We start from the raw sequence: 132674 nt of genomic DNA on the forward strand, positions 1-132674 counted from the left end.
CTGCCCACCTGCTCCCGGCCAGCAGCAGCACCTTGGCCCCGCTCAGCCCCTGGCCCAGGAGCTCGCGCACCACCTCCTGGATGATGAGGGCGCCCATGAAGGCGTACTCGTCTGCGTGCAGGAGGGCTGGCTTCAGGCAGGGCCTGGGCAGAAAGAGACCTCCACCCAGGCCAGCATGAGGAAGGCCCTGGGGTGTCCCTGGGGCGGGGGTAGACTGGAGGGAGGTGGGTCAGGTGCAAGAGGACCTTCTGGGGGCCCCTCCCCAGGGAACACTCAGGAGTGAGGACAGCTCAGGGGCCAGGCCAGCCACAGACAAGCTGGCACCTGAGGACAGGCGTCAAGGAGTTTGGGAAGGCTGAAAGTCTGCCCTTCCCCAGAAGCCCACCATCCTGCCTGGTCACAAGGAAGGGGCTTGGAAACCAGAGACTCACTCTTCTCAGACTTGGAAGACGCCCCACTCCAAACGTCACTGGAGCAGTAGGGGATGAAGCTGAAACAGGAACCTGTGAGTCTGCTCTGCTGCCAAGTCCCCAGGAAAGACCACCAGGACAGGACCCCCCCCCCAGCAGTACCCCCCAAGGACCACACCTACCAGTAAGAACCCTTCAGGACAGGACCCTCCAGGGAAGACCCCCCCCAAGACACCCCTGTGCTCTTACACCATGTTGGCATTCCACCAGTGGGGATTCTCCTCCGGCTGAGAAGACAGGATCCCGGTTCCTGGAGACAGACAGGCAGTGGAGCTTTCCTTCTTGTGGGAGGGGCTGTGCAAAGATGGAGACTGCAGGAGGGTGTGGGGGACAGGGGCTCCTGCTTGGCCCTGGCAAGGGAGGCAGGTGATACTTCTGGCCTGAGCCAAGGGTGCCAGGGAAGTGGGGGATGGGCGGGCTTAGTTACTGCGGGAGGTCACAGAGGTCACGATGCCCAGCCAGGCTGTGACACTGGATGCAACCCTTGGCCTTCCCACTCTACACCAGGTGCTTCAACCCTGGTCGGGGGTGGTGATGGGTGACCACCATCAGCACTGGAAAGTTACTTGTGGCATGGTAACCAAGGTAAGACAGAGTGCTTGCTGGCCTCCCGGAGCTCAGAGTGCTGCTAGGGGCATGTCCCAGGTGAAGAGATCCTTTTCTGCAGGACCTCATTTTGAGAGCTTACTGCCCTGAGGCTATTCCCCATCTCAAGGCTCCCTGCTAGCAGGCCCCCCACTGCTGACCTGTCCTCGTGTGCGGCCAGTCTTTGGAGCTCATAAGGCGACGCATGGTGTCATATCTGGTGTTGCAGTTCTCCCGGTTAAAGCAGTACCAGCCACCTGCAGACACAGTCGCCAAGGTCTAGCCCATGTATCTAGGGGACTCCAGCCCTCCCCTTCCTGGTTCCCTAGAACGCACCTTCCAGAAAGAGTAGCCACCGCCGGCTGCCCTTGGACTCCTTTAGGTAGTAACTGCAGGGAAGAACGCGCGGAGCAGGTAGTCAGCTGGGGCTTTGGAAGCTACAGTAATTCGCCTCCGACGCCAGGCTTCCACCTGTCGTTCTGTGCGCACGATAGACGCATGGGGGCGCCAGCGGCCAGACCCACGCAGAGTGCACCAGCCCCGCGAGCCACGCGGCAGTCCCGGGAGATGGCGCTCGCGGGGACGGCACCGCCTGCGAGGGCTGTGTGGTCCGTGGAAAATCCCCATGGACCGCCCGGTGCGGGACCCGTTGTAACCTCGCCGCCTGCTGGGGGGGGTCGCTCTGGGGCACACAGTGGCACTGGGAGAATGGGGAGTGCTCTCGCTCTGGGCGTGGGTGGAGGCACGGGACGCGCCAGGCTGGGGGGGGGGGCGCCACCGCGGCGGTGTCGCAGTTTTCTCACCAAGTCCCAGCCTAACGTCCACGCACCAAGCTCAGGGGCACTCCCAATCCCTTCCTCATCCCCAGCATCACATCTTTCCTTTGCCGCCTGGAGTGTGACCATGCCGCACCTGGGGTTTTTCTATCCCACCTGTGTCCCCCTCCTAGCCCCTCTAGCTAACGATGGAATTCCTGCCTGTACAAAATCAAGTTGCTAGGGGCGCGGGTGGGGGGAGGTAGCTAGTGTTGCCTCTTCTTGCTGGTGCCAGGGTTACTCTCAGGTTGTTTCCAGTCTACCTTACTCCCCCATCCCCGCCCAAGGACGCGGGCAAAGGGGCTGTGCACTGTGGCCCAGGGGTCAGTGCCCTCGCTGGGCCGGGGACCAGGCCTTCAAATGCTGCCAATCACCCCCTCCCCCGCGAGGGAGGCACCAAGCCAGGTCCTCCGCAGGGCCAGCACCGCTGGGCACCCGACGGGAGCCCTTTCCTCTGGGGGTGAGAATTGAGAACTGCCACAGACTGTAGGGGTCCAGCACAGAGTCTCTGAGCCCTCGCAGGGGCAGGGAGGTGTAGCTGCGGGTGCCACGGGTGATGAAGCGGCTGGAACTCGGCGGGGACGACGGGCTAGGAAGGCAGGGCGTTCGGACGAGCCTCCCGGGGTCCTGGCCGGCGCGGGCCTTACCCAGCTGGGCTGCCGTCGTTGCAGGTCACCGATGTGTTCAGCAGGAGATGCAGGCGTAGGTCCTCGTTGAGCTGTTGCGCCGAGCAGGGGTACAGGGACTGGGCCAGGCTCTTGACCTGAGCCATGAAACTGTCCATGTTGCCCTCCACGGCCGTGAAGTCCAGCGGGAAGCTCTCCACTGGTTGTCCCGCGGCCGGCGCCGCCTCGGCTCGCTGCGGGGGAGGCGGCGGGGGCGGCGGCAGAGGAGGCTGCTGGCCGCGGCGCCGCCAGGTCTTCCTGCCCTCGCCGCCCCCGGCCCAGTGCAGCAGGCCCAGTAGCAGCAGCACGCACACCCTTCGGCCCATGGCCACGCCACTCCGGCCCGCGGCCACCTGCAGAGAAGCGGACGGTCCTGAGGCAGCAGTGGCTGGGGGGGAGGGGGGCGCCGGGCCCAATGCGCCTGGGCCACGGGGCGCCGGCCGCGTCTGCTAGCTGGTCCTCGGTCCCGCGCGCCGGGCCTGGCCGAGGCGGCGTGGGCTCTGGGCGTCGAGGCTCTGGGTTCCGGCGCCGTCGGCCTCGGCAGCTGAAGCTCCGCGCTCAGCCGGCCGCGCGCAGCTCAGGGTCTGGGTGCGCTGGCTCTGGCCCGCGCCAATAGGCAGCGGGGGCCGAGCTGGGCGTAGTTCGCCGGGGCTGCGGCGGCCCGGGTGCCCGCGCGTTAGATGTGCCGCCGCCGCCGCCCGGGCTCGGTGGAGGGGGAGGGGGCCGCGCTCGCTCTTTTCTTGGCGGAGGCATCGCCTTTTCTTCCCAAACCGCAAGCCTGACGGAGGGGCCTGGACTACCCCGTCGCGGCCGCGGGAGGCGCTCCCGGCCCAGCTCCGTGGGGGGCAGCGCGGCCGGGCGGCCCCAGTGGCTCCATTCACCGCGGCCAGCCCGGCGCCGCTGCCCCCGCCCTGGGAGCGGCTGGGGGCGGGGAGGAGCCAGGCCTTTCCGCGTCGGGGGGCGCTCTCCCCGCGGCTCCGCTGCTCGGCCCGACGGACTGGGGCGCGCACCTGGAGCTGCGGTGCTCCTCCGCCCCCGTCCAGCCCCAGAGCAGCCGCGGGCGACTCGCACCCTGGCCCTAAAACCCGTATCCCGAACGGCCCCGAGCCCTGCGCTCACCGCGGCCAGCGCGGGCGGCCCCGCGGCCCCGGCTCCTCGGCGTTGCTCGCGCTGCGCGGCCCGGCTGGTGCGCCCGACTCGGCTGCGTTCCCCCTCTGGCGCTGGCGCAGCGCCGCCCGGGACTTTTATCCAGCCGGGCCCCCGGGATCAAAGCGGCGGCGGACACAGGGCTCCGCGCCGAGGGGCCGGCAGTAGCGGCGCCGGGGCCTCCCGGAGGAGCGGACAGGTGTGGCGCGAGGCCCCGCTCCCTAGGCGACCTGCGGGAGGGACCTGGCGCCCAGGCTCGGCGCCGCGGGGGAGTCTCCCTGTCCCGCGCCTGAGCGAGTGATTCTGGGAGGCTCTCTGAGGCACTGGGATCAGAGGGACCGCTGTGACTTACCAAGGTCTGTCAGCGGCAGGGTCAGGTCTGGGATTGTCCCGCGAGCGTCCAGGCTGCCGCACCCCCGACAGAAGACCCCCAAGAACCTCTCCCTGACCCAGACGCCACTGGGGGAGGGAGCCGAGGACCGGAGGAGGGGCGGGCTTGGTGACCTTTTTAGAGCATCTGCCCTGTCACCTCACTTTCTGAGCTGGCCTCCCCTCCACGTCCCAGGGCTCAGGTCACTGAGGACAGAATGAAATTCCTGTGCTGTCAGAAATCAAAATTGGGGGAAGGGAGCGGGTGTTTGCTCAGGAGCCTTTCTACTCCAGTGGTGGTGGGTGGGGGGTGGGTAAAAGAAAGAGAAGGCATGTCTACACACACACACACACTCACACTCACACTCTCACACACACTCACACTCACACACACACCCATCTCCACAGTGACATTCATGCACAGCACCCTGCCACCTGCAGCCTGGTGATCTTGCCCTAAAGACAGGACATAGGCTTGCCTTTTGGGACCAGGATCCAGACCCAGGGAGGGCTTTTGGGTCCCACCTCTTTATTCAGTGCAGTGGGAGCCTGCCTCACCTGGAAGGCCACTGCGGCCCTCTGAGGCAAACACCAGGCTACTAGGATGAGACAGTAGCTAGGACGCTGCCTAGCTGCAGCGCTCTCTGGACACAGGTGCTGTCCTGCTGGTCTCTGAGCTCGTGATGAGCTATAGGAAGAAAGCCCAAGCACACCTGCACGCTCAGCTACCCTAGCAAAATACTGCCAGAGGCCAAAGGATCTCTTGAGAATTGTGGAGTTGGGCACCTGAGGGGTGTAAGTTGCCCCAGTGTAAACTGCAAGGCCCAACATCAGTCCAAAAGGTCCCCAGCTGACCTTGGGACATCAGTGAAACTGAGAAACACACAGGTTCACTCTCAGGCATCTGAGCGCAGGTGCACACTCATGGCAACTGAGTTCAGAGAAGGTAACAGAAGTGCTGAAGACAGCGCTTAGTTCTGTTCATTCAGAAACCCACACTTGCTGTACTTCCATTGTTGGGTCAGTTTAAAGGTCATGTTTGGTACTGGCCAGGGGCAGTAGCTTCACCATGCTGATGTTTCATCCTGGGCACCCGCCAGCAGCGTAGGCTGACCAAGGGTAGGACTTCAGCATTGGGTAAGAACCTGCCCCAGGGGCTCTCTACTTTAGGAGACTGTATTCCAAATCTCAGCAGAGAAATGCCAACTTCCAGCTGGGTGGCTTGGCTGGGCAGGTTGTGCTGCACACCGCTCTGGCCCTGAGCCATTTCCAGACAAGGAGATCCTGGGCAAGGCTTGTGACCCCTCGCTGTGCCTCCATTTCCTCTTCTTCAAAGAAGGGCAAGGACAATACCTCAGTCAGAGGACTGTTGTGGGATTACGGGAGCCTGTGCATGAAAGTGCACAGCAGGTCCGTGGTAATGATTGCCAAGGAAATCCCAGGATGAACGCAGAACATGCATATTATGTTCTCTGGCATTTGCTGTGATGCAATTTATCCTGCACATTGAACCACAATGAGTTCATGTTTTGGTTTACTCAACACTAGTAGCAGAAGCAAAGCGGGGCTCAAACCCAACATTTCCTGGAACTTCTCTGCCTTCTCTCTGTCTTTCCCATCCCCTCTCCTCTCAGGCCCCTGTCATCTGGTCAGATAACTGACAAGACTGCAACCATATGGCCACAGACGGCACCCTGAGACTGCCCATACCCCTGCAACCTGTCGGAAGTTCCCCAGAGGGCAGATCTTTAAAGCCATGGATGCTAGGTCTCTGCATTCAGGCCACCTGCAACTGAGACCAGACGCTGTGTCCCTGACAAGTGTACTGAAGCTCAGGTTAGATACCATCACATACCCCTTGGATGGCTTTGAACGAAAATAACAAGTGTTGGTGAGGATATGAAAAAACTGGAATCCTTGTGCATTGCTGGTGGGAGTGTAGGATGGTGCAACTGCCCTGGATGGTGGCTCGTCAGGAAGTCAAACATAATGTTGTCATATGACCGAGCTATTTCACTCCATAGATCCAAAAGAACTGAGAACAGATGTTCAGACAAAGGCTTGTGAAAGAGTTTGCAGCAGCACCATTTACAGTAGCTAACAACCCAAAACAACTCAAAAGTCCAACAGATGAATGGATAAACAAAACACAGTCTATCTTTACAATGAGATATATTTTGCATGCTACAATGTGGATAAATCTTGAAAATACTATGCTGAATGAAATAGCCCAGACACAAAGGGGCACATGCTGTGGTTCCATTGATAGGAAATATCCAGAATAGGCAAATCCACAGAGACAGAAAGCACAGCGGTGGCTGCCAGGGGACAGGGAGGAGTAGGGAGTAGCTGCTGATGGGCGTGGGTTTATCTTTGGGGTGATGAAAATATTCTTAAAATCGACTGTGGGGATGATAGAACAACAATGTGAACATACTAAGCACCATGGAATTTAAAAGTACACTTTAGTTTTTAATGTTTTTTTTTAGTTATAGGTGGACACAATACCTTTTATTTTATTTTTATGTGGCGCTGAGGATTGAACCCCCAGTGCCCCACCTCTGAACCACAAACCCAGCCCTTTAAAGTACATTTTAAAGTGGTTAGTTCTATGTTCTATGAATTTTACCTTTAAAAAATGCCACCAGCCAGGTGTGGTGACTCATGCCTGTTATCCCAGGTGCTTGGGAGCCTGTGTTATCCCAGGTGCTTGGGAGCTTGAGACAAGAGGATCAGAAGTTCAAGGCCCGCCTCAGAAACTTAGCAAGGCTCTAAGCCACTTAGTGAGAACCTGTTTCAAAATAAAAAATAAATTAAAAAAGGCTGGAGATGTGGCTCAGTGGTAGAGCACCCTGGGTTCAATCCCCGGTACCAAAAAACCTCAACCAACCGACTATCCAAACAAAACTCACCAATGAGTCAGACTGCTGATGGTCATCAGGCTGGGCACAGAACACCAGAGGACAGCTGGAGCGAGGCCTGGGGCTGGGCGGGTGGAGTGACAGAGGATGGGTAGGCTGCTCTTCCTGTCACTGCTCCCTGCACAGCTGGGGATGGAGAGGGTGACAAAGGGCCTGCCTTCTGTGTTTGGACCCAGGCTCTACTGCTGGCCTGTGACTGGGGCTCTGAAGTTCCTGGTCCATGAAGGGGACATAGTGAGAGTACCTGCCCCACAGGGTCATCATGAGCATCAAGTGGGGCAGGCTGTGTGGGAGCTCTGCCTGCTGTTGTAGGCAAGGAACATGTGACAGGTAACAGGAATGACTCCTAGGCACCATGGTGGGTGCTGACGGTCCCTCAGGGACCAAGGTGTGTGGGGTCCCAGGCACAGGAGGCTTGTGGACTACTTGGAAGGGAAGACACTGGGCATGGTGTGTGCCCGTATCTGCCCCTGGCTGCCCACTGCATGTCAGAGACAGGTTCTGCAGGGTTCCTGCCCCTGGGCTTCCCATTCAGGTCAATGGCAGATGCTTCTGTCTGTGCATAGATCTTTTGCCCACTTAGCTGCAAGGGAGCTTGGGAAAAGGGGATCCTCCAAGGGGGCTCACCCCTTCTGAGCGGAACCCCGAGAATAGGGTGGGCCATGGGTTTGGTTCACTGCCTCCCCCTTTGGGAGGAGGGGATCCAGGGATGCACAGATGAGCACAAAATTAACTGACAAGAGTCATGGGCCTGTCTTAGAAGGTAGAAGCCTAATTCCTGGGAAGAGAGTCAAGATGGAAAATTGTGGGAATAAGAGGTAGGGTCCTTGGGGCTGGGGATGTGGCTCAAGCAGTAGCGCGCTCGCCTGGCATGCGTGCAGCCTGGGTTCGATCCTCAGCACCACATACAAACAAAGATGTTGTGTCGGCCGAAAACTAAAAAATAAATATTAAAAAATTCTCTCTCTCTCTCTCCTCTCTCTAAAAAGAAAGAGGTAGGGTCCGTGTTGGGGTGACTGCAGGCTGGGCTGACCAACAGCGGGGCTGGGGAAAGAGTGCAGGTATAATAGAGAGCAGATAGCAGAGCATGGGCTTCCACCTGAGGCCCTAATAGATCAGTGACCTCACCAGTTGCTAGGTCTCCAGGGTTTAGGATGTCCAGTCTCGCTGGACCTAGTTTCCATGCCCAGATGTGGGATGCTGCATGTCTTGCCCCCTCAACAGCACTAAGGTGGCTCCATGGTCCAGCAGCTGCCTGTCATCTGGGGCCCAGCTTTTCTGGGCTTGCCCTAGTCACTCTGCATTTTGCGGCCAGCTGGGCAGCTCTGTACCCGATCTGCTGGCCTCTGAGGCCTGAGTAGGCAGGGATACTGAAGGCCACCCCTTACCCTGTAGCCTGCTTCAAGAGGATGCCCTGATCCCAGTGAACTGAGAGCCTACCTCCAGCTCTGAGCCTGGGGACCACAGATTAAGCCCCCCTTTCGATACTCCCTCCCATTCTTTGGCAGGATTCTCAAACCCTTGTCCTGAGGAAAGCCCCTTACCAAGAGGTGTCTGGCAGGGATGGGATAGAGGCTGGGGGTCACCATGGTTCTCTCAGCTCAGGCCTGGTAGGGGAGAGAGAGGCAGAGCCACAGGTCAGGCAGGCCCAGTCTCTCCAAAGCCCCCAGCCTGGCTCTTAGGAACCAGGCCTGATGTGCGCAGTCTGGGGGGATCTGGCAAATAGACCTTACCCTTGTCCTAGGACTGAAACACTGCACTCTGAGTCCCTCCACTGGGGGGTCAGAGCCCTCGTGACCGGTCGCTGTCCCTGTACTCCACTGTGCCCCTGACACCCCGGGGGTGTTTCTACTGCAGTCTGGACCTGTCAGTCTTCGACCCTGCTGGTACTTTGGTAGGATGGATCCCCTTCTTGGCACCCCAGCAGCTGAGCCCTGCCCTAGTCACTTCCCTATGTGGTCTAGCTGGAGGACCCTGCGGGGTGCTGGCCTTGTTGATGTGGGCTAACACACTCCAAAGCTGGGACAGAAGGTGTGGCGTGGGTGAGCCTCCTAGCTCATCTGTGGCGATGGGGCTTCTTGGGTATCTTGGGAGCATCACCAAGGTGACAAGCAATTCCTCATCCTTACTGGACAGACAAGGAGCCAGTGTTCAAGGAGGTCAGGGCCCTGGGCTGGGAGAAGGGTGGAAAGGCTGCTCCTTGCCCCTCCCAGCTGTCACTGAGTCCTACAAAGCTGCAGCCTGGCCCCATCTGCCCACTGCGGGTCCCCAGGCTCCTGCTGCCACAGCGGCTGCAGGCCAGAGGCCGCCTGGCCATGTGACCTGACGCTGGCCTCCCTCCCACCCTGTGATTCGCACGTGGCCTCTGGGGAGGCAGAAACAAACCCTCAGATCTTGCCACTGGGAACCTTTCAGCGCCAGAGACATCAAAGGGGGCCGCGGGGGTGGTGGATGCTTCTCTTAAAGGGCCATGCCACTTTTAATTCAAAGCAGATCCTGGGAACAGCTGTCTAGCTGCAGCAGGAGGGAGGGTGCTGGCAGCAAAGGAGCAGAAGGAAGGTGGTATTCAGGGGCCACCCCTCCTCTCCAGACCCACCGTGTCGCTGCCCAGAACCTAGGTGGAGCACAGAAGGCGGTGGGGGCTGGGGACAGGAGGATGCTCTCCAGGGGACTTCCTTACCAGTCCTGCAGGAGACTCACTTCTCAGAGGAGGGGACTGCAGTAGGGGCTTATCACCCTGCCAGCCAGCGGGTGGCAACTTAGACCTAGGCTGATTGAATGAAAGAAAGAATGTGGTCCCTCTCACACATCTGAGCATGGACGAGGTCCTCATCTGCCCAGGGGTCTGCCTGTCTGCAGGCTACTGGCTGCTTTCAGAGGTGGGTGGCTCCACATGCCCGAGGAAGGCTCTCTGAGAGTCACACCTCACACACCTGAGTCCTGTCCAGGCACTGGGACACCAGGCCTAGACAGCAGGGCACATCACAAGGCTTGTCTTTGGGAGCTCCCGGCAGAAGGACAGTGGGAGGAGAAGTGTGAAAACCAGGCAGAGAACAGACCCACACAGGCCCAGACCTCTGCAGCCCGGGCAAAGACCCCAACCCCATCTTGTGGTCAGGCTCAGGGACTTCCTATGGCCCACACGGGATGCGCTGCCGTGTGCTGAACCAGGGTCCACTCCCCGAGAGGTTGTGAGGTCAGTGCTGTGGCTGCTTCCACTCCATGAATTTGGGGCTGAGGGCGGGGCAGGGTCTGCTCTGTGCCCAGGCCAGCAGGGAATAATTGAGTGCAGGGGAGGGAGCCTCCCTCATGCCCAGCTAGGCTGCAGACGCTGTGACATCCTGCTCAAAGGGACACTTTGGCTCTCACCTTACTCTACTGTGGAGAAGCTGCAAGGAAAAGAACAAAGGAGAACAGTCCTGTCACCTGTGGTAGAAGAAGAAAACTGAAGAGCTACAGCTGGGTTCTGTCCTAGGCCAGATGGGAGGAGCTGGGAGGGAGGTGCTGGCCCTGTCATGCTTTATTCTTATAACTTAAATCAACATACATTTTGAATAATCAAAATGTAACAGAAAGTCAAAAAAAAGAAAGAAAGAAAGAAAAAGAGGTGAAGAGTAGGGAGGGCATGGTGGTACACACCTGTAATCCCAGTGATTTGGGAGGCTGAGGCAAGAGGCTCAAAAGTTCAAGGCTAGCCTCATCAACTTAGTGAGACCTCTGTCTCAAAAAAAAAAAAAAAAATAGGTATGGGTTGTGGCTCAGAGGTAGAGTGCTCACCTAGCAAGCATGAGGCACTGGGTTTGATCCTCAGCACCACATTAAAAAAAAAAAAAGATATTGTGTCCACCTATAACTAAAAAATAAATATAAATTAAAAAAAAAAGTAAAAAGGGCTGGGAATGCAGCTCAGTGGAAAAGTACCCCTGGGTTCAATCCCCAGTACTGGCTGCCAGAGGCAGGGTAGAGGGGAGTGAAGAAAACAAACTCTAAACTTCAGTTAAAATCAAAATAAATGAGCCTAACTATACATCAAATTGTTAACCTAACTGTAATGGTCAATTTCATGTCAAATTATTGGGCTAGCTAGGCGTGTTGACACACCTGTAGTCCCAGGTATTAGGGAGACTGAGGCAGGAAGATCACAAGTTCAAGACAAGCTGGGACACTCAGCAACACCCTGTCTCAAAATTCAGAGGGGCTGGGGTAGAGCACTTGCCTAGCACGCGTGAGGCCCTGGGTTCCATCCTCAGCACCACATAAAAATAAATAAATAAAATAAAGGTGTTGTGTGTGGGAAGCCATCCTGACACGTGACTGGGCGGCTCCCGTTAAGGGTCTGAGGCTTCTGGCTGTGTCGGAATTTTCCCGGCCCTTTCCTGATGAGAGAACCCGTCCGTGTGGGGGTGTGACTGACCACTGACCCCGGGGGGCCCAATCACTGACCCTGACCTTGGAGTGCAGTCCCCCCTCAACCTTCATTGGATGGAATTATCCCCTGAATTTCTTGTTCCCCAATAAAAGGCTACTCCCTGGCGTGTTCACTCTCTCTCTCTCCTGCTAGCCCTGAGTAATCCTTGCTGCCCTGCTGGGTGGTTAGAGGTTGGAGCCAGAGAGGGGAGCCGTCTTGGACCTGGCAATAGAAATAAGGTAACTGAGTCTGTGTGTTTTATTTCGATCTCTTCTAACTAACTTTATGCCAAGAACCTCATTAATGAAACCATTGCGCAGGCCGCATGGTGGAGTTGTGTCCATCTACAACTAAAAAAAATAATAAAATAAATAAAGGGCTGGGGGGCACTTCAGCAGTAGTGTGCTCCTAGGTTCAGACCCCAGCAATGCATTAAAGAGAGAGGGGCGGGGAGGCTGAGGCTGTAGCTCAATGGTAGAGCGTTTGCCCCACACATGTGAGGCACTGGATTCAAGTCTCAGCACCACATAAAAATAAATTAAAACAAACAGAAAAAACGAGAGGAGGGGGAGGGAGGGAGGGAGATGGGCTGGGTGAGGCTGGGCTCAGGGGGTGCCCTAAGCTGGTAAAACATGATTTCTGGGTGTGCTGAAAGAGATGGGCATTTGAATCAGTGAGGCTGAAGGGATCTGCACTCCCCAGGGTGGGCAGGGGTAATCCAATTCACTGGAGAACAAACGGCGCATAAAGACAGAAGGAAAAACGCTGTCTTCTCCTCATCCTGCCCCCACTGCCAGGGACTGGGCTGGGGCTGGGACCCAGGGCCTTGAGCAGAGTAAGCCAGGCTCTACCCCCGAGGTACACTCAGCCCCTTCCCTGCTTTTCCTGCCCTTGGAGAGTGGGCTCCTGGTTCTTGAGACTTGAGGACTTATGGCAGTGCAGGTCCCCATCCCCGCCCAGCTCTCAGGCCTCTGGGCTCAGAGTAGGACTCACATTTGGCTCCCCCCCCCCACCCGTTCACAGGCCTTCAGACTGGGACTGAACCACACCCCTGACTCTCCTTGGTCTTTGACAGTGGATCATGTGAACCCATCCCCATAATGAATCTCCTCCTGAACATTTGAATGGCAGCCTGAGAATCTGACCTAAGCCCCCCAAATAATTAATTCAAATAAAATTTCCCCAGTTTTATTTTTATTTATCTGATAAGGGGTCTCACTGTGTAGTCCAGGCTGGCCACTAACTCCTGGACTCCAGCACTCCTTCTGCTTCAGCCTCTCCAGTAGCTGGACAACAGACATGTACCATTGTTCCCAGTCTTAAATGATTCTTGAACACAATACTCTGTATTTCTCTGGTAGGATATATTCTAAGGGCAAAAACAACTAGGAAAAAATTTGGAATTTCATTACTAGGTCTGTGGTTACTAGCAGGACTACTATAGCAGCTCTGAAATTGTTTGAAGTCTCCCCCCACCCCACCCCCTGCCCACTCCAGTGCTGGAAATCCAATCCAGAGCCTCACAAATGCTAGGCAAGGGCTTTACCACTCAGCTACACCTCCAGCCCTGGAAGATAATCCAGTACAGACCAATAGAATCAACATATTGATTTACTGAAAACAAGCCTTCTCACTGTGGACAAAGGAGATGTGAGGCTGAGCCATATAGATTTACCATTTTTTTTTTTTTTTGTAGATAAAAAACTATTGGAAGTTTCATGATTCAATAAAATACAAATATGGAAGAGACAGGTGCAATGGCACACACCTTTAATCCCAGCAGCTTGGGAGGCTGAGGCAGGAGGATTGCAAGTTCAAAGCCAGCCTCAGCAAAAGGGAGGCTCTAAGCAACTCGGTAAGACCTGTCTCTAATGTAATACAAAATAGGGCTGGGGGTGTGGCTCAGTGGTTAAGTGCCCCTGAGTTCACTACCTGGTATCCCCCCCACCAAAAAAAATACAAATATGGGATGAGGGAAGAAAAGGAAACGCTGAGGCGTGGCGTGGAATTAGCAGCATTTGGAACACTTTACAGTGCGGTGCTGCCCCAGGAGGGGCTGGGGCATTTCAGCAGCAATGAGAACCCTGGGTACTCAGAACTTGCTTCTGGATCCCATTTCCCTCTGAAGAGGACCAGGGCCTCCTAAAGAAATGGATGACTTTAGGACTGGAGCAAGGGGGAAGTGCTGGGGGTCATGGAAACCTAAAAGAGCAGGACAGAGGTCACTGGACGGCCAGCTGTGGGAGGGTCTGGAGTATGGGGCCAACGTTAGATCCCTCCGTTCTGTGTAACAGGAGGGGACTTCTATTACAGAATGCCCTTATTCCTGAGACGCGCACACTGAGGTTTTCAGTGGCAAAGGGACACAATGTGTCCAACTTATCTCAAACGATTCAAAAGAAGTTTATACACAAGTGGAGAAGGGCAATGACGGAGCAAATGGTGCCACCTGTAGACAAATGATTGATCTGGCTAAAAGACATAGAGGGGTTTCTTGGCTGAGGATATAGCCTGGTTGGTAGAGTGCTTTCCTTGCATGCACAAGGCCCTGGGTTCATCCCCAGCACCGCAAAAAAAAAAAAAAAAAAAAAAATATATATATATATATATATATATATACACATATATATATGTGTGTATATATATATATATGGAGAGAGAGAGAGAGAGATTTGTTACAGATTTCTTCTAAGTTTGAAATAATATAAAAATAAGCCTGGAGTTGGGGATTTAGCTCAATGGCCCAGTGCTTGCCTATCACATGCAAGGCCCTGAGCTCAGTCCGGGACCCTGGAAAAAGAAATAAAAATTAAAAAAATTAAAATAAAGCCCGGTCTGTTGGTGCATGCCTACAGTCTCAGTGGTTTGGGAGGCTGAGGCAGGCAGATTGCAAGTTTATAAAGCTAGCCTCAGTGATTTAGTGAGACCCTGTCTCTAAATAAAATATAAAAAGGGGGGGCTGGGGCTGTAGCTCAGTGGTAGCATGCCTGCCTCGCATGTGTGATGCCGTGGGTTCAATCCTCTGCTCCGCATAAAAATAAATAAATAAAGATATTGTGTCTATCTACAATTAAAAAAATATTTAAAAATAATAAAATATGGACTGGGATTGTGGCTCAGCAGTACAGCACTTGCCTAGCACGGGTGGGACCCAGGTTCGATCCTCAGCGCCACATAAAAATAAAATAAAAATAAAAGATGTTGTGTCCACTGAAAACCAAAAATAAATATTAAAAAAATAATAAAATAAAATATAAAAAAGGGCTGGGGGCTGTGGTTGTGACTCAGTGGCTGAGCGTTTGCCTAGCATGTGTGAAGCACTGAGTTCGATCCTTAGCACCACATGAAAATAAGTAAAATAAAGGTATTGTGTCGGGCTGGGGATGTGGCTCAAGTGGTAGCGTGCTCGCCTGGCATGCGTGCGGTCCGGGTTCGATCCTCAGCACCACATACAAGCAAAGATGTTGTGTCCGCCGAAAACTAAAAAATAAACATTAAAAAAATTCTCTCTCTTTAAAAAAAAAAAAAGGTATTGTGTCCATCTATATATAACTATCCAACTACAATTTAAAAAAATTTTAAAAAGGCTGGGGATGTGGCTCAATAGTTAAGCACCCTGGGGTTCAATCCCCAACCCCCCAAAAAAAAACCCTCCCCCCAAAAAAGGAGGGCAGGAAACAGAATGAAGGAAGTCAGTCTCACTGTCTACATTTGGACCAATTTAAACATCATAAAGAATAATGAGGGGCTGAGGTTGTGGCTCAGCAGTAGAGCGCCCGCCTAGTACATGCAAGGCTCTGGGTTCAATCCTAAGCATCACACAAAAATAAGTAAATAAAAATAAAGGCATTGTATCCAATCAAAACTAAAAATAAATATTAAAAAAAAGAATAATGAGGAGTTGGGGTTATAACTCAGTGGTGGAGCACTTGTCTAGTGCATGTGAGGCCCTGGGTTTGATCCTCAGCACCACATAAAAATAAATAAAAGTATTGTGTCCCTCTACAACTAAAAAAATAATGAACAAATTAAAAAAGAAAGAATATTGAATTTTCATTTTAGTGCTTAAGAACATTTTTAAAAAGAGGAAAACTTTTCTTTTTGAAGAACAATTGACTGCTAAATGTAGGAGGAATGATTAACTTGGAAAATCATAATTTTGCAGCTATAAATGTAAGGGCTCCATTTATCAACTGATGCTAAAATTGTTGGGTAAATGGTTGTGGGGAAAATATGATATTGATGGTCCCAAAGAGCTACTCTCACACCTGGCTTATTTATTACATGAAGAATATGTTGGCTTCATCCGTGCCACTTTGCTGCCCCAAGTTTTTAGCTGCAGGTTCCCAACTGTGGTATGTTGAAAGAAAATAGGCTCAGATTCTTTTGACAGTGTGGCTTGGATTGCAGGCCATCAAGAGATCTGGGACATCTGTTTGTCTTGCTTGAGGGTGGGGACAAACCCACCCAGTTTCCTCAGGGCACCGTGTGTGGCTCGGGGACGGTTCCAGGTAGCGGAGTGTGTAGGCTGTCCCTTCACCTAGGCTTTCCCATCTCCCCACTTCTACACAGGCGTCCATGTTTATCATGGGTCTGTGACACAGATGATCCTGTTTACCAGAGCATCACAGCACGCGCGCCCAGGAGAGGCAGTTAAGCCGATATCTGGTGTGACCAGCATCAGGCAGCTGTGCTGGGGACAGCAAAAGTCCAGGACAGAATTTAGAGCTTTGCCAAGCTCAGGGCTTGGGGGACACCTGTGCAATGGTGGCTATGACTAGCAGCCTGTGGCTGGAGAGTGAAGGCAGTTCCCCCAAAATATGGGAGCTAGCAGCCTTCAGCTTGGATGGCTGAGGCCACCAGGGTGTTGCAGCATGTCCCCTGAAAAGCCTCTGCTCAGCAAAGGGCTTGGCTAGGGGAAGTCCTCTAGGCATGAAGTTAGGAGTGTGGCTCACTCAAGGGTTCTGGGACATGTCCCCACTTCTCTATTCGCAGCTTTACAGAGATCTTTCTTTTTTTTTTTAATTTATTTCTTAGCTTTTGGTGGTCAAAAAAACATCTTTTTGTGGTGCTGAGGGTAACCCAGCGCATGCCAGGCGAGCGCGCTGCCGCGGGAGCCACACGCCCAGCCCCCTTTACAGAGGTCTCTACAACACTCCACAGGTATCTCACTGTCTCCTCCAGCCACCAAGATGAGGAGGACAAGAGAAGGCCAGGCGCTCGGTCAGTGAGGAGAGCCGACGCAGGGATGCTTGCCCATTACTTTATGGGTAGACGAATGGGAGGCTCTGTCCAGGGGCTGGAGGGGTGGGGTCACAGGAGAGCTGGGCACTGAGGACCAGCGGCGTGGGCATGGCTGCGGGGTTGGCGGGACCTCGGGCCTCGCTGTTCTCACTGGGGCGGGCTGACCGTCCGGTCCCACGCGGCGCCCGTTGGAGCGCACCGCAAGCCTACGAGACCTGGCGGTGGCCTTCTTCCCGGGCCGCGGCCGGCGGCACACCCGGACCGCAGCGGCCGGCACGTGCTTCTGACCGCGCGGGGGCGGGGCCTGGCGGCCGGGGCGGGGCCCGGCGCTGGCCCCGCCCCCGCGGCCGCGTGGCTGTGCGTCGCGGCTGTTGCCGATAAAGTTGTTTGAGGGCGAGCCGGCTGCGGGTCACGTGAGCGGAAGATGGCGGCCCCGGCGGGCGGCGGGGGCTCCGCGGTGTCGGTGCTGGCCCCGAACGGGCGGCGCCACACGGTGAAGGTGACGCCGAGTACCGTGCTGCTGCAGGTGCGGCCGGCGGCCCGGGGCGGGCGGGGGTCTCTGCGGCGGCCCGGGAGCGCCGGGGCGGGGCCCGGGGCGGGGCCCGCGGCGGCCAATGGTCGCCTCCCGCGCGGCGCCCCGCCCTCCTGGAGGTCCGCGGCGCGGGCTCGGGGGGTCTCGGAGGTCTCGGAGGGAGGCGGCGCCCTGCGCAGGCGGGTGGTCGCGTCGCGAGTCTCCTCGAGGGCCTAGAGGCCACGGCGGCGCTCACTTGAGCCCAGCCTTCCGGGGCGTTGGGCAGGGGGCCATCCCTGTCCCCCTCCTCCTCCCGGACCTTGGACGGGCCGGCTTTCGTGTCCGGAAGCGACTTGCTGAGTCACGCACTGCGCTTTTGCTGGGCGCTGCTTGTGACCTCGAATGATTTCAACTTAAAAGTGTTCATTGAGCCCCTGTTGTAGGGGACAGTGAGGGTCATAGGACATGCAACCGGTGTCTGTGGCAGGAGACCACGGGGTCGGGTGGAGTGGGGGACGCAAAGTTCAGAAGTGGGAATTCTGGCTGCCGGGCCCCAGGACCTACAGGAGTGACCCTTTTGATCTGGCTCCTGGGGAAGAGGGGCGAGGGTCTGGGAGCAGGTTTTCAAAGGCTCTTAGGCCCAGGGCAGTCTGTCTCTGGGCAGGTTTGAGCAGGGGGCAGAAATGAATAGTTTGAACTTTATTCTTTGGGAGAGACAATCTCAGGGCATGTGATACAAAGATATCTGTGGAGTGAGGACCAGAGCGCCCAGAGCATGAATAGACCGTGTCCACAAGAGCTGAGGAAATAAGGCAGGTGGTGGAGGTCCCTAGTTAGAAGAGGGGTGAGTGGACAGGATTTGTGGGTTAGTTGCACAGGGCTTTGAGTTGCTGATCCAGTGGCCTTACACCTGGTTTTGTCGGGACAGCCAAGCAGCTGGCTCTGCACAGACAGATGTGTCTGCCTTTCTGGGCAGGTGCCCTGGCCAACAATAGAGGTTCACTGTCCTTTAATCTCCCAGGTTCTGGAGGACACCTGTCGGCGGCAGGACTTCAACCCCAGTGAATACGATCTGAAGTGAGTGTGCTTGGGCTTAGCTGTGGGGTCCCAGTCTTATCTGCTTCCATGCCCCCAACATGTACTGTCTCTGGCTTGGAAGAGTCCCCTTGGGTGGCCTCAAGCTTCAGAAGTATATTTGCCTTTTCTGGTACCTGAAAGTCCAAATTCAAGGTGTGACAGAGCTGTTCTCTGCATGTCCTGGGGGAGAGTCCTTTCTCTCCTCTTCCAGCTTAGCTTCTGCAGGCCCAGGTACTTGTCTTGTGGCTGTATTATTCTCTGCCTCTGCCTTCACATGGCTTCTCTCTGCATTAGAAGGATACTTGTCATTGGGTTTAGGGCCCACCGGGTAATCCTGGATGATCTTATTCAAATCCTTAAGTACATCTGCAAAGACCCTTCTACCAAATAAGGTCACATTCACATGTTGTGGGGTTAGGACATTGATGTGTCTTTTGTGGGCCTACATTCAACCTACAGAGGGCTTTAGTGCATTTGGTTGTATAAGTTTCTGGCAGGGGTCTGAAGACAAAGTGGTCCTGGGAAGAAATTCTGTAAACGGGGTGGAGCCTGGCAGCTATGGCAGATCCTAGTCCTGGAGTTCCCTGCACAGTTCTGAGGAGATCCACAAGATCCTCTAGGGGTCTGAGGCCTAGGGGTGTCAGGACACTTGTGCTGGTGAGGTATGGGTTTCTGTCTTGCCGGGGAAGCTTTACATCTTAAAGATAGGTCCTGGCAGTATTGTCCTGATGGTTGAGCAGAGGACAGGAGCCTGCCTCAGCTTTGTCCACACAGCTCATGGGCTTTCCAGGGAGGAGTTTCTCAGGAGCTATCATCGGGTGGTGTCAGCCTGTCATGTGCCTCCTGTTGTGTCTGTCTGAGAATCCCAGGACACATGCTTCAACTGGTGGGTCATTTCTGAGCATCCTGTCACAGAGTGTTGCTCCACTCTGTTGACTGCCATCCGTATGATGGTATCTGGTTGGAGCCAATGAAAATGATTTTTCTTTTCTTGGTACCACAGATTGAACTGAAGGGCACTTAACCACTGAGCCACATCCCCAGCCCTTTTAATTTCTTATTTGAGGGCAAGCCGGCTGCGGGTCACTAAGTTGCTTACAGCCTTGCTAAGCTGCTGAGGCTGGCTTTGAACCTATCATTCTCCTGCCTCAGCCTCCCAAGCTGCTGGGATTACAGGTGTGGGCCATCATGCCCAGTTAATGAGTATAGTTTGAGTGAGCTCCACTGCAACACTGTATTAGCTTTCCTCCTGTCTTCCTGTCATCACTAACTGTGATGGTTTACAAAGCACTGCCATCCCTCTCCTGGGTGAGTGAGGCTCCTTTCTGATATTTATTTGGCAGTTTCCAGTCTGCTAGCCATGTTCAAGACACTATCAGTGTTGCCTCATTTCATTTTTTCCAAATGCCTTTGGGCTTTGTAAACTGCTAGAAATCCAGAAAACCTTGAGCAGTTGTTTCTAATGTTTTGCATTTGAAGTTGTGCTGACCACTCTCTGTATTAAAATTTCACATGAATTTCTCTCCCTAGTTCTGTAGTTTTCCTCTAAACTTTAATTAAAACAGAGCCCAGTGTCTGACTTCTGAGTGACAATAGTTCTCTTACTTGTTCTCCCATTGATTTCCTCTGATCCATATCTCTTTTTATTTATTTTTTTATTTTTAAAATCTTTAAAATTTTAATTTGTTATATATGACAGCAGAATGTACTACAATTCGTATTACACATATAAAGCACAATTTTTCATATCTCCGGTTGTACACAAAGTAGGGTCACATCTTCGTGTTTTCATACGCGTACTTAGGGTAATGATGACCATCGCATTCCACTGTTTTTTCAACCCCTATGCCCCCTCCCTTCTCTCCCTCCCCGCCACATGTCTCTTTTTAAATTGGAGCCAGTAACTTTGTTTTTTAAGATGGATGAGCAGGAACTTTTCTCAGGTGTGTGTGGTCTGTCACAGAGTGTGGGGTGGACCAGTGGTTCTTGCTTCCACACGGGTCCTGGGACCTGTGGGAGTTGGCATGAGAAGGGTTAGGTTGGGAAGGCTCCCAGGCGGGTGGCTCCTGCCCTGCCCACCCCTGACAAAGGCAGCATGGTGAGCTCCCCCAGTGCCTGTCATTCTTCTCTTCCTAGGGCAGGTGTTGAGTTCCTTGTGGGTCTGTGGCCAAGGTGTTTTGAGCTGGGTGTCAGGAGCCTTGCACTGAGGTCCTGGCTCTGCCTTCGCCTGGCCTGGGCTGCCTGCTGGCTCCTTGTCTGAGCTCCTCATCAGAAGGCACACTAGTTGTGACTATGTGAGGCCATGCTTTCTGGAAGGGGCAGGCTCTTGAAGGCTGATCCCAGGTGGGCTCAGGGCTGCTGCCTGTTTCTCCTTTCCTTGGATGCCATCTCTACTGACTCACCAGGGCTTTTGGTCCCTGGTGCTTTTGAGAGAAGCCGTATTGTCTGGGCCTTTGGAATACCTCTGACCCTCCCTGCTAGGGCTCAGAGAAGTCTTCAGCCTCACCTTGTTTTCCCAGGGATTTATGGTATTTTTTGCTGGCTAGGAGGGTCTAAGACCTCCAGGCCCTGGTTCACAGCTGACCCCCAGGAGATGGCAGAGAAATGACTGCTGCTGCAGGTGGGAGGCTGTAGCTTTACTGTCTGCTCTTGCCCTGAGTTTACCTTGAGGATGTTGGGTTGGCCCATTCCTGGTGTGGTTTCTCTAGAATCTCTGCCTCCTCTGTTTGTCTCCTGGGTGTGGCCCCCTTGGAGGATGGGAGGAAGCAGGAGTGGTAGGGGGAGACTTTCCACCGGTGGAATATGTTTTTTTTTTTTTTTTGGTGTAGATGGACACAACACAATGCCTTTTATTTCTATGTGGTGCTGAGAATTGAACCTGGGGCCCGCCTGTGCTAGGCGAGCGCTCCTCCGCTGAGCCACAGTCCCAGACCCCATGTGTTTATTTCTTGAGGGTCTATAGGCCTCTGGGTCCAGAGGTTCATAATGCCAGTTTCCTGCTCCTCTCCCTGTCTCCCAGGCTTTCAGGCTGAGTCAGTGCTATACTTCTCTTTCCTTCCTGAGCTCCCTGTGGTTGGGGACCTGCCTCTTTGCAGGTTGTAACTTCTTGCTCTTGTGGCCATGGGGCCTGCTCAGTGGGTAGCTGCCCTGCAGTTTGGATGGAGTCAGGACGAGTGTGGTCTGCAGGGCAGCAAGTGGCTTTGGTCTCTTTCCATAGGTTCCAGAGGACTGTGCTGGACCTCTCTCTCCAGTGGAGATTTGCCAACCTGCCCAATAATGCCAAACTGGAGATGGTGCCTGTGTCCCGGAGCCGTGAGGGGCCAGAGAAAATGGTAGGTATGTGGCCCGCTGTGAGGTGGGGGCTGCTTGCCTGGCTCTTGTTTGGGCTGGAAGAGTAGAAGGGAGTCGGGGGCCTTCTTCGGTCAGGCTGGAGCAATGTATTCTACCTGGTTTGACTGGAAGCCAGTCATGGTCTTCTGTCTTTCTTTTTTCCTTTTTGATGCCATGTCGATCTCAGCCTGTCAGTAATGCTTGCCCACCAGGCTGACGTGTCTGGTCACAGAGTCATAAAGATATAGAACTTGAGGAGCCAGGTGGACCCCCAGCAGCTGCTGCACGCCTCGGCCAGCAGCTGCAGAGCTTAGGCCTTGCCGTCCTTCTCTAGCAGGGCTTGCTGGCCCCGCTGCTGCTCACCACAGTCCTTCGGGTCCAGATTGTTAGGGGTTTGGAAGGTAGCCTCTGTTGCAGATGAAAACGGCAGCAAGGGTGATGACTGTCCTCTTGACCAGCCGCTGCCCCGGCCTTTTCTCCTGTGATTGTGTTTTCCCTGCGTGGTGGGAAAGTGCTTTCTCATCAGACCAGGAGGCTCTGCCCTGGGGCATTGATAGCTCCCCAAGGCCGTGGCTGGATTGTGCCGACCAGGATTCAGTGGGCTGGGACTGAGCCCAATACTGGTCTTTTGGTTGCTGCTGCGGTCCTCTCTGCTGCGTGGGAGGGAGCCTGGCTTCCCTCAGGGTTCCCCAGGTATGTGGGGTGAGTGGGAGGCCCAGGCACCCTGTCATGCAGGGAGTCCCTCCTCTGTGTTACTGGGGTTTGATGTAAATGTGCACTTGAAGAATCCCATGGCGAGAACAGCAGGGCAGCTGGACTCGCAGATGTGGAAGCCTGGGCCACGGTGTGTGGTCTGAGGGTGGAGCTCAGGTCCACACCCAGGCTTTGTGCACCAGGGGATCTATTGCTTCGCTTTTCAGAGGGACCAGAAAGAATGCCTCCGCTGGGTCATAGCCTGTGCTCCTGAATGGGGACACAGTTATTAACAGTAGATATGGGCCAGGTACAGTGGCGCACGCCTGTCATCCCAGAGGCCTAGGAGGCTGGGGCAGGAGGATCACAGGTCCAAAGCCAGTCTCAGCAACTTTGAGAGGCCCTAAGCAAACTTAGTGAGACCCTATCTCAAAAATAAAAGGGGTTGGGGATGTGGCTTGGGGTTCAGTGCTCCAGGGTGATCAATTACCAGTCCCCCAAAAAGATTTGGAAAAGTAGTGTGCTCAGTTGTGAACAAAAATTCATAAAATGGCATGTGTCAGTTACATTTTGCCATGTAACACACTTCTGGAAACTTGGCAACACTCATCAGGTACTGTCTCAGGGTTCTGGGGTTGTCAGGGGCAGTTTGGCTCGGGGCCTCTGGTGATGCTGCACCAGGTGAATGGAGTGTGACCTGAGGGTGCCTCTGGCACCAGGGGCATTTCCATGAGGGATTCTTCCTGTGGGGCCGCACACCTGTGCACGTGCATGTGCTGGTGCGACCCTTAAGGGCCCCTGAGCCACTGGTGTCTCCAGGGTGTACAGAGTGGCAGCAGTGCTCCCCAGGTGGGTGCCTTCTGCCTGTTCCCTGGGATTCGAGTGAGGTTTGTTGGGATAGCTGCTCTTCTTGCTAGTTGACTTCTCGCGTCCTGCCCTTCCAGGTTCGAATTGCTCTGCAGCTTGATGATGGCTCCCGGTTGCAGGACACTTTCTGTTCAGGCCAGACCCTCTGGGAGCTTCTCAGCCACTTTGCCCCGACCAGGTGAGTGTTGGTGGGCAGGTCCCTGACTCTTTCTTGCCCGCCCCTGGCAGGCATGCTGCTGTGGCCCCAGGGCTGCACCCCACTGTTGTGGCCAGGGCCCGAGCACGAGAATTCCCCCAGGTGGTGCTGCTTGAGAGGACTGATGGGATGTGGAAGCTGCCCATTTACTGGTCAGGACCCAGTGCCGTGGGTGGCCACTGGCTCCTCTCATTGAGCGAAGTTTCAGGCCTGACACAGCCTTGTCATTGCTCTCCAAGAGGAGCAGGAGCATGCCTCCAGCGCTGTGGGGACCTGAGAGGCCCCCCAGGGGCTTGGTGAGCAGAGAAGGGAGTTGTACTGGTGCCTCTTCCTGTGCCTGCTTTTCCCTGGATAGATGGGGGTCAGTGTTTGGGGGATCAGAAAAGACACTAACTCTTTGGTGTGAAATTCCTCATGAAAATGAATTGTCTTTTTTTTTTTTTTTTAATCCCTCAGGACTGGGGATTGGGTCCAGTGGGGCTGTACCACTGAGCCACATCCCTAGCCCTTTTTATTTTTTACTTTGCAGCAGTATCTCATTAAATCACTGAGGTTGACCTTGAACTTGGGATCCTCCTGCCTCAACCTCCCAAGTAGCTAGCCTCAAGTATATGCCACTGTGCCCAGCTGGTCTTCTAAGTAATATTGCCATGTGTTAGTTCCTGGCTGTTGATTTATGGTTTAAGCTTTATTCTTGGATGTGTAAAAGTGGTAGCCCTTTAAGTCTGGGTCTTTTCGTTGTGGGATGGAAGTCCCTGTTCACTTGACAGGCCTCAGCCAGCAGAGCGGGAGGAGTAGTGCTGGCTGTGTGGCTCGGTTGCTGCACTCTCGGGGCCTTGGTGGCCCCCTCTGTTGCATGGGTGTGCAGACAAGATGAGCGGGTGTGTCTCCAGCACTGAGAACAGGGCCTGGCGTGGGGGTTGTGTGTGGGAAGTGGCTCTGCCTGGCAGAGGCCACTGTAGAGAGAGAGTGCTCTGGACCCTAGTGGGTGGGTGGAGTGCCCAGCTGTCCTCAGCTGCACTGAGGACGAGGTGCTGGGGTCTGCAGGCTGGGCCCTCGGCAACCCTGACAACGGCAGTTTTGATGGAGCCTGGTTTGAAGGTTTAAGATGAGTGGACGCCCCAGGTGTGCAGCTGCCCCTGAGGCAGGGGAATGAAGAGGACGAGATGGCTACTGCCTGGTTGGGAACTGTGTGTTAGTCACTGTCCTCAGAGGACATGCAAGGTCATCAACACGAGGATGGGCTGCAGTGGAGCACTTAGATGAAGGCGGTCTGGGGCTGCGGGTGTGTGCGCAGCCAGGAGCGTCTCAGGCAGGGTGTTGGTCCGTGGCGGTTAGGGTCACACGGACTGGCTCCTTCTCTGGTTGTGGGCTTCAGAGCCAGAGTGTGCACAGCCTGCCAGGCTGGGGCCAGCACGCACCACTGGCCGGCTCATGACCATTGCTGTCACCCTCCTGCTGGCTGTGTGGCTGACTCCTCTGAGGATAGAGGCTGCGCCTCCTTGGTGGGTGGAGGAACTGTGCGGACCCTAGTGGAGGGTGGAGAAAAGAGGGCAGAGGGTCAGTCAGAAGCTCAGTGGGATCTTCAGCCTCTCCTGTGGGTCTCTGAAGAGCAGTGCCGAAGGTTCGAGGGCCCAGCCGAGTGTGTGGAAGACCCTCATCAAGGGTCATCATTGTGAAATGCAGGACGTTCCGCAGCTTGAGGGAGGGCAGGCCTGGGAATTCTGTGGGGGTGGAGAAGTGCCTTCAGAATCCGGTGGGAACACCCAGTGTTTTCCGAATCCCAGAAAGGTTCCGGTGTTGCCCACACCCCAGGGAGGGAACTGCCGCCTGTGCTTGGTGGAGGAGAGTCAGCACCCAGGACAGACAGCCCCAGGGGACACGCCTTCTGGGCCTGGTACTGCCTGGGTGGCTCGTGGACTGTACCTCATTTATTGTCATCTTAGTGGTGGGTGGGTACGAAGACGAGGACATGGCCCCCAGTGTCCTGGAGTGGCCTCTGGGGCAGGCCAAGGGTGTTCACAGAAGCTCCTAGGCTAGGTGACTGTAAATGGTGAAGTATGGCTGGAGGGGAGGGTGGGGCAGCCCTTCCACCAGGAGGAACGGGCCCTTAGAGGCTATGGAGTCTGGAGGTCACAGCCTCAGGGCCTGGGTGACAGTGGAGTGTCTGTCAAGGATGTTCATGACAGCTCATGGACATGGGAAGGCTGTGGGGGACGAGGTTTGGGCCTGGCCTTTCTGGCCATGATTGTACCAGACCCCCTTGTGGAGAGTGCCTTGGGTGCTTTTCCCACTTCCCTCCTCTGCTGGGCGACAGGACTGCCTTTTGTACCTGACCAACTCGCCAGAGCCGCCGCAGTTGTTGCCCAGCGTGTGGCCTGCACAGGCAGTGGGAGTGGGCTGCTAGCCGAGGACCACCCTTAGCGCCTCCCTTAGGATACTTTCCAGAGGCAGAATTGCTGAACCAAGAGACATTTCAGCTCTGGAAGTGCAGAACCAGTTTTGTCTTTGAAGTTGGTGCTCCTCACTGGGAAGCAGGATGGAGGCCCCTTGCATGCGTGTGCGTGTGTGTGTGTGTGTGTGTGTGTATGTGTGTGCGCGCACGCGTGTGTGTTTCCAGTTCCATGGTGAGGGCTCCAGGCCCAGGGAGCACAGGCTGGGGACAGAGCAGAGGGTCCACTGGGAACTGAGACATCCCTGATTCAGAGATGACTGCATGAAGTGAGGAGGAGCATGTGGTCTGGTTCTGGGACCCCCAGTCTCCCCAGACTGGGACAGGAGAGAAGCTGGCTGCCCCCTGGTACTTCTGGAAAGTGGGAGAGTATGAGAACCACACAGGTGCTGGGCCTGGTTAGGTGTGCTTAGGTTGGGGATCGCAGACCCACACCTGCTAGGGAGCCCTCTGGAGATCAGCATGGCATGGGGGTCATGCTCCGTGTGTCGGGGACCACCAGGTGGTCTCCTAGGCTGGAGCCAATGATGTTAGGTAGGGCCTTCCATCTGAACATGGATGTGGCTCATACCTGGCCCCCAGCCTCTGGAGCAGCTCTGGGAATACCACACAAGCAATGACCGTAAGGTCATGAAGGAACTCAGAATTTCCTAGCACTCATGTTAAGCAGAAAGTAACAACGGGCATAATAATTTTAGTAATGTTTGTTTAGCTCAGTGTACCAAAGTAGTATTCTTCAAGCACGTAATCAACGGGAAACGAGGCCCCTTACGTTGCCTGAAGTTCTTGGCACTGGGTATGTCTCACTGGCTTCTGGGCCGCTGCTGCTCCTGCCTGCCTGGGTGGACCTTCCGTCTGGCTGCAGTGCCCTTCAGTGATGAGCCGCAGCATCGGGCGGTCAAGATGTTACCATGGGCAGGCCTGGGAGGAGCACGTGGAGCGGATGCTGGGGGCTTTTGGGGGCCTGAGTGTCATTCAGGTGGGGGACCTGTGAGGCTCCAGGACAGGTTGGTGTGGGGTGTAAGGGACAAGTCAGGCAGCATCCTGCTGCCCATGGGGCAGCCCTCAGAGCAGCTGTTGAGCAGGCACAGTTCCGCATGGCCAGGTGAGCTTGGAGGAGGGAGAAGCTGGAGGCTACATCAAGGGCTGAGCCTGGGTGGGAGAAAGCACAGATGCCGAAGTCCCCAGACTGGAACTCGCTGCCTGGGCAGAGCCCCCAGTCAGCCTGGAGTGCCCTTCCGTAAGGAGCCTCGGCCGCCTCTGCTCCACTGTGGCCCAGCCCGCCCCAGGGGACGCTCTCAAGTCAGTTTGCGGGTACTGGGGGTTTTGGTGAGTGTCAAGTCCATGAACTGGCTACACAGGGGACTCAGCCCCTCCTCTCCTCCCCAAGTGTGACTGTGCCTCCCGCCCCGGTGTGCCTCCCGTCCCCTGGCTGTCTCATATCCTGCCCCTCTGTGAGTGGGACCTACGTTTCTTGGAAGGCCAAGTGGGCTGCAGGGAGTGGCTGCAGTGAGAACAGGGCTCTGAGGATAGCCCCTGGACGCACTTAGGATTGCTTTGTGGGCCCAGTGGACAGCTGGCTCTGAACTCCTGGTCACAGCTGCTTTTCCTCAGGACTCGCCTAGGCTCAGCTGCTGCCCTCTTTGCTCCCTCCAGCCTGAACACGGGGCAGGGGGCAGGGAGCAGGGTCTGTGCTGTCGTGTGGTGGTGGCCAAGACACCTTGCCTGGCTCTCTCGGCTCCCTGAGCAGGCGCACCCACTCTGCCGGCAGTCACGGGCTCTGCTGGTCTTGCTAGCTTTTGTCAGCATGTGTCATTCTTGTGTGGGGAACACAGAATTTTCTTGGCAGTGTGTTTGTACCAGCTCTGGCTTGTTCAGGGCCAAACAGTCGTCACAGACACCGCCTGTCCCCAGCACACGGTGCATCACACAGCAGCTGGGCCCTGAGTGGGCAGACAGTCTACCCCTCAGCGGGTGATGAGCTTTGTGGTGGGTGGAACTTGTACCCAAGGCCAGCATCAGTGGCATCTCTGCTCTGCCCAATCATCCAAGCTGACCCTTGGCTCTGACCAGGGAATGTTTGCTGGCCTTTGAGGATTGAGACCTTACTGGCGCCCCCAGCACCCTCTTTTTGGCCGAGGGGTGTCTCATGTGAGTGGGTAGCACCACAGGAACCACGGGGTGCACTGGTGGTTTCTCACTCCAGGCTCGCCTGGCCTGTGGTGCACGACCAGGTCTTCAGACCTGAGGGTTGTGCAGGGTGCAGGAGGCCTCCTTAGACCTGCCACCTGGCAGAGAGCTCTGCTTGCTGGTCTGAGTGGCTGAAGGTCTGGAAGGGATTTTAGTGCCCTCCCTTGGCCTCTGGCCGCTCCTCAGACCTTGCACAAGCGAATCTGACCCGCCTGTGTTTCTTCTGGAGAAGCCACATGTCAGAGCCCGTCCAGGCTTTGATGTCGTCCTGCTGTGTGCATCCCTGCTTCAGGGAGCTCTGGCCATGCTCTGCTGGCATCAGGGCCATGGGGAGTCCCAGGTTGAGTGGTGCAGCCAGCTGTGAGACCTGAAGCTGTCTGTCACATTCAAGGGGTCGGACCCTTGGCTTTCCCAGACGACTTGTGGCCTGAGCTCCCTGTTTCCTTAGGTTGTGTGTGAGTCGGCCGTGTGTTGCTGGGACCCAGCACCTGAGAGCAACAGCTTGAAGGAGGAAAGGTTCATCTTGGCTCGTGGTTCTGGAGGCTTTGGTCCATAGCCATGCAGCCCCAGGCCTTGGGCTTTAGTGGCAGTGCTTGGTGGCAGAGGGTGTGCTGAAGCCCGCTGCTCATCACAGGGGCTGGAAGCAGGGTGGGGGAGGAGGGGTTGGGGCCAAGGTCGAGTCCCCAAAGGCAGGTGCCTTGAAGACCCACTTGCTTCAGCTAGGTCCCACCTCCTGGTTTCCAAACCTCCCAGGGCCCATCGAGCTGTGGGTAACCCAGGAAGAGACCAGAGCTCTTGTCATCAGACGCTCTACAGTATGCTGTAAGGGGGGGCGGCGGCTGCAAACCCGCTTGGTGCCCAGGTTCCCTGCCTGGTGGTCCCAGTGCCTGTCCTTGGCCCTCCAGGCTGCAGCCCATCCAAGCCTGCCTTACCTAGTCTCTGCCCTGCCTTCTGGTTGCCAGCGCGGCCCCATGCCCCTTGCTGCTCGAGCCCTGCCCCACATCATGTGGCTGATGATGTGGGCAGTCAGGCCTGAGCTGAGCGTGGGGCCAGGCATGGGCACAGCCCTTGGTGGGACCATGCGGGGGGTAGGGGGGCGTGTGTATGGGGCGGGTCCCTTTGGGTCTGGTGTTTCCCAGCCTATTCCTCCTCTTGTCCCCAACTTGTGTCAGTCACTGGGAGCTCAGCTTCCAGGTGGCCTTCTGGGCAGGCATGGACCAGCGTGTTTGCAGTGCCACTGCCTCACTGTGTAAAGGTCCTCTTCAGAGCCTGTCTTGTCCCACTCGACACCACGGGTATTGAAGTGTGCTTCACCAGGAGGTGCCACTGTCCCTGTCCATGCCCTGCGGTCATCCACTGGGCCCTGTGGACTGCAATGTGCGCTGTGGTCAAGGACTGACATTGTAGTACCTAAAGACTGCTGTGTGTACACCCCAGTGTCGCCCCGTGGGCTGGGCAGAGGGGACAGCACATGGCAATGCTCGTGGCCTTGGGGACTTTACCTCTTGCTCCAAGTCCGCCTAATGGCTTTGCATGCTGAACTGGTCCTGGCCATCTCGGGTCAGCGGCCCTCTGAGAGGCATCTTGAGATGAAAACCCAGATCCCAGGACCTTGATACCCGTCTCGGGCGCTGGCCTAGCACACAGCAGAGTGTAGCACCCTTGGCAGCGTGCTGCTGCTGGGGTTGTCTAGGGTTGACAGTTCCTCTCTCTCGAGGCTGCGTGCCAATGGCTGGGACCTTCTCCGGGCTCTGCTTGGCTGTCAGCTCCCTCCTCCCAGTGGTCAGGGGTGGATGGGGTGTGGGAGGCTATGCCAGGCTGGGCTGCTTGGCTGAGGGCTGTGGCCCTAAGCCCCCAGGGCCTCCTGCCCCCAGCTGGGCTGGGTGCCTGGGGCTCCTAGCTGTCCCAGAGGCCCCTGACGCACTCTTTCCTCCACCCAGAGAGCACGTGCAGCAGCCGGGAGAGGCGACCCCTGTCTGTGTGTACATGAGGGACGAGGTAGGTGCCGGCCACCCACCCCTGCCCGTTGCCATACTCAGCCAGCCCAGCCCGCTCTCCAGGCTGGAAACTGCCCACCATCTTCAAAGCTCAAAGCGGCAGCCTGGGCGGCGGCTCCTGAGAGCCGGCGTGTTTTATGGAAAGAAGCGGCACAGCCAGCCCACTGGGACCAGCCGCGCTGCCTGGGCTGCTCCCGAAACCTCCCTCAGTGGCCTGTTTGTTTTTTCAGCTTCTCTCAAAGCCCAAGAGTTACAAAAGTGGTTTCATTTTAATAAATATTTGCTTTGCTCTGTGTTTTGATCTTTTTCAAAACCGAGCGCAGCGAGGCCGAGGCAAAGTCTGGCCCCAAGGCCTGCCGCCCGGCAGCCTGCCTGCCATGGTGGGGACTCTCCTAGTGCCTGGTCCTGTGGCCTCACAGGGGCTTTTTGTTTCAACCCTGGCCCAGTGCCCTTTGCTGGCTTGGGGCAGAGTGGGGGACACGGTCCCTGAGAGGCTGGGACAGCCCTTGTGTGGATGGGACTTCCCCCTGTTTGTTCCCAGTCGAGGTCCCCTGACCTGAAGCTGTGAGGGGTGGGAACTGTGAGGGGACCAGGAAGCTGCTCATGCCAGCGCGTCCTGGGGAAGAGATGGGCCACAAGGCCTCTGGGACTGGGCTGACTGCTGGGGTGTGGCCATGCACCCTGGCTCTTGTGTTCAGCCCTCAGAGGGACGATCCTCTCCAGAGGCTGCTCCTCAAAGAGCTTGCGTTAGCTCAGTGGGTGCAGACAGCTGGGCCTGAGCCCTGTCCATCCTGAGCCCCGTGCATCCAGAGCTGAGTGTCAGGAATGACTGTTGAGGGCGGGAAGTTGCTCAGTGGTGGAGTATGGGGCTGGGTTCAGTCCCTGGCAAAACCCAACTAGAAGTGGTCCTTGAGAGGTGAGGTCTAGTCAGATAGTTTAGTGACCCTGAGGCAGCACTGGCCTGGAGGGCAGCTGTGGCTGCTTGTGGGCATGGTGGGGAAGAAGCTGGGCTGGCCACAGCCAGACAGGGTGCAGAGTGGGTACTGCCACCCTGGCCAGGCCAGCAGAGCCCGTGGAACTATGTTCTGACCTGGGGTCCCTGTGGCTCAAAGGGTTCTGAAGAGTCAGAGCCATGGACGGGCTCCCTTCACAGAGGTGGCTGGTCCTGCTGGAGTCTGGCCAGCAGCCGTGGAGCTGGTGAACCTGGCCGGCCCCCCAGTGTCTGGACCCCTGAGGCCTGGGCTGTCTGCTGTCCCTACGTCCTGCCGCAGTGCAGTGGGCTGTGAGGGGCCTGGGAGTGCTGGGGAAGAGGCCCTTCTCTGAACAGGCTGTTCTGGGCAGACTCGGCAGTCATTTTGGCCAGTGGTGGCCATGGGCCTGGTGTTCACAGATCAAGATGGGCAGTTTTGGTGGGGATGGGGCCTGTTCTCTGCGCTCACCTCAGTGTGCTCCCCCCGTCCATTCCCACTGGCCGGCAGCTTTGGGCAGGGCTACGGGCCTCAGGGTGGCCCCCACCCAGCCCACCCTTCTCTCCCAGCCTCAGTGGGCTCAGTTCACAGCCGAGGAGGCCAGGCTGGGTGGAGAAAGGTGGTCGCGGGCCCTCACCAGCTGCAAGTCAGGTTGTTGGACCTTGCAGAGCTCGTGGGCAGAGGAAGGCCTGGGTGGGAGAGGGCACTGGCCAGAGGAGCCCCAGCCTGGGCCTGATGGGTCTTTATCAGTGAGGGCTTGGGGTGTTGCCCTGGGTGTTGGCATCTGGGAGAGGGACTTAAGCGTCCTGTTTGCCTTTCCTACAGGTAACTGGTGGAGAGGCCCTACGGAGCACAACGCTGCAGTCACTGGGGCTGACCGGGGGCAGTGCCACCATCAGGTAAGGGCAGAGCAGCTACTGGGTTTGGAGTTCCATTTAGTTAAAAATAAAATGTGTGCTCGGCCAGGTGCAGTGGCCACACCTGTAATCCCAGCGACTTGGGAAACTGAGACAGGAGGTTCGCAAGTTCAAGGTCACCCTAAGCAATTTAGTGAGACCTTGTCACAAAAAACGCATAAAGGGCTGGGGTGCAGCTTGGTGGTAGAGCCCCTGGGTTCGATCCCCACACAAAACAAAACAAAACAAACCCGAGATCTCACAGGAAAGGGAGAAGGAATGTGGGAAGTAGGAGAGGAGGTGCGGGAACTCAGGCCACCCCCCTGTGAGGTGCCCTCAGAGGGTGGGACTGGACAAAGTGGAGAAGGTCCTGTCCTCTGCTCTGTGGTGTCCACTCACTTTCTGGCTCCCCCAGGTTTGTCATGAAGCAATGTGACGCTGCAGGCAAGCAGGAGCCTGGGGCCATGGGGAGCAAGACCCCAGGAAGCCCGGCCTCCTCCACGTCAGCCACCCAGGCCACTGGCAGCCCTCTGCCCCTCTTAAAATCAGGGGGGCTCATCAGGGGCGACCTGAGGTGTCAGGATGATGCAGGCACCTCGGGGACCAGCCTCACGGGCAGCTCAGAGCCAGGAGACGCTCAGGCGAAGCAGAGCACAAAGAAGCCTGCGTCCGCCCCCTTTGTTCCTTTCTCTGGTGGGGGACAGCGGCTGGGGGGCCCTTCGCAGAGCGCCAGGTCTCCAGTCTCACCCTTGGCCATGTCGCCCAAGTCCTTCTCCTGCCCTGGAGGTCCCTCCAAACCCAAGAAGTCAAGGCCTGGCGAGGAGCCCCAGCAGGAGGTAAGGGTGTGGTGGACCAGGGGGACCTGATCAGCCAGGGCTGGCAGCCACGGCTGTGTCTCAGTGGTGACTTGTTCTGTTGTGGTCTGTGTCTACCGTTGGGCGAGGTCCTGGTTAGGTGTTTAGTCTGATGGGCTCTGATGCCCACTGTTCATGGCACCACCAAATGTTTCTGCTACCTGGAGCCACCCTGAATCTGACCCGCTCTTTCTGCACCTGTGCAGTGACCTGGAGAAGCTGCTGTCCACCCTCCTGCCCAGCTGGGAGGGTTTTTCTTGGGGGATTCAACCCAGTGGTGCTTAACCACTGAGCTACAGCCCCAGCCCTGGCATGGAGATTCTCGTCAGCTTCAGTCAAACTGTGCTGGGGGAGAGAACCTAGGAAGCAGCCGGATCAGCGGCTGCTGGCCTGGGTGATCTGAGACGCGCCTCCTCCCTGGCGACGGCCTTGTGAGGGCAGCTCCCTGTTGAGCGCTGCACCCTGTGGTCCCGTGGCATTTGGCATCTCAGTTCTGGGGCCATCTTCGTCCTTGGGTCTCAGTGTCCTGCCATCCCAGTAATGCCCACCCCCACCACCTGAGGCGTGGGAGGGCCCCACCTTTAGGTCTCAGCAGGTGGGTGCTGATGGGTGGATGAATGGCTACTGGGAGCCAGCTCCTGCCCTGCCTGGGGCTGCACACCTGCAGGAACCATCTCTGCTTCCCACTGGGCCCTCAAGGAGTGTCTACCTTCTGCCTCTTTCCCTCCACTGTCCAGTGGCCCTGGCCAGTGGCAGCCATGGCAACTCCTGAGCAGGTGAAGTCTGCCCTGTTGATCAGTTCCTGCCTGGAGACTCGGCCTGGCCCCTCTTGGACTCCGCAGCCAAGGCCAAACGGCTTCCGCCAGTCCCCTTGGAAGTGTGGTGAGGCCTTCATCCTCTCCAGAACTACCTCGGCTCAGCCTGGGTGTGGCTCTTGCTCATCCACTGGGTGCCACAAGACCCCATCTGCCCCAGCAGTCACGGCTTCCTTGCAAATTTCCCAGGAAACACTCAGGTTCTTGGATGTGCTGGGTCCTCTCCCCAAGGGCTTGGTTCCAGGGAAGGTTCAGGAGTCCAGCAGGCTCTGTCAGGACTCAGGCCTGCAGCTTCTGGCTCAGAAATAGGGAGGTCTCTTCCTCTGGCCAGCATCACCTGAAGCTAGTCGTGCCTGGCCCGGGCAAGGCTGGGCCTGGCACCCTGTGCCCTGCATCCTGAAGGAGGGAGCTCGTTTGGAGAAGATGTTAGGTGTACCCTTTCCTGCCTTGGTGTTAGGGACAGCAGTGGACACACAACATCCTTACCCTCAGAGCCTGCCCACTAGCCAGCCTGGCCTCACATTGTTACCCTGAGAGTCAGTTCCTGCCCTGCCCGAGGCAAGGCATCTACAGATGCTGCTTCTGCACGCCTTCAGACAGGAGGAGAGCGCCGCCTGAGGTGTCGGTGTCCCGCCTGGGGAAGTGCCAGCCCTCTCCTCCCACTGAAGCAGCTCTGCCCACTCCTACGTGCGTGGATGTCCTCAGGGTCCACTTAGATTTTATTTGTGAGAAGGATCGTGCTGCTAAAGAGGCTTTGCAGCTGGTGAGTTTCCTGGTGGCAGGCTGCCAGAGGGCTCTGAGGGAGGTGACATGAAACATGGTCACAGAAATTCCTGGAGGGGCAGTCATCCCAGTGAGGCCTGGCCTGGGTGGTGCCCTGTGCGGCCGGTCTGCCTGGTCGCGGGCTGGCGTCATCTCAGCCCCCGTGCTGATGCTTGTGCAGTGGGACTTGCGGAGGGGGCTGTAGTGCTGTAAGCAGCTGGAAGGTGATTTGTCAGCCCCAGAGAAGTGGCCATGGGGTGGAGGGGACGGTGCCATTCTTGCGCCAGGAGGGAGCCACAGTGATTCCCTGGGTAGCCAGGTGCCTGGGTGGCTGCTCTGGCTGTCTGATCTGGGGAGCTGCCCTGTTTGTTGGGGACATCTTGCCAGGGCCTGTAGGCGTTCATGTGCTGATGAGCAGGGCCATGTGTGCTCTTGTGGGACACAATACCTCCAGAAAGAGCGTCTCTCAAGCGTGTGGACTTAGACGTGTGGACGGGGTGTGCTTACTCAGCCACACTTGGTTCAGAGGAAGCACAGGCAGGTCCTGAGTTGTCGTGCAGCTGTGGGAGAAGGGCCAGACCTGGAGATGCCCACTTGGCCCTGTGGAGGCAGGAGGGGTCCGCCTTGCCACTCAGCAGGATTCTATAGCTATTGCAGCACAGGGACAGGAGAAGCAGCCCCTGGGGGTGGAGAGGCTTGTGGACAGGCCCCGGAGGAGAAGCCCCTGTCTCTAAAGTACAGGGGAGGACAGCAGCCCAGCAGGTGTGGGGGACAGCCACCTGCTCTTGTATTCTTCCTCCAAACAAAGGTCCTGGGGGCAGTTGGAGAGTGCTGCATTAGATGACATGGCAAGACTTCAACCTTTGGAGTCTCTGATTCCTGCTGTTTACATTTATTTCTCAGGCCTCCACAGCGTGGGCAGGGGCGGGCGGGGATTGCCTGGAGGAGGCAGCTCAGGTCCTGCCCAGTGTGCCACGGAGGCTCTTGTGTGTTGTCTTAGAAGCAGAGAAGGGTGCTGGGCGTGGTGGCCATACCTGCAATCCCAGCCACCCTGGAGGCTGAGGAAGGAGGATTATAAGTTTGAGGCCAGCCTGGGCAATAAGCCAGTCTCAAAAAAATCTTCTCTCAAAAGAAATACAGACTATAAAGGGCTTGAAGTGTGGCTCAGTGGTAGAGTGCCCCTGGGCTCAGTTCCCTGTACTGAAGAAAAAGGGCAGACTCCAGGGCTCGTCTGTATCCTGTGGAGCTCATGGCCTGCTGCCCTCTTCCCTCTGGTGTTGGCCTGCTGTGGGCTCGCACACGTCTGTGACACTGAGGACCCGCACTGTGGTGGGCGCGGGTGGCTCTCTGCTGTGCGCCCCCACCCCCGGCCTCTTTGCCTCTTTGGTCCTGCCCGTCCTCCCCTCCCCGCCCCTGGCAGCCCTGTCTGCAGGTTTTCCTCCTCCGTGGTGTTGGTTTTCCAGGGCTGGGGTCCTGGGCCCCTGTGTTCACTGGCTCACGTTCTGCAGTCACACCCTCTCCCAGCAGACACCTGCCGCCTGCTGCAGCCGTGCCCTCTGCACCAGCCTGCACATTGCTGCGCCCCCCGCATCTGGGGCTGTCTTCCGCTGAAGGTAGAGTGTTTGGGAAGTTTTGTGTCTCCCCGATTACCCTGCTTGCTGCCGTCTGAGCTTCACGATTTTACCTGTTGGCGTCCTCTGCCCTGTTAACTCTCGTTTCTTTGAGAAAGGTGCTTGTGCATTTTGGGTGTTGGGGTTGTACTATCACATGCCATGGCTGTGCTAACCCTTAGTTAAGTGCAGTGCCGGGAATCTGGTGGCTCAGGTGCGTTATTCCTGTGCTTTGTGCTTGCAGGGTCTCAGATGTCATTCCTCACCCCAAGGCCAAGGCGGGGCGTCATCTTTGGATTTTCTTCTCTTGCTCCGTGGCTTTGTCTTTCACGCAGTGGTCTGTGTATGTGTGTGTGTGTGTGTGTGTGTGGTGCTGGGAGGAACCCAGGGACTTGTGCATGGGCTGTGTCCCCAGCCCCTCGTGCAGTGGTCTTCTGGGGACCCATTTGTGCAGTGTGCGGCAGGGTCTGGCTGCATGTGCTGTGCACGTCTGCGCATCGTCATGCAGTCTCCTGGGGCGTTCTGGACCCGTGGCCTCCTCCCTGCACCTGCCTGCTGGCTCCAGACCTCTGACAGTGACTCCCTGACCTATTCAGAGACTTTGCCCTTTGAAATACATCCTGGAACCTTCCACAGAAGTCACTGTGGGACACGTCATAGAATTCCTTGAGCCTCCTTGGGCAGCAATACCTCATTATGGTCCACCTGTGTCTTCCCATCAACCTTCCGTCCTGCAGAATCTGCTCAGTGTCCCCATGTAGACCTCGTGGAGCTGGTGGTTTTCTGGATCTTGGAACTGTTCCCATGGTATCTAGGAGTGCCCTGGTTCCACTGGTTGTGACTCCTCTTCACCAGTCCTAGTGGCACTGTTCCCATGGTATCTAGGAGTGCCCTGGTTCCACTGGTTGTGACTGCTCTTCACCAGTCCTAGTGGCACTGTTCCCATGGTGTCTAGGAGTGCCCTGGTTCCACTGGTTGTGACTGCTCTTCACCAGTCCTAGTGGCACTGTTCCCATGGTGTCCGGGAGTGCCCTGGTTCCACTGGTTGTGACTGCTCTTCACCAGTCCTAGTGGCACTGTTCCCATGGTATCTAGGAGTGCCCTGGTTCCACTGGTTGTGACTCCTCTTCACCAGTCCTAGTGGCACTGTTCCCATGGTATCTAGGAGTGCCCTGGTTCCACTGGTTGTGACTGCTCTTCACCAGTCCTAGTGGCACTGTTCCCATGGTGTCCGGGAGTGCCCTGGTTCCACTGGTTGTGACTGGCCTTCACCAGTCCTAGTGGCACTGTTCCCATGGTGTCTAGGAGTGCCCTGGTTCCACTGGTTGTGACTGCTCTTCACCAGTCCTAGTGGGACTGTTCCCATGGTGTCTGGGAGTGCCCTGGTTCCACTGGTTGTGACTGGCCTTCACCAGTCCTAGTGGGACTGTTCCCATGGTGTCTAGGAGTGCCCTGGTTCCACTGGTTGTGACTGGCCTTCACCAGTTCTAGTGGCACTGTTCCCATGGTGTCTAGGAGTGCCCTGGTTCCACTGGTTGTGACTGGCCTTCACCAGTCCTAGTGGCACTGTTCCCATGGTGTCCGGGAGTGCCCTGGTTCCACTGGTTGTGACTGCTCTTCACCAGTCCTAGTGGGACTGTTCCCATGGTATCTAGGAGTGCTCTGGTTCCACTGGTTGTGACTGCTCTTCACCAGTCCTAGTGGCACTGTTCCCATGGTATCTAGGAGTGCTCTGGTTCCACTGGTTGTGACTGCTCTTCACCAGTCCTAGTGGCACTGTTCCCATGGTGTCTAGGAGTGCCCTGGTTCCACTGGTTGTGACTGCTCTTCACCAGTCCTAGTGGCACTGTTCCCATGGTGTCTAGGAGTGCCCTGGTTCCACTGGTTGTGACTGGCCTTCACCAGTCCTAGTGGCACTGTTCCCATGGTGTCTAGGAGTCTCTGGTTCCACTGGTTGTGACTGCTCTTCACCAGTCCTAGTGGCACTGTTCCCATGGTGTCCAGGAGTGCCCTGGTTCCACTGGTTGTGACTGCTCTTCACCAGTCCTAGTGGCACTGTTCCCATGGTGTCCAGGAGTGCCCTGGTTCCACTGGTTGTGACTGGCCTTCACCAGTCCTAGTGGCACTGTTCCCATGGTGTCTAGGAGTCTCTGGTTCCACTGGTTGTGACTGCTCTTCACCAGTCCTAGTGGCACTGTTCCCATGGTGTCCAGGAGTGCCCTGGTTCCACTGGTTGTGACTGGCCTTCACCAGTCCTAGTGGCACTGTTCCCATGGTGTCTAGGAGTCTCTGGTTCCACTGGTTGTGACTGCTCTTCACCAGTCCTAGTGGCACTGTTCCCATGGTGTCCAGGAGTGCTCTGGTTCCACTGGTTGTGACTGCTCTTCACCAGGCCTAGCAGCTGTCCTAGTTCCCTGGGATCTTTGCAGTCTGTGCTAGCCTGCCTTTTCCTTCATGTCTTTCCTTTTGTCTTTTTTCTGGGTCACTGGTGTTTGGTGAATAGTAGCAACAAGAGTGTATTTTAAGGGCATCTTGATTTTAAAGGTATGGGGCTGATTTTTCTTTAAGGATGACGTATGATATGACAAGCTTTTGTCAAGCTAAGGACTTGACTCTTCCTGACTTCCTGAGATTTTCTTGCCAGATGTAGTTATTACAAACAGCTTTTTGCATCATTTGAGGTATCTGCTTTTCCCGTTGCTGAAAAAGTGACGTGAAGTTCTGGATGACGCTGGGACCGTCCAGGTGCCGTGCTGTTTTGTTTTCTCGTGTGCGGTTCCTCTCTGGCAGCCAGCACTGGGTGTCAGGCTGGACCCCTGTGTTTGTGTTAGAGGCAGACTATCGCTTCCTGCCTTCGCCAGCTTGGAAGCATTGCCGGCAGGTTTGTCAGAGCCCTACCTTTCTGTCTGGATTGCAGCAGCGTTTGCACCAGGGGTCGTCTGTGGCACAAGGTCTTTGCTGCCTGCTGCATCTCTTTGGCTGGGCTTTTGACTGGGCACACAGGCCTCCAGGTGGTGCCTCAGCCTGCCTGCCTGGGGCCGTGACAGCTCCCTCACTCTGGGAAGTGCTCGCCAGGTGGGCTCCCTGGTCTTTTAACTTAGCCCAGCCGTCCCTGCCGTGGACCCTGTCCGATCGCTCCTGGCCACACGTTGGAGCCCTGGGGGGCCTGAGTGGGGCTGTGTGTGTGTGTGTGTGTGTGTGTGTGTGTGGTGTCTGCAATGGGGCTAGTGCAGCAGCTGGGAACAGCTGGCCTGGCCTGCTCCTGGGTCAGGAGTCAGCATCTTCTTCTCTATGGATTGGGTTGGAGGAAGCAAGTGGAGCCCTTGCTGCCCTTAGTGTGGGCCAGCGGGTCTCAGAACATCCTGGGGTTCAGTGGGGTGGCAGGAGGGTGCCTTGGTCACAGCTTTCTTATCGGCCATGCCAGCAGCTGGAGCCAGGCATGAGCTCCTGCTGACCTGGGCGGTCTGCTGGACCCCGTGTTGAAGGTCTTGGCATCTGACTCCTGGCTGGGTGGTCTGGGGACCCTTGTTGCTGTGGGCTTCCTTCCGCAAGCCGCCCCTTCTCTTCAGAAAAGGCATTTGCATGTTTGGGCAGCTCCTGCCTTTTTGAGAGATGGTCATGGCTGTGTTGTGTCTGTGCTCTGCTTCCTATGACTCCCGTCAAGGTGGCTGCTGACTGCTGTGCTGGGGATGCCCCCTGCTCCTGCATCCTGCCAGGGCCTGCCCTTGCCCACTGGGTGCCTCTGTCCACAACTGCGGGAGCCTGAGAAGCAAGCCTCTCTCTAGTTGCTGAGGGGGGACTCTGGCCAGTGCATGGTGACCTTGCAGTTGAGGGCCACATAGTGTGTGCTACAACAGAGGTCTGTTCTGTGGAGGGGCCACCACTGATGGTCAGGGAGCTAGTGAGTGCCTGCCCCACCTGTCCTGCCCTCCAAGCCAGTGCCTACTCCTGCCTCCTGCTGTACACCTGGGAGATGGGGGGTCCTGGCCAGCATCCTGTCTTTGGAGCCTGAACCTGAACCGTCCTTGATGTGTCTGATGAGTGGACAGGGAAGTGGGCATGGAGGTGAGGGGAGCCCCAGGTCCCAGTTTTGGCTCAACCTGGTATGGGGGCCCTGGTATGGTGGTGACAGTGGGCCCCCTCCCCTTTGGGGACCCTGCTGGCTTCTGCCCTTGTGAACCCCTGAGGCTCCTCAGCCTGGGGTCCTTGGCTGTGTGGCTGGGTTGAGCTGGTTGCCAGGGTTCTGGCCTCCTCAGGGCACTCTTCCTGGGCAGGTGGCTATCTTTCTCCCAGGAGGCAGGCCCAAGGCCCAAGGCCTCAGCCCAAGGCCTCAGCCCGAGGCCCCTTGCCCTTTCTGTGCTCTTCCCGAGTGGGGCCAGGTGGGTGTGCGCACGTGCCTCTGTGTGTGTGTGTGTGTGTGTGTGTGTGTGTGTCTGTCTGTCTGTCTGTGTGTCTCTCCATCTCTGTCTCTGTGATGGGGCTAATGCAGCTGGCCTGGCCTGCTCTTGGGTCGGGTGTCACTGTCCTCAAGTGCTAATCCCAGGGGGGTCTGGGGAAGGTGCCAGGGGAGGGTGCATTTGCCTCTGCCTCCCGCTCGGCCTTTGATCTGGAGCCCGGGTGGCTGGTTGATTGTGGAGCGCCCCCCACCCACACACACACCTCCTGTCACTAACAGCCACACGCCCAGAGGGCTCAGGGCGCATGTGTCTGCTTTGTGTCCCTCCTCAGTCCTGGGGGAGGGGACTGGAACAAGACAGAGCTTTTTTTTGGGGAACTTCAAAGGTACACTTTAGTAATCAAGAAGAGTTTCCAAGTTTCCCATTAATGCTTTGCCTGTGTGTGGTTTTTGGATTTAAATAAAGACTCAGAAGAAAGAGACAGGATAAAATACCGGCAGGTCCTCGCTGAGGCCGGGATGGTTCACAGACCCGGGCGGTTCCTGCCTTTGATGTCAGACATTAATTATTAGAAGGTAGTTTTACTGGCGATCAGAACCGGGCGCTGGGAGAGGCTGGGCTACCCGGCGCCCCCTGGCCCTGTCCTTTGAAGTCCCTCCACGGCCGGGAGGCTGCTCCACAGCCCTCTGCTCGCCAGCGGGCCCAACAGACACCCCCCACGCCTGTGGCCTCCCCAGCAGCTGCTGGCACAAGGGCTGGTCCTGATCAAAGGCCCCGTCCTCCAGGCAGGGCTGGCTGCTGCTGGCCAGCCTGCCCCTCCCCCTGCAGGCTTCCTCAGTGCCTGCGCCCTGCTCACACAGCTTGGCTTCGCCCTGTGCTCAGGCCAGTTGGTGCTGCCGGGGCTGGATGGAACCTGTGTGGGACGGGGGGTGTGAGGTCACTGTTGCTGCCCAGCTGGGTGGGACCATCCCCCGACTTCCAGAACCATGCTTCCTGGGCAGGGTGGGCTGCTGTCTCTGGCAGCAGGTGCTCTCAGGAGAGCTAGAGTCCAATGCCACTCTCCCCTTCTCAGCGTGGGGGTCCCTGCCCTTCCCCATGGGCCAGCCCTGTCCCCTGCTGTGTTTGGTGGGCATTTGTGGACAACCCCCAAGTTGGGGGGGCCAGACCCAGCTGTCCTGAGAGCCTGAGGCCATGCCTTAATTGGAAGGTCCCCTGAGGATTGCTGGCAGCTGGCTCAGTGGCACTGTGGGTGCTGCTTGGGTCTTGACTGCTCTTGGAGCCTGGTGGCTGGCAGGTGCTTGTCCCTTAGTAATGCCTTGAGGCTGGTTTGGATGGAGTGGCCCTGTAGAGCCAGGACCCTGCCTGCCCCATCAGGTCCAGGCCCTCTGCCAGGCTGTTCCAGTAGCTTCCATCTTGTGTGCGTGTCCTGCCCTTCCTGGGTCCCTAGCAGTTGCCAGACTTGGCAGGCCCTGTGGGTGAGGAGGCCGCCCACGGCCTGGCTGTGTCCGCTCTCTTGGTAGGCAGTGTGCTCTGTGTGCGTGGATGACACTTGGCTCTGCAATGCGCAGGTGCTGCTGCTTGCTCAGGGTCAGCACTGTGCTCGTCTTTTGTGTGGTGGCCAGCCTGCCCCTCCCCCTGTGCCCGTGCCCTGCTCACACAGCTTGGCTTCGCCCTGGGATTGGACCCGGGGCCTGTGCATGCAAGGCAGCCAACTACCAACTGAGCTGTGTCCCCAGCCTGTGCAGTCTTCTTTTAAAGAAATGTTCCTTGTTTCTTTGTGACGGAAGTAACTTGTGTTCACACTAGAGAAGTTAGTTCAGGAAGAAGACCTCAAGGAAGCCGAGAACCTGTTGCTGAGCACGCGGGGGCGCTGGGTGGCGCTCTCTGGCCGCCTTAGAGGTGTCTGAGAGCCAGGTCTGCGGTGCTGGCGTGCCCGGGATGCGCCTTCCTGTTCGGGGTGCCCCCCCCCCCCCCGCCTCCAGCGGGGTGCAGAGTCCTGCCCCTTGGCCTGTGCGTGCTGTGAGCCTCAGCGGTGGCCGTCCTCTTGCCAGGTGGAGCTGTTTGTCCACAGCTGTTTGCAGCTTATCAGACCTTCAGTGTGTCTGGGGCATCTGTGGGATTGGAAAGGGTAGGAGAGGCCCTGGATGGTGGCATTGTCTGCCCCTTGCCTCTTGCTGTTTCTCTATGGGCCAGGGTGAACCAGGGTCAGGGGACATTGTGGTATTGGGAGAGAACGCTCTGAGCTGACCACCCTGAGTGCAGCCTCCAGAGGTGTGCCCACTGTGCCAGGTGTCGGAGGCCAGGGTGACCTGGGTGGGAATGGGGCTGGAGAGCCCACGTGTCTTTCTGCAGAAGGTGCGGGTGCCGGGTCTCCTCGGGACCTTGTCCCTGCTGCTGACACCTCCTGTTTTGGTGCTTTCCTTGGCCGTGTGTGGCTGTGCTGTGTGGCTTGTGCCCAGACCTGGTCAGGTGCCGTCTTCCTGGGGGCTCATGGCCAACACCTTGCCGGCTGCTGTGGCTGCTCCAGGCCACGCGGGTGGCACCTTGCCCTGCTGTGTAGCCCCTGAGCCCAGGTCCAGGCCTGGCCTCTCCCTCAGGCATGGCCACCTCCCACTGTGCTGTTCAGAGCCTTTGGTGGTGACCACGTGCCCCAGCACCTCCTTCCTGAGGGCGCCTGGCCCTGAGAGTAACAGGAGAGGTTTGGCCGGCATCCCGCATCCCTCTCGGAGTGATTCATCTGAGCTCAGCCTCAAGGGAAAAGGCTTCGCATTCCCTCTCACCAGAACCCGTTTGGACAGGGGGCTGAGGCGGGGGGCTGAGGGAGAGCACAAGGGACCCAAGTCCTTGTGGAAAGTTGGGATTTGGGAGTGAAATGGCCTCAGGCAGTGTACAGGTGTTCCCCATCGTGTCCTGGGAGATCCTGGCAGCAGAGCCCCAGGACTGGGTGCCCACCAGACCCTGCACACCAGGCTGTGTGGGCCTCCTTATCTGGGGTCTGCCTGCTGGGGTGGTCACTGCGTCTGCATTGCCAGCTGGCCGGGGGTGGCTGGACATTGCCCACAGTGGTACCCCATCTTCCCCCAGAGACTCTGTGTCCCTCCTAAGTGTCTTCTCTGCCCTCCTCTGGGCTGCCTGGGCATCCATTGTCACCACGTTTGCAGTCCGCTGGGGCCCCTGCCTTCCGCTCTGCTTGGCCCCTCCTGGTGTTTCTCCTGCCCACCTGGCTCCGTTTCCAGTTTCTCTCTCTGTGGCCCTCACTGGAGGCTGTGGCCTGGAAGTCTACCAGGGCTCTGAGTTTGCAGGAAACAAGGCTCCCTGGACCACTTGATCGAGGGGGTTCCCTCCTAAGTCTGGGGTTCATGGCCCGTTGACCGCAGTGAGGCTGGCCACCCATGGAGCTCCCCCCTGCTGGCCAGCTGCTCCCTCTGACCTCAGTTCCTTGCCCATCACACGCCTCCATGCTTAGGCCTAGCACACTTAGGCCTCGGAGCTGGCCCCTCACTGGCTCCACTGTGACAGGTCCGTTTGTCCTCCTGCCCCTCCTCTGGCTGTAGCACGTGGGCACCAGTGAGGAGACCAGGTCTCCTAACACAGAGGGGTTGGACCGGAAAGTGGTGTCCTTGGAAGCTGACTGGGCTCTGGGTGCAGGCCAGTGCACGTTCTGGGTGGAGGTGCTGACATTCGTGGGGCTGCCGGGAGGCCTCTGGAGCAGCGCGGGAGGCGTGACCTGTGGAAACCAGCAGTCAGAAGCCCCTCCCTCAGCCTTCCTCAGCACATCGAGGTTCCCGTGGACCTGTGATCTCCTGCAGGGCCCAGGTCTGGAACCCATTCAGGGGATTGGGACTTGGTCGGCACTGTGTTAGTGAGGTTTTATTTCTTTTTAAAATACCCTACAAGAACCACTTAGAGGAGGAAGTTCATGCTGATTCGTGGTTTCAGAGGTTCGGTCCACAACTGGCCGAGCCCATTGCTCTGGGCCCGAGGCGAGGACCACACGGGGAAGTGCACGGAGGAAGAAGCTGCGGCACTCATGGCACTGGGAAGAGGGAAGCCAGGGGCGGGGCCCAGGGCAGAGGCACCTTTCAGGGCAACCCTGTGGCCCCTCTCCAGCCTCACCCCACCTCCACAGTCCCTTCATTCCAACAGGATGGCCTGACGAGGCCAGTCGCCTCCCCTCGGATGGGTAGTATTACTGCATTAACAACCTTCGGGGCCCCCCATCCAGACCAGTGAGCTCCTCCCTGGCCAGTTAGACGTCTGCCTCAGGAGGTGGGGAGGGTGGCGACTGCAGGGCTCGGCACAGATTACCTGGAGACAGAGGGACGTCCAGGAGGGGCTGTGGCACTGAGGCACTGCTGCTGGAGGCCCTGGCGTGAGTGCAAGAGCCCTGAGTTCCCAGCAGAGCGGTACAGGAAGCATGGCATCCCACGCACAGGCGTGAGAGGACAAACAGGGCGGGACGTAGACGTGGACGCGAGTGCATGTGTCTCCCAGCAATTCTGTGGAGTTTTTATCACTTAAGATAAAAGCCTGGGGCCGCCTGGTCCCATTGCCCCTGAGGACCTCCCACACCTGCTTCTGGCTGGTTTTGACCACGAGGATATGATTCTGAGGGCCTAGGCGACTTCTTCCACAAGTTGGGCCCAGAGACGCGTGAGACACAAACCAGCCTGGTGCCATGTCCCCGCCAAGGGTGAGAAACTGTCCTCTGGTGAGCAGGTGGATCCTGGACACCATGGGAGCCACCTTGGCTGCAGAGAGGCATCTGAAGCAGGCGCTCTGGGATCTGCCCACCCGGCTGGGTCCCTGCAGCCTCTGGAGAGTCCATCTTTGTGGGGAGAGAAATCACACCAAGCCCCTGGGCTCTTCAAAAAAGTTTCACCTTGTACCACTGCTCGTCTGAGAGCCTGGTGGCCTGGGCGCTGCCCCTCCTGCCCACGCCCTTCCCTGCAGCCACCAAGAGCTCTTACTGATCTGGAGCCCGCTCCCAGCCTCAGCCAGGTGGAAATGGAGATCTCCGCAGCCCTCCCAAACAAGCTGCGGGCAGAGGAGGGGCCCGCGCTCCTGCGCTGCCTTTGCACTACCCTTTGCACCTCTCATTTCAGCATTGTCCTGGCCACAGGGACAGCAGAACCTGCACCTTTCCTCTGTCCCCACCAGCCGGAAGGCTACCTGCCTTTGGACATCAGGCCCTCCTGGAGGCCCCTCAAGCCACCTCTGATGGTCCCCATGGTACCACCATAAATCTTCTCTTGTGCTGGGGTGTCTCCTCCCTAGACCTGATCTCCGTCCAGAACCATCTCCACAGTCCCCTTGGGCAGGAGCCACGTGTGGAACTGTGGATGCCGACGGAACAGCAGTATAGAGCGGGCGCTGGGCAAAGCGTCCTGAGTGAGCAGGGCCGGGCACTCGAGATGGTGCTCAGCCTGCTCCCCCCTTCCCATACTGAGATGTCCGCCAGGGCCCTCCCTGTGGTGGGAACTCCTGGGCTGGCCGCAGGCCATGGTCTCTCCACTCTCCATAAGTGCTTTGGCTTCTCCCACTGCCATTTGGTGGCAAAGTGACATTTCTTATCAGCCCAGCCACAGACGCCACCAGTGCTCCTGGGATATCTGGCCGCGTCCGCAGCTGCTCATGCAGCTTCAACCTCGCCCAGCAGGCTCCCACGGGCACCTTGCTCCTGTAGCCCTTGAAAGCCAGTGTGCAAGGGGCCCGGGAAATCCGTCGATCATCCTCTTGTTCTGGCCCTGAGCAGGACCCTGGCTCTTGGTCCTGTTGGATAGACAGTCTTCCTGAGCAGAGTGGGACTCTGGGAGGCCAGGGTGGGTCTGAAACAAGAATTTCTGTCAGTTTTATTTTTGCTCGGAAATGCAGTGGCCCCTGCAGCATGAAGCAGGTGGCTATTGCCCCTGTGACCCTGACCAGCAGTGGGGACTGTAAAACTCGGGGTCATTGTACTTCCCAGGGTGTGGTTGTGTTTGTAACCCACTGTCCTTTTTGGATGCCCCAGGATGGCATGCCCTTCTTGGGATTGGCTTTGCTGGCCTCTGACTTCTACTGTTTGTTGCTGAGTTCTGGGCACAGGGGCCTGTCTGAGTGGCCAGTGTTGGTGTGGCGCCATCACTGTGTCACCTGCCAGCTGCAGCCAGTGTGGACTCAGATCCTCTGGGTCTGGGCTGGACCCTCCAGAGGAGGGACTGGATCAGGCCACCAGAACCTGCCCCTCAGCTTGGGGCTTGGAGGCCACATCTGCATCAGGATCTCAGCCTGGACTGGCCAGACCTGGATGTGGAGGCTCCTGGCTCTGGGCCCATCCATGTCCTGCCTGCCCTCTCCTGGGGCCCCAGCGAGCTCACGGCCCTGCTGGAATGCAGACACTGGCCACAGGGTGCCTGGTGCCTGGCAGCTAGTAAAGAGTTCAGGCGTAAGACCGCCTGCGGCTGCTGCAGCATGGCCGTGGCTCGGAAGGGGCAGCCCCTGGAGCCTTGGTCAGCCAGGTACGGGTCCCTGCCTGGGCCTCAGCCAGCTCCTTTGGCCATTCTTCCCAGGCTGTGACCCAAGCAGAGGGGCTTCCTGGCTGCAGCCCTTGGTTGAGGCATGACATAGCTATATGATTAGTGGGCCACAGGGACCTGGCGTCCATGTGCAGGATCTGGGTGTAGGCCCGAGACACCAGGAACAGGTGTGTGTCGGGCTGTCCCCCAGTGTGGATGTGTTGAGGGTGCTGGTGCCCAAATGTTGTGCAGGGCTGACCAGCCTGTGGGCCTGGAAGGACACCTTCAGGGCCATGGGACCAGGGCTTGGCCCAGCTGCTGGAGGGCTGCAGGAAGGGAGGAAGGAGGTGCCATTCCCAGAGTCTGCTATCCCATCCCCAGGTGTTGGAGGAGTAGAAGGGGGTCCCAGGCCAACTTGGGGACCATAGGGGCCCTTGTGATACAGGGCAGGAGCAGAGGGTAGGTTCCTAGGGCCACCTCCCTCTCCGATATCTCTGTTGTTCTGTGTGGGAGAGGACAGGATCACTATGGGCCCTGCTGGCCCAGCTGGGCACCTCGGTCAAGCCTGGCTCTGTGGGGTGGCCTCTGCCCCCGGGAGGTGTCCTACCCTCCCAGAGCACCGCAAATGGAGCGGGTCTGCCTTGTAATTTTCATTGCTGTTGATACCAATTAGGAGTGACGCTGTCCCTTCCTCTGTCCCCAGGGTGGGCAGAGGGAGGGTTGGCTTGTTCCCCAGGGGAGGGAGAGATGGAGTCAGCCTGGCCATGAGCTGTGGCTGAGAGGGCAGCGGGGACAGCTGCTGGGGTTTTTGCCAACACTCTAATTTGGTGACTGTCACTGCGCCTCCCCTCTGTGGAGCCCCTGACGTGGCCAAGAACAGGGGTGTTGTTCCATAATGGATTCCTAATCTTGGGGTTCCCCCACTGAAGCAGAAAGTGTGCAGGGGAGCTGCCCGAGCTCCCCCACCCACTGCCCAGGACTCCCTGGCCTGAGCTAGCCTGGCGGCCACAGGCCCTGCTAGAGAGCAAGAGCAGGGTGTGATGGGGGTCAGGGGTGCTGCAGTGGGGGAGGGGACGGGGCTCAGCCCTGAAGGAGCTTGTCTGGGCTTGTCCCCTGGTCCTCTGTTCCAGGCTTCCCTGGCCCTGTGCTGGCAGGTGGGCTGGGAGGGGTGGGCAGAGACGGAGAGAGGGCACATGGCCAAGAGCCCCAGGACACCCAGGTCAGCTGAGGCCCCTTGCCCACAGCCCGTGGACCGAGACCCTGTGGTCTGCCACCCTGACCTGGAGGACCTGCTGGAGGCCTGGCCAGCAGAGCTGCCAGATGAGTTCTTCGAGGTGACTGTGGATGACGTGAGGAGACGCCTGGCCCAGCTCAAGAGTGAGCGGTGGGTGACCCAGCCCCTCAGCATCTTGTCTTTTCTCCATGGTTTGCCCCAAGCGGGTTCTGCCTCTGGCTGCTGGTCCCGTCGGTCTTCCCCGGGGTGCACAGGGCTGCCAGGATTGGGCATTGGCCAGGGCCCTGGCACCCATGCCCTTAGCAAAACCTCTGTGGGTCGGGTGCCAGAAACCCACAGTGGCTCCTGAGGGGCTCTGTTCTGACTGGGGAGACCTGGACTTTCCGCCCCTCTTGCCACAGGAAACGCCTGGAAGAAGCCCCCTTGGTGACCAAGGCCTTCAGGGAAGCTCAGATGAAGGAGAAACTTGAGCGCTACCCAAAGGTAAGGGGGGCGGGGAGCTGTCTGAGCAGGGCCTTCTGTGGCCCCCCTGCAGGGATGTCTCAGCACGTGGCCAGCAGGCCACCAGGGCTCATGCCGGGCTCGTGGAAGGTGGGAGGCCTGTGCAGCCATGGTCTGTTGCCTGACCAGCCAGGCGCCTGCGTTTGATGGTGAAATTCTTTTCTGCAGTGCTAAGACAACAGGTTTCAAAGCAAACACCTGCTCTTAGCATGCATGTGTGTGCACACAGGCTTGGCCATCTCTGTCCCCAGCCTGGGATTTGGCTCTGCTAAACTGGGGGGCAGCTGACACTGCTCGGGTTGGGGGCTGATGGGGGCATCTCCCTGTGCCAAGTCTGAACTCTGACAGTCCCTGATGGCCGTTCCACTTGTCCTGGCCTAGGTGGTTCTGAGGGTCCTCTTTCCTGACCGCTACATCCTGCAGGGCTTTTTCCGCCCCAGCGAGACAGGTACGTGGCCCTGCTGTGGAGGGGTAGGTGGGGGCCCTCTGAGCCCTTCTCACTGGCCATTTCCCTCTGGGCTCTCTGCAGACAGCCAGAGGGCTCTGAGCCTAGACACAGACCATGAGGAGGCTCTTGCCACAGGAGCTCAGTCCTGCCCGAGTTCCCCCACCCACTCCCCAAGTCTCCCTGGCCTGAGCTAGACTGGAGGCCACAGGCCCTGCTGGAGAGCAGGGTCAGGGTGTGATGTGGGTCAGAGGTGCTGCAGTGGGGGGAAGGGGGACGGGGCTCAGTCCTGGCTGAAGGAGGCTCATGTACAGGTGTTTATTCAGAGCATGATGGACCAGGCATCCAGGGGAAGGGTGGCTCAGGGCCCACCTTGCAGAAGGGGCCCAGGGGGGCTTCGGTGTCTGATCTTCCCAGGATAGCCGGGGCAAAGTGGCACACCAGCCTCTGAGGGAGCCTTCCCCCTGGACAGGGCTCAGACTGGGGTGATGGGTGACAAGAGGCACAGGGGATGCTCTGGGCCTGGCGAGGCACATGGCTGGGGGTGAGTGGGCCTCCCCTGCAGCGGGGCCCAGTAGCAGCCTGCATGGTGGTCCAGCCAGGCTGAGCCTTGGGATGCTGAAGAAGGAGCAGTGTTGAAATTCCCATCCCTGTTTGGCCTCTGCCAAGAAGGTGGGAGCAGAATCCAATTTGTGGGGACCGTATGCCCAGGCTGACTTGATGGTGCCCTGGCTGGCAGGGCTTCCGGCAGTGGGGGTTTAAGGTAGGCCTTGAAAGCAGGCGTGTGGGCCTCTCCTGAGAAGCCCTCTGCTCCCCTCCCTCTTTGCAGTGGGGGACTTGCGAGACTTCGTGCGGAGCCACCTGGGGAATCCCCAGTTGCCGTTTCACCTGTGTGAGTGCCTTCTCCTGAGCTCTGCCCACTCCTTGCCCTCCCCGTTTCCCGGGTCCAGGCCCAGGCACACGCCCACCTCCACTCTCGTGCAATCTGCAGCTGGCCCCACCAGCGCCTGTCAGTGTCATGGCTGGACCTGGTGGGGAGGCAGGAAGGAGCCAGAGGTGGGAGGGAGGCTCTGCGTGTCCTGAACCCCACCTTGTGGCTCAGTCCACAGGGAGAGGCCAGTGGTCCAGGGAGAGCTGCATCTGGGTGGGTCTGCCCCAGCCCCTTGGACCCCTTGCCGGACTCTTGCAGCCACAGAGGAGAGCAAGGAGCCCTCGGGCTGGTCTCCTCACAGTGCCTTCCCTCCACAGTCGTCGCCCCCCCCAGAACAGTCCTGGATGACCACACGCTGACCCTCTTCCAGGTACTACCTGCTTTGCTGGGGGTGCTGGTGGGGTGGCCGCGCTGAGGGCAGGAGGCTGGGCAGGGCGAGGCCTGCGGCTGGGAAGGAGTGCCCTGGCAGGCTGCGGCGGTAATAAAGCCTTTCAGAGCCGGGAATTCAGAGGGAGCAGCGTGGCCTCTGAAGTTGTTTCTGACAGGGCTTTCCAACCTCCTCCGCTTCCTGCCTGGCCCCAGGGCGGGGATGGGCCTGCCTGCCTGACTGGCCAGCCATCCTGAGCTGGGGCCATCAGAAGGTCCTGGCCCTTGGACTGTTGGGTAACACTAGTCCCCTGCCCAGTACTTGGGTGAGGAAGGGCCCTGGCAGGACTGGGTGGAGCCCTTGGCTGGAAGTGACTGCCTGAGAGGGACTGGGGACCTGGGCTGGGGGGCTCTTGCCAGCCTATATTCCTGCCTTCTCCTGGGCCCGGCCTTTCCCCTGGTCCCCAACTGGCCCACCACTCCCTACCACCCACCCCTGGAGGTCCTGGCGCTGGGCGGCCACTTAATCCTGTGCTCTGCCCTGCTGCCTTGCAGAGCCAGGAGGGATGAATGTCCTGTCCCTGCGCCCCCTGGGAGAGCAGCTGGAGCCTCCCGAGCCCTTCTGGCCTAATAGTTTCCTCTTCAAAGAATCTTCAGATATTTTAATTAACAACAGAGGCAGCCCAAAGGCCTCTGTAGAGGTCTGGGTTGGGGGTGACAGGCTCTGCTGGCTGCCTAGAGCCACCACCATTGGGGTGAGGTGGGGTACAAAGTTGGCAGGCGGGCCGGAAGCTCACCAAGCCTCACCCGCAAGCGAGGGGCGTGGAGGTGCAATAGCCGGCGTGTGACAGTGTCGTCCCCTCTCGGCCCGTAAAGCCCCAGGCGCCAGGCTTCTCCCTCTGTACCCCTCCCTGCCTTGCTGGCCAGCCTGCTGATAAACATTGAATTTGGAAGATGCTTTGGCATGGAGGGCCGGTGTCCAACTCCCCCGCCCCCGTCAGGAGGCTCCCCCACTGAGCCTCAGGCACCTCCAGTCCACGGTGCCTGATTCCTGGTGACACTCCCCCACCACCAGCAGCTGTCTCCTTCCATCAATCTGCTGGGCCTTGAGCCTCAGGGCCTTGTGAGGGGTGGCGCCCATGCCCACCATCATCAGAGCTGGCAGGGCTGAGGGAAGGAAGCCTGCCTCCCTCCGGCGGGTGAGCAGGCGGCGGCGTGGAAGCCGCAGCTTTCGTGTCTCTGGCAGGGCTGTGCTCTGACTGCCTGCCGCCTGGGGCTGTCTGGCCCAGCCTGCCTAAGAGAACAATGGTGTGGGGTGCCTATGGGGGACACCACTGGCCTGGGACAGCAAGGGTTTTCTGGGAGGACTGTTGGGGTGGTCAGGAGTGAGGACAAGAACCGTTCTCCAAATGGGAACAGGCAAACCCTGTTCCTGTGCCGGAGCACCCTGGTGAGGGTGCTGCCCTGAGCCAGGGTCCGCACCTCGCCCTTCTCAGCCCCCGCCTACCACCTTGCACAGGGCCCTCAAGGCCAGCACTGCTCTCCAGGGGCCTTTCGACCTGAGCTTCAGGTCCTGTGTCTGCCTGGCCTGTGGTGCCACTGAGGCATGGAGGAGTTCCGCCTCTCCTGCCCTCTGTTTTCTGGGGGCTGTGGGTCAGCTGCTATCCATCTTTCTTGATGTCCCCAACTTTCCTCTCCCATCAGCTCTCAGTTGTCCCCAAGTCTTGGGGAGCAGTTGGTTTGAAGGTTGTAGTCAGGTTTGTCCCCACCCCTTCTCTGTGGGTCTACTGGGGATGGGCAGGTGGGATTGGGCCAGGGCCTGGCAACCTGGCCAGTGCTCAGCCCCAAGAATGGGTCAGAGTGGCCAACAGGGGCTATTGGTGGACAGGTGGTGGGATCTCCTTTCTGCTGGCCCTTGTTCACTCAGGTCTTGAGCCCTGAACTGGTGGGCAGGAAGGCCTGGCTGGGGGCAGGGCTGGCCCAGGGGGACTAGAGGACTCCCCTAGAGGATTCCTGCCCCAAAGCCTCAAGCCTGTACCCCCAGGCTGGCCCTGCTGCATGCCCTGTCTCCAGGTTGAGAGCAGAGAAGGAGGTGAGGGGTGGAGGTAGGCCCCAGACTCTAGCTTGCCAGAAGGAGTAAGCAGCTCCAAGGGTCCTTTCTGGCGTACCCCGCAGCCTGGGTCAGATGAGACTCGGCTCCCACCCAAGGCATCAGCCCATAGGAAGCATGTGAGCCCTACAATCAGGGACTTTGTGGCCCCTGCCCTCGGAAGGCATAGCCTGCCGTCCCTTGGGTTTAGGGAAAAGGCTCTTGCTGGAGGCACTTGCTGCCTCTGAGCAGGTCTCAGCCTGGGCACACCTGGTTGTGCTTAGAGATGGAGGCAGCCTTTCTCTGCTGCCTGGCTCTTTGGCCTGAACAGGAGGTGGCAGTGAAGATGGGGCAGTTCCTGGGTCCTGGAGGGCAGGTACCTTGGGCCTTCTTGGGGGCCCAGCTGGAGGCTTCCACAGGTGGGAGGTGCCATAAGGCTCAAGGAGGCCCAGGCTTAGCCCCGCTGCACACTAACCAGCCTTGATGCTGCCCGGCCTGCTGCCCCACCTCCTCGTCCCTTCAGCGCAGCAGTGCTGGCTGCTCTTCCAGGGATCCCTGCAGGTCCCTTCCCTTGCCTGGTGCTCCTGGTCCTGACTGCCCCTCTGCACAGGCAGTTCCAGGTGAGGGGCCCCACCTGAGGGAGTTGTGTGGTCCCTCCTGGAAGCTTCCAAGGGAGCCCACTTAGCTGGGGTGGGTGTGGAGCACATGGCCAGTGCTGATGGGGCGAACTTCCCAGATGAGCCTGTGGGGCGGTGGCCTGCGTCTGAACCCTGGCCAGGTCCCATAGGGACACGTATTTTGGGTGTGGAGGTGGGCCAGCCACATGGGAGGCTCACGTGAGGGCAAGAACCACCATGCTCCACCAAGGAAGGCTTCCGTTTCCAGTGCCTCTGCAGGGGCTTTGAGTAGGCCCCCACCCCAGGCCTCCTCTTAGGCTTTGATGCCTGCCCCACAGTTGGGTTTCAAAGCATTCACCGCCCTTGTTTGTGTCCCTTGCTGCCGGCTGCAGGCTGAGGTTTCAGTGTTCCTAGGCCTGGCCTTTGAAGCCTGCTCGTATTAATCTTTTAACGTTCCCCAACCCCACCCACCTGGAAAGCCCTGGGCACTCCCAGCAGCTTGGAGCCTTGGGGAGAGAACACCCTCAACTAGCAGCTGTAGCTCCTTCCAGGAATATAGCTTGGGCCCCAGGCCTGTTGGCTGGGCCCAGCCCCCCACCTTCCTCTGGTGGTGCAGAGGCCCTGGCGGAGAGGAGGAAGATCTAGAGGCCCTGACTGGTGGCTCTCAGGCCTCTGCAGCTCTGATGCTCTCAGAGCCACATGCCCAAGGCGTCAGAGGCATGTGGGCCTGTACACTTCAATTCCCCCACTGGTGCCCAAGCAAGTGAGGCCAGTCCCCAAGCAGGAACCTGCACCCCTGCCCGCTTTGGGGAGGAATTGGTGCTAGACTCCTGGGCTTCAGAGCCTTATTTGAGTGGACATGAGGAACTCGGGGACTCTGGCAGCCTGTGCCCTCTTGGCTTAGCCAGAGGGATGCCCTGCCTTGGCTGGGGCACTCAGCCTGGGACCCCAGAGCTGCTTGGCTCTGGGAACCAGCAGCCCACCTCAAGCCCAGGCCTGCCCTCCCAGGACACTGTTATCTCCCACTGGGTCTGAGTGCATCCCCTCAGCCCAAAGGAAGACCCCTTGCCCAGAGTCCCCCAGTTTGGGGGCAATACCAGGTATGGGGAGTATGGACGGTCAGCAGAGTCATAGGCATCCCCTGTCTTCACGGTCTCTGTTCCTAGATAGCAGCAGGGTGCCCTGCCCTGACATCCTTGGTTCCCAGACCACCTGTCCAGCACTGTCCCTTCTGACTTGGTTGGCCTTGAAGTTGGCCCCCAGAGTGCTGACTACTCACCCTGCCGAGGGCAGAAGGGTGGGAGGGAAGAGACGGGAAATGCAGGAGTCACAGAAATAAGTGCACTTCCAGGTGGGGCTTGGGGCGGTCCTTTGGGTCCCTATCCAAACTGGGCAGGCTGTTGTAGGGAGGAGACGTGGCCATCCCAGCAGACTGCTGCACAGCCCCTGAGCCCCCTCCCCTTTGCAGGCAAACCTCTTCCCTGCTGCCCTCGTACACTTCGGAGCTGAGGAACCAACAGGTGAGTGGGAGACCACCATGCTGCTGACCCTGGCCAACTGCCCTGTACCATGAATCCCAGCTTATTTGATGCCCAAAGCAGGAAGTCCTGGAGGGTATTCAGTCTGGGGACCTCATGTGGGTCTTAGAGGGAAGGTCTGTACCCAGATGCCTACTTCCCTGCCCAGGCAAACACCCTCCCAGAGCTGAGTGTGGGTGGAAGGTGGGGGAGTCCCCCCCCCCCCCACAAGGGACTGAGGGTAGACTGTGCCTCTGCAGGCCTCTACCTGGAGCCAGGGCTGCTGGAACACACCATCTCCCCTTCTGCAGCGGATGTGCTGGTGGCTAGGTAAGTGCCCTGGGTTCAGGGGTCTCCTGGGCAGTGCCAGCCGTATTGACTTTTGTGTCTCATCCCAGGTGCATGTCCAGGGCCACCAGGTCTCCCCTGCCACTGCCAACCCCTGGTGCTGTGCCTCTGGAGTCTGAGCCAGCAGCTGAGGAGGGGGCATTGGGACCCCCTGGGTCTCTCCCAGGGGCAGTGCAACCCATGAGGAGGAACCCGGGCAAGGTGCCCAAGTGGCTGAGGCTGCCAGGTGCTGGTGGTGGGCAGGCAGGGCTGGCTGAGCAGGGTGGGCAAGGGTCCCAGGACCCACAGTCATCCCCGTGTGTTTGTGCTGCAGCCAGCAAGAGGTGAGAGCTGCCATCTAAGAGCCGCAGGACCGGACTCCACCCCACCCCACCCCGCCCCGCCCCAAGCAGGAATAAAGACATGCTTCTCTCAAGGCTGTCCATCATCCTTCCTAAAGCAAAGGCCCCCAGGCCTCTGTCCCGCTCACTCCTCCACAGCGACCAGGCTGGCCCCGAGAAGCCTGGCTGGACTGGTGTTCCTGATACAAGAGTTCTGGTGTCCCCTGCAAAAGGTCTGGGCAGGCCAGACCCTAGGTGCAGTGGCTTTCTCCCTATTGTCACCAAATTAATCTCAGTACTCTACTAGAAAGGAGGAGGAGGAGAAAGTAGGCCACTCCCCTACCCCTGCAGGGCCGCCCTGGGCAGGGCCTAGCATAGGGTTTCCTGGTGACCCTTTCCTGGGCCCCCAGCAGGACTGCAGAGCCAGTTCCTGCACTTCCACTAGTTGGAGCCCTTGTGTCGCCACCAGCCAGCCCCTCCCTTGCAGATCTCCTGACTTCTGCAGACACCCACCTGCTGAGTGGGGACACACAGGAGCTCAGAGCAGTCCCTTGCCTACCCAGCTGCTCCTTGGACCTGTGGGGCTTATGCCCAGGCCAGCTCCTGCCTCCAAAGGTTCTCCAAGGCTACTCTGGGCCCTAGCAGGAGCAGGCGCTGTCCGTCCTGCCCTGGGGCCTGAATACACACCCTCCAAACGTGCCCATCCCCCGCCAGACCTGAAACCTGCAGGAGTCCAGGGGGCCACAATTGATGCCAAGTGCCCAGTGGTATAGTGGTGTCCCTGCCCTGTGTTCTGACAGAGCAGCTTTGGGTGCTTCAAGGAGGGGACTCCACAGCCCTACAAGGTGCTGCTGGGAACAGGAATAGAAGACCCTGTGTGCCTCCTGAATTCCAGCACAAGTGGAGCTAGCTGGCCAGTCTGAGCGTTGGGACTGCCAGACCTCCTGCATGGGACCACACAGCCTTGCATTGCTGAGGCGGGCAGTGTGCATGGCCTGCAGCTGACCTGTACTTTGCTTGGGGCCATTGGCGAGCAGGGATGGGAGAGGCCCTTTTTCATTTCAGCATGGCTTTGAAGCAGGTACAAGACCTAGAAGCATCTATCTGGTCTCTGGGTCCCTCTCATCCTGTGTATCCTGGTCCTGGCCATAGTAAGTGGGCCCCGTGGCCTGAGACCAGCACATGGCAATGCTCTTGGACATGACTGCCTGCTGCGGCCTGTGAACGGAAGAGTATGTTTTAGGAGAGCTGGCCACATGTGTAGAGGCTCTTGTCTTTGTGGCCTGGCCTAGTCCCTGGTGGGCAGTGCACACATGGCATTTGTTGCCCATCCTCTCCTTCCTAAGGGTGTGGCTTCATTCTACCAAGATGGATGAAAGGGGACATGCAGGCTAAGGCTTTGAAGCAACTTGACTTTGGTGACCAGGAAGAACAAGGCAAAGCCTGGGAGAAGAGATGTTGATTTATTGGTGTTCGTCTGTGGGAATAAATTTACAGCTTGGCGGGGGGGGGGGGGGGGGGGGGGCATCCTCTAGGGGAGGCCCATATGGCTAACAGGCTGCTGGTAGGCTCTAATGCTGGGGTGGCTACAATACACCATACACCACGTGGTGGCATGGCTGGGATTGGGAAGCAGGCCAGTCCGCCTGTTCCCTGTACCTGCCTGTGTGTCCCAGAGTCTCATCAGCTGGGAGCCACGGGGACGGGATACTATTAAGGGCACCGAATGCTAGGTCCTTAGTGTCCTTCAAACACTGGAGGAGGTTCTTGGGAACCAGGTGATAATACTGTTGTCAATGCACTGCAGACCCCACAGGCCTCAGAAGACACTCAGCCACCCTGGGGGTGGCCTCAGGGAGGATGAACATCCCTAGAAATCCAGGAGCTGTTGGGGAGAAGGGCACTCAGCAGCCAGCCAGGCACCCCCCAGGACCCCCCAGACTGACCATCCTGCACTCCACGTACCAGCTGAGGGAGCACCTTCTCCAACTGGTCCACGTCCACAAGCACTGCACCCTCTGCCTGGGCCTGGCGCACCCCTCGGACAGCTGCCTCTGATGCCGAGAAGTGAGGGGGTGAAAGTCAGGGGACTGGAGCCCTGGCCCTGCGCCACCCCCTGCACCCACTGGCACCCCTGAGAAGAGCCAGGCTGTGGCTCCTCCCTGTCAGGGGCACAGCTTAGGTGTTTGTGGGAACTGAGAAAAGCTTAGTGTTCACGTTGAAAAGTAAAAGAATTCTGAATGCTCTTTGCCCTTTAGCTGCTGGGCCCTTGGCTCACCCACAACAAAGATCCTCAGAAACTCCACCATGAGCTGCAGTGCATCCCCGCTGACTGTAAGGAACAAGAGAGCCGTCAGGAGACCCTGTCCCCACACCCCCACACCCCCCTTCTCCCGCAGGCTTCCCACTGGCACTCACCTTTGGTCTTGCTATCCCTGAAGTGCAGGTGCAGCAGCCTGCTCACCAGCTCCTGGAGGGGAGGGAGGGTCAACCCCTTCTGGAAGGAACGGGTTGACTTCCAGCTGAAAGCACTGCCACCCCAGGGTCTCAGGATCAGGGAGGCATCTGGCTGTGCTGAGGGGGAAGAGTTTATCCAGGGGGGCTGGTAGGGGGACCTGTGGGACCCCCTTTAGGGATAAGAAATCCCATTGGGAGCCACCTGCACCCTCGGGGCTCTGGGGAGAAAGAAAGGGAGAGGTTTTGTTGCATCACCCACCCCTGGGGCCTGAGGGGCAGTGGCTCTCCATGAGGAAGCAGAGCCCTGGGAAGATGTGCCCACCAATACTGTCTCACTGGGCACCAGCTGCATGCTGCATAGTGGGTGCTAAGGGGCACCATTGTTCTGGTGGAGGTGACCGGTGTGGTGGGAGCAGGAGTTGGGCTGCAGTTAGCTAGGCAGGGGCTGGACAGAGGCCCGAAACCTGTTAAGCTCTCCTTGGCAGGAAATTGGGTGCCATTTCCAGGTTGTGGGTGGAAGGGCACTGTCGTGGAAAGACTGGGCTGCTGAGGTCTTAAAAGTAGGCTCTGCTGTGGGGCCTAGCTGTTGGGCTTCCCTCTGTGTGGCTTGACACCTGAAAGGATGACACCATTCTGTGATATGGTGAGTGAACCTGGGGGTCAGGGCAGCTGGACAAGAAGAACCCATGCAGTTTGTGGGGCCAAGTGGAGAAGAGGGAGGGCAGCAGCAATGGGCACCCAGGAGCCCAGACAACAGGCTGTCACACAGGGGAGGGTGAGCTAGCACCCACCAGGCCACTAGCATCAGCCACAGGGAGGCCACACCGTCTCACCCAGCGCAGAGAAGCATGGGCAAAAGTGAATGCAGAGGCAAAGTTCTGAGAGCTGGTGAAGAACCTGTTGGGAAGACAGCCCAGTGGCCAGAAGGGGTCCTGTCAACGAGAACAGGAGCCTAGTGCCACCTGCTGGTTCTGCTTATCAAGTGCTATACCAAGAGGGTACTAGAAGAGGCAGAGAAGGCGCCTCCTTCCCCGTTTTCTCCAGGACCCCTGGCATGCTGCCCTGGAAGACCACGCAGGAGAGGCAGCCACTGCCTGGGGCTGGACGACAGCTGCTGGAGTCATTCTGCAGTGACTTCCAGGAAGGCAGGATCAGCAAAGGCACTGTGAACATGCCAAGCTCCGGGGCCCCACCACACAGGCCTCACAAGGCTACAAGTCCCCTCTGTCACCCTCGCTGAGGACGCCTGCGTGTGTGTAACGGCCACAACCCCAGCTCTAGCCAAAGCCCGCAAGGATCTAGCTGTCCAGGTGGGCTTAATCCAAAGCCCGACAGGCTGTGACCCTCCCGGGGTCTTGTCTCAAGGCAGTGCCCAAGCCGCAGTGACTTTCCCTCTGGGATCCGCAACTCCTCCTCTCCAAGACCAGGTCCTCGGGGCCCGGGGCTATCCCGGCCCAGGGAACGCCTCCGCGCGGCAGCTTCGCCCGCACACGGTGAGTACGCAGGCCGCAGCCGCCTCTGCCCCGACAGAGCCCGGCCAGCGTGCAGCCGGGCGGTGTGGGACGCCCTGCGGCTCCGAGGCTGGACGGCGCGCCGACTCTTCCGTGGAACCGAGGGGCGGGCGGCGGCCCGGCTGCCTCCGCAGACCCCTCAGTCTGGCCGCGATACCTCGCCCTTGAAGAGCGCGCGGACAGGCTTCGGGCCCTTTCAGGTGTCACGCTGGGGCTGCAGCGTGAGCACCTTCAGCCCGCCAGCCATGGGTCTCACCTTCCGGAAGCCCGCACAGGATCCTTCCATGACCGCCACCGCAGCTCGCGCTCCGCGAAACCTGCGCCTCAGCCAATGAGCCTGGTCACACCCCTGGCCAATGATACGGAGCGCTTCCCCTGTAACCCCGCCCCCACACCGCCACGTCCCAGCCAATGAGCCGGAGTCCCTAGGCTTGCATTCTGCAGCGCGCGCCCGCCCTTCTCTCTCATTGGTTCTTGGTGAGCAACTCCTCCGCAACGCCTCCTGGGAGTTGTAGTCCCCTGCGTCGTTCCCGGCGTCCTCTGCTCTTCCTGGATACCGTGGCGCCCGGGCAGCGGGAAGTGCGGAGGCTGCTAGTGGGTTCTGCGGCGCGAGGGCGGGCTAGGAGCCGCGGGGTCCGTAGGGTGGGTTCGGGGTACGTGCGACGCGCCTGCCTGCTTCCTTGACCTCCCTTGCCAACCTGGGACGCCCTCCTTGAGCGGTCCCGACCATCCATCCACCTTCCCATCCCACTCTCCTAGGCCTCCCCCTTAGGATTAGCGAAATTCACCCTCAGCCCCCGTCGTTCGAGGCGCCGATCGCCACGAGTGCCCGCGCTGAGCCGGGTGTTTAGCGGCTGTCCCTCCCGCAGTTAGGTGTAGGCCCCCAGGGAGGAGGCCCCTCGGTCGCCTGCCCAGCTGGCTCATGTGGAGCCTGTCTCTAGGAGCATGAAGGGGAGCGAGGACATGGAGGAGTTCCGGCGTTCCTACAGCCGCCTGTGCAAGGAGAGTGGGTCCGAACCCCAGGAGGCTGTCCTGCAGCAACTGCACCAGCTTCCACGGGGCCGGCTGGACCTGGCCACGCAGAGCCTGACGGTGGACACCTGCAGGGCCTTGGGCAAGCTGCTGCAGAATCAGACACTGTTGACAGAGCTCGTCCTTAGCGACTGTATGCTGAGCGAGGAAGGTGGGTGCCTGAGCTGCAGGTGGCCTCTGCAACTTAAAGGGCTGGCCTCTGTAGCTGCAGGCAGGGAATTTTTCTGTGCCACTTGATTGTTTCCTCTTCTCTGTATATCCTAAAGTGAGAAAGTGTCCCCTCCCCAAACCTGGGAGCAGAGGGCAGTTTCCCTGTATAGCTGAGGAAGAGGAGGTCTCAGCAGCCCAGTGCTGCCTGGCAGGGCAGCAGATGTTTCAAACTAACTTTACAAGGAGCAAGAAGACTGATTTCCATTGTAAACCCAGAACAGTGGGAACAACAGGGCAGTCCTCCTTCCTGTGTCTGGGGAGATGCCCTGAGATGGGGCCCACAGTGAGGGCTCAGGGCCAGCAGAGGCAGAGAGTGACCACTCATCTTCTTTATCCAGGAACCACACTACTGCTCCAAGGGCTGTGTGCCAACACTGTCATTCGGTTTCTGGATCTGAAGGTGAGCCCGCCTGCACTTTGGGTAGGAGAGGGGGAAATGCAGGGTCCTAGGGTCTGGGTCTTGACAGTGGCCAGAAACCATGTCTGTAAGATCTTCTGGCGCCCAGGGCCTCCATGACTCCCTTCTGATTGAACCACACATGTGTGTGTTGAGGGCAGTGCTCCCATAAACGCTGAGTGCACCCGTCCCAGGATACAGGGAAACTAGGTTCTGAAAGGACATGTGCCTTTTCCAGAGCTTGCCTCCCTGCTCTTGTCTACTGCCCGACCAAAGCTCTAAGGGGTAGGGATGTGGAATTCAGAACCTACTAGGGTGACAGGAAGTAATTGGCCAGGCTGTTCCTATCCTAGGGCAATAACCTTCGAGCTGCAGGGGCTGAGGCTCTGGGAAAACTCCTTCGACAGAACCAGTCCATTCAGAGGTACAGCACCATCCAACCCACCTGCACCTCCCAGGTCCCTGTGGCTCGGGGCTGGCCCCAGAGGACATAGTCCTGTTGTCTGGGTTCCATACCCGTTGGTGGGGAGTAGGTGGGTATGAATCACTCAGGAGACTCCAACCTCTACCTCTACCAGAGACCTGAACCCACAGCCTCTGTAATCTGTAGGCCCTGGGTCCCCCTAGGTCAGGTGCTCCACTGGGCTGAGCACCTCGAGTCCCCTTCCCACAGCCTCACTCTGGAGTGGAACAACCTGGGCACATGGGAAGATGCCTTTGCCACCTTCTGTGGGGGCTTGGCAGCCAACAGCACCCTGCAGCAGTTGGACCTCCGCAACAACCAGATCAGTCACAAGGGGGCAGAGGAGCTGGCCCTGGCCCTAAAGGGCAATGCCACCCTCCAGCAGCTGGGTGAGGCTTTCTGCACTCCGGCTTCCCTGGTGGGACCTGGGGCGTCTCCTTCATCCCCTGCTCCCTCATCCCTCTGCTGCTGGAAGGAGTGGGCTGGGCTTCCTGCTTTGTTGGCAACCATAGGCAAAGGCAGCAACATGGGCTAGGCCAGCTCCCCCACCCTGCCAGGTGCCTTCCATCTAGTGACAACAGGTTTCCTTCCAGACCTGCGCTGGAATAACGTTGGCCTCCTGGGGGGCCGGGCCCTGGTGAACTGTCTCCCCAGCAACAGAACCCTGTGGAGGCTGGACCTGGCTGGGAACAACGTCCCCAGTGATGTCCTCAGAGCCGTGGGTACGGGTGCACGAGGCTGCTTGCTGCTCAGTTTGGAGCAAGGCATGAAGCCCTTTGACAGAGGCCTGTCCACCATGGGAGGGGGCAGCTCAGGGCTGTGGACAGGTAAGCTTATCAGGAGTAGCCCAGCCTAGGTAGGCACCAGGAAGATGAGGGAAGAGCAGAAGACCCCCCCCCCCCACTAGGTGCCTGCTGCTTGTTGCTGTCGAGGACTTAGCCATGTGCTCGTTCAGTTCTTAGGACCCCGTATGGGGGAGGGATGTCACATTTCACAGACTGGCAAACTGGGGCCCTGTGACTAGGAGCCCTGGCCCTAGCTAGGGAGGGTATTTTCTTGGTATTTGTCTCCTGGTCATCCTTGTGTTTGTGGCTGTGCATATGAGCCCTGTAGGTACAGGGCCACATGACCTATGCTGCTTCTGCCTGAGCTATGGCCTCTCCTACTGGTGACCCCTCCCCCAAGTCCCTGTGGATGACACCTCAGCCCCAGGATAGCAGATCCACATCTTATAACTCTCCATCTATTGCACAATGCTAGCCACAGAAGTCTGAGTATGGGCCCAGAGTCTGGACCATGGCCTCTTCCACACTCCTCTGCCCCAGGGTCACCTCCTGATGGTTCTGCCTAACCCTCTGTCATCTCCAAGTTCTCACTGTTCCTAGCCCTTCCTCCATGCAAGCAGTAGCTGTTGAAAGGGCTTTTGATTCCTACAGCTGCCTAAGTCTTTGCAGAATACCTGTTAAGGTCGTACAGTGGCCCTCAACCTTTGTGGTGGAGGACAGATGCTCCAGCATGGTGGCCACCTTGTGGTGCAGTGACCTCCTCAGATGTGCAAGAGATGCCCCCATACCAGGCACCTCCTGCATCCAGCCCCCGACCCCTGTACTGGAAGCGGGTGTGTCGATTTGTTAGAGATGGTGCCTGCCACAGTGTTGGTTCCCAAATGGCCATTTTTCCAGTATAGCCGGTGCAGGGCTGGGCCAGTCTTCTGCCTTTCCTAAGGCTGAGCAGACAGCCACCCAGTGGGTAATACAGCTCCTTCCAACAGAGCAAGCCATGGAGCACAACCAGGACCGGCATACTGCCTTCCAGGAGACCCAGACCCGCACCCACCTGCTCAGCAAGGAGGTCCAGTACCTCCAGGAGGAGAAGTCCAAGCAGGTAAGCAGACACCCTCACAGACCTCGGAGCTGCCCAAGCCCAGTCTGGCTGCTGTGGATGCAGCTGGCTGTGGCCCGCTCTCTACTCCCTCGCACCCGTGCTATACCCATCTTTCCTTCCTCCAGACCTTGGAGCCTCTGAGGCACAGATAACCACCCCCAAGGTGACCTCCTGGTCCTACTTCCTTGTGCCACGTGAGAGCCAGTGTCCCAGCCTCCAGCTCCTCTCTGCAGGGCACTTTTCCTTTGAATGAGGCAGTGGGGCCAGGGGCTGAGTGTTGCCCAACTGTGTAGGTGGGCGTCTGCTCTCCTTTGCTTGGTCAGGGCAGGGCAAGCAGTCTCTGGACCCTGAAGAGGGTTTGGCCTGTTCTGTCCCCAGTTTCTGGATTTGATGGAGACAATCGATAAGCAGCGAGAAGAGATGGCCAGGAGCAGCCAGTGAGTGGGCCCAGGGTTGGGGAGGCGGGGCTGCAGCTCAGCTGCACACCTGGGGTCACTTGCCTGAGAATGAGAATGAGTTGTATTGTGAGCTTCCCCAGGAGGGCTGGAGGGTCAGTGCAGGTGCAACACACCCTCTCAGCTCCGAGTTTGGTGAGCCGCAGGTGCAGAAGGAACCACGGCTGCTCGGCAGGCCAGGGAGGGCTCCCGGATTTGGGCTTCTCAGACCCTCCTCTGCACACAGGGCATCGGCAGCACGGGTGGGGCAGCTTCAGGAAGCCCTGAAGGAGAGGCACTCCATCATCAATGCCCTCAAGGCCAAGTAAGCAGAACACTGGAGCTGTGCCCAGGGGGCAGGGGAAGGGAGTACGGCCTGTGCATAGGCAGAGGCAGTGGTTACTCACGAATGGTCTCTGTGAGAGGTGAGTGCTGGCTGGGTTTGCAGGAGAGAGACCCCTGGACATTGCTGATGGAGTTGGGGCGGAGCTGGCTGGCCCTTCTTCTTGCAGACTGCAGATGACTGAGGCTGCCCTGGCTCTGTCAGAGCAGAAGTCCCAGGACCTGGGGGAGCTGCTGGCCACGGCAGAGCAGGAACGGCTGAGTCTGTCACAGAGGGAAGAGAAAGAACGCAGGCTGGAGCAGCAGGTGGGGCACGTGCGGGTGGGCAGGTGGGGGTGGCAGCAGTGTAACCAGTGGTACTCACCCCACACCCAACTCAGGAAGCTGCAGAACGGGAGTCTAAGCTCCTCAGAGACTTGTCTGCTGCCAATGAAAAGAACCTGCTGCTTCGAAACCAGGTATGAGAGGCATGGGGTCACCACCCAGGGAGCCAAGATGGGGCCAGGCCCAGCTCCGGCCCATGCTGCTGGCTTTCCAGGTGGATGAGTTGGAGCGGAAGTTAAAGTCTCAGCAGGAAGAGCTGTTTCTGACCAGGCAGGAGCTAACCAACACATCAGCTGAGCTGAAGATTCGAGTGGTCCAGGCTGAGGGTAGGCCCAGGCAGGCCTGCCACTGAGGGGACAGGGAGCCCCAGGGATGGAGCATCCCAGAGAAGGTTCATCACACTTTCTTCCTGTGCTTTAGAGCGCTTGGATATGGAGAAGAGAAGGGCCAGACAGAACATGGAGGACTCCGAAAAACTGCGCTTCAAGGAGGTGCATTCTTGGTGCACATCATGGGGCCTCTGGTTCCCTCATCCACCTGGTGCATACAGACAGGCTGCCATGGCCCCAAAGCCCACCCCTCATGGGGTCCCCTCACTGGCCTTGAGTTGCTGATGGCAGGCAATGTGTGTGCGTTGTATAGTGCAATCTGATGTGTGCTCCCCACAGGCAAAGGGATGCCCACCTGCCCTGCTCTGGCATGCATCCTAGGGCACCAGGGCTGGGCTGTGCCCTTGTACTTGGCTCCTACCAGCACCCTCAGGGTGCCCCCAGAGACATGTGCCTTCCAGGGCAGGGATTCCGTGGGGGTGGGCTGGAGAGCCTGCACCTCCCCACCCTGACCTCTGACTCCACTCCTGGGCAGGTGGAGCACATGACCCGGCACCTAGAGGAAAGTGAGAGGGCCATGCAGGAGAGGCTGCAGAGGCTGGAGGCTCTGAGGCTGTCCTTGGAGGAGGTGAGCCACGTGGACTGAGGCAAGCTCCAGCCTAGGGTGAACGAGGGGTGGCGGCTCCACTTGTGTCCCGTCTTGGAACCCTGGAGCACACCTTCCTGGTTTCAGCCCCATGGCCCAGAAGGGATCCTGGGCCAGAGCAGGATGGGCTAGCTTGTGGTGTCGGTGCAGGAGCTGAGCCGTGTAAAGGCAGCAGCACTTAGCGAGCGTGGCCAGGCTGAGGAGGAGCTCATCAAGGCCAGGAACCAGGCCCGCCTGGAGGAGGTGAGGCAGGGCCACAGGTACACATGGCTGGTTGCAGTACCCTGCAAGGCCTGTGGGACTATTGAGCCCTTGGGAATGTGGCTAACGTGGGCAAGGCCAGGGCTGTGGGCCCCACAGCTAGGCCTCTGAGAGGGGAGAGGGCAGCACCAGGAACCAACGGGGCTAGGCTCAGGCCTGGGGTTGCACCAGGGGATGGTCCTGGAGGCACAGAGATAACAAGTGGCACTGTGGAGCCTCCCTCAGCTTGCCCAGAGGTGGGAGTCGGTGCATATGTGTACTGTTGCTCAGGCCAGGAGGCCCTGGGGCAGCAGTGCCTCCCATGCCCGCAGCAACAGCACCTGGCTCATCTGGAGGAGAAGCTGCGGCTGCTGGCGCAAGCCCGGGATGAAGCTCAGGGCACCTGCCTACAGCAGAAGCAGACAGTGGCTGAGGCCCAGGCGCGGGCCAGCCAGCTCAGCCTGCAGGTGGAGGGGCAGCGACGGCGCATAGAGGAGCTGCAGCAGGTAGTGGGGTTTCCAGGGATGCAGGTCCCAGGGGTGCCTGCTGCTGCTGCTGGGTCTCATCCCCATACCCCACAGGAGTTAAGCAACAAAGACCAGGAAAAGGTAGCCGAGGTGACCAGAGTGCGAGTGGAGCTGCAGGAGCAGATGGGCCGCCTGCGGGCCGAGCTGACAGCCCAGGAGACTCTGAGGGAGAAAGTGGCAGCCCTGGAACGACAGCTGAAAGGTGCGTTCACACCTGGCCTGAGAGTGAGCAGGAACGGGTCTCAGCGGCTGCCCCTTCTCACTGAGCCCCTCGCCTGCAGTGATCGCGAGTGACCACCGGGAGGCGCTGCTGGACAAGGAGAGCGAGAACGCGTCCCTTCGAGAGAAGCTGAGACTCAAAGAGGCTGAAATCGCGCGCATCCGGGACGAGGAGGCCCAGCGGGCGAGCTTCCTACAAAATGCCGTCTTGGCTTATGTCCAGGGGTCTCCCCTGAGATCTCTGAGTCCCCCAAAGTGAAAGGCAAGGAAAGCAGGATCGCCTTGGGAGAACCGAGGGGTGGCATCCCTCGAAGCATCCTTCCTCAAGGGCAGGCCTTGAGTTCAGGCCTTTTCAACCATGGGGACAAACAAACCTGGCGGCCCATGGGCGTGCGGCCCGAGCCAAAGTGACCCTCCAGCCCTACGCCAGGACGGGTGCGCGTGCACAGGAAGGGGCTGCTGGGTCCCAATCCCATAACGACGCGACGCGGGGACAGTGGCGGCGGAGGGAGGGCGTTCCCACCGCAAGCGCAGTCTGGAATACAGAACTTTTGCTCTCGGTGATGCCTCTTGGCCCAGCGCCTTTCTCTGTGCGCCGCTGTCGACCCCTCGGGAAGGCCCCCGGGGGCGGGGCGGGGTCGCCGCTCGCTGTGGCCGCGCGCCTGGAGGGCCGCCAGGTCCCCCGCCCGGGGCTGCAGATCCCCGCGTCTTCGTCTTCGCCGGCGGCTTCCCGGCCGCAGGGGGGCAGTGTCCCCGGCGCCGGGGGCGCCGCCGCGCAGGCCTTGCCCTGGAGTGTGGACCCCGGGTCCGAGCGTCGCGGCAGCTCGCCGGCGCGGGGACGGACTGGCCGCCCCGCCCCCGCCGCGGCTCGCCCGCCCCGCCCCGCCGCGCCGCGCCGCGCTCGGCTGTCTCCGCGCCCCGCGATCGGCGGCGCTCGGCTGTCTCCGGCCGCTCCTCGGCGCTCGGGTCCGCGGCCGCTGCGGCGCCGGGCATTTCTCCGCAGCTCGGCTCGCGGCCGCGCCCGCCGCCGCCCGGCCCCGCGCCCATGCAGGCCATCAAGTGCGTGGTGGTCGGCGACGGGTGAGTGCGGGGTCGGCGGGACCGGGGCGGGGCACGGCGGCCAGCGGCGTGGGGTCCTGGTGGGATGGTCCCTTACGCTCTTGCCCCGGCCCGGCCGCCCGGTCCCAGGGGCGGGTGGGGCGGGTCCCGCTTGCGGCCTCCGCCCGGGCACACCTGATGCTGGTGGGTCCCCGCCTGGGCTCCTGGTGGGTGGGGCCAGGCCTCTCACCTGCACCGAGCCCTCCGCAGCCCCACCCTCTCCTGCAGCCTTCCCGGGCGCGTGGATCTCGCGCCGGACCCAGGGTTGGGAGGCTCTGCTTCTGCGCCCTGGATGTTCTCCCCCAGTCCCAGGTGGCTCTGGATCTGCTGGGGGTCCCCGGGCCCCACCCCACCATCCCAGCCACCCAAACTGGTCTCTGGCTCCGTGGGAGGGGCTGCCCTTGTTAGGCAGAGGGTGCGAGGCTGGGCCCGCGAGCCACGTGGGCTGGCCCTCTGTCCGCAGCGCCGTGGGGAAGACGTGCCTGCTGATCAGCTACACAACCAACGCCTTCCCCGGAGAGTACATCCCCACTGTGTGAGTGCGTGCGGGTGGGAGGTGCGGCAACCAGCTGTGGGGGCCGAGCGCACACGGGGACTCCTCCGGGCCCCTCATTCGACCCAAGTGGCCCGGGTTGTGGGCCTCCTCAGGGGAGCTGAAGCGCTGGGCAGCAGGCTTAATTAAGAACCGGAGTCCGCCCGCGGGCTGCTGGGTGGCCTGTCGAGCCCCTGTCGAGCCCCGTTGCCACTTTGCTCTGCAGTTTTGACAATTACTCAGCCAACGTGATGGTGGATGGGAAGCCAGTCAACCTGGGGCTGTGGGACACTGCAGGGCAGGAGGACTATGACCGGCTGCGACCGCTCTCCTATCCTCAAACTGTAGGTGACAACAGGGCCAGCCAAAGGAGCTGCACAGCTCCCGTAGGGGTGGGGACAGGGAGCTTTTGAGCCCTTCCTGACCTCTCATCTGCTCCTCCCTCTAGGATGTCTTTCTGATCTGCTTCTCCTTGGTGAGCCCAGCTTCCTTTGAGAACGTCCGTGCCAAGGTAGGCCAGGCTGCAGGGACCACACTTCCTAGGGAGGGCTGGACTTGAGCCTCTGCCCCAAGTCAGGGATCTCTTCCTGCAGACCTTAAGCAGCGTGTCCTTCAGGGGCCAACGAAACGTTGTTCTGATTGAGGGGGACACTGAGGGTGGCTCTGGTGGGCACTGCTGTCAGAGGGGCGGACAGCTCCCCCCCCCCCCCCCGAGGTGGGCCCTGACTGGCGGCCTGGTGCGCCTTAAGGCCTTCTGGCCGGGCATTTGTGTTCCCAGTTATTTCCCCAGTGTGCCCCAGAGTGGAGGAACCCAGCGTGTCCAAGGAGGGAATGAAGAGGCCTGGGGAACCGGGGCCTGACCTGGGCAGGGCCGGGGGAGCAGCCTAGATATAGGGGGCCACAGTGCCTGCAGGCTCAGAGCCTCTGTCCCCACAGTGGTACCCAGAGGTGCGGCACCACTGCCCCCACACGCCCATCCTCCTAGTGGGCACCAAGCTGGACCTCCGTGACGACAAGGACACCATTGAGCGGCTGCGGGACAAGAAGCTGGCACCTATCACCTACCCACAGGGCCTGGCCATGGCCCGAGAGATTGGTGAGTGGGTTCAGCATGGCCCAGGTGGGAGATACAGGGTGTGTTCTGGGGTCCCTGCTTGTTTCCCCACTGCCCCCATCCTCGCTGTCCTTCCGCTGACCCCTTTCTCCCCGACCGCTACCCTGCTGTCCCCAGGCTCTGTCAAGTACCTGGAGTGCTCTGCCCTGACCCAGCGGGGCCTGAAGACAGTATTTGATGAGGCCATCCGGGCAGTGCTCTGCCCACCCCCAGTGAAAAAGCCCGGCAAGAAGTGCACGGTCTTCTAGAGTCCCCCCCCAGGCCAGCCTGGGGAGGGACAGCGCCTGCCCAAGTGTGCCCTTGTGTTGAGCTGTTTGGTGTCCGAGTCTGCTGTGGGGAGTGGTATGGGTGGGGAGGGGGAAGCATGGGGACAAGGCTGGGGTGACAGGGTCCTGTCCCCTCTGCCTCCTCTTTCTGGGGTACAACTCCAGCCTTCCCTGGCCCCCATGAGAGGCCAGGAGGGAGCAGGGTCTCCCTCAGGGCTGCAGGGGTGGGTCCAGGGCAGCCCCAGGATGGGCTTCCCTGATGGGTGGGTGGGTGGGAAGTTTCTGTCCACTACGTCCCCAGAGGGGGCGGCCCCTCCTTATTTTATACAATAAAACATTCTCCATCAACACTCCTGCTTCTCACTACCTGTCCTGCCCATCACCCTGGGGCGGCTCACCCCTAGCTACCCCCAGCAGATGTGGAGGAGTCTGTGGCAGCAGACTCGGATACAGGTTCCCCAATGGGACTTTGTGCTTGCTCACACTCTGGGTAAGACGCACTGCTCCCGGCCCAAAAACCCTCCCCAGACCAAAGCAAGGCAGGTGCCTTTAGCCCCTTGGGATGCTGGCTGACCTGGGGTCTGGGGGGCTGGGGTCTCCTGCAGCTCCCCGGCGTGCTGCCAGGGAAGGTGTGCAGAGGCTAGAGCCCAGCCAGGCCTCATGAAGTCCTGCTGGACCCAGGGCAGCTCCCCACAGCACCCAACCTCCTCTGGCTGCTATTGAGAAGAGGAAGGGCCCAGCCTAACCAAACAAATGGCCGTCAGGAGGAGTGACAGTTGATATTGGTGAAATGAGAGAAGAGGTGGGGGCAGCCCAGGGAGGGCCGCCATAGTCCAGGGCTTGGACTTTACCCTGGAGGCCTCAGACAAACACAGGACTAGAGGGTGCCCTGCAGGGTGTGCCCAGGCAGTTCACACTGGCTCAGGAGGGCTGATTGATGCGTTTTCAGGTATTTTGCTAGCTACTTGTTAACAATAGCCGTCATTAGTAATTAAAATTGCAATTAGTTGTATTAAAACCAAATTTAAGGGCTGGGGTTGTGGCTCTGAGGTTCAGCGCTTGCCTAGCATGTGCGGGGCCCTGGGTTCGATCCTCAGCACCACACAAAAATAAAATAAAGATATTGTGTCCAGCTACAACTAAAAAAAATATATTTAAAAAAAAAATTTAGTCAGGAGGCTAAGGCAGGAGGATCGTTAAGTTTGAGGCCAGCCACAGCAATTTAATGAGACTTTGTCTCACAATTAAAAATAAATGGGCTGCAGACATGGCTCAGTGATAAATTACCCCTGGGTTCAATCCCTAGTAACAAAAATACAACACATGGCCGCCTATTTTGTGATAACAGTGTCATCTGTGCCTCGGGATGTTTCCATTTACTACGGGACCTAATAGGGTGCTACTGCCCACCTCTCTCCACTCCACATCCAATGACATTTAGTGAGCAGCTTGAAATAGGGTATTTACACCACAGAAATGGGCAAGCCCACAGCTGGAGCACAAAAGCTGTGGAGTGTTCTAGTATGGGGCGACAGTTGTCAAATCCAACCAGGTCGCTTGGGTCACCAGTGAATGGGTGGGGTTTGACGTGCCTCTCCTGGTTAACTCCAGGGGAGGCCCACAGTCAGGTGGCTGCAGCTCCCTGCCACACAAGGCCAAAGGCCACCACTCTAGGAGCCAGCCTTCATGAAGACTTCACCTCCCAGCTCCTGCCAGAAGGCCAGTCAGGCCTGAGTCTCAGGTGTGAGAGCCAGGCCACCACCTGGTCTGGCTTGTGAATCTGCTGGGCCTTGGCCTCCCTCGGAATTGGCACACAGGGAGCTGAAGAATGAGGTTTATTGGAGGGCAGGGGAAGGCTAAGTATGGGGCTGAGTGGGCGGGCTCAGGTAGCTAGGAAGCCCCCGTCCACGGGCACAGTGGAGCCTGTGGTCATGCTGCTTCGATCACTCAGCAGGAAAAGGATGGTGTCCACCACATTCTCCATCTCTGTGGGCAGGGGGGGGGGCGTGTCGGGCACAGACAAGGGGCTGGGGAAGTGGCTCAGTGGCTTCCAGCCCCAACCCCAGCAGGCACAGGCCACTGGTGCTGCTTCACCTGGCTCAGCCTGACTCACCTGCAAACTTGCCAAGTGGGATGCGGTCCAGCATGACTTTGGCCTTGTGGGGATCATTCCAGTTGGCCTGGCCCATGGGTGTCATCACCACTGTGGGGTTTACTGCATTCACTCGGATCTGCACAGGGACAGGCAGGGATCAGCAAGGCCAATAGGGTGCCCTGGGCATGTGGGCTGGATGGTGGGAGGTGCCCCAGCCCAGCTCACCTTGTACGGCCCGAGCTCTAAGGCCATCACCTTGGTCAACATGTCCAGAGCACCCTTGGTAGAGCCTGTGAAGAGGGACATCTTAGAGTCCAAGCTGGCCAGGCTGGGGTGGAGCAGGGGCCAGGTCACAGCCAGTCACTCACAGTAGACAGTGTGATTGGGAAGTGCACGCTGGGAGGCCTGACTGGAGACATTCACAATGGCCCCGGGGGCTCCCCGTGCAATCATGCCCCTGGCCACAATCTGAAATTGAAGAGAGACAGGAGGCAGAACCAGCACCATTCTTCAGAGTTCCTGCTCCTACCAGGCAGGGCAGCTCACCTGGGACACCTGGATGACAGCCCTCAGGTTCACATCAAAGGACCTAGTGGCAGATGCAGAGTCCTAGTCAGGGACTTAGGGCTGCTGCAGGGGACATCCCCTTCCTGCAGTGTTCCACTACCCCAGCTGGCTCACGTGTCAAAGGCCTCCTTGGTGACCTCCAGGAAGGGCTGCAACAGTGCCACGCCAGCATTGTTCACCAGCAGGTCCACGGGGCCCACGCTGCCCAGGGTGTGCTCAGTGGCCTCCCAGTCTGCCAGGTCCACACACAAGGGCTCCACTCCAGGACACTGTATTGGGATGAGGCACAGCTACCAGCGGCTCCGTGCCAAAGAAGGGGCACAGGTGGACGGCTGCCACCTGAGGGAAGGAACTGGGCTGGGAGGAGTTGGGGCTGCAAAGGGCTTTCAGCTAGAGGAGCTAGGGGTCTCAGCTGCCTACAGGCAAACCGGGGCTGCGCTTCCCGGAGCTGGGCCCGCCTCCATCCAGTTCATTTCCTCTCTGCCCCAGCGATCCTGGCGCAGGGCCAGGTCAGAAGACACTTCAACCTCATCCAAGCCCAGGGGGCCAAGCCAATCTACCCCCACCCCGCCAGCCACGCAAACCGCGCCTCCTGAGAGGGGGTGCTGCGGGTTCCTGCCAGCCCGGGCGCCAGGCGCCTGGCCAGAGGCGAGAAGCACCGTGCCCACGAGGGGAGGCAGGGGGCCCAAAGGGACCCACTCACCCGCTTCTCCGCAGGGCTGAGACTGTAGCGCCTACCTCGCGGACAAGGCTATCCAGGTCGGCCTGGGTCCGGCTCACAGCCACCACCCGTACGCCCGCCGCATGCAGCGCCTGGACCAAGCTGCGCCCGATGCCTAGGGCGAGCGCGGCTCAGTGCCGGAAAACCTCCGCCAGCCACCCCCCGCCTGCGCCTCCAGCCCGCCTTCCCCTGTCCCGGCCCGCCGTCCACCTTTGCCAGCGCCGGTGACCAGCGCCCGACGGCCCGCAAGCCCCAGCTCCATGGCGACTCTTCCTGGGAACCCTGTGCTGGGCCCCTGGACTTGGAGTTCTGGCGGGGGCGGGGCGCTGCAAGACCAATCACAGGGCGGCTTCTGGGTAGGGGGCGGGGACATTCTAATAATGCCCCCTCCTGGGAAGAGGAGAGGGCAGAACGGTGGAGAGGCGGAGTCCCGGTTGGCCCTGGGGCGGGCCTTTTCAAACTGCCCACAGATTGCACTGCGCTCTAATCTGGTTTAGCGAGTCCCAATTGGCAAGTTTTTCCCTGCCAAATTTATTACAAAATAATAATAATAATAATAATAATAATAATAATAATAATAAGATAATGTCAGAAATAACGTGCGGCTACTCCTGTAATGGAGAACACAGTACTGACAGGTGCAAAAATGTTTCACCCCTCCAGCTTCCAGAGGCCGGGAGTGGGTCTTGTTGGCTCACTTGTAATGCCCAGAAAGAATTTGGACGACAGAATGAACTTGCCAACAGGGTTCCACGTTAGCCTCAAAGGGAGTTAGTTGATCCCAAGGCCACCCCAGACTGCCCATCAGGCCACCAGCACCTTTAAAAGTAGATAGAAAGGAAGGGGGTGGGATATAGCTCAGTTGGTAGGTGCTTGCCCAGCATGCACAAGGCCCTGGGTTCAATCCCCAGCACCAAATAAATAAATAAAAGGGTTAGGACTGGAGTGATGGGAGGTACGTGGAGGCCAGCAAAGGAGAGTACTGCTACCTGAGTCCTAATCCTCAGTTACTGTGTACATGTCCAGGGCTGTGCTGGATCACTCTACAAAAGCTATTTTGTTCTGTTGGTCGTGGTGGGGAAGTCTAGAGTCACTACTGTCCTGATGACCTTCTGTAGTAGGGAAGTGGTAATATATGGGGCTTTGGGGTGGACAGGATGGAGGCAAGGATGGCCAGGTGAAGCAGGACGCTCAGATTTTTTTAAAAAAAATAGGTAAGAAAGTGAATTTTTAGAAGGTAAAAAATTGACATCAAATATGGAACACAGATTTGAGAGACCCTGGAAGATGGTCAAGTACACTCTCCCCACAGGCCTGGCTTTTAGCCTGCTCATCACCCCCTGTAAGGTCCCTGTAATATCTGCCTCTGTCCCTAACCTTGGACCATGCCCTCTGCCTGCCAGAGACCAAGGGAGGGACAGCCCCTAAATGGTCCTTCCTCAGAGGCACCTCTGCTCATATCCTTTCAGTGGTTGGGCCTTGCCCCCTGCACAGTGTCCGGATCTCATCAGTTGTATCAATTGTCCTGGGATCCTTGGCCAAACAGGCCAAAGTAAGCTTCAGCTCAGACCATGCTGTTACCAGTCAGAAGTACCCTCCCGCGACTCCCACCCCACCGTGCCCTCCCAGCCACTTGCCTAGACGTCTCAGCCCCAGCCCCTCGTTCTCTGCTTCCTTGCCCAGGGCTGGACGTTGTGCCAGTGTCTCCAAAATGCCCGGGCCGTGTACCGGGCAAGCACAGCTGAAACCCCACAGGGCCTGCAAGCCGCTCTGGCCAGCCCTGCACGGCAGGGCTGTTGGGCTTGATTCCGCCTGACGGTCAGTAGAGCAGATAGGGCGAGCGCGCTTGGGCGCCCTCTTCCGGTGTTCTTGGCGGGAGGTGTGCCTGGAGCGGGTCGGGCGTCCCAGGGAGAGGATGGACAGACTTGATCCACCGCCCGCCCCGCTGCCTCTGAACGCTGAGCTCCTCTGGCCGAGCGTCCTCCCGCGTCCAGCACCTCTCCCCTCCCCTGCACCCTGGGTGAGCCGCAGGGGAGGGAGGTCGCTGCAGGCTGCTCCCTGCCTTTTGCCTCTGCCCTGGGCTGGATGAGCATGCGGGAAGGGGTGTCTTCCTTGCGAAAGAACCGCAGCCCTTTGGCCACGAGGCGGGGTCAGCAGCTTTCAGGGCGTGCGGTCACTGTTCCCCCCGCCCAGCGTCGCAACGCGCCCACCCAGAGCGCTGGTTCCAGGAAAATAGCGTCCATTTATTTATTTAGACAAAGAGGCAGCGGTGGGCATGAGGGCTCGGGATGCGGTGGTCTGTGGGGCCGGCACCGTGGCGCGCAGTGGGCCAGGACTGGGAGACGTGTGGGGGGGTGTTGGGCCGAGAGCGGGGCGTGGCTAGGGGCAGGGCGTGGGCGGGGCGTAGGTTGAAGGTGGGGCTTAACAGGGGCGGGAGCAAAAAGGTGGGGAGGGCTGGGCGTGGTGCCCCCTCGACGTGCGCGGTGGCGGGCGTGGAGGTGGGATGGGCCGTGATGTGGAGGCGGGGCTTGCGCGGGGCGGGGCCAAGAGCCGGGCCTGGGAGGGGCGAGCCGGACAGCCCAGCCAGGGTGGCCCCGCCAGCTGGCTTGCTCTAGGAGACCAGGTAGCCGGCGTCCACCAAGATGCTCGAGCCGCTGGTAGAGGCGCTACCGTCGCTGAGCAGGAAGAGGATGCTGTTCACTACGTCCTCCACCTCTGCGGGGCGCCCGACCGGTCAGTATGTCCGACTCAGCCGTCCGACACGCCCCACCCGCGCCTGCCTCCCAGACCTGCAAACTTCCTCAGTGGGTGGCGCTCCTTCAGCTTTCGGGAGAACTCAGGTTCAGCTGAGACTTTCTTGCCCATGGCCGTCAGAACCACCGTGGGATTCACCGAGTTCACTCTGATCTGGGACCAGGGACCAGAGGTGGCCACCTCAGCTGGTGGTTACTAACCCTGCCCCTTCACCCACGACCTCTGTGTCCCTCTAGTGCCCCCTCAGGCTTGGCCCTCAGTCCCCATTCGTTGGCTCACCTTGTATGGCCCTAGCTCCATGGCCATGGCTTTGGTCAACATGGTCATTGCACCCTTGGTGGAGCCTGCACGGGGACAGCATTGAGAACCCCTGAGGGACTGAGCCCTCCTTCCAGGGAGGCCCAGCCCCAGAGCCAGGGGCTCTGCACTCACTGTAGACAGCCAGGCTGGGGAAAGGGACGTAGGCCACTATGCTGGAGACGTTCACAATGGATCCTGGCACTCCCCGGCCTATCATGCCTCGGGCCACGATCTGTAAGCCAAGAGTGGGGCAGCTCACCTCACCCTACCCACCCACCCTGTGACTGGCTCACACCTCCCGCAGGCTCACCTGAGACACCTGGAACACAGAACGCAGATTCACATTGAAGGACCTGGCAGGAGAGAGGGACCAGGCTCTGCCCACCTGTGCTAGGTGGCCTCTCCCAGCCAAAGCGCTCTTCCCACCTCCTACCTGTCAAAGGCCTCCTTGGTGACCTCCAAGAAGGGCTGCACCAGGGCCACAGCAGCATTGTTCACCAGCAGGTCCACAGGGCCCACACCGCCCAGCGCCCGCTCGGTGGCCTCCCAGTCTCCCAGGTCCATACACAAGGGCTCCACTCCAGGACACTGTGGGAGACGATGCATGGAGGCCTGTGGGTGGTTCCAGCAGGCTCCTGTGGCATCCCTGAGGGTGTGGAGGGCAGGCCTGGCCCCAGCAGGGCTGTGAGCCTCACCTCTTTGGATAGGCTGACCAGATCAGCGTTGGTGCGGCTCACAGCCACCACTCTGGCTCCTGAGGCATGCAGGGCCTTCACAGTGTCCCGTCCAATCCCTGCAGGATGGGATTCAGTGGAGAGGTGGCCCTACACACCTGGTCAGGGCTGGGGTGAGGGGAGCAGGTGCAAGGGAGAGTTGCAGCCCCTCCTGTCCTGGAATGAGCAGGGAGGTGATGCTGGTCAGAGGGCAGTGGGCCAGGATGAAGTGGAGCAGGGACTGACCCGAGTCAGGCCCAGGGCAGCTCCCTCCCACTAGGCCCAAGGGAGAAGGCTGTAGCTGGACCCCCATCTGCCAGCCTGGGTCTGGGCTGAGGCCAGGGTGAGCTCTCCCGTCTATGTGGGCTGGGGAGGGACTCCAGCCCGGGGTGGGTGCAGTCAGGTGCTGGAGGGTGAGCTGTGACAAGGTCACCACGGGCCTCTATGTGGCTTGGTGTCTGGTGGCCCTGTTCTCCCCAGCACCTAGCACTCACACACTGGCTCACTTACCTTTCCCTGCCCCTGTCACCAGAGCCCGCATGCCACTAAAACTCAGCTGCATGGTGCTGCCTCTCAGCCTGGTCGTGCAGTTAGGGGAGGACTTGGGTTTTTATAGACTTGGCCTGGCAGGCAGGGCAGGGGTGGGACCAGAGCCAGGGAGGCCTGGCAAAGGTGGCATCACCCACTTCCTTCAAGGATGGCCCTCCTCACTCCCTGACGTGGCAGTCAGATGCTTTGTTGGGATTTGGAGAATAAATTTTAAAAAACAAAGTGTGTGTGTGGGGGGGTAGATACAGAGAGTGATGGAAAGTGCAGGAGGGCTGGGGGGTGTCTGTTGGGAGTCTCCCTGAGAACTCCCTGGGCCTTTCAGGTAAGGAGCCCCTAATGTAACATGGCGGCAGGCAGATTGCCAGTGGGCGGATAACAAGTTGTTTTGAAAGTTTTCTAATTGGTCCTCCCGTCTTCCGTGCCCGTGGACAGCTCGTGCCCCCATGAATCTCATGCAGGGCGGACGTGCGGGCACCGTAGGTGATGACCTGACCTTTACTATGACTGGCCCTGGGGGCTTCCTGGTTTAAGATAACTGACTCTCACTTTCTATCTAAGCTAGCACCAGCTTACAATAAAGTGCTTCATCTTTGTCACTGTTATCTGTGTGTGCATTTTAATCTCCGATGACAAACCTTGGCTTTTCATTGGTGCCGAAACCCGGGAGGGGAGATTCCTCATTCTGAGGACCCCCTCTCTCAAGGTTCGCCGTCCTCCTTCACCTTTTTGAGCGCTGCTACATTCCACCCAACACCGGCTCTCCAATAGGTGACTCCTTCTGATCGACAACCGGTGACTCCCCCTCCCCCTCTTTGGGAATCCATCTCCAAACGGCTATATGCAAGGCCTTGGCTGTGATCGTCCAGCAAGGCCCTTGACGCCTAGTTTGGAGGAGAGAACGCACCCCAACACAGCTTTCACAGTTACGGTGGACTCTCTGGATGCCCATTTCATGGTTGATGAGCTATAAGGGACAGAAGAAGAGGCACTCCCTGACTCTCTTTATCTAAATTCTCCTTCTCCTCTCCTGGGAAAAGCCCTGACGTCAGGTGGCCTGTGACTCCCGGCCTTAAGGTCTCCCTGGTTGGGCTCTTTGCCCTCCCGGCCCCGATTCTCCCGAGTCTCTTTGGTTGACTTCTCCTTTCGGGGACGCCTGTAGGAAACTCAACCAAAATCTGTTCCAGTCCAGGCCATTCACCTCTTCTCTTCCTGCCGAGAGTCATCATGGGAGCCTCTTCTTCCCTCCCCCTGATTCCCCTCTCAAATGCTCCTGGCTAATCTTAACCGGTTGTGCCTCACTCCTGACATCAAACCCAAACTCCTTATCAAATTCACTTCACAAAATTGGCCATAGTACCAGTTAGACAACCAAAACCGATGGCCCCCAGAGGGGTCTCTAGATCCTCAAATTCTTCATGACCTTTTTAACTTCTGAGAGTGCTCAAAAAAGTGGAAGGAGACTCCCCTATGTAGATAAACTTCCTCTTTTCATATTGCCCTGTTTTACTTGGCCACTGGCTGGAAAAATCAGCACTCCAGGTGCTGGACACCCCCTTACTAGTTTTTCACAAAATATGTGAACAAGGCCTCTGGCCCTGAGCTGGGCTTCACAGAGATGGCTACATTTCTAAGATAAGGGAGTTACCAACTGGGCTCCATGGGAACAGCTGGCAGGGGGAGGAAAGAGAGGGGAGAAGAGGCTCTCCCCCTCCCAGGTGTTGTCCTTGAAAAGGTAACTTGCCCAGAACAGAGAAAAAAAACAGAAACAAAAACTGCTTTTTGTGAACTTCTGCAGACTGTGAACTTCTGAGCCCCTTCCCTTACATGTTGGGTACAAAATTCTGAAACTACCTAAACTTGGGGTTCAGGGGATTAATTGATTACAGCAGAAGATGTGCCCTCTGAATCCGGTTGCAACCAAATAAAACTATTTCCCTATCTTCACTGCTATCTTAGGTGCCTTGCTTTGTCCGTCCCTACAACACTATAATTCTATATACTTAAACATTGATTTTATATCACTTAATGTTCTATAACTGGACCTGTTATCAATAAGATTAATATAAAGTTCTATACACTGGGTGCAATTTAAATATAATATCATATATTCATGTGACATCAAGCAACAATATAAGTAAACGTTATAAAATGATATTTAAAAACAAATATCAGGGCTGGGATGTGGCTCAAGCGGTAGCGTGCTTGCCTGGCATGCGAGCCGCCCGGGTTCCATCCTCAGCACCACATACAAAGATGTTGTGTCCGCCGATAACTAAAAAATAAATATTAAAATTCTTTCTCTCTCTCTCCCTCTCTCTTTAAAAAAATTTAAAAAAAAAAAAAAAACAAATATCAGCTTCAATACTAGAACACTTTACCTAAGATTTATAAATCTTAGCCTTACCAGAGATAAGGGTCTGCCTCCCATCTTACTACATGTCAGAATGACTCCAAAGTAGGCCAGACTTCAGCTAAAGCCCAGTACTCTTAATTTAAGATGAAACTGACTTTGCTGGATGTTTAAGATCAAGACTTAAAGTTAAATTAAAATGGCCAAGAAAACCAATGTTTGGCTCTGGCCCTCTGAGTCAGTCTGAATCCAGGGAACAGGGAACTTCTCTAAAGAGCTTTGCAACTCTGGGCCACATAACCTCCCGATCAGGGAGATTAATGAGACCACTGGAGAATGAAAAGCCAATCAGTGCATTTGCTATGAAGAGGAGGGTCATTGGAAACAGGAGACATCCCTGATGCTTCCAAGGGAAGCCACATGGTCAAGCAAGACCTGGACCCATCCTAGCGCAAATGGCACCAGCAGAACTGAGAAGCTGCTCTCAAGTTCCCCCACGAACCACCCCTATGGGAACTCGGCTGACTCTTAACAATAGATAGAAACAAAGTCAATTTTGACCAACTTGATCTTAAACACCTACCAAAAACAGTTAAGCCAAAAAGTCATTCCTAGGAGTAATAAAGGACAAGAACAGCTAGAAAAGAGGAGACAGCGACTAAGCCAGCAGGCTCCATGGGGAATGTTCGGTCATGGCCTTGGCTCCTCCCCCTCGCAGGACCCCAGTTAGTCCTCTTTATGTTTCTCCTAATAGGACCAATGATAGGACCATGTCTATTAAATTGCCTACAGAAGTTCCTGCAAGATCAGATACACAAATTCACCAACCAGTCAGTCAATCAACCACTTCTTTAAGACTGCCAGCCCTGGTGCCCAAGACAGAGACCTACGACTCATGACCAACTCCTCTGGCTCCAGAGACTCTGTGCCCATCTAAAACCCTCTCTAACCCCTTTTTCCAGTTCACAACCCCTCTTTCACTTCCTAGGAATGAGAACTACTCTCCAGCAGGTCCACCTGTTTATTCTGTCTGCTCTACAGCATCCCCACAAGGAAGCGTCAAACCTAAACTCCCCACACCCCAGATGAGGAGCCACCAGCCAGGCGAAGACTGGTAGATCAACTTCACTCATGTGCCTAGGCACAAAAAGCTTCGCTACCTACTTACTTTGGTTGATACTTTTTCAGGTTGGAGAGAAGCCTTCCCTACCTCCAGGGAAACTGCTGACACCGCAGCCTCCATCCTCACTGAGCAGATCATTCCCAGGTTCGAACTTCCCGCCTCCGTCCAGTCAGACAACGGTCCAGACTTCCCTTCTCAGGTTGCTCAATAGTCTCCAAAGGCCTCAACATCACTTGGAGGCTCCACATCCCCCACCAACCCCCATCCTCGGGTAAGTTCGAGAGACCTAACGGCATTCTCCAGGATCATCTCACTAAACTCGCTATTGAACTCAGGCTCTTCTGGCCCAATCTCCTGCTGTTGGCCCTCCCCTGAATTCAGGCAGCCCCAAGGCCCCCTCAGACCTGAGCCCCTTTGAACAACTCTATGGGTGCCCTGTCTTAACCACCCAAAGCTTTCCCGTCACTCCTCCCCCCCCCCCCCCGTGTCCTACCTGCCCTATCTCACACTTCTGCACAAACTCCTAAGGGAACACGCAGACCAGTGCCTTCCTGCGCCATTCATTGCCTCAAGCCCAACACAACCAACCAACAAGCAGAACTTATAGCCGCCACAGGAGCATGTGAACTAGCAAGAGGGAGAAAGCTTTCTCTATACTCTGACTCCAAATATGTCTTTCATATACTGGTTTCTCATGTGGCTATCGGGAAGGAGAGGGGACTCCTAACGACTAAAGGAACTGCTATTATAAATGCGGCCTTATTTCTAATCTGCTACGGGCTTCCACGGCGCCTTTGCAGCTGGGAATAGTCCACTGTGAAGCCCATCAGACCGACTCTTCTCCTGCCACAGTGGGCAACTCTAAAGCTGACCAGGCAGCCTGGTCAGCCGCCCTACAGGCCCCATCCTCTTCCTCATTACTCCACCTTTCCTCTGAGGAGCGACCTCCTGACCCTCACCAGCTCATTAGATTCCTCCATTCCCTGCTCCATTCCAGCCCCCAGAGCTTATCGACTTTCCTTCAATCTTTTTTTCCCTCTTTCCTCCGACGATCGGACCTTTCTGCAACAGGTTACATCCACATGCCAGGTCTGCCAGAGGACCAATACCAACATGCCCTTAAAATCCAGACCCTATCCTTCTCATCAGGCCCGTGGTCACACCCGGGAGCTGATTGGCAAATTGATTTCACAAACATGCCCAGAGTAGAAAACATCGAATATCTCTTGGTACTGGTGGACACACTCTCAGGGTGGACAGAGGCATTTCCCACATCCAATAAGCGGGCGTCCACGGTTGTGGATCGGTTGATATCTGACATAATCCCTCGTTTCGGGATGCCCACTTCCATCCAGTCGGATAATGGCCCAGAATTTACCTCTCAGATAACTCAGGGGCTGGCTAGCGCACTATCACTCCCTTGGCATTTCCACTGCCCTCCCCGTCCCCAGGCTTCCGGGAAAGTTGAAAGAACTAATCCATCTCTCAAAGAAACCCTCACCAAGTTCACCATGGAATCAAGCTTAGACTGGACTAAGGTCCTCCCCTTGGCCCTGTTGCGTCTCAGGGCTTTACCAAAGAAACCATCCAACCCTTTCCCATTTGAGGTTATGTACGGCCCTTCATTCTCACCCCCCGGAATACAGACTGAACAATCACCTATACCTGATTCCCACACTCTACCTCTCCTTTTCCATCTACGCTCTGAACTTTGGAAATACCAGGACTGGCTTTCACCTGACCCAACCATTACTCAAAACCCCCTCACCCTAACACCCGCCCAACAGGTATATTACTGCCCCCCAGGTGAAAGACCCCAACTGCACCCCAAATGGGAGGGCCCCACCTTGGTTATCATGTGCACTCCCTCGGAGCAAAACTCAAACTCACAAATAATCAATTAACTCCGTGGATTCACATTTCCAGGCTCAAACCATGCATCCGGGAAACTGATTCTGGCAACATCGGACCAGAGGACTCGCAAGAATCCACACCTACATACTCTTGCTCTCCCCACCCTACTGACCCTTTAAAAATTCGTCTCTCTCGTGTTTCTGCCCTTACACCCATAGCTGAGAACATATCCAAAAATGTACCTTAACTTTCTGATCCTCATCCTCATCCTCACCCCAAGGGTAACACCTTCACCATCGTATGTCTGGAGATTCAAGGTGAGAGAAACATACACACAAAAAACACCCGGACCACCCGCTTGGCTACCACTTCTGACTGTCCCTAACAGGGTGCTCCTCAGCCATCTATATTGTACTCTCTTCCTCTGAGCTCATTAAGCAAGCCAGCCACCCTTACTTATGTATTTTATATGACCAAAATAAGGATTACTGCAAACAGTGGCCGGAAACCTACGGGGGCTGCCCCTATTGGTCATGCAGAATTCATGATGCATATTCAGGGCAATTAAATGTAGGAAGATTTAAACTTGAGTCTGCCTCCCACCAATACAAGCTGACCATCCCAGACCCTGGGAACCCACGCTGGGCAGCAGGAGTAAAAGCTTCCTTTTATTGTGGTGGGTATGCCTCCACTCCCTGTGGTTCCTTATCCATTACCCGGGAATATGTTTCCATAGAGTCCCCAGTCTCTCTTGTCTCAACAAGCAGAACAATGGCTGCTCGCATCCCTAGAAAGCCAACGCACTTCTGACTCGCAGGCTTCACCCATCTATACCTGGGTACAGATCACCACTGACGCATTGTCCTTCCTAAACCAAACTTTCCCCGCTGCAAGTCCAGCAAATTGCTTTCTGTGTGCTTCCCTAGCACAGCCCTTACTTGACGCAGTTCCAATAAAAGTTTCCAGCACGGATGTTTCCAGCTTGCCCAACTCATCCTACAAAAAGGATCCTATTAAACCCCTGCAGAATGTTCCTTTATGGGAACCCAAGGAAAATAACCACAACATGATTCCTCGGGTTTGCCTTCTGGAATCTGTGACTCCCAATTCCCTTCTGGCAGGTTTTTGCCACCAAAACCTAACCATCAACCACACCACTTATTCCCCACCAGGTCTCTTCTTCTGTGCAATGGCACTCTCACCGCCATTATACTCTCCAACATGTCTAGCCCATGTTTATTAGTCACCATAGTTCCACAACTCACTCTCTATAGCAGCTCTGAAGTAAAATCCATCCTTAACCCTCTAAAACGTGGAAAATGGGCTGCATTCCTTCCGTTAGTGATAAGCATTTCATTAACGGCCTCAGCAGCAAGCGCAAGGTTATCGGGAGGAGCCTTAGGTCATTCCCTATGGACTGTTAAGGACATTAATTCAAAACTTGAAGGAGCACTTACTTCCACAGCAGAATCTCTAACATCCTTACAAAAACAGGTCACCTCATTGGCACAAGTCACCCTTCAGAATCGCAGGCCCTAGATTTACTCACCGCTGAAAAGGGCGGAACCTGTCTTTTCCTCAGGGAAGAATGCTGTTATTATATCAATGAATCGGGTCTTGTAGAAGACAATGTTGTTAAGCTCACTGACCTGCAGCCACCTTAAGGACCCCAACAAGTCAAAACCTTTTCTCTTCCTAATGTCCACTCCCCTTCTGGCATGGGTATGGCCTATCCTTGGACCACTGTGTGTAATCTTTTTAATGTGCTTATTTTTACCATGTATTATAAAGTTTATTCAAACTCAAGTAGGTAAAATCTCTAACCAAACTTTTAACCAGCTTCTACTTAGAAATTATCAGCTTCTGGCCACAGATGAATCAACTGCCTTCTCCAGAGAACACCCCTCTCAATGCTGAAAAACCCTTCAAAGATTCCTGGGATACCTTCTTGAGAGCGGTATCTGATGATGCCTGGCTTGTACCCGCCATGGAGAATTATACTGACTGGAATGAAGTGATAATGGACCTTTGGCTACAGGAACATTTTATGATGTCACATCTGACCTTATACCAATCTTTGCAGCTCTTTTATGGGGACTCCTAACTTCCCTCCTTCAGACCCCTTCCCGGCGATGCCCCCACTCAGCAGGAAGTAGCTAGAATGAATCAACATCCCTTTCCATATAATAATAAAGAAGGGGGAATGTTGGAAGTTTCCCTGAGAACTCCCCGGGGCCTTTCAGATAAGGAGCCCCTAATGTAACATGGCGGCGGGCAGTTTGCCAGTGGGCGGATAACAAGTTGTTTTGAAAATTTTCTAATTGGTCCTCCCGTCTTCTGTGCCTGTGGACAGCTCGTGCCCCGATGAATCTCATGCAGGGCGGACGTGCAAGCACCATAGGTGATGACCTGACCTTTGCTATGACTGGCCCCGGGGGCTTCCTGGTTTAAGATAACTGACTCTCACTTTCTATCTAAGCTAGCACCAGCTTACAATAAAGTGCTTCATCTTTGTCACTGCTATCTGTGTGTGCATTTTAATCTCCGACCACAACCCTTGGCTTCTCAGGGTTATCCGTGCTATGGCCAGCTAAGTGCTTTACCACGAGACACCCCCAGCCTGGAATGGTGTCCACTGGTCTCGTCTGCACAGAGGCCTTTCCCTTAACACTGTTTTGCTACTAGGCCAGAAGAGGAAGCCGGGCTGTGCCCAGTGGGAAGGGGGTGTAGCTCCACACTCAGCACCGCACCTTGGACTGGCTCTGCTGCCCGGGGTGGGGACAGGCACCCAGAGCGCAGTGGCAGGGAGCTGCATCAGGAGCCAGCTGGGAAGACGGGCCTGTGCACCTCGCCCCACCTGCCATGCACCCGGAGGTCACTGAGCCTGAGTCCTCCTCACCTGTCCTTGCCGGGTGCCTTTCACCTGCCCCGGCCAGCCCTGGACTCTGCTCAGTTGTCACCCTGAGGCACCCTTCTCCCGAGGTGGCTCCTGAGTGTGGAGGATCCTGCTCCAGCAGCAGCCCCAGGAGGTGTCCTTCTCAGAGCCAATGGCCGGCATTCGGGAGGGCAGTTTAGCCCCACAGTCAGGAGGCTCAACAGGCCCACCCCAGCTCTGAGAGGAAAGTGACCAAGAGGTCTTTATTGCGGCGCTGATTAACAGGGAAGGAAGAGAAAGACAGACAGACAGCAGGGAAAGAGAGAAGAAAGAGAGAGGGGAGAGTTTTTATGGCCAAAATCCAATGGGGTCTCTGGGTCTGCAAGCTGACTTGTTGGCATGTAATGATATGGGGTCACACAGCAGGGGCTAAGGGTGTCATCTTCTGCCTTCAGGCAGATGGGCAGGGGTCAGATGTGGGTTTCCGTTGCACCAGACGGGTGGGGGTCGAGTGTCCAGCCTTGATTGGGGTCAGCGTGTTCAGCCTTGAGGCCACCTGCAGCTGACATTCCTGCAGCCTGCTCTGCAGCTAACGAGCTCCACTCTGGGGAGCCCCCTAAGAGTGAGTCCAAAGCCCTTGGACGACAGGGTTCCTGGGACAAATGCCTCTGTCCAGGGGAGACAGGGCAGGTCACCCCAGTGACTGACTTACAGACCTACACAAGCAGGTAGGCCCCAGCCCTGAAGCTGAGCCACTCAACCCAGAGCCAGACCCCCAAGAAGAGATTCACCCTGTGGTCTGGTCACTCTTCTCTGCCCATCCTGCCCTTCCTGCCCTCTGAAACCTCTGGGTCCTGTGGGCCTCCAGGAGAGTCGTGTCCTCGGCCTGTGGCTCCTCAGAGAGGAGGTGCAGGAGATCTTAGCCTGGGCCGGGGTCAGGCAGAGTGCTCAATTGGGGTTTTCCTTCACCTGTGTCAGAAATCTAGTGGGTTTGTTTTAGAAATTTGTTTTTTTTAATTGTTGGTAGACCTTTATTTTATTTATTTATTTATTTATATGTGGTGCTGAGAATCAAACCCAGGCCTCCCATGCCAGGTAAGTGGGCTACCACTGAACTGCAGCCCCAGCCCCTAGAAATTTAGTTTTTTTTTTTTTTTTATTGGTTGTTCAAAACATTACAAAACTCTTGACATATCATATTAGAAATTTAGTTTTGAAAGGGCAGATTACGAAGTTTCTGGGACTCTGGGGAGTAGAGAGTAAAGAGGCAGAAACTGGAAATCAGCTCTGTGCAAGGGTCTACCCCAACCCACACAGGTGGGGACCCTGAGGAACTGGTGTGGCTGGGGTCAAGTTCCCACTTAAAATAGAGATGCAGTCCTGTAATCCCAGTGACTTGGTGCCGCAGTCCGGCTGCCGCAAAATAACCGGGGGGTGACGAACAACTTGTGTACATTGATGCAGCAGGAGTGGGAGCCGTTTATTGTAGGACAGGAGGGGTCTAGATACATTCCACACAGCTTATCTTAATTAACATAAACTAGATACAGCAGTCAACCAATAAGGAATCTCCACACTTAATGGCTCGCTGGCGTTACTTCACAAACCACTCCCTCTGGCAAAATGCCAGGCGCCATCCTGACTTGTTTACAGACCCTAACATTATTGGGAGGCTGAGTCAGGAGGATCACAAGTTTGAGGCCAGCCTGGGCAACTTAAGGATGCCCTGTCTCAAAATAAGAAATAAAAAGGATTTGAGGGTATAGCTCAGTGGTAGAGCATCAGTGGAGAATCCCAGGACCAGGGTGCCGGCTCCACTGTGCCCCTGACCCCAACTAGCAGCGATCTCCAGATGACCTGGGATGGGGAGGGGTGAGATACACCACCATCCCAGTGGCTCTGATTCCGAGGGACCCGGCCTGGCCTGAGTTACTAACACGACCTTCTGGGAGTGTCCCTCAAGGTCTGCAGCTTGGAACTGGAGGCACACAGCAGCTCACAAACATCTCCAGTGAAAACCACACAGCACCCAGCAGCGCCACACGGCCACGTCACCCTCCTGACAAATGACCAGACGCTCTCTATTGAAGTTTCTATATTTAAATAATCCAGCCGCAGGGTGTTATTGAGTAAGGACTGACTTCAGGACAGACTCCCGTGCTTACTGGGAAGCTGCTGCCCTTTCAAGAGTCAGAACGTACCTTCAAAGTTGTTGTTGTGTTTCAGCTGAGGCTCTTTGGAACCAGCCAAGGCCATCAAGTGACTCCGACTCCGGCAGCCCGTGTGGACCTGGCTCATTCCAGGGCTGAAGGGAGCACCCAGAGCCTTTCTGGCTACCGTCCTTCTTTTTGACCTTGAGCGGAGCATGCTCAGAAATGTGCCTTTCCCAGGCATGTGCCTCCTCAGTCAAACACCAGGACTCCTCTGCATGGGGACAGCATCTCTTTGAAACGAGCCCAGGGCTGTCCTTACTCACCTGCTTCAGGTCATGAGGCCCCCACAGGTCCATCTCCCGCTTGTGCGGTTTGGCTTTGCACTCACCAGGTGTAGCACAAAGGACTTCCTTCTCCCCTGCACTGTTTGGGAGCCATTTGCCAAGTAACACCCCATCGACCCCCAAATAGTTAGTGTCTGTCTCCTTTGACCAATGCCTTGGCCTGCACAGCCACAGCCCTCGAGCTGTGACGTTGACCGGGCATCTGCCATGGGGCCTGCAGCTCTCCCCACATACACGTTCTATAAAGTGACCCCTGCCTGGCTCAGTGGACAAGATGTGTCCCATTCCTCAGCCAACTGAGGCAGGGGCAGAGGTCAGGCGGTCAGTGTAGGTAACAGGGTGGGGTGGCGAGGGTGGCGGCTAGTTCTCAAGTAGAGAAGGAGGCTCGTTGGCCTCTGTGACTGTGCTCCTGGGCACGCTCCACGGCCCTGCCCTTGGTCACGTATACATAGGGGAGACATAATTAAAGAGGGGTTCTGGAGTCGTAAGAAGAAGTCGCGCCCCTCCCATAGGCTCTGGCTCTGAGTCCCCGCTCCTCCTGGGAGAAGTCTGTCTGCACCATTTTCTTTGTGAGCCTTGCTCTCTATGCTTGCCTGGGGACACGGACCCCTCCTGAGCTCCAGGACGGTCATCAGGAGGGGGAGCTGTCCTCGGGCCCTGCTTGCCCTTTCTGCCAGATGCTCTTACAGAGGACAGCTGGCCTTGGTTGGCAGCCCTGGGTTTGGATTTGCCAGTGTCTCCTCAAGGTGGCCTCTTGATGGGGAACCTGTAAGGCCAGGTTCGGGGGACCCCAAAAGACCTCCAGGAGCCGAATGCGATGCAATCACACAAGAGTCTTTGTTGCAAGCTGGAGCCTGGACTCACCACCGTTCCCGACGCAGCGGTCCCAGGGAGTGAGTCCTGGTCCTGTGTCCAGTGAGATTTTATAGGTTTGGGGGATACTCTATGTGTCACAACATCACACAGCAAGTCATTCCACACCGCGGGAAAGTCACACAACAACTCTTAACACTGATGAGCACACTCACCGGCGGGAACAAGTTGGGTAGGTGATTGGTTAGTTCAAGTGGTGGATAGGTTTGAACTGATTGGTTTAGGCCTCGAGGGGTGGCAAGAGTGTAAACGCTACACTCAGGGCGGCCGAAACCCCTGGGAGGGCTGGGTATCTGGGTGTCTCACTCTGGTTGGTTGTCGCTAAGTCCCAATCAGGCCTCAGGCATTCTTTTGGTCTTTCCAGGAACTTGCATTTGCTAACTCAAGGACCTCTGGTAAGGACCGAGGACTCAGCAGCGTAGCTTATGCGCCTAGGAACAGGTTTTCCAAGGACAAGGGCCACCCTCCCTTTGGACAGGCCCTGCTGAGGTAGAGGCTGGTTTTTCAAAAATGGAGTCACATCAGTTTCTCAAACTTCACGGGACAGACCTGAGTCTGGAGCACCCCTCGAGGAGGTCAGCTGCTCCCCACTTCCAGACACGAAAGCCCACGGCCACCGCTGCCCAACTGCGTCCTCTGAACCTGGAGCTGAAGGCCTGTGGTGGCCACGCTGATTTAGCCCTGTGTAGGGAGAGGGACTCTGGCATCTAGGCACAGCCATGCGCCAACCCGTCCCGGACACCTTGTCCCTCGGCCCCCTTCTGCTCCTGGTCTTGCAGTCACACGGCCACCCCACTCCTGTTCCTTTCTCCCAGGAAGCACCTCAGCTGGCCAAGCTTCCAAGCCCGGGCACTGACCGTGCCAGTGTGGAGCCTTACCTGGATCACACGGGTGGGAGCACCAAGGGGTGCCCCGGGTCCCCGAGTCACGATGTACTTCGTGGCACATGGTGCACCCCGGGGCCGTCCAGGCTCTGGACGGTCAGAAGCAAGCGCCCAGCTGGAAGGGCCTCCTTTTGCCCATTGGTCGGTTCCCCTGTGTGAGGCGTCCTCAAGAGCCAGTGCAGCACCCACCTCCAGTTTAGTGGACCGTCGTCTTGTCCCGGGAGGTCAGGACTGCTTTCCCGGGGTGGAGCCCTGGGTTGCAGAAATGGAGGCAGACATTTTGCCAGTGGGTCCTGGGGGAGTAGGGAGAGGAGGGCTCCCGTCCTGCCCCTGACCCTTGGGCCTGCGCCTGGCTCTGGGAGAGAAAGCACCGGGCACTGTGTGTCACTGAGAGCTCAGACTCCACTCCGGAGGACGCTGCCCAACCCCAGGGCCTGGCCACCAGGGGCCACAGCACCCGGGTCTTCAGAAGAGCGTCCCTCATTCTGCCGGCTCAGGAGCTGCTTGAGGCGTTCCCTGGATTTCCGGTTTTCTGGCTGGACAGATCTGACAACCCCCACTCGTGACAGGCAGCTCTGGTCACAGGGTGACTGGGTGGTCCGTGCCTACGTGTTCAGTCTCTAAGTCCCAGAAGCGAATTTCATAGCAGATATTCCTGAAGATGAGAACAGTTGTCAACTGCTAATGCGTCGTGCTGTGAGTCACCTGGGGGACCTGCCACATGCTTCTGTCACGAACCTGTCACCAGCGTTGGGCCTGCTGCCTGGCGTGTGGCCAGGGCAGCCTGGTCTGTTCCTGGGCCTTCCCCTGCTCTTGGCCCAACTCAGACCCAGTAGGTGTTTGGATGCCGGCGACGACGGAGTACAGGGAAGACACCTGCCGCGGAGGCGGCGTGTTTCCCAAACCAGACGACCTCCCACGTGCCTCTTCCTGAGCAGTCGGGGCGCCACAGGCAGCGGCGTGCTCTTTCCCTTGGTAGGGACCCCGAAGGTGGCTCGATTTCTGCCTTCTGGGATGCACGTCTTATCAAAGGGCCCAGGGCAGGTCCCAGTGTGCTCCTGGGGGCCATGGGCCTGTGTGTTCCTTAGGATGAGGATTTGGAGTTTCCTGAGTTGTGACGGCCCTGGAGAGCCGGACGCGTGCCCTGAGGGTGCTTGGGAAAAGCCCCCCAGAGCCATGGCGGGAGCAGGTGACTGTCGTGCATCAGCAGGCGGAGCAGCAGATGTGACTGGAGTCCCTCCTGCGATCTGTCCGGGCCCCGGGCTCCGTCTGTTCTCTGAGCAGCTGAGGAGGGAGTAGGGGGACGCGTGTTTTCACGTCTGTGAGAAGGACTTGCCAAGCGGGTTGCTAATCTCGGGAATCCCTTTTGGAATGTGTCCTGCCCCTGGTCGCCATCAGGAAGGCAGAGTCCATTCCCACAACTTCTAGGGGGCCTTTCCCACTACCGCAGCCATCCCATGGCTCAGGAGGCCAGGGTGGGATTCTCTCCTGGATGTGCGTGTCCACCTCAATAGTGCACCCCTGCTGTAACACACGTGTGCCCCAAAAGTTCACGCCGACCTCCCTGGGCCCCCACTCTGGTTGCTGGACCACATGGGGGCCAGGGGATTCCAGCAATGAGCAGTCACCCTGCCAGGGGGCTGCTAGTGCCTCTGGGGGAGGCTAAGAGGAAGGACTGCCCACTAGAGTTTCAGCTGCGTAACAGGATCCTCGAGGCACCGGCTCTGGGCCCAGGATTCATCAGCTCCCCGCCTCAATCCCCAAGTCCCTTTTTCCAAATAACGTCACATTATCTTACGGGCGCTCTCCAGCCCCTGCTGTGGCTGCCATGTAACTCTGAGATTTCCACATTGCTGTCCTTCCACCACAGAGGGTGGGGCGCTGGTGATGGCCACATCCCTCGGCCAGGTCGGAGTCTGCAGGTAGAGCCCTGTCCTTGTCCAAGGTCACGGAACTGGTCAGTGCAGAGCAGCGTGGCCTGCTCACCTGCTGCAGGCAGCCTGAGCTGTCAGGCCACCACAGAGCTCATCAGGACAGCTGTCCTGGGACTTCCTGGGGGAGGCCAGCAGGGAGGCCAACATGCTCCCTGGCCAGCCTGGGCTCTGCAGACAGGCCCTTGCACAGGCACACCCACACCCACACACGTGTGCACTCGCACACACTCTGACACGGGAAGGTGGGGCTGGGGCTGCAGGAGGGCGGGGAGCGCCGCGGGTGGGTGGCAGGGGCCGCGTTCCCAGGAGAGCCTGGGCTGGGCCGCTCAGCTGCTGCTGTGCAGCGCCCCTGGGAGCCCTCCCTGCACATGGACGAGGCGAGACCCTCCAGAGCCTCTGGGCTGCTCCGATTCCTTCCTCGGAGGCCCCAGGGAGGGGGGCTTTGTTCGCCTTCCTGTTCTCAGAGTGTGCAGGCAGCTCGGCAGAGCCCCTGAAACCGGACCCCAGCTCCCAAGGGGACACGTGAGCCAGGGTGTGGGCAGGGCCGGGTCAGAGCTGCCTGAGCCGGGGACAAGTGGACTCAGGGAAGGGCGGGGTGTCAGGGTTCCCGGCAGAGCCAGGAAGGGCGGGCGCCGGGCCGGTCCCTGAACCGAGGCTTTCTGAGGTGGCCCCTGCACAGGGACCCAGGAAGGAGGGCCCCTTCCCCAGGGAGGGTGTTATCAGGCCACCCAGCTCTGGACCCAGAACAGTGCAGCAGGACGGACGCGGGGAAGGATCGCAGACGCCCAGGGCCCACGCTGGGTCCCCACTGGGAGCCCAAGTCCATGGGGGTGACTGAAGAGGCCCCTGGGCCTCCACCCTGTGTCCGACCCCGTCCCTCCTTCACACCTGACTTTCACCCCAGCCCCCCACCCGTCACTGCCTGGCTGCTCAGCCCAAGTCCCACCTGCCCCAGGCCCTTCCTCATCTTTGGCACCCCGGGTTTTCCCCTGCCAGTGTCCCCAGGACCAGTCATTTGGTGACCTGTGGGCCTCCACCCTCGCTGGCCTCCCCAGGTCTGTGTGGCCTGAACCTGCCCAGGGCCCAGCTGCTTCCTGGAGGACAGACACCACCAGGCTCCTCAAGCCTGGGCCCAGCCGGTGACTCCAGGCTCCGGTCTCCCTGGGCACTTGCTGCTGGTCTCCCGTGTCCCCTCTCATGTCTTCCAGGATCAGGGGTCATCCATGTCCCCTGCCTTGCATGAGGCTGACCCTGGAGGGCAGGTCCTGTCCCTCACTGCTCTGGGACTCGTCTGTGAGTGAGTGGACGCATGGGCAGAGGCACGGGTGGAGGACGACACAAATGACCCCCAGGGAAAGAGCCAAAATCCACCTCTGTGTGGCTGCAGAGAGCACAGGCCCTGGCTGCCCCCGTGCAGGGCGCTCAGGGTGCTGGGGTGCTGGGGAGCGGGTGATGGACCCAGCCTGATCCGTCTGAAGATTGGGAGCCCTCTTATCACAAAGCCGTGGAAGCTCATCTCCGTTTGACTGTAAAATACTAGGACTTCTGTTTGGCCTGCCGTAATCTGATGTTGGGAACACTTGCTCGGGGTCCTGCCCGTGTGCGGAGCTCACCCCAGCCCGCTCTCCTTGGCCAGACAACACCCGCCCTCAAGTCCCCGCTGCCCCTCATCCACTCTGATGTGGGACTCTGTCTGCTCCGACCTGGAGACGCACACCGCGTGGATCCTAAACCTGCTGTCTGCCCTTGTGTGGCGCTTGCCTGGACCCTGCCAGCTCCAAGTCCCCGAGACACCCGGCTTTGTGACGTCGGTGCTGTGAGACCTTCTGCCCTCAGACCAGCCGCTTGGCCCGGCTGCTCGCGAGGCCGTCGCTGGTCAGCTCTCTTGTGCGCGCAGCACAGTGAGCTTTGATTTGGTGTGAAGTTGGAGTGTTCTTTGCGTCTCGGGTTCAGCAGGGAGCAGGTGCAGGGCGGCTCAGGATGACCACCAGAAGGCCCCGTGCCCTTTCTCCGAGGTCTGGGCCTAGGAGGTGGGAGGGGCTTCCTGCTGTCTCAGCCAGTCTTCCGCAGCACAGTGTGGGAGAGCGCTGGGTGTGGGCCAGCAGGGTGCCGGGTCAACTAGGAGGAGGGCACTCGAGCTGCACCTGCCCGGGCAGGCGTGCAGTTCAGAGCGTCTGCGTCCCCTTCCCTGGGGGAGAGGAGAACGGGGGATGCTGTAACGTTCAGGGCTCAGCAAGTTCTCTCCAGGGGACCCCGTGGGCTTGGAGAACATGTGGTGCCCTGGACAGAGCGCTTGGACCCACAAAGTTCTGTGTGGACCAGCTGGGCCTGTATGACCCAAGTCCACCCGTGTCCTGTGGACCACCATCGGCCTGCAAAGGAGCTCCGATCATGGGGACTTGGGAGAAGCAGAAGCGACGGTTCTCTCCCTGGGGTCCGGCAGGCTCCCGCGATCCGAGGGAGCTGCTGTTTTCCCTCAGGACACCGTGTCGGGTGGCCATCTCCCCTTCAGCATGGGAGCGGCAGCACAGGGCTGGGAGCAGGGGCTTTCTGGAGCAGGGGCTTTCTGGAGCAGGCCCCGCTGAGCGCCAGCTCAAGGGGACCCCAGGAGGGGACAGCTGTCCCAGTCACCATGCCCCTCTGGCCCTCGGTGCATGCGCAGGCACACACCGTGAGCACGTGCATTGGGCTCCTGGGGGACGCAGGCCCAGGGATGCAGGGACGTGCACTCAGGAGCGGGTGTGTACACACAGAAACTCTGGCACCCGGGCCCCAGGGCGAACACCCCCACGCGCACACAGGACAGGCAGGCCCCAGGCACACGCGGGTACCCACGTTCCAAGAAAGCACACCGGCACTCACGTGAATCCATGTGTATGTACACATAGGCACACTCGGGACCCGCGTGAGCACACACGCCCACAGGCACTTTTGGCCCACAGAGGTGGAGTCAGCAGCTCCACCCTAGATGCTGGTCTTCGTGAGGGTCCCACAGGCTTGGCCATGACCCTGTCCTGGGCTTGGCTTCCTGCAGGACAGTCTCCCCAGCAGGTGACAGCAGGCTCCCGTGGCCGGCTGGTTCAGGGAGTCCTCTGCAGGCAGCCAGCCGCAGAGAGGGTGTCGGAGGTGGCTCCCAGGCTCCTGGCCGGGCCTGATCTGGAGCCTCTGAAGGTAACAGTGTGAGGGGCTGGGAAAGACCCTGCTCCCGAGGGAAGCTGGGGCACCCCAAGGCCTTGCTTTGTTTCCTCTGGACAATGAGGAATTCAAAAGAGCATCCAGTCCAAACTGTTTGTTTTTTTTTTTTTTTTTGGCACCAAGGATTAAACCCAGGGGCACCTGACCACTGAGCCAGGTCCCCACCCTATTTTGTATTTTATTTAGAGACAGGTCTCACTGAGTTGCTAAGCGCCTCGATGAATTGCTGAGGCTGGCTTTGAACTCGAAATCCTCCTGCCTCAGCCTCCTGAGCTGCTGGGATGACAGGTGTGTGCCATAGTGCCTGGCTCCAGTCCAAATTTCTATGGGGTGGCCCGTCCTGTCCTTGGCTCTTGGGACAGCCCTGTGTGACCAGAAACCACTAGGACCCGCTGTCCCCAGCATGGATGGATGGGACAGGGCCCTCGGTTCCAGTCCTGTCTTCTGAGCCTCAGTGGCATGTGTAGGGAGGGTGTCTGGGAGGTCGGTGGCCCTTGGAGCCGAGGGAGGCCCGAGTCTGGGGGTACGAGGGCTCAGTGCTGTGCCCAGGGCGGGGCTGGCCGAGAGCCTAGGCCTGAGGTCAGATTGGAGGCTGAGGCCTCTCTCGTCCTTCTCCAGGCACCCTAACCTCCTGCATCCAGCAGCAGCTGGGAGTCCCCTGACCCTGCTTTGGGGTCTCTGCCCGCCAGGAGGCAGCCCTGCTGGCAGCCTGGGCTGAAGCTTCAGGGCCCTGCTGGGAGGGCGCGTGGGTGGCAGGATCCCCTGGTCCTCTGCCCCGGGAGGCCGTGGCTTTGCTGGTGGGGAAAGGCCAACCCACCCCTGTTACATAAGGGGATCATAACAGGTCTCACGAGGATGGGCTCCCAGAGGCGCTGCTGGTCACCGGGCCAAGAGGTTAAGCTCTTCTGAGTGGGCAGGGCGGGCTGGAGAGGGTGTAAAGAGATACTGTGGGAAAGGCCAGCCCGGGGGCAGGGTGGGGAGAAGGGAGGCTACCAACCCCTGTGGCCTCTACTTGGAGAAACTGAGGCCCGTGCCCTCAGGGTCAGCATCTGGGGGAGGGGGAGAGACCCAGCCTGTGGGCAGGTCCTGGGTGGGCGGAGAGGTCTCTTCCCTGCAGACTCCCACCCCAGCTCCTCAGTCCCCGGGAGAGGACTGGCCCTTCCCTCCAGCCTGAGGTCCCTGGGAAGGGCAGAGACCCTGCTCCCTCTCCCCCCAACCCACCCAGGCCAGAAGCATCTTGGTCCTCCCAGACCCCAAGGGCCACTCCCCAGGCAGTGCCTCCTACTGGGGCTGCTCCTTGACAGCTGCTGTCCCCTCCCCAGAGCAGAGTGCGACAAGCCCAAACAGCCAGGCCCTGCCCCCCTCAGCTGAACCCTGTGCACAGACACTGCTCCGGCTGGGTGGCCGGTGTCCAGCTGGGAGGTCCTCAGGCTCCAACGCCTCAGCCTGGACACGCAGCAGCCGCTCCAGGCCCTCTGCCGTCCTGACCAGGAGCACAGGATCCCTTCCCAGGTGTTGACTTCTTTCAGGAACATTTTGTAGTTTTCAGGGTATTAGTCGTTTGTCTGGTTGTTCGATTTATTCCTATATAATTGGTTCTTTTAAATTCAAAATATAATTGTCTTGACTTCGGTTTTTGAATTGTTCATTACTATTGCATGTTGATCTTGCATTCCACAACTTTGCTGAATTCTTTTTTGGTCCTGGGGATGAACCCAGGGCCTCGAGTGTGTCAGGGAAGTGCTCTGCCACTGATCTACCCACAGTTCCAGATGCTGTTTTCTTAATTCTTTTATCAGCTGTAACCGTTATTCTGTGGTGATTTAGTATTTTCTGTATATAAAATCAAATCATTGCAAATAGAGATAGTCCTTCTTCTTCCTAATTTGGGTACCTATTCCCAGACTGTTTTATTGCAGTAAGATGCACATAGTACGCAGCCTGGTAGGGACGCACATCTGTCATCCCAGCACCCTGGAGACAAGGCCGGAGGGCGTGGGTCACAGACTAGCCTCAGCAATTTAGGAAAATCCTGTCTTGAAAACCAGCCGACCAGCCACAGAGCCGACCCCTTCCCAGCTCAGCTGTGTAAGTGTGCGCCCGGGCGCCAGGGTGTGGGGTGCCTGGGTGCCGGGGTGCGGGGTGAGCGTTCCCTCTGTTGCCTCCGCAGCTCTTGAGCGACTTCATTGTGCACTGTTGGGGATCAGAGCCAGCGCTGGTGTCGCCAGGTCACCCCCAGCCCTCACCCACCTTCCCACCACACGGTTTCAGCTCCATGATGAAAGTACAAATGACTGGGCAGACGCATCAGCAAGGTTCCCGTATTCCGCGTGGAGTCAGTCGGGCACTGGAGGGCTCATTTCTGGGTACAAAAATGGCCCCAGGTTCCAGAAGGAGCCTGGGTTTTATAGTTTACACTGAGGGTGAACTGATCCTTGGAGACGGCGGACACGCGGATGGGACACTGAGGGACCTAGTTGCGCAGGTTAAAATGTCAGGGGAAGGGAGCCGCTGAGACCCTGGGGTGAGGCCTCAAGTCCCGCCCAGCGCTCTCCTCTTCCTCTGGAAGTCCCCCCACTGGGCCTCCACACAGCACTGATGGGCAAGGGGGGAGGTAGAGCTTGGGGCCCCCTCCTCCAGGACCCCCCGGGGCTGGGAAGGAGCCTGGGAGGGAGAAGGCCTGCTCTCCCCTGGGCCACGTTACTGGGGAGGACTTTCTCCTGGCAGAGGGTCAGGTTTGGCTGATTTTCTTCCCCCTCCCAAGCCACGCTCTCTCCACGTTTCCCGCCAAGGTTGTCTGGTAGGAATGTCTTCTCCGTAACCTTTCCTTTTCTTCCTCCCTGTCTTCCCACCTTCCTTCCTGTTCCAGACGGGTCTCTCTCTGTTGCCCAGGCTGGTCTCCAGACCCTGGGCTCAAGTGATCCTCCTGTCTCAGCCTCCCTAGCTGGGACTACAGGTGTGCCACCATGATGAACTTCCTTTGTAGAGCTGAATAGTATTCCATGATGTGGATGGACACTTGGGCTGCTTCTGTGCCGGCTGTGGTAGACAGCATTGCTGTGTGCATGGAGTACAAGCACCCCCCCAGGACCCTGATTTCAGTTTTGGGGGTATATAATCTTCAATCCGAGCTGCTGGGTCACGTGGGGAGCTGCCAGACTGTCCCCTACAGCAGTGGCCCTGCTTTCCTTTCTTCTCACCTTTTTTAAACTGGGGACTGACCCTGGGCTCTGCCTCTGAGCTGCTCTCAGTCCTTTTCATCTCTCATTCTCCAACCTCCTGCCTCGGCCCCGGGAGCCTCTGGGATGACAGGTGTGTCCCTGTGCTGGGCTCATTTAACATTCTTACCAACTGTGCGCCAGGCCTCTGAGGTCCCCAATTCTCCCCTGCAGCCTGGCGCAGTCATCCCAGTGAGGGGGGGCACCTGCGGCTACAGCTGCTGAGTGTCCCCTCTCTAGCCGGCCACTGTGCCCCTTTGGAGAGGTGTCTCTCCAGGCCTGTGCCTGCTTTGTGAATCAGGCTGCTTCTTGGCTGAGTCTCAGGGGTTCTCTCTTCCTGATAGCAACCCCCTACCACACAGTGACCGGTAAACACTTCCAGATTCTCTTTGGGTCGCCCTTGTACTTTTGATGCCATTCTTTGGTACACAAAGTCTGTGTGCGCGCGAAGCAGGCAAGGAGCCCAGGGCTGTGGGCACTGGCTAGGCACATCCTACTCGGGGTGCCCTGGCTCTGGCTTGGACCTTGGTCTCTCGCGTTTTAATTCTGGTATGTGGTATCAGCCAAGGCCGTTCCGTCCTCTTCCCCCCCCCCCAGGACTGTTTAGGCTACTTGGGCCCCTTGAGATTCCCTACGACATTACAAATAAATTCTAAGATTCTGAGAGAAAAAAGTCATGGGGTTTTGACCAGGCTGGCCCTGAATCTGCGGATCACCCGGGCCAGTGGTTGTCGGGCCTGATAGAAGGGTCAAGGTTCATTTTTGCCACTTGGATGTCGGTTTCCCAGCACTTTCTATGCCAAAGACTTTTTCTATCACTGGGCAGATTTATTGGCAATGATCCAGCAGTGTGCACGCTGCTCTGCCCAGGATCGTCCCTGGTTTCTGGGCACCAGCCACTCTCCCCATTCCTGCCCCTCAGCACACCGAGAGCAGTGGAGGCCCCCACCCCCGGAACACCACCCTCGTGACCTCAGTGTCCCCCCTGGCTGGTAAGTACCCATGCACATTTCGGCGTCAGTGTTTTCATAATGTATTTGTCTGAGCTGGAAACAGGTCCTGCTGGCCTTGCGGTAGGAGTTGGGAAAGGTCCTCTATTTGCTGAGTCTCATATTGATAGAAGCCTTCCCTTGAATGTCTAGTAAATCGGACCATCTGGTCCCGGAGACCTCTTGGTGGAAACGTTTGTTAATAAAATCGCATTATAAAGGCTGGGGATGTTGTTCAGTGGTAGAGAACTTGTCTAGTATGTGCAAGGTCCTGGGTTCAATCCATAGCACCAAAAATAAATAATAAAACTATGGGCTCAGATACTGTGCTCTTCCAATCTTACCCTTTATCTTGACTCACTCCCCGCCCCCGTCCTGGGGCGAGCCCAGGAGTGCTCCACATCCCAGCCCTTCTTACATTTGTGATAAGGTTCCCCAAGTTGCCCAGGCTGGCCTACACCGTGGTCCTCCTGCCCCCCTCTGGAGGCGCTGGGAACACAGGCGTGCCCCCCCCCCCACCGCCAACTGACTTCTTAGGTAACACCAAAGGTCTCCCCACCACCACCACCTTCCTTTCTGTATCTTGGCTAGAAATCACACTGTACCTTGATCTTGTGTGACCAGCCAGGCTTGGACCTTCCCAGACCTGATAAACAAGGCGTCTGACGTCGGGCTCTGAACTCCACCCCCTGGCCCCTGGCTGCAGACGCAGGTGGAGGACCCCTCTGCTGCTGTCCCCAGGATGAGCTGCAGCACCAAGTTGCCCCCAAGCGTGCTGTGGACAGGTCCCCGGTGCCCAGTGCTGCTTGGGCCTCTCAACCAGCCCGTCTCGGGAGGTTTGGGCAGTCCCTTATGTACAATTCGCTGGTTTTCATCACACTCACAGAGTTGTGCAACCACGGAATAAACTAATGCTCAGCCGTGGCCGCCAGGAAACAGACCTCTCCTGCAGCTTAGGGGCGACGCCTTCTGCAGAGTCTATTTTTTGAGAGAAAGTAAAATGTTGTAAGTGACTTGTCTGAGGCCGGCCACCTCTGGGTGCCAGAGTTGGGGCTCCAGCAGGTCCAGCGGCCTGAGCAGAACCGCAGTAGAGCACCCATGTCTCCGCATCAGAGCAGAGCCAGAGGGCAGGCCCCTGAGCCTGGCCTTAGCCGGGAAGGGGTCCATCAGCCACTGAGTTCTACTTTTTCAGTGCTGGGATTGAACCCAGCCCTTTTCTCATTTTGAGACAGAGCTCCCTAAATTGCCAAGGCGGCCACTCAAATTGCCCCCACTCTGTGCATCTGTGAATAATCTCCTCCTCTAAGCAAATATTGGTTTGGGGTTACACATAAAATTTAGCGAGGGGTGAATTTGCAAGTAATCTGCACGTAGTGGGCGCCAACTGTTTGCATCAGTTCTTCTCATCCGGCCCTGGAGCCCTCCCCAGCTTGCTGGCCAGGTCCAACCTATGGGCACTGGTCCTCAGGTGCCTGGTGGGCAGTCACATGGGGGGTACTGAAGCTTAGTAGAGGCTTGTCCAGAAAATGACCAAGTACACAGGTGCTGGAGCCCAGGGACTCATGCACCAGCTGCTACTGAGCTACGTCCCCAGCCCAACAATTTTTAATGTTAGTCAATAACGTTTTCTATATATCTACTACATGTCCACTGCAGGCAGTTTGTGAATTATACAAGAAACCAAAGAGAGAGCAAGTGCTTCACCCACTTCCTCTTTCAGAGGTGGACTAAGCCGCACACCCTGGTGGTCTCCTTCTCTCTGGAAGGCAGGTGCAGCAGCTATCTGGGGGGCACACAGCTCCCTTTGGAGGGCACGGGAGCTGCCGACTGCTCTGCTGGGGCCGCGCAGGGGCTTCTGGGCTGTGGGCTGCTCTGGAGGGAGGTCTGGCCTGGCTGCTCCTCTCCTGGGCCTCCCTGGCAAGGTGCGAGGGGCCGCAGGGTCTCGGGGCTTACCACTCCAGGCTGGACAGGTGGGGAGGCACTGACAAGGCACGGCCACTTCCTGTAACCTGCCAGACACCCTAGCCCGTGTGACTTGTGTGACCCTGGCCTCTCATGCTGTGCCACTCCTGGGGCCCCAGCTGCCATCTCTAGGTCCCGCTCCTGCTCCTGAGCTGTGGGTCACCTCCGGACTCTTCCAGTCCTCCCAGCAGTGGTTGCTCTTCAGTCTGAGCGATCCCCATGGGAGGGCCCGAGTCTGGGGTGGGCAGTCTTCTCCCAAATCGTGAGTTGCAGGACTGGCTTTGCCTGGGAACAACTTTTTGGACTAAAGTACAAAATCACCAGTTAGAAAAGTCTGACCACAACTCTGGTGGGCCTAGTCACTCAGAAGAGAGGCTACAAGACCTCAGGAGCAGCCTCAACGTGGATCAGAAAAGGAGAGAAGCCAGGTGTGGTGGCTGAGAGGCTGGGGCAGGCTGTTCAAGAGTTCGAGGCCAGACTCATCAACTTAGCAAAACCCCATCCTAAAATAAAAAGTAGAAAGGGCCGGTAGCTCAGCAGTCACACACCTACACCTCTGGGCTCAGAGCCCCACCTCCAGGGAGCCCTCCATGGACAGGTCCCCTCCCCGCCAGCAGCTGCACGCTGCTGCAGGTCACAGCAGCCTGAACTGGCTGGGCCACAGGCCCTTGGCTCTAGCTGGACTCACAGTGGAGAACACCTGGCTGTAAAGATGCAGGGAGTCCATGTGTGCGTGCGGGACAGTGGCCCGCACCTGGCAGTCGCTGTTCTGGTGGCCTGAACACATCCCTAGCCCAAGGACGCGGCAGTGGGGAGGCTGTGGGTGGAGATCCTCATGTGAGGGGGGAAGAAGGGGCCACCCAATCCCATGTCGGGAAGCAAGTGCCAGCTGGCCACACCTCCACTCCAGCAGCCAAAGCAGATGTACTGGGACACAGGGGCCGCCCTCTTGTGGAACCGCTGTCCAGGCGACTTCAGAACTTACTGTTCTCCTCCCAGGCTTGCTGGTAATTTTTTTTCTTTTGGTATCGGGGATTGAACCCAGGGGCGCTTAAGCACTGAGCCACACCCCCAGTAGCCCCTCCCTCCCCCCTTAGAAATATACTTTATTCAGTAACAGGGTCTCGCTGAGTTGCTGAAGCCTTCACCAAGTTGCCGAGGCTGGCTTTGAATTCACCATCCTCCTGCCTCAGCCTCCTGAGCCACTGGGATTACTGGTGTGTGCCACTGCTCCTGGCTCCTGAGGCTGTTAACCCTTGACCCAGATGTCCTGGGTGTGCCTTGCTCTGCTCCCCAACTCTGACCTGCCACATGGTGTGGCTCCCTGCCTTTCACACAGCTGCTCCAACGCACAGGGGCTGGGTCCCAGGAACCGATGGCAAGGTGTAAATATCCCGAGTGGAAAAAGCATTTAATGCAACACATGGGCCAGCACCCTGGCTTGGCAACGCAGCTAGGAGCCCAGGGTCCCCCACATCAGATCCCACAGCTGCCTGAGCTGTGGCGTCATGGCCCAGGTCTGGGAAAGGGATGGTGTTCTAAGTGTAAGGCAGGCTCCCAGCACAGGACACACGCTTTCACCCCACGTAAGCACCTAAGCTGACCCATGGCTAGTGAGCGTACACCCTCTGCACACGTCCACACATGCCCACCGGCGGCCATCCGTTCTCAGCCACCCGCACGTGGGAGTGCACACCTGTGCAGACGCACACAAGGCAGTTGCTTCGAGACGCGCTGAGAGGGCAGCTAGAGCGCCTGGGACCAGGCCTGAAAAGCTCTCGTCAGAGCCTGAAGGGAGCCGAGCTGGGCAGGAGGGTGGCTGTGGGGAGGACTGCAGGGCCGAGCTGCCACCTGCGGGTGTCCACTGAAATAGGAGCCCAAATGAGCACGACGGGAGGCTGCACTCCTGACGCCGGGGCTCCCTGACTGTGGCTGCGTTAGGAACCCTGGCCAGGGCAGGAAGGACAGAGCTCCGTTGGAAGACCTGAGTGTCCAGCAGAATGGGGAAGGGCATCCTGAGGGCCCCAGGGGAGGCCAGCCCTGGAGGCTCTTGGCTGCAAGTGCAGCTTTACGGAGAACACGCCCTGACGCTGGCCCCAGGCCCTACCGAGCGGTCTGTGTGGGGAGGGTGCCCATGAGGCCTACAGGGAAAGCCCCCTCACTTGCCCACAGTCCTCCTGGAGTCCACTCCTGAGCATCCTGCCTGCCTGGCCCTTCTGCAGGTGAGCAGGGAGGCCATAGCCTGGGAGCCTGGGTGTCCAGATGCTGGGCAGAGGTCCCTCCCTGCAGGCGTGATGCTTGGGCTGGGCTGGGGAGGTGCCTGTGGGCCCAGCAGCACCACCCTCCTCCCATCACTCCTCCTTCCATCCCTGGGCAGCCAGGGCACGGGACTTGGTGGTCCTCGCTCATCCGAGCACCTGGCCCCTGAGACTGCTGAGAGATTGCGGGAGGCCAGCAGAGCATCTGCCCAGCACCTGTACTGGTGGCAAGAGGAAGCCAACCAGGCCCACCTGGGGGCAGCCACCAGGAGTCCTCAGTCACCGAGAGGTGAGGTCACCCCTCCTCTGCAGGGGACACCAGTCCGTGTCTGGGTACAGCAGACAGTGCACAGACTTAAACCTGCGAAGGAAGAAATCGAAGTCAAGACTGTGGGCCAACACGGGCCCCGGGGGCCCAAAGCCCTCCACCTGCTCACCGTGTGGGGTCTTGCTGCAGACTGAAGCCTCCAGCCACGTTCACCACGTTGTGTGGGTTCTCGGGACCCCCGTAGCTTAGGGTGACCTGGGAGAACAGGAAGCAGACAGGAGGGCCAGCCCTTTCTCCTCTACCCCTACCCCGGGGAAGATGCACAGGGACTCTTTACCTGATGACCTTGTGCCCAGTAACAAAATGACCTGGCCAGGGTCCCCCCCTGACCACACAGAAGTGCCAAGGCGGAGCCCTGTACTCCTGCTCAGCTGGGAGAGCACCTGGGTGATGGGCTGGCCAGCCAGGGTGATGGAGGAGGGTGGGGCAGGCCCAGGGGCAGGAGCGCCCACTGAGGCGCCAGGGAGCCCAGGGCCTACCTGCTGGAGCACGGCCTCGGGCGGCAGCCTCTGCAGGTTCTCCAGGTGGGAGTGGAAGAGGGGGCTGTGCAGCAGGCGAGCACCCAGCAGCCCCTCCACAATATAGCCCACTGTGCAGTCATCCGGCAGCCGCACCCGCTCAGCAGTGCTCATGAAGCTGCCCAAGCTGCGGGGAAGGCTGGTCAGCTGCTTCAGCCCTCACCCCAGTCCCACCGCCTCCCAGCACCAGCAGCTGGGCCCCTACTCACCTGGCCCACGGGCTCATCTTGAGAGCAAGGCCCCTGCTCAGGCAAAACCCGGCCCCACCAGTGGCAAACCAGAACTTGCCTGTGGTCACCTGGAGACAGGAAGCTCTGGTCAGACTGCCCAGGAGAGAGCTCCTCAGCCCTGACCCCCAGCGCCATCCTCAGGCCATCTGCCCCACCACGTACAGTGCCGCCTCCAGGAACCCTCTCAGTGGCCTCGATGGGGTGGTCCAGGCTGGGCCTCCCCAGGTAGACATCCTGGCTGGGAGAGAAGGCCGACAGCAAATGCAGCAAGCCCTCGGGGTTCACGTAATTGTCATCATCCACGTGGCAGAACCACCTGCAGGGAGGGCAGTGGTGTACACGGGGCTGGTGGCCGAGAGGGCCCCCACCATTCACCCGGGTTCCCTGGGGGAGCGGGGAACACCACCGCCTACTTGCGACCTGACTCGATGAACTTGTCGTACTCGACGGACATCTTGCAGCAGAGCGCCTGGCGGGTTCGCAGCGCCGAGCAGTTGGTGTTGACGACGCGGCCGCCTGCTGAGTTGGCAGAGGGGAAGTGGAGGGTGGACGCCCAGCCTACCCCTGAGGTCGAGGCCAGAGCGCGGTGCCCGGCCGCCCGGCCCACGTCCAGCTGCAGCCCGAGCTCGGCCTCGCTCAGCTGGGACTGAACACACAAGCGGCCCTTGGGAGTCCAGCAGCGGAAACGGCTCGCGGAGGGGCAGCCCTGACCAGACCTGAAAGGGACGTTCCCTGTCGGGCAGAGGACGTGGCACTGGCCAGGGGTCCCGGGAAACCTAGCAGTGGCAGTGGCAGTGGCAGTGGCGGGGGAACAGAACCTGGCCGGCAACACGGGGCCCCGGGCGCTGGCCGGCGGGTGGGCGTCCTGGCTGTTCCCTCTGCTGGCGTGTGACCTGGCCAGTGCCTCAGCTCCTGCCACGGGGCGGCTGGGGCTGGACCCTTCGAGGGACGCGCGACACCCGGCGACGCGCGGCAGCACCGACGCAGGGCGCGCTCACCTCCCAGCAGCTGGAGCTCGGGGTCGTCTCCGTCGGTGAAGATGAACGTCTGCGGGAGAAAGGAGCCGTGAGGCGCCCGCGCCCGGGGCCCGCGCAGGCGGGCGCGCAGGTGCGGCGGCGAGCCGAGGGCGCGGCGGGGCGCGCACCTGCCGGCGGGCCCGCGAGATCCAGGTGCGCAGCAGCAGCCGCAGGCGCGGCCCGTGGTTCTTCCGGGTGGTCTTGACGGCGATGAAGACGTCGTCGGGCCGCAGGCGGGGAGCGGCGCGGGTCGGGCCGGGGCCCGGGGCCGGGGCGGGCGCGTGTGGCAGCGGCAGCGGCAGCGGCAGCGGCAGCGGCAGCAGCAGCAGCGCGGCCAGGGCCGCGGCCAGCGCGAGGCAGGCCCGGCACAGCGCGCCCCGCGCGCGGCTCATGCGGCCGCCGCGACCCCGGCGCCGGGGACCGGCTTGCGCGGCCCACGGCCCCTTTAAGAGTGGCCCGCGCCCAGCCCCGCCCTGCGACCCGGAAGCGGCAGCCGCGTCGCCCCGGAAGTGGACGGCGCGCCGCGGAGGGGTGGTGGAAGATGCCGCTGCCGGTTCAGGTGTTTAACCTGCAGGTGATGAGCCGAGGCCGCGCCCGCGCCCTCCAGGCCTGGGGCCGCGAGGAAGGCGGGAGGCCGCGGGCAGGACGGGAGGTCCCGGGGAGGACGAGGAGGCCCCGGGGCCACGGGGAGGACGAGGAGGCCCTGGGAAGGAGGGCGGGAGGCCTCGAGGGCGATGGAGCGGCCGCGGGGAGGACGGGAGGCCGCGGGGAGGACGAGGGGGGCGGGAGGCTGCCGGGCTGAGGCTCCGCGCGCAACGTGGACCGGCCGCGCGGGCTGCGCACGACCCGGCCCCTCCTCCGCCCTGCGCCAACGCTCCTCGGCCGGCGGCCGGGCGGGCTGCGGTCAGGTCGCGATGCCGGGCAGCCCTGCGCCCAGCTCGGCCTCCTCGTCGGCCTCCGACCTGCGGCCTGGCACGGCCGGGGACTTCAGCCTGAGCGTCAGCCTGTCGGCCTGCACGCTGCTCTCCGAGGTGTCCGCCAGGCCCTGCCCTCCCCGCGGGCCCTGCGCCACCCGATAATCCCTTTCTCCCTCCCCCTGACGCGGCCCTCACCTCCGTGTGGCTGTTCAGGACAGAGCCTCTGGGGGTCCTCCTGCCTCTGGGGAGAAGGCGGTGGCTGGGAACACAAGCCCACCCGATGTCTGCTTTCCCCCTCAAACCTGGGCAGCCAGCCAGCCAAGGGGCTTCTTTTGAGCTCCGTCGAGCAGGGGCTGGGGAGGGCAGCACTGGTCGGGGAGTGGTGCGCTGTTTTGAAGGACCTGAGAGCTGAAGGTGCCTAAGATGCCTGACCTATGTTACAGGGGGCTGTGGAGCCCATGCAGATTGATGTGGACCCCCAGGAGGATCCCCAGAATGCGCCTGATGTCAACTACGTGGTGGAGAACCCCACCCTGGTACAGAGCCCAGCCGGGGAGAGGCCTTCGCAGTCCTGCTGGGTGTCCAGGCCAGAGTCCCACTGCAGTCTGCTCCCTAGGCAGACCGATGCTTTTCAGTGACTTTTCTGGTCTTTCTCTGAACTGGGACTCTTCAGCTTTCCGTCACTCATTTATGTTGGGTTCTCAGCCTAGCCTGACATCCTGCACCCACTTCTCACCCACCTGGAGTAGCCCTGACTGTTGAGTCTCATCTCCAGGGAGACTCAACCTGTTAAATGCCGTTGGCTGCTCAGTCCAGTCCAGTACTAATAAGTGCCATGAGGTGCAGAGCCCTACCATGGGGTCTCCACCCACCCAGTGGTCTCAGCACCACCAGGTCCAGTGCCTGTTGTGGGCAGTCAGACTTCTCTGTCTGCTGTCCCTGGGCTTGGGATATGGGACCTTGCCTTATATGCACTGTCCGACCCTCTGTTTGCTTTCCTCTCACACCTGTGCTAGGATCTGGAGCAGTATGCAGCCAGCTACAGTGGGCTGATGCGCATTGAGCGGCTGCAGTTCATTGCTGACCACTGCCCCCCACTGCGGGTGGAAGCCCTGAAGATGGCCCTCTCCTTCGTGCAGAGGACCTTCAATGTGGATATGTATGAGGAGATACATCGGAAGCTCTCGGAGGCCACCAGGTAAGGCCAGGGCCTTGGTAAAAAAGGCGTTTGTGGTGGGAAGTGTCCGGGGCTGGATGTGGTGTGCCCCCTGCTTGGGACTGGCCTGGATGGGGGGGCCTTCCTGTGCTCCTGCCATGCCCAGTGCCCTAGCTGTGCAGTGACACAGCAGCAGTCCCGCACGTGATAAGCAGTGCAGGGGCAGGCTGCGCAGGCCCTGCTCATTGTTGGATGGCATTGTTGAATGCGTGTGTCCCAAATCCACACACCAAGGTGACCCCTGCCAGCATGTGATTGGGACAAGCCACTGTGTTACCTCTCCGGCTGAAGGAGCTGCACCTGCCTGCATGTTCCAGGGGAGCCCATGGAGCTAGTCCTCTCCTGGAAGCCACTCCCCTGGCCAGGTCTCCCCTCTCAGCCGAGGGCTCCTGGGTCAGCAGTTGTCCCTGTGCTCCTGGTACAGGTGGCCCTTTAGCTGGGGTTGGGAACGAGCCTCTTGAGGGCTTGTCTGTGGCTGGCAACATCCGCCCACCTCATTGGCCCCTGTGACCGTCGGCGTCCTGATGGCCAGGTCCTCCCTCAGGGAGCTGCAGAATGCCCCCGATGCCATCCCTGAGAGTGGTGTGGAGCCCCCACCTCTGGACACAGCCTGGGTGGAGGCCACTCGGAAGAAGGCCTTGCTGAAGCTAGAGAAGTTGGACACAGACCTGAAGAACTACAAGGGCAACTCCATCAAGGAGAGCATCAGGTGCTGGCCTGCCCAGGGAAGGGGGTGTCTGGGCCCAGCTGGCCCCCTGCTGTGTCCACTCACAGCCAGGTCTACAGGCGCGGCCACGATGACCTGGGTGACCACTACCTTGACTGTGGAGACCTCAGCAATGCTCTCAAGTGTTACTCCCGCGCCCGAGACTACTGTACGAGTGCCAAGCATGTCATCAATATGTGCCTCAACGTCATCAAGGTGGGCCTGTGGCGGGCAGGGGGCAGCACTGGGTAGCCAGGAGGTGGCAGCCCAGGCTCAGTGTGGCCCTGCCCCTTGTTCTCCAGGTCAGTGTCTACTTGCAGAATTGGTCTCATGTGCTGAGCTATGTCAGCAAGGCTGAGTCTACCCCAGAGATTGCTGAGGTAGGGCCCACCTCCTTGGAGACCCTGCTGTGGGAGCCTGACCACGACCCTTTTGTTTTCATTCCCCTCTCAGGCTGGGGCTGGGGCCTGGGCCCCGGGCTCCCCAGATGAGGAGGGGAGGGGCGCAGCCCTCTTATGCACGTGGCTTTCCCCTGCAGCAGCGTGGAGAGCGGGACAGCCAGACCCAAGGCATCCTCACCAAGCTCAAGTGTGCTGCAGGTGAGGCCCTCACCACCCAGAGGGTGCCAGGCCTGAGTCCCCACCCCTGGGGCAGGAATGGCCCCGTCTCACAGCTGGAAGTTATTGGAAGGCTGCAGGGCACTGTTGAATGCATGTGTCCCAAATCCACACACCAAGGCGACACCTGCCAGCATGTGCCTGGGACAAGCCACTGTGTTGCCTTTGGCAGCCCAGCTGGTGTCTCTGAGCCTGGGTGTCTGATGCAGGCAGCAGCAGCAGTTCAAGGCCCTGGGCACCTGGCCTGAGGAGGCATATCTGGAGTGTGGAGTTACTTCTGCTTCCCAGTTAGGACTGTCTCTAGGTTGGGGGGCACCACTGATGGCCAGGCCCTCTTGGCAGCTCCAGGCAGCCTAATGCCGCCACCCTCTCCCTCACTGCCCCTTCTCTAGGCTTGGCCGAGCTGGCTGCACGCAAATACAAGCAGGCTGCCAAGTGCTTCCTGTTGGCCTCATTCGATCACTGCGACTTCCCTGAGGTGAGGGCGTCCAGATCACATCATTGGTCTTCTCTGAATGGGGTCCTAGGTGTTCTCTTGAGTAGGTGATGGGCCAGGTCATCAGTGAACCCATCTCCCTTTATGCCCCTCAGCTACTTTCCCCCAGCAATGTGGCCATCTATGGAGGTCTGTGCGCATTGGCCACATTTGACCGGCAGGAATTGCAGCGCAATGTCATCTCCAGCAGGTGGGTGGGGTGTGGGGCCCTTCAGCCTTGTGCCTGGGGAGTGGAGCCCTTCCAGCCCTCTGGGTAGAGAGGGCAGGTGGAGGTGTGGGGCTGAGCACTCTGACATCTGCAGCTCCTTCAAGTTATTCCTGGAGCTGGAGCCACAGGTCCGAGACATCATCTTTAAATTCTATGAGTCCAAATACGCTTCATGCCTGAAGATGCTGGATGAGATGAAGGTGAGGGGCAAGGTCCTGCCCTGCTGGCTGGATTCTGTCCAGCAAGGTCCCTAACCAGCTTTCCTCTGTAGGACAACCTGCTTTTGGACATGTACCTCGCTCCCCACGTCAGAACTCTGTACACCCAGATCCGCAATCGTGCGCTCATCCAGGTAGGCGTAGGGCAGGCAGAGGCTGGTGGGGATGGACGTGCCCCAGAGTGGCAGGCAGCTGGTGCTCTCTCTGCCCCCACAGTACTTCAGCCCTTATGTGTCAGCTGACATGCACAAGATGGCCGCAGCCTTCAACACCACAGTGGCAGCACTGGAGGATGAGCTCACACAGCTCATTCTGGAAGGACTCATCAACGCCCGTATCGACTCGCATAGCAAGGTGGCTAGGGGGCTGTGGGGCCGAGGGTGCCTGTTGGGCCCCTATTGGGCCCCACTAAACCTGTTCCTACACAGATCCTGTATGCTCGGGATGTGGATCAGCGCAGTACCACCTTTGAGAAGTCTTTGCTGATGGGGAAGGAGTTCCAGCGACGCGCCAAGGCCATGATCCTGAGGGCAGCTGTGCTGCGCAACCAGATCCACGTCAAGGTGAGCAGCTGGGGGCATCAGGGAGCGGGCAGCACCTGTGCATCCCCTGGCTGAGCTCTCTCCTGTCCACTGCAGTCCCCTCCCAGAGAAGGGAGCCAGGGGGAGCTGACTCCGGCCAACAGCCAGTCCCGGATGAGCACCAACATGTGAGGGGCACCCAGCGGCCTCCAGGATGGTTTGCACACCCCTTCCCTGCCCCCTTGGACATGCTCCTGGGCTTCCTGCCTGCTTGCCTTGAGGAGCTTGAGCAGCCTGACTTCTGGGTGCCACTCCTGAGCTTCTAGCCAGGCTTCTATGTGTCCCTCCACCTGGCAGGACTCTGTGCTAGGGCCTAAGGAGGCAGACAGGGTGCCTACGATGGCCACAAAGGACCGACCTCATGGGCTTCCATGCCCAGGGAACAGACTCCATGCAGTGCCCAGGCTCCTGCCTGGCAGCACGGTCTCCCACACCCTTCCTGTTCACGTGTTGTTTGGATTGCAGACTGTCAACTGCAGCATACATTAAAGAGTAGACTGATGGTTGCTCTGGCTCTGCTTCCTGCTGTGGCCACTTGATCGCACCTGGGTTGCTTTTGGCTTCTGTGGGCCCCCTCCAGCTGTCACCAGGTCTCCTGTGGAATGCTCTCTGGAGACTCTTGGGGGAGGTTGGGTGAAGCCCTAATTTCCCAGCTGTGTTCTGCATAGGCTTTAGTGTATTGCCTCTTCACTCTTTCCCAGACTCCTAGGTCCCTGCTGGTTCTAATCATGCCCTCCTAGCCCCGGGCCTCCCTGGGTCTGGAAGGGTGGTGGCCATAGGCTGTTGGCTGTCTGCACATGTGTCTCTGAAATGATTTATTGTTCGCTTTTGAACACACAAGCTGTGGACAAGGCAGGTCCAGCCTGGGCCTGCCTGGGTGCAGCATCGCCAGGTCCCAGTATGGGCCAGGGAGGATGTCGGCATGTCCTTCCATGTAAACCAGCAGGAGATTCCCTGAGTAAAGGCAGTTCCTTAAGAAGTGTCCAGGCCTCAGCTGCAGGCCCGGAGTGGGGGTGGCTCCTGCTGGCTCCTCAGGCCAGGGCACTGCCCACAACCTCAGAGAAGCCACCTGGTGCTACAGGCCCTGTCTGTGGAGGCTCCTGCAGCCCAGGTTGGGTCCCTTTCCAAGTCAGAGACTTCTCTAATTTGGTTTTAAAAAGTAATCCGTGACCTGGAAAAGAAGAGATTGGGGGTCAGGAGGCCCAGATGCCCATTAGAGGAGGTGGGCTGACGGTGGGGACACTCCCTCACCTGGGCAATCTGCTGTTTCTCGGAAGGCTCGCTTCTTGCAGCAGCCCCGGCACAGGTTGAACACACACCTGTTGCCCTGGGCACAGGAAAGCTAGTGAGGTGAGGCCAGTCATCTGGAAGCCTATGCCAGAAGCCCCATGGCCTGGTCACAGCCCTGGGAATCAGCACAGAAAGGCACTGCCCCCCCAGGCCAGGTCACCCCATGGCTGTCCTCCCAGCTGGACAGTACCAGCCCCATAGCAGCACAGGGACCCTCTGAGACAATGTTGGGGTAGTCTGCACTGCCCACCACTTCCTGGGCAGCAGGCTGCCAGGACTAACCTTTGGGTTTCCACACTGGTCACACTTTGCATATTTTGCTGGAAAAAAAGAACAAAAAGAAATGCTGGTTGAATGAGAGCCAGAGATGGGCTGAGTGTCCACCTCCACAAAGCTTACTTGGGCTCCGGGGGCTCGGGGGCAAAGGATATGGGTTGGCTACGTCTGGGTAAGTAAGGGATGGTGGCAGAATGCAGTGAGCATTTTGCTAGAAAACAAACAGGAAGCGGGGGGGGGGGGGGGGGGGGGCTTCTTCCTAACAGGAAGAGCTGCCTTATCCCATCCCCACTCAGTTCTAGGGCTCTGGTGCCCTTGGCTGTGTCTCCATAGCAAGAAGGCCAAAATCAGGACTCGGCCCCAAGCTCTGCTCTCTGTGGCAGCTACTCAGATGTGAGCAGGCATCAGAGTATCCAGGCCTGAGAGACATTACATGGTCTGGCCTAGGTTGCTGAGGGGAAGGCCACATTGGGTTGAGGCCTCCTGGAACTGTGAATCAGGTCTTCCTGTGAGGTGGAGCATTTTCACCCTAATCTGACCTCCTTCACAGCCTGCTGCAGAGACCTCAGAACACTTCCCAAGGGCTCCTGAGAGCTACTCAGGCCATCCCTGTACAAGGCTGGGGCATACCCAGTGCTCTGCTGGCCAGGGATATCCTCAGTAACCCAAGGCTCCCAGTGGCCACCTGGACAACACCCAGCTGAGGACTCGCCCCACAACCTCATCTGACACACTGTAGTAGATGTGTCCCCTGTCCACACCCCGCCAGTCCCCCAGTACAGCACTACAGCTGTGACAACTCCAAGCCCCTGGAGTGTGGGAAGGAAAGCCAGGCATCTGCTTCTGGCTCTGGAGCTGTGGATGAGAGGCAGGCAGAGAAGAGCCTCTGGGGTGGGCCTGACTGCTCCTGCCCAGCCACTGCAGGGTGCTCACGTTTCAGAGATGGGTTGAAGGTCTTGTGGGGGTTCCGCAGCTGCTTCTTCTGCTTGTTCTTGGACAGGCCATCTGTGCCACCCTCCTCTTCCTCCAGGGCCCTCTTGCTACGGCCACCACTGCTTTCCTTGGTGCTCTCCTTGGGCCTGGAGAGAAAGGGCAGTGAGCAGAGCCAAGGACACCCACAAGAGGTGATCATCTAGTCACAGCCACATGGGTCAGAGCCTCTGGAGGGGGTCCGAGGGTGAGGAGGGACTGGGTAGCTATGGTGGGCACTAGTGCACAGGACATATGTGAATCTACAAAGCACCCTGGCCAGCTCCATTCTCAGGGTGCCCAGGCAGGGGCTGGCCTGTGTAGGACTACAGGGGGCAGCTACATACATATGGTGGGGTGAGTGGCTAGCACAAGGCTGGGGCCTCCCTGGGAGGGTGTCTGAACCTCAGGTGCCACTGTCTAAGCCACTAAGCCCAGGCAGGGCTGTGGCCACAAACGATAGCCTGCCTCAGCTGTAAGAGCTCAGGAAAAGTCCAGAGAATCCACGTCTTGACCCCAAGGACAAATCCCCCAGGTATAGAGGAGCTTGGGGAAGTAGCTTCTGGAACCAAATGTTCAGTGACAGCACCCTCCACCAAAGCCAGAGAGAGCAGGCGGGTCCCCAGGGGCAGCAGGTGGAACACCCGGGAAAGGTGCCTTGCTCCACACCAAGGTCCCCATGTGAGTCCCACATCCGTGGAGTGGCCCAAGTGCTCACCCTGGCCGGACGCAGGGCTGGCAGATCCAGTGGAAGAAAGGCAGGTCACCAGTGGGCCTGGCTCCCTCCTCCTGCCGCGACATGTCCTCCTGCAAAGGCCCAGACCCGGTCATGACTGAGCCTGGCCACCATGGCTGGGCCCCGCAGCCCCGTACCTGCCTGGCACTGCAGCTTCAGCGCCCGGCTCACAGCAGCGATGCCCTCCAGGGTCTTCACTCTGGCGAGCTCCTCTCGAAGTTGCTGGTGCACCTGTAGCCTAAGGCAGATACCTGTCACAGGAGCTGAGCCTGCTCCTGGGCCCCAGCCACCACCCTGAGATGCACACAGGGCACAGAGCCAGTGCCTCCCACCCAGGCTCTCGCCTGCCCGCAAGCCTCTGACCCTTCAGCACCAGATTGGTGGCAAGTTGTTTTGGGAAGCCCCAGACACTGAGGCAGGGCCCCTAGATTGATGCCTGGGCAGTCCTGCTTGGCTTCTGCCTGATGTGTGACTCACGTGTGGTGCCAAAGCTTGAAGAGGTGGGCCCGGACGCAGGACAGTGGGCAGGGGTGCTGCCGCACAATGTCGAGGTACTCCTCAGCCAGCTCCCACACGGCAGGGCTCCGGCCCTCAAACAGTGCAGGGTTGTGCAGGTTGCCCTCTGCAGGCAGGAGGGAGGCAGGCCTTGTGGGGCCATCCCCTGGGCTGGGAGAGGAAAGCCTAGGACACCCTTTGGGTCACCTCCTGCTGAGGACAGGACTGACCACTTGGCTCACTGGCCAGTCACGAACTGGAAACAGCCCAGGGAACCTAGTCTGAGAGTGCAGGCCCATCAGAGCAGACTGCCTGCTCATGAAAACAGGGCATCAAGGAAGAAGGGGGCTGAGCATCCGCCTGCTCACCTGCACTCATGACCCCCTGCACGCCTGTGTCCTGGATGCACCGCTCCACGTCCTGCAGGCACTGGATATTCCCATTGGCAAATACTGGGATAGCCACAGCCTTCCTGTAGGAGGAGAAAGGCCTGACCCTGCTGTCCCCAACAGGGCAGTGAAAGGCCCAGGAGAGACGGGGAAACAGGCCCCAAACTCCACGTTCGTGGGCCTCCCACCCCAACTGGTCACAGAAAGTCAGGTGTACTGAACAACCCCAGGTGTGGAGCTGGGTTTATGTCCCACCATGAAAGACCAGGCTGTGTTCCCCACCCCGTCCACTCACCGCACAGCCTTAATGTGCTCCCAGGACGCTGCTCCTGACAGGGGCCCCTTCTGCTCCTTGGTGCGCCCGTGTACCGTCAGCAGCTAGGATAGACCAGCACCCAGCTCAACCCACTGAACCTCCAGATCAACTCCAGGGAACCCCCTCCCTCAGTTTCTCTGGTCCCTAGCCAGATAGAGAAAAAGCCGTCCTGGGCCAAAGGTGCTGTGAGCCTTGCCCTTGGGATCTTGCTCCAGGCTACACCAAGGATGCCCAATCCTGTCCAAAGTCAGACCCCACAGGAGGATCATAAGTTCAAGGACAGCCTCAGCAACTTTGCAAGGCCCTAAGCAAGGTCTCTTAGTGAGACCTTGTCTGAAAAAAAAAAAAAAAAAGTGTTATAGGATATGGCAGTGGTAAAGCCCCTCTGGGTTCAATCCCCAGTACCAAAAAAAGAGCCAGTGCCCAGGCCAGGAAGAAGCAGTACCACCCAAGGTCATAGGTGTACAAGGGACCAGTGTGAGGGGGAAGGGAAGATGGAATCTCCTGCCCAGGCCTTACCCCAAGATCACTTAGGATCCTGTCCAACCCCAGCAGTTAAGCACCTTGAAGGGCACCCTCAAGGCTGAGTCCCTCCAGCCTGCATTGGGCAGAGCTCAACATGCAGAGGACAGGGACAGGGGACCAGATATACCAAGAGTTGTGGGGCCTGTCTCCCTAGCCCTCCAGGCTGCTGAGCTCCCCAGAGCTACTCCCATGGGGACCACACCCTAGAGCCAAGATGGCATCTGTCACAGGACTGAGCTCAGGGTGGATGTCTTGGAGTCAGTGGGGTCAGGCCACTGACAAGCCCACCAGCCCCAGCACAGAAAACGCCTCACCTGAATCCTCCAAGCAAGGGCCCCAAAAGGAGGGCAGACAAGAGGGCAGACGCCTGTCTCACTGAAGCTTTCAGAGAGCTTGGCTGCCCCTCAGCCCTGACGCCCATGCCTGCAAGCCACAGCCCTCACCTGGCAGCCAGCCTTCTCCAGCATCTGGGCGTACCTCACAGTCTTGTCTATCTCTGGGAAGACGCGGATTTTGCACGTGACTGGAACTGAGAGTTTCTCATGGGCCAGCAGAACTGGGAAGAGATATGGTTTCTGAGATCCCACTTTAGCCAGCTGAGCCCCACAGCCCAGGCCCCATGGAGCTGCATCAGTCTCCTGGAGGGCAGCTCTGGTCATCACCCAGCCATCACCCTCAGGTTGCTGGGCAGGTGACCACAGCCTTTCCCTTGTCCTCACAAGTTCACATGACGTGGGGCCAATGCTGAGAGACTTGGCTGTCCCACAGGGCCCTGGGGCTGTGGCCAAGCAAGGGTACTCCCAGCACCTACTGTCTGGCTCTAAGGGGAAAGCTGGTGCAGAACAGGTGGCTCTTCACAGGCACCTCTTTTCAACAGGGAGGGTACAGCAGCCAGGAGCTGCCAGAGTGATCCAGGACACTCTGTCACACTGTCCTCTCCCGGCCCTGCAGGGCTTCTCTGGGGCTCCTTCACTTGCCCACCTGGCGGCATGCGGCCACTCACTCATGCTTTGCAGCAGGTCCCACTCCTCCTGCAGAAAGGCGCCGTAGTGCCCTGTAGCAATGAGCATGGCCCAGTGAGGCCAGGGTACAAGGTGCCTCAGCACCCTCCCACAACGTGGCCCACAATCCCTGTCCTTCCTGCAACCACAGGCCATAAGCCCCCTGCCAGGCTGCATAAACTAATGACAAACAATAGCTGGGCATCTGGGTGGGGCAGGGGGATGATCACAGACCCAAGCAGTGTGCCAGCATCTGACTTGGGGGCTCTATTTGCCCAGCTGCACATGCTCAAAGGACACTGTACACACATCACGTGGGCCAGGACCAGCAGTGCCTACTGAGGGGCTCAGGGAGGGAGAGGCTGAGCCCAGTGGCATGCCACATTTCTGCAGAGATACTCATCAAGGAGTAAGGAACCCTGCCTGTGCACCTGTCTAGTCAGCAGAATGGCTGCCTCCATCCAGCACTGAGGAACACCAAGGGAAGGACTGCTTCTAAGCCTCAGCTGCTGCCATGATCAGAGGCAGGGCCTGGGCCCCCACAGGGCTATCGCAGGACCCTGAATACCAACTCACCCCTTTTGGCTATCATCTGTGGGCAGCCCAAGTTCAGATCAATTGCATCACAGTAATCCTGAGCCAGGAGAGCTGCCTGGACAAACACCTCAGGGTCATTGGCACAGAACTGAAAATAAGAAATATACCCATGAGGCAAGCCAGGCTCAGGTCCCTCAGTGCCCAGGCTGCCCAATCCTGTGAGGGGTTCCACTGTGACACAATGGTTGTAGTCCTGGGGTCCAGCCTTGGGAGTATCCTGGCCTACCAACGTTTACAATACGATAGTGGGATTCGTCCCCTCCCCACAGGAGAGTGCATTACAGATCTAGAGAATTCTCCTTGATGAGTAACAGAAGCTGCTAGTGCCGACTTCTAACAGCACAGGTCTCTGGTAACTGTTCCCAGAAGAAAGGCCTGTGAGGGTGACGGGCAGCATCAAGGTCAGGCCATGGGCTGTGAGCTGCTCCAGTTATCCAGGGCACTCTTTCATGAGTGCCTGAGCCAGCTCCAAGGGAGGGGTAAGCCTCTGGGAGGTGCACCTGGAGGATGGGCTCAGCCACACGTGTCTGGCTGCTGGGACTAGCCAGTGTGAAGGGCTACGGTGCTTCACCGCTGGGGACGTGGTTGCTGCCCACCTGCACTATGAGGGGCCTGTCCTCAGGACACACTTCGCAGTACAGGTTCTCCTTCCGGTAATTGGCGTCCCGGACAAAGACCTGGGCATGCAGCATAGGAGTGTAGCAGAGCTGTGCCCCATGGCGGCGGCTCAGCAGCCTCCAGGCCAGCTCGCTCTGATCCACCATGGGCGCCACCACATGGCGAGCGCCCCCCAGGGTGCGGCTCCAGAACTCGAACCCCTGCAGCTTGGGCATCACGTCCACACGGAGGGGGGCACCAGGCTCCGCCCCAGCCTGGGAGCCCAGTACAGGGCCAGACCTGGGGAGAGAGGCGGGCTCAGCCTCGGCCTGAGCTCAGTGCAGAGCGAGAGGCGGTGGGCACAGGCTCTCTGAGTGGTGACCCGTCTCCTCAACCAGCGCTGGGCCGGGAACCACCTCCAGCAAGGACCCCGGCCCATCCCTCGCCCTCCTCGGCCCTGGTATTCAACGCTGCCTGGCTGGACCGTGTGGAGGGTGACGGGCAGTCTGGACAGCGCCGCCGGGGCAGGGCCTCCCGCCCCGGCTCTGTCCGGCTGTCCGCGGCCGCCCGGGAGGCCCGCGACGGAGCGCCTTGGGGACTGGCTTCCGGCACCGCCGGGAGCCGAACAGCCCGGGGTTCAACGCGGGCCAGCGCCAGGACGCGCTCCGACCAGGCCGCCCGCGCCCTTCCTTACCGCGGCACCACCAGGAAGACCCGCTGGAACGCGGCCGGCGCCCAAGCTCCGTCAGACTGCGCCGCCGCCGGAAGTGCCGCGCCGGAAGCGTGCCGCCCGGCGCTCCGGGAGGCCCGCGGTGTAGCAGGAAACACGGCCTCGGAAACAGCACCTGGCGCCAAGGGGCCCGAGCTGAGCGGATGTCGGCGGGAGTTCTTTCTAAGGTCCCAGGAACCCCGGCGGGAGCCGGTCAACGCACTGAAGCACCTCAGGAGAGAAAACGTCCTTCTCCGGCCCGTCTCCCCACTTCCGGTCGGCCTCAGCTCCCCGTCACCCCAGCTCCCCAGCTCCCCTCTCTCCCATCTCTCCTGCTCCGCGTCTCCCCGTTTCCCCTGCTCCCCGTCTCCCCTGCTCCCCGTCACCCCGTCTCCCCGTCTCCCCGGTCTCCCCCGTCTCCCCGTCTCCCCGGTCTCCCCGTCTCCCCGTCTCCCCGTCACCCCGTCTCCCCCGGCTCCCCGTCTCCCCCGTCTCCCCGTCTTCCCGTCTCCCCGTCTCCCCGGCTCCCCGTCTCCCCCGTCTCCCCGTCTCCCCGGTCTCCCCGTCTCCCCGTCTCCCCGTCACCCCGTCTCCCCCGTCTCCCCGTCTCCCCGTCTCCCCGGCTCCCCGGCTCCCCGTCTCCCCCGTCTCCCCGGCTCCCCCGGCTCCCCGGCTCCCCGTCTCCCCCGGCTCCCCCGGCTCCCTGGCTCCCCGTCTCCCCCAGCTCCCTGTCTCCCCATCTCCCCTTCTCCCCCATCTCCCCTTCTCCCCGTCTCCCCCATCTCCCCTTCTCCCCAGCTCCCTGTCTCCCCCATCTCCCCTTCTCCCCTGCTCCCCAGCCCCCTGATGCTCCTCTTCTTGTTGTTCTAGTGCCCTTCTGTCCATTCCTTCCTGCCTTGTTTTGACCCAGACCTACTCAGACCTCAGGGATGATAGGAAGAATATTAAGCTGAAGCATTGGAGAGTCAACTAAACTTGAAAGAAGTTTTTCAGAGCTTATCTGACCAAAGGCAGCAGCTTCTTAGAGCTTATCTGACTAAAGGCACCAGACACTTGCAAGGAAATTTGGGAATAAGATGGCCACGAGAGGGGGCTGGGGTTGCAGCCTTGCCCAGCATGTGTGAGGCACTGGGTTCTGTTCTCAGCACTGCATATTAATTAACTAATAAACCAAAAGTCCACCAACAACTAAAAAAATAAAAGAAAAGATGGCCACAGGACCTGCCACAGCTGCCTATGATCCCCTGCAGAGTCTCTGGGACTGGAAAGCCAGCAAAGGAGGAGGTCCCAGCCTTGAACCTAAAGGCTGCTGAGCAGGAGCCTTGTGCAGGGTAAAGCTGTGAATGGACTTTGAGGGCATCTGCCGCCCACACTCAGAGCCATCAGGAAATGGTCAGGATCTTCAAGTATAATTGCACTAGCCTGTGCTGGCCCGGGAGGCCACCCTGGGCAAAGACTGCAGAGCAGACAGACTCGCACACAAGTCATCCAGGCATGTCACTCAACAAGAAAAGAACCACACTTGATGGGAAGGAGAGGGAATTAGAATCCAGAGTTTCTGTGGTATATTCTCTAAAGTGCCCAGTGTTCAATTACAAAATAGGGGCTTGAAAAAAATCAAGGCTGGCAAATCTCCACCCTGTCAGCTCAGGACTGACTTCCTCAACAAGACTCCTAAAGCACAAGAAGTAAAATCAAGAATCAATAAGTGGGATGGAATCAAACTAAAAAGCCCTCAAAGCAAAGGGAATAATCAAGAATGTGCAGAGCACCTACAGAATGGGAGAACATCTTTGCCACCTGCATCTCAGATAGGGCATTAATGTCCAGGATACATGAAGAATTAAAAAAAAAAAATTGACATCATGGGGCTGGGACTGTGGCTCAGAGGTGGCGTGCTCGCCTAGCATGCGCGAGGCACTTGATTCGATCCTCAGCATCACATAAATGTAAAATAAAGATATGTGTCTACCTAAAACTTAAAAATAAACATTTTTAAAAAATCAACATCAAAACAACAAATAACCCAATCAATAAATGGGGAAAGCAACAAAATGGGCACTTCACAGAAGGAGAAATACAGTCACTCAACAAACATGAAAAAAATGTTCAACATCTCTAGCCATTAGAGAAGTGCAAATTAAAACTTTCATCTCACTCCAGTCAGAATGGCAATTATCAGGAATACAAGTAACAATAATTGTTGGTGAGGATGTGGGGAAAATGCACACTCATACATTGTTGGTGTAACTGCAAACTAGTGCAACTACTCTGGAAAGCAGTATGGAGATTCCTCAGAAAACTTCAAATGGGGGGGCTGGGGTTGTGGCTCAGAGGTAGAGCACTTACCTAGCATACATGAGGCACTGGGTTCGATCCTCAGCACCACATAAAAAAATAAAAGATTTGTGTCCACCTATAACTAAAAAATAAATGTTAAAAAAAAAAAAGAAAACAGAATGGAACCACCATTCGACCTAGTTATTCCACTCCTTATTCCATACCTAAAAGATTTAAAATCAGCATACTACAGTGATGCAGGCACATCAATGTTTATAGCAGCTCAATGCACAGTAGCTAAACTACGGAACCAATCTAATCTAGGAGGCCTTTAATAGATAAATGGATAAAGAAAATGTGGTACATGTACATAATGGAATAGTACTCAACTGTAAAGAAGAATAAAATCATGGCATTTGCTGATAAATGGAAGGAGCTGGAGACTATCTTGCTAAGTGAAATAAGCCAATCCCCCAAACCAAAGGCTGAATGCTCCCCTGATATGCTGATGCGCCTCACAATAGGCAGGCGAGTTGGGGTGGGGTGGGGAGGGGAGTGGTGGTTGCCAGGTTGGACTGGAGGAATGGGAGGAAGAGAGGGGGATGGGAGCAGGAAGACAGCAGAAGGAAGTGGACGTCACTCTCCCGTGTTCAGATATGAACCTGTGACCAGTGTGACCCACATCTCGTACAACCAAAAGAATGTCAAGTCGCTCTCCATGCATACATGATACGTCAAAGCACACTCTATTGCCATGGGTAACAATGGCAAAAAAAGGTTTCTTTAAAAAAATCAGGGCTGGGGGCCAGGCGCTGTGGCCCACACCTGTGATCCCAGGGCTTGGCAGGCGGAGGCAGGAGGATCTCCAGTTCACAGCCAGCCTCAGCAGTTTAGTGAGGCGCTAAGCAACTCAGTGAGACCCTGTCTCTAATAAAATAAAAAATAGGGCTGGGGTGTGGCTCAGTGCCCCTGAGTTCAATCCCTGGTACCCTCCCCACAAAAAATCAGGGCTGAGATGTAACTCAGTGATAGACCACATGCTTGGTGTGCCTGAGGCCCTGGGTTCCATTTCTAGCACCACAGGGAAAAAAATTCAATCAATAAATCATGAAACATGTAAAGAAAGGAAAAGATATAGACCAAGCTCGGGAAAGAAAGTGACGCCCAGAAGCCGTCTCTGAGGGGCCCAACACTGCCCTGAGCAGACAGTTCAGAGCAGCAGTTATAAATATGCTCAAAAACTAAAACCACGTTTAAAGAATCATTATTTTCAGGACTGGGGATAGAACCCAGGGTCCTGCACGGGCCAGGCAAGCACTCTACCGCTGAGCTACAACCCCGCCCCTAAAGAAGTCTTTGTTTAAAAAAATATTTTTAACTGTAGATGGACACAATATCTTCATTTAATTAATTTATTTATTTTTATGTGGTGCTGAGGATTGAACCTCACATGTGCCAGGCGGAATGCACTACCACTGAGCCACAACCCCAGCCCCCCAAAGACGTTTTTAAGATGTGTGACGACCTGCGTTACTGAGTAGAGACGCAGGTGCCATCTGACGACGTTCTCCTTGATGGAGAAGGCTTCCCTCAGCTGTTCTTGTTTAGGAGGAGATCTGCCTATACTGGCAGTCGCCCTAGTGGCTCCTGTCTGACCCAGGCCTAGCCTGCACCTGCCTGGCCATGGCTCTGGGACAGGGAGCCCAGCTTAGTGTCCCCCAGGAAACAGCCTGTGGTAGCTCTTGGCTCTGGAGATGGAAGATGCAACCTGGGGTGCTTTCCCACGGAGCCACATCCCCACCCTTTTTATTTTATTTTGAGACAGGGTCTCACTAAGTTGCCCAGGCTGTCCTCAAACCGGCGATCCTCCTGACTCAGCCTCCTGATTTTCTGGGATTGCAGGTCGGCATCTGGCAAGATTTTTTCCTTGCCTTTGGTTTTCAGTGATGCGTCTGACTGGTTTTCTTTATATTCGTCTTTTTTGGGTTTGCTGAGTTTTTTTGCATCTATAATGCAATGTTTTTCTTTTTCCTTTTTTGGCACAGGGAATTGAACGCGGGGGCACTCAAATACTGAGCCACATTCCCAACCCTTTTTTCATATTTTGTTTTGAGACAGGGTCTTACTGAATTGCTTAGGGCCTCCCTAAGTTGCTGAGGCTGGTTTTGAACTTGCAGTCCTCCTGCCTCAGCCTCCCCGACTGCTGGGATAACAGGTGTGCCCCACTGCACCAGCTACAATGCAATGTTTTTCTGTGTGTTTAGCAACAGCTATTATGTGTTCATTTCCTACCTCATTCTCATTTTTAGCCTGTGGGGGCCACACTGAGACCACACCTTCCAGTCCTGATGCACCAGGGATCTGAAAGATCACTGCAGTCTGGCGCGGTAGTGCCATTAGTGCCGTGACTGGGGACTCGGTCTTCTCCCCCACTCGGACAGCAAGGCCAGTTGTCTGAGTAGGCACACCCTGGGGTAGAGCTACACTCACCTGTTCTTTCGTAATCCTCCCCTTTGCCCTGTTTGGGATAGAATGTTCCATGGAAACTCCCTTTGTGTGTCCCCTTCTCTTGCTCTGCCCTTGGGTGTGGCCTTCCTAGATGTCAGTCAACCTGCTGACAGCAGACATCAGGAAGCTAGACTCAGCCCCCCAAACCTGACCCCCTGCCTCATTTGAATGGCTTCTCCCCAATAAAAGTGTTCAGCGCGTGTTCTCTCTCTCTCTCTCTCTCTCTCTCTCTCTCTCTCTCTCTCTCTCTCCAGACCCCTAAGGTCAGAGGAGCAGTCACAGGACCCAAAGGAAAAGGTGTCTCTTGTGTGGTTATTTCAGGCAGCCCCGTTCGTTCGCCTGGAGTGACCTGGTTTAGTTGTGAGGAGCGCGACAAGTCTGAATGATGTCTGTTGCTTTTGACAGTCCCCCGTCCCCCTGGGGAGAACAGGGAGCTTCCTGTCATGAGGTCTGGCCCTCCCGGGCATAGCAGGCCTGCACTGCTTCTGAGCTAAGGCTGGCACAGGCTGGGGATGGGGGCAGCCTGTGGTCTTCTCTGCCTGCCTCTCCTGGCAGGGGCTGGCCACCCTGTCTGCAAGCCTGGGCCTGGGGCTGGAGTTCTGGGGCTGAGCTGCACCCTCTCCCCAGAGGGGACAAGGCGGGAGGAACCTCAGGCCTCTCAGCTGCTCTGGCTCTGCATGGATCTCCTGCGACACAGAACCAGAGCAGGAAATGCCCTGTGGGAGCCGCTGTGGCCCTTGGGCAGCCTTGAGGAGGTGGCCATTCTCTCTGCCCCACCGGGCCCTGGGCTTCTGTCAGCTGGGCAGGCGCAAGGGAGTGATCCAGAACAAATGCCCAGACTCTGCTCTGCCGGGATCAGGTAGACTTTCCTGGACAAGGTCTCTCCTTTAGCTGTGTGCCGGTAGATACCTTCCAGAGACCCTTCCAGCTAAACTGGCTTTGGGCTGGGGCTGGCCGTGATGGAGCAGGTGCCTTGCCTGCACAAGGCCTTAGGGGATCTCTGTGGGGGCTGCTTTGTTCGAGTTTGTGGACATGTGAGTATGTGACTGCATGTGTGTGGAGCATGTGTAAGCATATGAGCATGTGTATGAATGTGTGAGCATGTGTGTGAGCTAGTGTTTGTGTGAGTTTGTGAGCAAGAGTGTGTGATCTTGTGTGTGAGGGTGCGTGAGTGTGTGTATGAGCACATGTGAACGTGTGTGTGATTGTAAATTTGTGATCGTGTGTGAGCATGAGCATGTGTGAGCATGTGTGTAAGCAAGTGAGCAAGTGTGTGAGCATGTGTGTGAACTGTGAGTGTGAGCGTGGGTGCATGTGAGTGTGTGTGAGCATGGGTGAGCGTGGGTGTGAGTGTGCATGTGTGTGTTCATGTGTGTGAGAATGTGAGTGTGCATGTGAGAGAGTAAGCATGTGTGAGCATGTGTGTTTGAGCACGTGTGTGAGCGTGTGCTTGTGAGCATGTGCATGTGTGAGTGTGGGAGCGTGTGTGTGAGCATGTGGGACATGTGTGTTAATGTGGGTGCATGTGTTTATAAGCATGTGTGTGAGCATGAGTGTGTGGCACGTATGAGCTTTTGTGAACGTGTGTGTAAGCATGTGTGAGCGTGTGGCATGTGTGAGTGAGCGTGTGTGGGTGCATGTGCAAGCATGTGTGAACACATGAGTATGTGTGTCAGCGTGTGTATAAGCATGTGTGAGTGTATGAGTGTGTGAGCATGTGAGTTTGTGAGTGTGGGTGTGGGTGCACGTGTGAGTGTGTGAATGTATGTGTGTTTGAGCATGTGTAAGTGTATAAGTATGTGTGCCTGAGTGTGTGGGCCTTGTGTAAGCATGTGTGTGAGTGAGCATGTGTAAGTGTGCGAGCATGTGTGTAAGCATGTGCTTCAGTGTGTGTAAGTGTGTGAGCATGTGTGTGAGTATGAGCATGAGTATTTGTGTGTGAGTGTGTGTGAGCATGTGTGTATGAGCATGAGTGTAAGTGTGTACGCACGTATGGGCATGTGTGTAAGCGTTTATGAGCATGTGAAAGTGTATGAGCATGTGTAAGCATGTGTCCGTGTGTAAGTGTGTGAGCATGTGTGTAAGCATGTGCTTCAGTGTGTGTGGGCGCGTGTGTGGGCGTGTGTGTGTTGGGGCACGTGCGCGGTACCCCTAATTCCTCAGTTTAACCCTCGCTGAAGCTGCGCTCGGCTCCTGCGTCCTCGTCCTCCCTCCTTCCTCCCAGGGACTCCGCCTGTCCTTCCTGCCCAGCACGCCCAGCACGCCCAGCACGCCCAGGCCCTCCTTCACTCTTGGACCTGGGGAGCAGGTGCACGCGTGTGCAGCTCCTCCCCCTCCAAACCCAAGGCACTTCCACTCAGCACGTTAGGGGTTTGCTAGGGTCTGCAGGACCCACTGGGCCGCGTGCAGACCTTCGCCGCCCACGTCAGTGCCGCAGTGGAAGCGCTTTCTGCTTGGAGCTGTGGCTGGGGGTGCACGCCAGCCCGCCATCGCTTGTCCCCTGGCAAACTGGCCACCAGCAAAGCCTCAGTGCCTGCCCCTCGCCTCCCCGGAGGAGGTGGGGACCTGGGGACCTGGAACTGTGGCAGCCCGTGCTGGGCTGGGGCTGTGATGGCCAGCCCCTTGTCACGAGAGGCCACACCCTTGGCGTGCAGGGGTCCGATGGCTCGGGCTTGTGGGCTGTCAGGGGTGCAGTTAACACTGTGCAGCTGCACCGTGGACGCCCTCCCCCGCCGCGTCGGGCCTCCCTGGGACAGCCTTCCCGTCTGGCCTGGCTGCTTAGAATGATTATTCTGAGCGTCGCTGGAGCTGTGTGTGCCCCTGCGCAGGCCCACAAAGGCCGCCCACCCCGTCCACAGGCTGGACGCTGACGTCAGATGGGCCTGTGGGCACAGGTGTCCATCCGCCTGGCGGGTACCGGGAGTGCACTGCTGGGGGGCAGTAGAGGGTCCACTGTGCTGCCTCTCCAGAGGCCGCAGCTGTGGAGGGGGGCATTTTAATCGGGGCTGTGCCCATAGACTTGACATCTTGCTTCTTTTTCCCTTTTCTTTTCTGGTGCTCTCTCTCTGGGCTACATCTCCAGCCCTTTAGTTTATTATTTAATTAACAGGGCCTCTCTAGGTTGCTGAGGCTGACCTTGAACTTGCAATCCTCCTGCCTCAGCCTCCCCAGTAGCTGGGATTAGAGGCCCATGCCATGGTGCCCAGCTAGTTCTTAAATTTTTATGCTAATGTAAATGGTGTTGCAATTTTTTTTTTTTCCTTTGAGATGGGTTTCACTGTATTGCCCTGACTGGCTTCAAAATCCAACTGAGGTTGCTTTTTAAATATCAATTTCCAGGGCTGGGGATGTGGCTCAAGCGGTAGCGCGCTCGCCTGGCATGCGTGCGGCCCGGGTTCGATCCTCAGCACCACATACAAACAAAGATGTTGTGTCCGCTGATAACTAAAAAATAAAAATATTAAAAATTCTCTCTCTCTCTCTCCTCTCTCACTCTCTCTTTAAAATAAAATAAAATAAATATCAATTTCCACTTGAGCTCTGTTCAGTGGCACATGCCTGTAATTCCAGTGACTTGGGAGGCTGAGGCAGGAAGATTGCAAGTTCGAGGTCAGCCTGGGAAACTTAGTGAGGCCCTGTCTCATAATAAAACATAAAAAGTGCTGGAGGTTGGCTCAGTGTGGAGTGCCCTGTAGTGAAACATGACCCTACTGATGATGATGGTGACAATGATAACAGAATTTGTCAGGTCTTGGTGTCATGGTAATGCTGGCCTCATAGGGTGGCGAATTATTTCCTTACTGTGAAGTAAATTGTGTCCTTTTCCAAATTTGCTTGTTGGAACTCTAACTCCCGACATGACCATATTTGGAGACAGGGTTTATAAGGAGATAATAAGATAACAAGGTTATGGTAGGCCCCAGTCTGAAAGGATTGATGTCCTTATAAGAAGAGGAATAAGCTGGGCACAGTGGCACTTGTTTGTGGTCCCAGCTACTTGGCAGGCTGAGGCAGGAGGATCGAGAGTTCCAGGCCAGCCTGCGCAATTTAGTGACCCTCTTTCAAAATGAGACATGGGAGGACTGGGGTCACAGCTCAGTAGTAGACCTCCTCTGGGTTTAAATTCCAGGCCCCCAGAAGAAAAGGGGGTGTGAAGGGGTGCCGCTGCTGTGCGACACAGCCTGCAGTCCCCGGAGAGGTGGGGAGTCCAGCCCAGGACCTCCCCTTACTGTCCTCCTAGCAGTTCTGTTTGAGGATGCATACCCAGAAAACCAAAGCAGGGCCCCGGTGCCTGTGCACGCACTCGCAGGGTGGGCCAGCACAGCTGATGCAGGAGAGCGGCCCAGCCTGGGGGCGCAAGGCCAGCCTGGGCAGCACAGCCAGATCCCATCTCAAAACAACAGTGGACAAGGGCAGGCTTTGCTCTCCGTCCACCCAGCGGGCACATGACAAGAAGGTGGCCACTGCAAGTGGGGAGAGTCCCACCAGGAGTGCTGTCCGCAGAGACCCCAAGCTGCCCAGCTCTGGCGTGCTGCAGCAGGAGCCCGGCCGGTGGAGCCTGGGCAGCACTTCTCCCGAGTGCCTGCTGGACTGCAGCCCGCCTGGCGTCTCTCTGGGAGGGTCTGAACTGCACCTTTCTTTCCTTTAGTGGACGCAGGGTACTTGGGTTTCTGTTTCTTCCTCGCTTGGTAGCTTTTTGGGGATGGAGTGCACCGACCCTCCGCGCTCCACATCATTTGAGTCGTTCATGACCTCCCTGTAATGTCCTCCTATCTTCTCTTCTACCGAGTTCAGTCTGAAGAATCATGAATTACTCACTTCTCCAAGACACATTTTAAAGTTCTGTTGGTCTCCTGGTGTTTTTCTGTCCTTTATGTAATTGCTTTCCACTCTGACCTAGACTACCCCCTTTCTGCTTACTTTGGGTTCATTTGTTCTTCTTTTCAGTTTCCTAAGGGAGAATCTGTGCTCATTAATTTGAGATATTTCTTTTTCTATATGGGCCTTCAGTGCTACAAAATCCCCCAAATGTGCTTTAGCTGTATCCCACAAATTTTGGTGTGTCATGTTTTTGTTTTAATTTCCATTCATCTCAAGACATCTTCTTTTTTCTTTTTCTTTTTTTTTGGGGGGGGGGGTACCAGGAATTGAACTCAGCGGCACTCGACACTTGAGCCTTATTAGAGACAGGTCTCACTGAGTTGCTTAGCGCCTTGCTTTTGCTGAGGCTGGCTTTGGACCTGCGGTCCTCCTGCCTCAGCCTCCTGAGCTGAGGTGTGCGCCACGGAGCCTGACCGAGACACTTTCAAGAATCTTTTGATCTCCTCTGTGACTCACGGTTATTCAAAGCGCATGTGTTTCTAAATACTTGAGGCTATTCCAGACACCTTTTTGCTTTATTCAATTGGGTGAAAATATTTAAGGTAGATCATTTTTAACTTACTGAGACTGCTTTTATGACCCAGAAGAATGTCTGTTTCTCCTTCACACCTACAGATTCTGCTCCTTGTGACGGGAAGTTCCGATAGAGTGGGATAGGAGCAGGGAGGCGGTACCTTTGGGTCCATTGACACTTGTTTCATTACTAAAGGATCCTCTGCATCCCTGGTAACAGCTCTCTTTGGAATCAGCCTTCCCGGGCCTGTGCCAGAGTCTCATTCCCCTTCTGTGGCTGGTGCTGCCACGTGCAGAGGACCGTGCTGCCTGCCGCGTCTGTGGTGGGCGCGGGGCTGTTCCACCTTTTGGCTATTCCGAATGTCCACGCTGTGAACACGGTGCCTGTCTGGGTTCCACACACCCAGGACTGGAATTGATTCCAAGTGGGGTCTTCCAAGGCACCAGTGGTTTCCACAGCAGATCACTGGCCAGCAGGAGGGTAGGGACTCCTCCAGGTCCTCTCAGTGCTTACTTCCTGCTGTGTGAAAACTGTAGCCGTCTTATCGGGTGTGAAGTGGTCCCTTCAGCTGGGTGCAGTGGTGGACGCCTGTGATCCCAGCAGCTCAGGAGGCTGAAGCAGGAGGATCACAAATCTGAGGCCAGGCTCAGCAACCTAGCGAGGCCCTAAGCAACTCAGCAAGACCCTGTCTCTAAATAAAACACAAAAGGGCTGTGGATGTGGCTCGGTGGTTGAGCAACCCTGGGTTCAATGCCTCATCCCCCACCTCAAAAAAAAAAAGACGCCGAGTAAACATTTCCATCCCATCAAAAGAAGGACAACTGGGAGCAAAGCGAGACCAGAACCCAACTGGGCAAACAAGTCCCGAGCTCCATGTCCAGCATCTGGGGGACACGGCTGGAGACGTCCTCTCCCGAGGGCTTGTGTAGCTGTCCCTGTGGCCCTTCTGGTGGCAGCCCTAGTGGCTTCCTGTTGGCTGGTCTCTGCTTGACCCCTGCAGCTTTCCTAGGGCCATGACCCAGTTCCTGGCATTTCTCAATCTCCCTCCTCACCTCTCCATGCTTTGCCCCCAGGGCTCCCCACGGGACTCTGACCCTCAGGCACTCTGCCTGGCCTCCCCGCCTTCCTCTGAAGTCTCGGTGGAGTCTCTGTGACCCCTCCCTCCGCATCCCGCCTCCCAGCAGAACGGCACCACACCCTGGCTGCCGCAGCCTCTGCGGGGCTGGTGACTGAGCACGGTGAAACAACTTTTTAGGCACCCCCTGTGCAAGCAGCATGCCCCACTGGTCTCTTCTCAAAGGAATTTTTAGTTGTACCCCCTTGAGCCTGAGACGGGTGTGGTCTTGCCAGTGCCTGAGAGGCCCTTGGCCGTCTGCCCGTGGCCTATGGGTAAAGTCTTGAGCGTTTCTTTCATGGCTATAACCATATTTTCCTTAGCCCCAGTTTTACTCACAGTTTTCTGGCCAAAGTGCAAGGTTTTAAGATTTTTCTGCTCCCAAACGTCACAGTATACCTGGCTAAAAGCTGCCAGCAATGTCCATGTCACTGCACACATGCTGTGCTGTCTGGACATTTTCTCTGCCAGATTAGGAAATCCATCACCTTCAATTCAGACTCCCGCAGAAAGTCTCAGGACGTGGGCAGCATGTAGACAGCTTCTTAGCCAGAACATGACCCGGTGCCTCTAGTCCAGTTCCCAGTTTCCAGGACCTCTCTTCCCTCTAAGACCTCATGAGCCCTGTCTCCCGTCTGCAGCCCTCTGGGTATTCTGGACTTCGGAGCTCCCACCAGAATTGCCCTTTAAGCTCCACTTACAACAATCTAAAATCTTTCCAGCTTGTATCTCTAAAGTTTTCAAAAATTCTTCCCACACATTCCAAAAAGTTGAAAAAGCTTCTGAACCACATGGTCAGGTTAGTCACTGTGATGATCCCACTTGTGACACCAATTTCTGCTGTGACCCAAGGACTTTACAAGAACAAGAGAGAGGAGGAAAGGTGTATTTGGAGTTCATGGTTTCAGAGGTCTCAGTCCACAGATGACCCATTCCATTCCTCAGGGCTTGAAGCAGGGCAGAGTGTCATGGTGGAAGAGTGTGGTGCAGAAAGGCCACCAGGAAGCAGAGAGCTCACACCCAGGGGTCACCCCCCAGCCACACCCCCAGTCAATCCCTGTCAGGCATTAGTGCACTCATTGACCTCCCACCTTTTTTGCATTGACCCACACATGAGCTTTGGGGGACACTATTTTGGATGGAATTGTTTTCTTAACTTCCTTCCAGATCATTCATCACTAGTGTGTAGAAATACGCTGAATTTGGTGTTCTGATTCTGTGGGCTGGCACTTTGTTGAAGCAATGGGGTTTTGGTGGATTTGCTAGATTTCTTCCTGTAAGACCATGCCATCTAGGGGTGATCCGCTACTTCCTTCACAACGAGCTGCCTTTCATTTCTTTCTTCTTGCCTAATAACGGGCACAAGAACTTCCTCACCTGGTCCTCAGGGGACTCTCCTCCTCCCCACTGAGCATGATGTCAGCTGCGGCTCTTCCCACGTGGGCCCCACCACAGTGACGAGGCCCCTTCCCGTGCTCTCCTAGTGACGGTTTTGTTGTGGGAGGGAGGGGGTTTTCACAAATGCTGTTGCCATCTCCACTGTGTGGCTCTCCAGTGACAGCCACCACTGAGTCCTGCTGCGTGGCCCTTTAAGGTGGTGAGCCAGCTTGGCAGTGGTCTGTTGAGGGTTTGCATTCACATCTGTAGGATACAGTGGTCTGGACCCTTTCTCCCTGGCTGGGTAGAATTAGTTGGAAGTATTCCCATCTCTTCAAGTTTCTGCAGGGGTCGAGAAGATCGTTTCTTTTTCTTCCTTCTTCATACTGGGAATTGAACCTGGGGATGCTCCACCATTGAGCTGCATCCCAAGCCCCTTTTATTTCTTATTCAGGGGCTTGCTAAGTGGCTGAAGCTGGCCTTGAACTTGTGATCCTACTGCCTCAGCCTCCTGAGTGACTGGGATTACAGGTGGCTGTCACTGTGCCTTTTATATGCAGGGTTTGTGTGTGTGTGTGTGTGTGTACGCGCACTATATTGGGGTCAAACCCAGGGCTTTGTGCACGCTAGGCAAGTGCTCTGCCACTGAGCCACATCCCACTCTGTGATTGATATTCCACTCATTTTAAGGTATTTTCTGATTTTCTTCTTTGACTCATTGGTTGTTTGGGAGTGCTTTTCAATCACCACGTAGTTGTGAATTTTCCAGTTTTCTTTCTTTTATAGATTTCTAGTTTCACCGTAATTGGAAAAGACACTTTGTGCTGGGTGTGATGGCTCATACCTGTAAGTAATCTCAGTGACTCGGGAGGCCGAGGTGGGAGGTTGGCAAGTTCAAGGCCAGCCTCAGCAGCTTAGTACCTACCTCAAAATAAAAAGTACAGGGGGCTGTGGTTGTAGCTCAGTGGTAGAGTGCTTGTCTAGCACATATGAGGCATTGGGTTCAATCCTCAGCTCGACGTAAAAAAAAAAAAATAAAAAATAAAATAAATTGAGGGTATTGTGTCCATTTATAACTAAAAATATAAAAAATAAATAAAAAGTAAAAAGGGCCAAGCGCAGTGGCACACACTGGTAATCCTAGTGGCTTGCGAGGCTAAGGTAGGAGGATCACAAATTCAGAGCCAGCCTCAGCAACTTAGAGAGACCCTAAGCAACTAGGCTAGACCCTGTCCCTAAATAGGATATAAAAAGTGCTGGGGATGTGGCTCAATGGTTGAGAGGCCCTGGGTTAATTCCCAGTACCCCCCCCCCCCGCAAAAAAAAAAAAAAAAAGAAAAAAGTAAAACGGCTGGAGATGAAGCACAGTGCTCGTCCAGCACACACGAGGCCTTGGGCTTAAACCCCAGCACTGAAAAAAACAAGTGCAGTATTAGTGTCCCAGACTGTGTCACGTTGGGGGACCTGTTCCTAGGTGTGTGTGACTGTTACCATCTAGATGAATGGGAGCACTCATCAGTACATGAAGCCCGTATCTATCTCTTGCAAACTGTTTTGACTTAGCATCTATTTTGCCTGGCGAGTGACGTGGCGCCAGCCCAGCCTTTTCTGTTCCTGCATGTGTCTATGTGGGTGCGGGAGGCATCGACCCAGCTTCCTGCAGGCTGGGCAGCTCTCTGCCTGAACTGCACCCCAGCCTGGGTTACTGGGTTTTTTTGTCAGGGGAGCACTGGGGATTGAACTCAGGGGCACTCAACCACTGAGCCACACCCCAGCCCTATTTTGTATTTTATTTAGAAACAGGGTCTCACTGAGTTGCTCAGTGCCCCTGAGGTTTTGAACTTTCTATCCTCCTGCCTCAGCTTCCAGAGCCACTGGGATCACAGGCGTGGCCACTGCGCCCGGCTTGGGCTGTTGTTTTATGGAATGTGATTCCCCACTCTTTTCCCACCTTATTGTGTCTATATCTAAAGTCACTCTTTAGTAGATAGCATATAGGTGGCTCCTTTTAAGATCCATTACACTGACCTCTGATTTTTTTTTAACTGTAGCTAGACACAATATCTTAAATAAAAGATTTTTTAATTTGTTGATAAACCTTTATTTTATCTATTTATATGTGGTACTGAGGATCGAACCCAGTGCCTCACACCTGTCAGGCAAATGCGCTACTGCTGAGCCACAGCTCCAGCCCCTTATTTATTTTTAATGTG

General features: G+C 57.7%; 10 protein-coding genes and 1 long non-coding RNA gene across 27 annotated transcripts in view; 5 read left to right on the forward strand and 6 right to left on the reverse strand.

The window, feature by feature from the left end:
- Notum (notum, palmitoleoyl-protein carboxylesterase) overlaps positions 1-2861 on the reverse strand; it is a 5912-nt gene extending 3051 nt beyond the window's left edge. Inside the window, exons 1-6 of the mRNA XM_027955576.3 lie at positions 2518-2861; positions 1392-1444; positions 1217-1312; positions 660-720; positions 432-490; positions 9-111 (exon numbers count right to left, since the gene is read on the reverse strand). Of these exons, the coding sequence (XP_027811377.1) occupies positions 9-111; positions 432-490; positions 660-720; positions 1217-1312; positions 1392-1444; positions 2518-2861 (716 nt within the window). The remainder of the gene's footprint in view (positions 1-8; positions 112-431; positions 491-659; positions 721-1216; positions 1313-1391; positions 1445-2517) is intronic.
- Positions 2862-17002: 14141 nt separating this feature from the next.
- Positions 17003-55195, forward strand: Aspscr1 (ASPSCR1 tether for SLC2A4, UBX domain containing). 4 transcript variants are annotated; one of them, XM_027955484.2, is made up of 16 exons: positions 17003-17149; positions 18156-18211; positions 21429-21543; positions 23179-23279; positions 29880-29937; positions 31730-31803; positions 32216-32636; positions 47977-48116; positions 48368-48449; positions 48849-48915; positions 49742-49804; positions 50161-50213; positions 54384-54435; positions 54693-54762; positions 54831-55006; positions 55094-55195. In XM_027955484.2, exons 1-16 carry the CDS (start codon positions 17048-17050, stop codon positions 55105-55107), a joined length of 1644 nt encoding a protein of 547 aa, XP_027811285.2. In that variant the 5' UTR covers positions 17003-17047; the 3' UTR covers positions 55108-55195. The 4 variants fall into 4 exon arrangements, with proteins under 4 accessions (XP_027811285.2, XP_027811286.2, XP_071459177.1 ...); XM_071603076.1 differs by lacking the exon at positions 17003-17149 and adding an exon at positions 17289-17334; XM_027955485.2 differs by lacking the exon at positions 18156-18211 and having other exon boundaries at positions 17066-17149.
- Positions 55196-56587: 1392 nt separating this feature from the next.
- Cenpx (centromere protein X) lies at positions 56588-59427 on the reverse strand. Its single transcript, XM_027955608.2, has 5 exons — positions 59325-59427; positions 57519-57570; positions 57379-57432; positions 57066-57154; positions 56588-56985 (listed from the first exon to the last, which is right to left on the reverse strand). The coding sequence occupies exons 1-5, from the start codon at positions 59352-59354 to the stop codon at positions 56971-56973; spliced, it is 240 nt and encodes a 79-aa protein (XP_027811409.2). The 5' UTR covers positions 59355-59427; the 3' UTR covers positions 56588-56970.
- Positions 59428-59601: 174 nt separating this feature from the next.
- On the forward strand, positions 59602-66679 carry Lrrc45 (leucine rich repeat containing 45). Of its 4 annotated transcripts, none has more exons than XM_027955594.2 (18): positions 59602-59662; positions 60010-60251; positions 60649-60710; positions 61061-61131; positions 61381-61559; positions 61764-61997; positions 62942-63054; positions 63433-63491; positions 63736-63813; positions 64001-64136; positions 64211-64288; positions 64369-64480; positions 64575-64645; positions 65019-65111; positions 65280-65372; positions 65702-65875; positions 65951-66098; positions 66178-66679. In XM_027955594.2, exons 2-18 carry the CDS (start codon positions 60014-60016, stop codon positions 66372-66374), a joined length of 2136 nt encoding a protein of 711 aa, XP_027811395.2. In that variant the 5' UTR covers positions 59602-59662; positions 60010-60013; the 3' UTR covers positions 66375-66679. The 4 variants fall into 4 exon arrangements, with proteins under 4 accessions (XP_027811395.2, XP_027811397.2, XP_071459178.1 ...); XM_027955596.2 differs by having other exon boundaries at positions 61764-61892; XM_027955595.3 differs by having other exon boundaries at positions 59635-59710.
- Positions 66680-67091: 412 nt separating this feature from the next.
- Rac3 (Rac family small GTPase 3) lies at positions 67092-69379 on the forward strand. Of its 2 annotated transcripts, none has more exons than XM_027955599.3 (6): positions 67092-67195; positions 67677-67748; positions 67972-68089; positions 68194-68256; positions 68682-68845; positions 68977-69379. In XM_027955599.3, the coding sequence occupies exons 1-6, from the start codon at positions 67161-67163 to the stop codon at positions 69035-69037; spliced, it is 513 nt and encodes a 170-aa protein (XP_027811400.1). In that variant the 5' UTR covers positions 67092-67160; the 3' UTR covers positions 69038-69379. The 2 variants fall into 2 exon arrangements, with proteins under 2 accessions (XP_027811400.1, XP_027811399.1); XM_027955598.2 differs by having other exon boundaries at positions 68682-68841.
- A 1566-nt stretch (positions 69380-70945) lies between these two features.
- Positions 70946-72814, reverse strand: Dcxr (dicarbonyl and L-xylulose reductase). The gene is made up of 8 exons (XM_027955534.2): positions 72719-72814; positions 72526-72623; positions 71902-72056; positions 71767-71809; positions 71589-71688; positions 71446-71510; positions 71239-71356; positions 70946-71111 (listed from the first exon to the last, which is right to left on the reverse strand). The coding sequence occupies exons 1-8, from the start codon at positions 72768-72770 to the stop codon at positions 71008-71010; spliced, it is 735 nt and encodes a 244-aa protein (XP_027811335.1). The 5' UTR covers positions 72771-72814; the 3' UTR covers positions 70946-71007.
- Positions 72815-74861: 2047 nt separating this feature from the next.
- On the reverse strand, positions 74862-76937 carry LOC114108038 (carbonyl reductase [NADPH] 2). The gene is made up of 8 exons (XM_027955587.2): positions 76786-76937; positions 76258-76355; positions 75996-76150; positions 75873-75915; positions 75695-75794; positions 75542-75606; positions 75298-75415; positions 74862-75223 (listed from the first exon to the last, which is right to left on the reverse strand). Exons 1-8 carry the CDS (start codon positions 76835-76837, stop codon positions 75120-75122), a joined length of 735 nt encoding a protein of 244 aa, XP_027811388.1. The 5' UTR covers positions 76838-76937; the 3' UTR covers positions 74862-75119.
- Positions 76938-100191: 23254 nt separating this feature from the next.
- Rfng (RFNG O-fucosylpeptide 3-beta-N-acetylglucosaminyltransferase) lies at positions 100192-105320 on the reverse strand. 3 transcript variants are annotated; one of them, XM_027955518.2, is made up of 9 exons: positions 105057-105320; positions 104911-104959; positions 104326-104428; positions 104075-104228; positions 103892-103980; positions 103644-103809; positions 103274-103359; positions 103089-103197; positions 100192-100882 (listed from the first exon to the last, which is right to left on the reverse strand). In XM_027955518.2, exons 1-8 carry the CDS (start codon positions 105318-105320, stop codon positions 103116-103118), a joined length of 993 nt encoding a protein of 330 aa, XP_027811319.2. In that variant the 3' UTR covers positions 100192-100882; positions 103089-103115. The 3 variants fall into 3 exon arrangements, with proteins under 3 accessions (XP_027811319.2, XP_027811317.2, XP_027811316.2); XM_027955516.2 differs by lacking the exon at positions 100192-100882 and adding an exon at positions 101971-102442; XM_027955515.2 differs by lacking the exon at positions 100192-100882 and having other exon boundaries at positions 101971-103197.
- Gps1 (G protein pathway suppressor 1) lies at positions 105059-110393 on the forward strand. Of its 5 annotated transcripts, none has more exons than XM_071603081.1 (14): positions 105059-105081; positions 106289-106381; positions 106862-107043; positions 107594-107770; positions 107848-107983; positions 108070-108147; positions 108306-108366; positions 108777-108862; positions 108976-109070; positions 109183-109288; positions 109360-109440; positions 109523-109660; positions 109735-109869; positions 109945-110393. In XM_071603081.1, the coding sequence occupies exons 2-14, from the start codon at positions 106304-106306 to the stop codon at positions 110017-110019; spliced, it is 1428 nt and encodes a 475-aa protein (XP_071459182.1). In that variant the 5' UTR covers positions 105059-105081; positions 106289-106303; the 3' UTR covers positions 110020-110393. The 5 variants fall into 5 exon arrangements, with proteins under 5 accessions (XP_071459182.1, XP_027811258.2, XP_027811259.2 ...); XM_027955457.3 differs by lacking the exon at positions 105059-105081 and adding an exon at positions 105422-105502; XM_027955458.3 differs by lacking the exon at positions 105059-105081 and adding an exon at positions 105422-105502 and having other exon boundaries at positions 108309-108366.
- A 292-nt stretch (positions 110394-110685) lies between these two features.
- Dus1l (dihydrouridine synthase 1 like) lies at positions 110686-117856 on the reverse strand. 4 transcript variants are annotated; one of them, XM_027955462.2, is made up of 14 exons: positions 117773-117854; positions 117078-117378; positions 116461-116569; positions 115887-115937; positions 115327-115439; positions 114338-114420; positions 114022-114125; positions 113636-113780; positions 113300-113396; positions 113141-113229; positions 112387-112532; positions 111460-111497; positions 111139-111214; positions 110686-111058 (listed from the first exon to the last, which is right to left on the reverse strand). In XM_027955462.2, exons 2-14 carry the CDS (start codon positions 117312-117314, stop codon positions 110919-110921), a joined length of 1428 nt encoding a protein of 475 aa, XP_027811263.1. In that variant the 5' UTR covers positions 117315-117378; positions 117773-117854; the 3' UTR covers positions 110686-110918. The 4 variants fall into 4 exon arrangements, 3 of the variants coding, with proteins under 3 accessions (XP_027811263.1, XP_027811264.1, XP_027811266.1); XR_003585390.2 differs by having other exon boundaries at positions 111035-111058; positions 111139-111292; positions 117773-117856; XM_027955463.2 differs by lacking the exon at positions 115887-115937 and having other exon boundaries at positions 117773-117855.
- Positions 117857-117947: 91 nt separating this feature from the next.
- LOC139702298 (uncharacterized) lies at positions 117948-119765 on the forward strand. Its single transcript, XR_011704888.1, has 2 exons — positions 117948-118063; positions 118658-119765. It is a non-coding gene; the product is annotated as an uncharacterized lncRNA (long non-coding RNA).
- Positions 119766-132674: the final 12909 nt, after the last annotated feature.

Source organism: Marmota flaviventris, chromosome 17 (genome assembly GCF_047511675.1).
Source record: "Marmota flaviventris isolate mMarFla1 chromosome 17, mMarFla1.hap1, whole genome shotgun sequence".
Classification (NCBI taxonomy): Eukaryota; Metazoa; Chordata; class Mammalia; order Rodentia; family Sciuridae; genus Marmota; species Marmota flaviventris.

What these genes read in the sequence shown, in the direction of transcription:
- LOC114108038 (XM_027955587.2), bottom strand. Translation starts at nt 76,837, where the DNA reads ATGCAGCTGAGTTTTAGTGGCATGCGGGCTCTGGTGACAGGGGCAGGG. An exon ending in TGGAGCTAGGGCCATACAAG is followed by an intron (nt 75,416 to 75,541) that starts GTGAGCCAACGA and finishes CCCTGGTCCCAG; the next exon opens with ATCAGAGTGAACTCGGTGAA. An exon ending in CCCACTGAGGAAGTTTGCAG is followed by an intron (nt 75,224 to 75,297) that starts GTCTGGGAGGCA and finishes GGCGCCCCGCAG; the next exon opens with AGGTGGAGGACGTAGTGAAC.
- Dcxr (XM_027955534.2), bottom strand. Translation starts at nt 72,770, where the DNA reads ATGGAGCTGGGGCTTGCGGGCCGTCGGGCGCTGGTCACCGGCGCTGGC. An exon ending in ACCAAGGAGGCCTTTGACAC is followed by an intron (nt 71,810 to 71,901) that starts GTGAGCCAGCTG and finishes ATCTGCCACTAG; the next exon opens with GTCCTTTGATGTGAACCTGA. An exon ending in TCCCAATCACACTGTCTACT is followed by an intron (nt 71,511 to 71,588) that starts GTGAGTGACTGG and finishes CCCTCTTCACAG; the next exon opens with GCTCTACCAAGGGTGCTCTG.
- Lrrc45 (XM_027955594.2), top strand. Translation starts at nt 60,014, where the DNA reads ATGAAGGGGAGCGAGGACATGGAGGAGTTCCGGCGTTCCTACAGCCGC. An exon ending in CTGTATGCTGAGCGAGGAAG is followed by an intron (nt 60,252 to 60,648) that starts GTGGGTGCCTGA and finishes TTCTTTATCCAG; the next exon opens with GAACCACACTACTGCTCCAA. An exon ending in AACGCAGGCTGGAGCAGCAG is followed by an intron (nt 64,137 to 64,210) that starts GTGGGGCACGTG and finishes CACCCAACTCAG; the next exon opens with GAAGCTGCAGAACGGGAGTC.
- Gps1 (XM_027955457.3), top strand. Translation starts at nt 105,470, where the DNA reads ATGCCGCTGCCGGTTCAGGTGTTTAACCTGCAG. An exon ending in TGGTGGAGAACCCCACCCTG is followed by an intron (nt 106,382 to 106,861) that starts GTACAGAGCCCA and finishes CACCTGTGCTAG; the next exon opens with GATCTGGAGCAGTATGCAGC. An exon ending in AGATGCTGGATGAGATGAAG is followed by an intron (nt 109,289 to 109,359) that starts GTGAGGGGCAAG and finishes TTTCCTCTGTAG; the next exon opens with GACAACCTGCTTTTGGACAT.
- Rfng (XM_027955518.2), bottom strand. Translation starts at nt 105,320, where the DNA reads ATGAGCCGCGCGCGGGGCGCGCTGTGCCGGGCCTGCCTCGCGCTGGCC. An exon ending in CGAGCTCCAGCTGCTGGGAG is followed by an intron (nt 104,429 to 104,910) that starts GTGAGCGCGCCC and finishes CCAACTCAGCAG; the next exon opens with GCGGCCGCGTCGTCAACACC. An exon ending in CCGAGGCCGTGCTCCAGCAG is followed by an intron (nt 103,360 to 103,643) that starts GTAGGCCCTGGG and finishes CTGTTCTCCCAG; the next exon opens with GTCACCCTAAGCTACGGGGG.
- Cenpx (XM_027955608.2), bottom strand. Translation starts at nt 59,354, where the DNA reads ATGGAAGGATCCTGTGCGGGCTTCCGGAAG. An exon ending in CCTGTGCGGGCTTCCGGAAG is followed by an intron (nt 57,571 to 59,324) that starts GTGAGACCCATG and finishes CCTCCCCTCCAG; the next exon opens with GAGCTGGTGAGCAGGCTGCT. An exon ending in TCTGAGGATCTTTGTTGTGG is followed by an intron (nt 57,155 to 57,378) that starts GTGAGCCAAGGG and finishes TCTCGGCATCAG; the next exon opens with AGGCAGCTGTCCGAGGGGTG.
- Dus1l (XM_027955462.2), bottom strand. Translation starts at nt 117,314, where the DNA reads ATGCCCAAGCTGCAGGGGTTCGAGTTCTGGAGCCGCACCCTGGGGGGC. An exon ending in ACAGGCCCCTCATAGTGCAG is followed by an intron (nt 116,570 to 117,077) that starts GTGGGCAGCAAC and finishes TCTTATTTTCAG; the next exon opens with TTCTGTGCCAATGACCCTGA. An exon ending in GGACCTGCTGCAAAGCATGA is followed by an intron (nt 115,440 to 115,886) that starts GTGAGTGGCCGC and finishes ATCTCTTCCCAG; the next exon opens with TTCTGCTGGCCCATGAGAAA.
- Aspscr1 (XM_027955484.2), top strand. Translation starts at nt 17,048, where the DNA reads ATGGCGGCCCCGGCGGGCGGCGGGGGCTCCGCGGTGTCGGTGCTGGCC. An exon ending in GTGAGGGGCCAGAGAAAATG is followed by an intron (nt 21,544 to 23,178) that starts GTAGGTATGTGG and finishes CTGCCCTTCCAG; the next exon opens with GTTCGAATTGCTCTGCAGCT. An exon ending in AACTTGAGCGCTACCCAAAG is followed by an intron (nt 48,450 to 48,848) that starts GTAAGGGGGGCG and finishes GTCCTGGCCTAG; the next exon opens with GTGGTTCTGAGGGTCCTCTT.
- Rac3 (XM_027955598.2), top strand. Translation starts at nt 67,161, where the DNA reads ATGCAGGCCATCAAGTGCGTGGTGGTCGGCGACGG. An exon ending in GGAGAGTACATCCCCACTGT is followed by an intron (nt 67,749 to 67,971) that starts GTGAGTGCGTGC and finishes TTTGCTCTGCAG; the next exon opens with TTTTGACAATTACTCAGCCA. An exon ending in TTGAGAACGTCCGTGCCAAG is followed by an intron (nt 68,257 to 68,681) that starts GTAGGCCAGGCT and finishes CTGTCCCCACAG; the next exon opens with TGGTACCCAGAGGTGCGGCA.